The sequence below is a fragment of the Bombina bombina genome, chromosome 8 (assembly GCF_027579735.1).
Source record: "Bombina bombina isolate aBomBom1 chromosome 8, aBomBom1.pri, whole genome shotgun sequence".
Taxonomy (NCBI): domain Eukaryota; kingdom Metazoa; phylum Chordata; class Amphibia; order Anura; family Bombinatoridae; genus Bombina; species Bombina bombina.
In genome coordinates this window covers 234,209,469-234,353,647 of record NC_069506.1, presented here as the reverse complement: position 1 = coordinate 234,353,647, position 144,179 = coordinate 234,209,469, and the positions used below count along the sequence as shown (strand labels likewise).

At 39.4% G+C, this 144,179-nt stretch overlaps 1 protein-coding gene across 1 annotated transcript; it reads left to right on the top strand.

Annotated features, from left to right (window-relative positions):
* The first annotated feature begins 28,283 nt into the window (after positions 1–28,283).
* On the top strand, positions 28,284–129,275 carry LOC128639065 (phospholipase A2 inhibitor and Ly6/PLAUR domain-containing protein-like). Its single transcript, XM_053691210.1, has 5 exons — positions 28,284–28,436; positions 67,673–67,789; positions 101,898–102,047; positions 113,841–113,984; positions 126,388–129,275. The coding sequence occupies exons 1-5, from the start codon at positions 28,388–28,390 to the stop codon at positions 126,600–126,602; spliced, it is 675 nt and encodes a 224-aa protein (XP_053547185.1). The 5' UTR covers positions 28,284–28,387; the 3' UTR covers positions 126,603–129,275.
* Positions 129,276–144,179: the final 14,904 nt, after the last annotated feature.

The following is a 144,179-nucleotide window of genomic DNA, read 5'->3' as shown; positions in this document are numbered from 1 at the left end:
CCTAAAAATAAGGCATTTTAGCCCCTTGATACCCCAACAAACCTATTCATGGGTGGTATGACTGTACTCAGGAGATTTTGTTGAACATATATTGAGGTGTTTTTTTACAGTAACACATAACAGGACTAAGAATCCATACCTAAAGTACAATATGTGTTAAAAATAACACAAAATAATGCCTACCTAAAAGTTTGACAAAGACTGGTGGTTGAATTAGCGCATGGAAAGTGTTAAAATACCAGAATTTCAAATACCCTAGGGTGTCTACTTTCAAAAAGATATGATTTGAAGGGATAAATTACATTGACAGACTTCGGAAATTACCCAAATAGGACATGGGTGATGATAGATGTGAAATTCCAAGTAGGAAAACTGGAATGTGCCTCTTAAAAATAAGGCCCGCCTCTTAAAAATAAGGCCTTTTAGCTACATGTGAACTCAACAAACCTATTCATTGGTGGTATCACTGTACTCAGGAGATGTTGTTGAACACATATTGAGGTTTTTTTGCAGTAGCACATAACAGGAAATATGAATCCATGCCTAAAGTACAACGTGTGTGAAAAATAACACAAATAATAACTACCGAAAAGTTTGCAAAGACTGGAGGTTGAATTAGTGCATGGAAAGTGTTAAAATACCAGCATATCAAACACCCAAGGGTGTCTACTTTTCAAAATATATGGTTTGATGGGGGTAAATTACATTGGCCAGCTTCAGAAATGACCTAAACAGGACATGGGTGCATGATGACAGATGTGAACATTCCAAGTTGGAAAACTGGAATATGCCCCTAAAAAGAACCCAACAAACTTATTCATGGGTGGTATCACTGTACTCAGGATATGTTGTTGAATGCATATTGAGGTTCTTTTTTGCAGTAACAAATAAAAGGAACTAAGAATCCATGCCCTAAATTACAACGTGTTTCAAAAATAACACAAAATAATGACTACCAAAAGTTTGACAAAGACTTGTAGTTCAATTAGTGCATGTAAAATGTTAAAATACCAGCATTTTAAATACCCCTAGGGTGTCTACTTTTCAAAAATATATGGTTTGATGGGAGTAAATTAAATTGGCCGGCTTCAGAAATGACCCAAATAGGACATGGGTGCATGATGACAGATGTGGAAAAATTCCAAGTTGGATAACTGGAATGCGCCTCCTCAAAATAAGGCCTTTTTAGCCCCCTGAGACCCAACAAACCTATTCATGAATGGTATGAATGTACTCAGGAGATGTTGTTGAATGCATATTGAGGTGTTTTTTGCAGTAACACATAACAGGAACAAATAATTTATGCCCTAAAGCCTAATGTGTGTTAAAAAATAACACAAAAAAGAATGTCTACTCAAAGTTTGACAAAGACTGATGGTTGAATTAGTGCATGGAAAGTGTTAAAATGCCAGCATTTCAAATACCCTAGGTTGTCTACTTTTCAAAATATATGGTTTGATGGAGGGTTTAATTATATTGGCCGGCTTCAGAAATGACCCAAATAAGACAAGGGTGTATGATGACAGATGTGAACATTCCAAGTTGGAAGACTGTAATGGTGCCCCTAAAAATAAGGCATTTTAGCCCCCTGAGAACCCAACAACCTATTCATGGGTGGTATCACTGTACTCAGACGATCTTGTTTAACACATATTGAGGTGATTTGGTGCAGTAACACATAACAGGAACTAAGAATCCATGCCTAAAATACATGTGTGTGAAAAATTACACAAAATAATGGCTACCCCAAAGATTGACAAAGACTGGTGGTTGAATTAGTGCATGGAAAGTGTTACAATACCAGCATTTCAAATACCCTAGGTTGTCTACTTTTCAAAAAATATAAGGTTTGAGGGGGGTAAAATACATTGGCCAGCTTCAGAAATTACCCAAATAGGAAATGATGACAGATGTGAAAACATTCCCAAGTTGGAAAACTCTTGAATGTGACCCCCTAAAAATAAGGCATTTTAGCCCCCTGAGAACCCAACAAACCTATTAATGGGTTGTATGACTGTACTCAGGAGATGTTGTTGAACACATATTGAGAGTGTTTTTTTGCATTAACACATAACAGGAAATAAGATTCCATGCCTATAGCACAACGTGTGTGAAAAATAACACAAATAATAACAACCGAAAAGTTTGCAAAGGGCTGGTGATTGAATTAGTGCATGGAAAGTGTTAAAATACCAGCATATCAAATATCCTAGGGTATCTACTTTTCAAAATATATGGTTTGATGGGAGTAAATTAAATTGGCCGGCTTCAGAAATGACCCCAAATAGGAAATGGGTGCATGATGACAGATGTGAAAATTCCAAGTTGGAAAACTGGAATGCGGCCTCCTAAAAATAAGGCCTTTTTAGCCCCCTGAGAACCCAACAAACCTATTCATGAATGGTATGAATGTATTCAGGAGATGTTGTTGAATGCATAATGAGGTGTTTTTTGCAGTAACACAAAACAGGAACAAATAATTTTGCAACTAAAGCATAATGTGTGTTAAAAAATAACACAAAAAAGAATGTCTACTCAAAAGTTTGACAAAGACTGATGGTTGAATTAGTGCATGGAAAGTGTTAAAATGCCAGCATTTCAAATACCCTAGGGTGTCTACTTTTCAAAATATATGGTTTGATGGGGGTTAATTATATTGGCGGCTTCAGAAATGACCCCAAATAAGACAAGGGTGTATGATGACAGATGTGAACATTCCAAGTTGGAAGACTGTAATGTGCCCCCTAAAAATAAGGCATTTTAGCCCCCTGAGAACCCAACAAACCTATTCATGGGTGGTATCACTGTACTCAGAAGATCTTGTTTAACACATATTGAGGTGTTTTGGTGCAGTAAACACATAACAGGAACTAAGAATCCATGCCTAAAATACAATGTGTGTGAAAAATTACACAAAATAATGGCTACCCAAAAGATTGACAAAGACTGGTGGTTGAATTAGTGCATGGAAAGTGTTACAATACCCAGCATTTCAAATACCCTAGGTTGTCTACTTTTCAAAAATATAAGGTTTGAGGGGGGTAAAATACATTGGCCAGCTTCAGAAATTACCCAAATAGGAAATGATGACAGATGTGAAAACATTCCAAGTTGGAAAACTTTGAATGTGGCCCCTAAAAATAAGGCATTTTAGCCCCCCTGAGAACCCAACAAACCTATTAATGGGTTGTATGACTGTATCAGGAGATGTTGTTGAACACATATTGAGGTGTTTTTTTGCATTAACACATAACAGGAAATAAGAATCCATGCCTATAGCACAACGTGTGTGAAAAATAACACAAAAATAATAACTACGAAAGTTTGCAAAGATGGTGATTGAATTAGTGCATGGAAAGTGTTAAAATACCAGCATATCAAATATCCTAGGGTATCTACTTTTCAAAATATATGGTTTGATGGGGGCAAATTACATTGGCCGGCTTCAGAAATTACCCAAATAGGACATGGGTGCATGATGACAGATGTAAACATTCCAAGTTGGAAAACTGGAATGTGCCCCCTAAAAATAAGGCCTTTTAGCCCCTTGATACCCAACAAACCTATTCATGGGTGGTATGACTGTACTCAGGAGATGCTGTTGAACAATATTGAGGTGTTTTTTTTTGCGTAACCACATAACAGGACTAAGAATCCATACCTATATTACAATATGTGTGAAAAATAACACAAAATAATGACTACCCAAAAGTTTGACAAAGACTGGTGGTTGAATTAGCGCATGGAAAGTGTTAAAATACCAGCATTTCGGGGGGCGGAGCCAACTACCGCACTGATCAGACGCCATTCCAGAGAGCTCCTACATAAAAGTTTAACTTTTAGCTTCTAAAGTTTATATAGGGGACCCCTCTTCACCTATACTGGTGGCCACTACTATTTGGTGACAGCCTCCTAACTAATTTACTGACAGCCGCTGTTTTATTGTGACTTTAATAGGAGGCACCGGGCAACTTACACCTGACCGCCTAGCACAGCCGCCTCAACCCACGCAAATGGCATTGTCTGCAGAACCAGGCTGACATAGGTGCACTACTCTGCTCCGGAGGGTCCGGGATCCGCTCCGGAACTCAACAGGACTCATTTCAACTCCAGATCATAGAGCAGACAAGGAGCTCACACGCCGGAACTGTCCGGGGGAAATCTGTAAGTAGCGGTTGGCAACCGCTTGTAGACAGCACAACCAGCATTACCACCTATACCATAGCTGGGGCTAGAGACTCACCGAGGCGGCTAAAAACTCCAGGGCTCACTATCAGAAGGGACACAGTGGTTTTGGCGAGGCGCCATCTATCATATCCTCCCCGCTAACAAGGTGTGACACAATATACTGGCCTAACATTGATTCACCCCTGTGGATGAAGCACTAACAGGGGCTTATTAATAAGGGACTTTATACCTCAAACAGAGACACACAAGTATACCCTGAATTTTATTTTAAATTATAATACAGCTCCACTACAGCTTGTGATTCTGCTTCCAACGTGGAGACTCACCCTCATAAACAGTTTGCTCTCTCACACTGCCGGGGCTCTGTCACTGTAGCTGCAATTATCAGACTATCAGGGAGGCTTTGCAACTCAACAGATTTACCAAGATTAGCCCTTACATAAATGTTTTAATACAGCACGCAGTGCTGATAGCAGGGCTTCGGCTACTCCAGACACTCAGCAGGTTTGCAAAGGCGTGCGCCATCACAGCAAAGCCAAAGGGCCTACAGACAATCTTCAAAATTAAAGTGCGCCACAGCCTCTTAGGCGCGAACCGCCGCCATCTTGCGGCCTGCCTACCCGGACCTAGCAGCGGATCAGACATTGCAGAGGAGACCGGGTAAGATACTATAACACATAAGGACACTTATATGTTAAGACCCTGCTGTCTACACAACGGGATAAACTGAGCCTGAAATCTAGCTACTAACCTCGGTAGGCCTGTCAAAGCTTATAAGACTGTTACCTACACCTGAGGCCTACCGTAGCCACCAGCACATTTATTATTGTCAGACCACCAGCAATTTACCTCAGTCTCATAGCTGCCCTAAAGGTCGCATTTGAAACCTTTTTATCTCAGCAATAGAAAGGGCCCACTTCTGACATATCTATACACAAGCCTTTTGTGAATACCTCTAATACGCTCTATTCACAGCATTATTAGAATGAGGTTGATCTGTAGCACGCTTTCAATTTAAGTCAACTACAGATTGCAGGGCCAGAGTGGACCACAATAGACTCTCTCTACACTCTCCTGGCGCACACAACACAAGCGCAGTGACAAAGGGACTTAACAGGCATCTGCACCCTAATTAATACTGCACTATCTATGCTCTGTAGGATATTAAAGAATCAGTCTCCATATGATGTAAAGCAAGACATTCTATTAATATACAATTTACTGCTACACCTCTCCCTGTTTGATGTTAATATGCTGAATATGGCTGCCTTGACGTCAGGGGGACTATGTCACAATTTTCTACAATCTACTCTTTATAGTTGCTACTCTACATTTTGGTGCAATATCTGACTAGATTCCAGCTATCTATTCTCCTGCGGCTGAGGACAGGAAACTGAGCATGTCCCAAAACTCTAGAAGAAAACCAAGGCTATCTCAACCACCCAAGAAGACAGTAGCTGACCACTTTAAAGGCCATTTGTCTCAAACATACCGAGACTCTGCTTCTGTCATGGATGACAGCGAATCTGACAACAGTATTAATTCTCAAGCTCCCACACCAGACGCAATGTCTACATCTATTGTTGATGCTCTCACCAAGCGCATGAACCTTCTTCAAGACACGTTAACTAAAGAAATAAAGGGTTCTACAGCTGAGCTGCGCAGAGAAATTGCGTCACTGGGAGAAAGGACGGACACCCTAGAACGCAAGCAAGAAGATCTTGCGGTAGATCAGGCCCATCTCCTGGCATATTCCCAGAGCTTGGCAACCCAGTTATCAGACTTGGAGATAAAATTGGCTGATATGGAGGACAGGTCCAGACGGAATAATTTGAGATTCCGAGGAATATCTGAAGATATTGGCTCACAAGATCTGGAACCCTATGTTTTAGAGTTTTGCAAGGCTATACTGCCTGAAACTGACCCGACAAGTTTTCTACTAGACAGGGTCCACAGGGTGGCAAGACCACGGTCGGTTTCTCAAGATAAGCCGAGAGATGTCCTCGCTAGGATACATTTTTTCACTCATAAGGAGAAGATACTAAAAGAATTGGCCAATAAACCACAACTACCAGCTAAATTTCAGCAGCTCTCGGTATTTCCAGACATCTCAAGCTTCACTCTACAAAGAAGAAGGACCTTTAGGAACATTACCCAAATCCTAAGAGCAGAAAATATTAGGTATAGATGGGGATACCCGACGAAATTGGTAGTTCCAAATAAAGGCGAAACCCATACCATTCTTACCATCCAGGAGGGATTTGACTTGTTAAAAGAGTGGGGTCTGGTAACGTCTGAACCCAGAACAAGAAGGGACTCAATGCCTAATACTTCTGGCCTAGATACATCCCCTCAGGCCTTTCAACCTAAATTACGTGCTGGAGCCCTAGATTTCACACCTGGGCCACAAAAACCATCTATAGGAGGACAAATTTCCTCGGCTGCTGCTCTCCTGAGAGACAAAAAATGATATGATAGCACTTTTTTCAAATGATTTATATGTCATTATAAGTCCTGTTGTATGTACCTATGTTTCTGTTTAGATGCCTGTTTCAGGTTGTAGAGGAGGAGATTCGTGATTTCCTGAGGCGTATTGCCTTTGTCCACTAAACATTTCTTTTTCGGACGATGAGGGTCGCGAATATCTCCCCTTCTCCAATCTGTTTATGCTGTAAGCGATTTAATAGACATATCATAAGTGCTGATTAAAGCCAAATCTAGATCCAGCTGAAGCGCATTTGCTGTTCCTCTAGGGGATGGAAAATGCCATGTTTGCGTACACTTAAATGATACATATGTTATTGTTAATTTTGTTTGATGTATTTTTATCTCTGTTTAGATATCTACCTCATGTTGAAGAGGAGGAGATTCGAGATTCCCTGTAGATAACAGAAAATCCGTCCTGAGGCGTTTTGCCTCTATATATTAAACATCTTTTTTTTAGAGGATCAGGATCGTGACTATCTCCCCTTCTTCAAATAGGTTATGTTGCAAACTGTTTCACAGGTATAAGGGAAGTATCATTTACAGCTACGTTTAGATCCACCTAGAATTCTAAGCTGCAAACTGTTTGCCAGACATATAGTAGAAATTGTTTTCACGTTGTGGAGGAGGAGATGCGGGATTTCCTGTTGGAAGCAGCGGTCCTGCCCTGTGGCGGCTTACCCCTGCCCATTAAACCTCTTTTTCTTTTTTAGATGATGAGGGTAGTGAATATCTCCCCTTCTACAATGTGTTTATGCCGAAAGTGGTTTACTAGACGTATCATAAGAGTTGATTAAAGCCAAATCTAGATCCAACTAAAACTTAGTTGCTATTCCTCTATTCCTCTGAGGGACGGAAGATGCTCTGTTTTCACTCCCTCAAATGATACATGTGTTATCGCAAATCTGGCTGGATATAACTGTGCTTCTATTTAATCACTTAAAACTACATCTAGATTCACCTAGAATTCTATGCTGCACATTGTTCACTAGGCATATAATAAGAATTGTTTTAAATTAGAACTAGATCTAACTGAAATTGCATATATGGAAATGACATACAACAGACTAATTGCACTAAATGTAGACCCCTGTTACTATGTTAGTTAATTTAAGTTATGATTGTTATCCTGTAGTTCACACTCCCCCATGACTAGTCAATCTATTTATACAGGTTGATATACTTGTACCGCCCCCCCCCCCTCATATACGCAAATTATATTTGTGATATCCCCTCCTAAGGGGACAGGAGAAGTTAGTCTAATCCTTAGATAAGCTTCTCCATTTGATGATCCGACGGGTCATCATACTTGTGAATACACTTATACCCCGAGCAAATACGCCTGAGTAGACTTGGTTTGATGCTGACGATATAGATTGTACTTTCTATACTATATAAAGAATCCCTGACTAACTGTACTTCCTATTTCAGGTAACAATTATTTTTTCTCTCGAACTTGGTCTCTTGAGACCTTTCTGAACAGTGACCAGAACTTCTTAATCTAAGATTACCGGGAGTCATCTCTGGGTGTGCACCTTCGGGCGGGGTAAGTTTTGTGCTTTAACTCTATTTCTCTTTCCACTATCTTTTTCTCTCTCACCTTCCCAGTTTCCTAAGCCTGCAAAAATGTCGATCCCAATAATATCTCTTTGCAACACTAAATGGCCAAGGGTCTCAATTCACAAGATAAACGAAGTATGCTTACAAAACACTATGAGGCTCTCAAAATACATATTATCTTCCTACAAGAGGACACATTGGCTGGCGTCCCTCCCAGGCCCCGTACAGAACGCACAGACAATCCCACTGTGATTCTAGCCTCCCACTCTGAAAAATCTAGAGGGGTAGCTATTTGCCATACATAAAACCATGCAATATGAACATATCTATGAGGAGAAAGACTCTGAGGGTAGATATCTCTACTCACCTGTAAAGATTAACGGTATTCTATTCACATTGGTAAATATATATGCCCCCTCTAACCAATCACAACCCAAATTCTTGAAAAAGGTACTGTCTAAATAGAAAAATACAAGGCTGGAACTCTGATTCTAGGGGGTGATTTCAATATGGTGTGGGACCCCTTAGTCGACAAGAAAAGTTCAGAGGGGGAAAGAAATTGACACATATACTATAACTACTGCCAACAGATTCGTCAGAAATAAATCCAGAACAATTATATGACATTTGGAGGGCATACCACCACAGTGACAGGGATTACACATACTTCTCTAGACCCACCATCACTCTTACTCGAGACTAGACACTTTTTCACGGATTCATGGACACTTGACAGAGTTTTAATGTCGCATATAAAGGTCTGTGCTTGGTCGGACCATGATATCTCAGTTTACCCTCTCCACTGACCCAAACAATTATGTTCTAGGCCTAGTTGGAAACTACCTAAGCAGGCCCTGCAAGATAAATCTTTTAGGACTTCTCTCAAAACTCATATTAGAGAATTCTTACTGCTAAACGAAACTCCGGGTATGCCCATCTCAAACAGTTTGGGCCGCCCCTGGAAAGCATATGTGAGAGGGATCTGTATTCGGAGACAGGCAAAAACTTAGACATCAGATGAAAGCCCCCTTTGGGCCTTCTTATGACAGAGGTACGATGGACTGAACAAGAAAATAAGACCTCCCCGTCGAGCCCTCTAGTGATAAAATCAAAACTCTTAGAACGCAAATAGCAGATAGGGAGCTAGAGAGGGTAAAGGAAGCCCATACTCGATTCAAAAAGTTGCTATATTGTCAGGGTAATAAAGCCTCAACGCTCTTAGCACACAAACTGAGAGGTAGAAACCGCGGCAGCTAGAATACTAACACTCAACAGGGGACCAAATCGGTCTCCCTCGCCTAAAGAAATTGGACAAACCTTTGCGGCCCCTACTATTTGATTTGTATCATCTCCACCCTTCAATGGCTGGTGAAGAATCCCCTATTCCAGAGTGAAAGATTTCTTACAAGGTCTTAATTACCCGCACTATCAGAGGAAGATAAAGAAACACTTAAGGCCCCATTCTCTCTAACCGAAATTAACTTAGCTATCAAGCATACCCCAAAATAATAAAGCCCCGGGCCCTGATGGGTACCCGGCATCCTTCTATAAGCTCTTTAAATCTGATCTGAATCAGATCCTCCTCAAGGTTTTTTTGGAGGCTGGGAGTCAGGTCTGTTTACTAATGAATACCTGCAGGCAATTATTCTACCTATCCCCAAGCCAAATAAAAGACCAACACAGCTGTACTAGTTACAGAACCAATCTCATTGATTAATGGTGATGTGAAACTCTATGCCAAACTTTGGGCCAACCGCCTTAATACCCTACTCCCGAAGGTAGTACACTCAGACCAGGTTGGATTCACCTTTGGTAGAGAAGGACCGGATAATTCTCGGAAAAATGCTTAATATCCTCACAGAGGCGTCTCGTCTAAAAATTCCCATGCTGGCCCTGTCTTTAGACGCAGAAAAAGCGTTTGACAGGGTCAGATGGGATTACTTATGGTGCACATTAGCCCCAATTTGGCATGCCAGACGAAGTAATAACAGCTATCAGCGCCTTATACTCCTGCCCATCTGCGGTTGTTAAGGGCTTGGGTTTTGCCTCTCCGGAAATTTATATCACTAACGGTACTAGGCAGGGGTGTCCCCTACTCGCCCTTTAATTTTCACATTAGCCATTGAACCTTTTGGCCAAGCCATTAGAAACTCAACGTACAATACGGGGAGTGCAGTTCTCGGTCCGAACATCCAAAAATAGCATTGTTCGCGGATGACGTGACATTATTCCTCACAAACCCATTAGGCTCCCTACCTGCCCTTCTTGACCTTATTTCCAAATTTTGGTGCCCATAGTTATTATAAGGTCAACGTCTCAAAGACGAGGCTTTGCCTGTTGAGTCTTCCTGCCTTCGATCTAGATGTTCTGCGAACCTCATACTCCTTTCAATGGTCACACTCCCACCATCAGGACACTTAGGGATTCAACTTGGTGCAGATCGGAGAACAGTACTGTCTATAAACTACTCAGACATTATTAAAGAGTTGCCGAACTCACCAATCATGGAAACTTTAAAGAGATCTCTTGGCTGGGCCGCATAGCATCTTTATAAGATGACGATCCTACCTAAAATCCTGTATTATTTTCGCTGCATTACCTCTCAATGTTCCCTAGTGCCCTTATAGATAAGCTCCAATCTCTTGGTCAAAAGTATATCTGGGATAAATCTAAGCCTCGTATAGCAGCAAAGATACTTCAGAAAAAGTATGAAAAAGGAGGCGTAGCTATGCCTAGTATTCGCGGATACTATGAGGCCGCTAGGCTCTACTCATATCTTAGCCTGGGCAGATAAGGGTGAACGCAAGGATGGAAGACCATAGAGGCCCATGATCTCCCTACAGGCTCTGAGTTTAGCCGATTTACACATGGATTCCTACCTACCGGCTGGATACGCTGGGAGTAAAAGAATGTCATTATCAGAGACAACTTGAAATTTGGCACAACCTCAGGAACCTACCAGAGGTTGCCCCACACACCCATCTCCTATCCAGTCTTTGCCTGCCTTAACTTGCAGCCCTACCGGACACACACGTACAGCGCTGGGGTGTTTGGGATCTGAAAATAATCTCCCCAGCTATATCCCTCAGACACTTTGGTGGGCCCGAGCAATATAGGATCTGTCATTCCAAACCCCCCTATATGGACTTAAATTCGAGTACTCTAGACTACTACGCCTTCTGGTCTATTGGGGATTCCCTAAAGGCACTAATAGACCTCTGACTGCTTGGGAGAAATTGTGGCAACTCCCTGTCAGGACCCCTAAACTTATCTCATTCCACTATAGCCCTATTACATTCGTCACAATAACAGGGACAGACTTGGCAACTTAGAGCATGGGAGGGAGACTTGTCCAGACCAATCACGACAAAGATCTAACATGGCTATGACACTAACTAAGAAGACAGTGCACTGTGCGAACACTCTAGAATCATATATGAAACTGTTTCTGAAATGGGTACTACACCCCCCTCTAGACTCTCACAGATGTTTCCTGCAACTTCCCCCTCTCTGTTGGAGAGACTGCGAATCAAGAGGGTCCGATATTCATATATGGTGGGAATGTCCTAAAATTAAAACATCTGTGGACGCAGGTGTCTCCTCTGCTCTAACCTTGGGGCGCTGAATAGATCACTAGTACCCCGTGATATGGCTTTGCTGCATGTATTCCCGAGACACATTCAGGCTCCCCTGTCTAAATTGTTAATTTTTGTTCTCGCTGCCACTAAGTTGGCGATAGCGAGAGCTTGGAAACAGACACAACCCCCGGACATTGCAGTTATTATCTCCATAATACAGACATATGCCAAAATGGAACAGAGTTTTCTACCTCAATATAGATAAAGAAGATCTCTACTGGCAGATCTGGGAACCCTGGTTCTATTACCAAGAAATTATAGGCAGGCGGATAGACCTGACTCTTGTACAAACCCACCCGCCTACTCTCTTTCATCTGCAATCACTGATCTATGCTTTCACATCTCTTCCTCCATTCCCCTAACCCCACCCCCTCTCCCTACACTGTGCAAACCTATTTCCCCTACCCCTTCTCCTATTTTTATGCTGTCCCTACTTCTTGTGGGGCGATTTGCCCCGCCTGGAGGTGCGCGCTGGAATTGATCTGTCGGATCACTGAGAGAAGCAAGATAATGATTTTCATTTAGACTGACTTGCTGTAATTACCATAATGCTGAGTTAATACCTATAATTATTTATTTCCTGCCAATCATCATAATTAAGGTCGGTCAAACTGTAAATGTCCCTTTTTTCTATGTTGGTGTACACTGAAAACCCTTGCGGGTATATGATATGACCTGTGTTTGCTTATGATGACATTCTCACCGTGATTCCAGAAAGACCTATGTATATGCAAGAAACTGTATAACATGTTGTTGTTATTCACAAGTTAATCTTAAAATAAAAATTCTTTTTGAAAAAAAAAAAAAAAAAATACCAGCATTTCAAATACCCTAGGGTGTCTACTTTTCAAAAAGATAAGGTTTGATGGGGGTAAATTACATTGACAGGCTTCAGAAATTACCCAAATTGGACATGGGTGATGATAGATGTGAAAATTCCAAGTAGGAAAACTGGAATGCGCCTCTTAAAAATAAGGCCTTTTAGCCACATGTGAACCCAACAAAGCTATTCATGGGTGGTATCACTGTACTCAGGAGATGTTGTTGAACACATATTGAGGTTTTTTTTGCAGTAACACATAACAGGAAATAAGAATCCATGCCTGAAGTACAACGTGTGTGAAAAATAACACAAAATAATAACTACCGAAAAGTTTGCAAAGACTGGAGGTTGAATAAGTGCATGGAAAGTGTTAAAATACCAGCATATCAAACACCCTAGGGTGTCAGCAATGTCAGGGGCAGCATATTAGAGGTGTTTAGATGTAGGGTTTATGTTAGGGTGTTAGGTTTAAAAAATGTTTTCTTTTTTCCCCATAGACATCAATGGAGCTGCGTTACGGAGCCTTTCTTTCCGCGAATGCAGGTGCTAGACTTTTTTCTGACCTGCTCTCCCCATTGATGTCTATGGGGAAAGCGCGCACGAGCAAGTCAAAACAGCGCTTGCATTGTGTGCGGTATGGAGCTTAAAAACTCCATATCGCACACACAAGCCGAGTTTTGAAAAATTTGTAATGGCTGTGCTTTATGGTGTTAAATGACGAAACTTTTCTTGCTTTCTTTAATTTCCCTATAGTGCACATAACTCGTAATCTAGGCAAATATTTCCTTATGATTTAATATTTGATTACAATCTTTCTGATATTGGCTCCAATATATTTGCAATTTTAATACAGTACCCATAGACGAAATATGAAGGCACTTTTCAGTGCCGTTTTTTTCTAACACCCAGCACGCTCACTTAATCCTCTTATAATTGATTTTTGCATATTTTTTTTAATTTTTTTATTAAGGCACACTACACTGTATTTTGGGGGCAATTGTGGGAACATTTTTAAATTGTGTAGGTAACAATATATACAATTATGTGTTGGCACCTATGGTAGCCATAGGGTTAATGTCACTGATATCAATGGAAATCCACTCTGGTATGAACAAAGATTTATGGAAGTTCATTAGGGCTAATTCCAACACTCTGTAACCCTCCTCCACTCACCTCACCTCCAGCAGTCCGGTCCGGGTGATAAGTCTGCCGTTACCTTTGAATGACCTGTCCTAAGGTAGAGATACTCAGAATTTCTATGGAGCAGTCTGGTAAGCAAACTATGCAGGGACCATTTAAGATACGCTACCCTCTATGGCTCATTCACTTTCGGCGTCTGACATCATCAGACATCATCAGCTTCCGACCTCTGACCTCCAGTTGCCGCATGAGGTGAGTGGGAATGTGATAGCAGGAAACACCATCCAATATCCACCGTGCAAACCTCTGTTTCAGGAAAACCAAATGATACAAAGAATCAAGGTGCACTCGTAGCCGGAGATGCAGTTAAAGGAAACTTTTATTGTAGAATTCATAAAAACTTCTTTACGAAGATAGTATCTGTACATCAGGATCTAGTGGCAATGTGAGTGGTGTGTGTTCCACTCCATAGACTATCCGCTGATGCGTTTTGGCTCAAAAGGCCGTAATCGTAGCTGGCCTTTTGAGCCGAAACACGTCAGAGGACAGTCCTTGGAGTGGAACACACACCACTCACATTGCCACTAGATCCTGATGTACAGATACTATCTTCGTAAAGAAGTTTTTATGAATTCTACAATAAAAGTTTCCTTTAACTACATCTCCTGCTACGAGTGCACCTTGATTCTTTGTATCATTTAACATTTTTAAATTAACCAGAGGTCTGATATCTGGTGGTTAATTTTCAGAGAGCTAATTGCTAACGCACGGTTGCGGTAGCATTAACCAGCTTCTAATAATGGTTGGTTATTTAACATGCTACCAAATTTGCCAGTTTACGGGTGCACATTAAATTAGAGATCCACTTGTAATTCAGCCCTTATGCTTTTTGTGCACTGAATGAAATTTCTGTCGCAGTATTGTTATGCATTTTTTTTTCTGTTTAGATTTTTAGAATTTGATATTTTAGTTATTTTTTAGTTATGTGTGCAATATACTGGCGTAATTTACTGGCGATACCAGAAATGTGTAGTTGCACACATTTCTGAACCTCACCAGTTTTTCCAACTTACACTAGTATATCATATGGCGGCATATGTTATGTGATTCACCTGATGTGTGAGGTGAAGTTACAGACGATGTGGGTTTCAGCAGTTACGATTAAAAATACACCACATATGTAATCTCTCCCTTGTTTTTATAATAAAGATCCACCTGGTTTCTTTTTGTAGGAGGCACTTTATCTCCTTGAAGTGTACCTTCAAGGAATCGGATACAAGAACACAGGGATGACATTACTTATATGAGAAATACAAATATTGCTAGACATTTTGCAACACATATATATATATAAGGCTTGGTAATTTGTACTCACTTAGCTATAGGCTGAGCACTAACGAAGACTCCTTGCTGATATTCCCTATCCAAGGCATTTCTACATTCCTTGCTACTATTTTAATCCTTTTTTCTCTGTTTCTGTAAGCATCCAACCTAAATTCGTCAATTTACCCAGGACTCGCTATTACTGTTTAGGATCTCTACGGTACCTGTATACTTGTTGTTGAGAATGCATCCGTCTATTCACACTGAAGCCGTGAGTCAGCGTCTGACATGAGGATCTACCATATTACCTCAGTAAACAGCACATTTTGGATCCTATTCCTGATTAATCAGCTGACGGATTGGAGTCCATGCAGATGCACTATGGCAATATAATACCAAAGGTGACTACTTACCTTATATTGATTGAGGTATTTTAAAGTAAGTGTTTGGGGAAGGGGATTTAATACCCCCACTACTATCAATTTATATATCCACAGAAGAAAGGCGCAGAACATACATCTTGTTTATTCTACATATATATATAAAACACACACGGCTGGCCACAAAACATATGAAAAGGTAAAAAAATATTTTCCAAAACACATTACAATATACATTTATATAAATATAAAAAAATATATTCCTGCCTCGTGAATAAATAAAATATAGCCTGCCACTAGTGCAGAAATAAATAAATACTCTATGGCCTCTATTATCAAGTCGTCAACCGCAAGTACGCTGGAATTCCGCAGTGTATTTGTGGCGAGGCTGATTCGCCATAGTTATCAAGCCCTACAGACCGGGCAAAAGTAGAATCTAGTGACGTAACATGCAATCCGCCCGGACCTCAGTCCAACACAGATCGATGAATTACATCACACCAGATGTTCCGAACGCAAGTTCGGCACAATCTGACTCTTTTGTTAGTTTCAAAGAACATACAGGTACGCTTGCCTCTATTCGGCTCAGCATACCTGGTTTTCAATCCCTGGAGGCGGAGGCGGCAGATCCCATAGGAAACAATGTGAGTCTGACAGCAGCGAAGAGCTCATGTTTGTTGCTGCCCGATATCCCATTGATTCCTATGGAAGTGTCTGCACCTAACACCCTAACATGTACCTGAGTCTAAAACCCCTAATCTGCCCCCTACATCGCCGCCACCTAAATTATATGTATTAACCCCTAAAACGCCGCTCCCGGACCCCTCCGAAACTAATAAAACTGTTTAACCCCGAAAACCGCCACTCCTGGACCCCCACCGCAACTATAATAAATTTTTTAACCCTAAACCGCCGCTCCCCAGACCCCGCGCTGCAACTATAATAAATTTAGTAACCCCTAAACGCTGCTCCCGGACCCCGCCGCACCTACTTTATACCTTTTAACCCCTAATCTGACGCCCCCATATACCGCCGCCCACCTACATAAAGTTATTAACCCCTATCCTGCGTTCCTGGACCCCGCCGCAAATAAATTAATTGTTTTAACCCCTAAAACTGCCGGTCCTGGAGCCCACACCACTACATTACATTTATTAACCCCTAATCTGCCCCCCCCTACACCGCCGCAACCTAAATTATATCTAGTAACCCCTTAAACCCTAAGTCTAAACCCTAACACCCCCCCTAACTTAAATATTATTTAAATTAATCTAAATAAATATTCCTATAATTAAATAAATTATTCATATTTAAAACTAAATTCTTACCTATAAATAAAACCCTAAGATAGCTACAATATAACTAATAATTACATTGTAGCTATTTAGGGTTTATATTTATTTTTACAGGCAACTTGTATTTATGTTAACTAGGTACAATAGTTATTAAATAGTTATTAACTATTTAATAGTTACCTAGTTAAAAAATAACTACAAATTTACCTGTAAATAAATCATAACCTAAGTTACAATTACACCCTAACACTATACTACAATTAAATAAATGAATTAAATACAATTACCTACAATTAATAAAAAATAAATTAACTAAAGTACAAAAAAACCCTCAAAATTACAGAAAATAAAAAAAATAACAAGAAGTTTAACGAATTACACCTAATCATAAGCCCCTAATAAAATAAAAAATCCCCCCAATATAATAAAATGCCCTACCCTATACTAAATTACAAATAGCCCTTGAAAGGGCTTCTTGCGTGGCATTGCCCAAAGTAATCAGCTCTTTTACCTGTAAAATAGAAATACACCCCAACCCCACCATTAAAACCCACACACCTACACACCCCTACTCCTAAACCCACCCAATCCCCCTTAAAAAAAAACTAACACTAACCCCCTGAAGAATCACCCGACCTTGAGCCGTCATTCACCAAGCTGGGCCTAAGTCCTCAACGAATCCGGCGAAGTGGTCCTCCAGATGGGCAGAAGTCTTCATCCAATTCTGCAAAGAGGTCCGTCCAGATGGGCAGAAGTCTTCATCCAAGCGGCATCTTCTATCTTCTTCCATCGATGAGGTGCAGCACTATCTTGAAGACATCCGACGTGGAGCATCCATCGAATCCTGACGACTAAACGACAAATGACGGTTCCTTTAAATGACGTCATCAAGATGGCGTCCCCTTGAATTCTGATAGGCTGATAGAATTCTATCAGCCAATTGGAATTAAGGTAGGAAAAATCCAATTGGCTGATCCAATCAGTCAATAGGATTGACCTCTCATTCTATGGCTGTTCCGATCAGCCCAATAGAATGCAAGGTCAATTCCTATTGGCTGATTGGATCAGCCAATCAGATTGAACTTCAATCCTACTTGGCTGATTGGATCAGCCAATTGGATTTATCCTACCTTAATTCCGATTGGCTGATTGAATTCGATCAGCCAATCGGAATTAAAGGGATGCCATTTTGGATGACGTCATTTTAAAGGAAACCGTCATTCGTCGTTTAGTCGTCGGGATACGATGGATGTATTTCTTTTTTTACAGGTAAAAGAGCTGATTACTTTGGGGCAATGCCCCGCAAAAAGCCCTTTTAAGGGCTATTTGTAATTTTAGTTAAGGGTAAGATTTTTTTTATTTTAGGGGGATTTTTTATTTTATTAGGGGCATTAGATTAGGTGTAAATTAGTTTAAACTTCTTGTAATAATTTTTATTTTCTGTAATTAAGAGTTTGTTTTGTTTGTACTTTAGTTAATTTTAGTTATTTTTAATTTAATTGTAGGTAATTGTAATTAATTTGTGTGGTCTAAAAGTCCTAGGTAATCAGCACATATAAAGAAAGCAATCCATTAAATAAAAGACCAAATGCATATAGAAATTGCAAAAATTATTTATAATAATTGATAATATATACAAAAGAGCACATAAAAATCAATCACACAAAACACTCACACATCACAAGGGGGTCCCCCTATAGTGAACAGAGCAAGATCTATTCTCACGTGGTGCACCCACAAAAAATAGTCCAATAGCGGCAGATATGAAAAGACAGATGAAGCCAAAGCGATGATGATGTGTAATGCATGGATATTGCACAAAAAAACAGTTAAAGCCCAGCAAAATTTCAAAGGCAATGCAGAGAAAAGCTGTTATGCAGTAAGCAGGACAAGTGTCAGTTTCAAAATCATGCACATTTACTCGTAAGCAGTAGAAAATCTCACAATTCACAGTAACATTTCATTGATTTTCCATAAACCGCCCTTAGTAAGTGATCACCATAATGCAACAAATGTAGCTGTATGTATCAATGTTCCATTAAAGCATGCCATAGGTGCTGCAGATCTTTACATACCAACCGCATCCAGCAGGTATACACAATGTATCAAACTGGAATGGTACTTATCGGCAAAAGCGGTCACCAGCAGGCACTGAAGCTCCGAAACGAACACGAGAGCAGAGCGAAATGCGCACAGGAACGCGTGGTCTGTCGCTACCACACATTCTCTGGGAGCAGCCCTGTTTACCTCAGTGACCCTTGGTGATCTATGGAACAGTGCCTGCTGGTGGACCGCTTGTGCTGATAAGTACCATTCCAGTTTGATACATGTGATATACCGCTGGATGCGGTTGGTATGTAAAGATCTGCAGCACCTGTGGCACGCCTTTAATGGAACATTGATACATACAGCAACATTTTGTTTCATTTGGTGATCACTTACTAAGGGCGGTTTATGTGATTCACCCGATGTGTGAGGTGAAGTTACGGGCGATGTGGGTTTCAGCAATTGCACTTAAAAATACACCACATATGTAATCTCCTCCCTTGTTTTTATATTAAAGATCCAACCTGGTTTCTTTTTTGTAGGAGGCCTTTATTCCTTGAAGTGTACCTTCAAGGATCTGATACAAGAACACAGGGATGACATTTCTTATATGAGAAATACAAATATTGATAGACAATTTGCAACACCACACATATATATACTATATAATATTTATCTATATTTAATTATATATATATATATATATATAATATATATATAAAACACACACCCATGGCCAAAAACATATGAAAAGGTATAAAAATCTTTTCCAAACACATTACAATATACATTTATATAATATTAAAAAATATATTCCTGCCTCGTGAATAAATAAAATATAGCTGCCACTAGTGCAGACAATAAATAAAGACTCTATGGCCTCTATTTATCAAGCCGTTCAACCGCAAGTACGCTGGAATTCTGCAGCGTATATGTGGCGAGGCTGATTCGCCCATAGTTATCAAGCCCTACAGACCGGCAAAAGTAGAATCTAGTGACGTAACTAACGATCCGCCGGACTAAGTCCAACACTGATCGATGATTACGTCACTCCGATGTACCTGGTTTTCAACCCGGCAGATTCCCATAGGAATCAATGGGAGTCTGACAGCAGCGAGAGCTAGTCATGTTCGCTGCTGCCCGATATCCGATAAGTACCATTCCAGTTTGATACCATTGTGTATACCGCTGGGCTGCGATTGGTATGTAAAGATCTGCAGCACTGTGGCACGCTTTAATGGAACATTGATACATACAGCTACATTTTGTTTCATTTGGTGATCACCTTACTAAGGGTGGTTTATGGAAAATCAGAAATGTTAATGTGAATTGTGAGATTTTCTATGCTTACGGAGCAAATGTGCATTGATTTGAAACTGACACTGTCCTGCTTACTGCATAACAGCTTTTCACTGCATTGCCTTAGAAATTTTGCTTGGCTTTAACCTGCTTATTTGTGCAATATCCATGCATTAACATCATCATCGCTTGGCTTCATCTAACTGTCCTTTTCATATCTGCCGCTATTGGATATTTTTTGTGGTGCACACTTGAGAATAGATCTTGCTCTGTTCGCTATAGGGGAACCCCCTTGTGATGTGTGAGTGTTTGTAGTGAATGATTTTTATGCTGCTCTATCTGTATATATTATCAATTATTATAAAGTATTTCTTGCACTTTCTATATGCATTTGTCTTTTATTTAATGGATTTATTTCTTATATGTGCTGATTACCTAGACTTTTAGACCACACGTATTGGTCTACTTCCTTTTTTGAATTTATATCTATACTCCTCTTCTAGGTTGCACTATAAGTTTATTTATTTGAAGTGAGCATTACTATATATTTTTTGAGTTGTAATTCATTAATTAAATTTATTTAATTGTAGTATAGTGTTAGGTGTAATTGTAACTTAGGTTAGGATTTATTTTACAGGGTACTTTTGTATTTATTTTTAACTAGGTAGCTATTGAATAGTTAATAACTATTTAAATAGCTATGTACATAGTTAAAATAAATACAAAGTTGCCTGTAAATAAAAATAAACCCTAAGATAGCTACAATGTAACTATTAGGGTTTGTGTTATAGGTAAGTATTTAGTTTTAAATAGAATAATTTATATTAATTATAGAAATATTTATTTAGATTAATATAAATAATATTTAGTTAGGGGGGTGTTAGGGTTAGGCTTAGGTTTAGGGGTTAATAGATATATGTAGGTGGCGGCGGTGTAGGGGGGGCAGATTAGGGGTTAATAAATGTAATGTAGGTGGCGGCGGGCTCCGGGAGCGAGGTTTTAGGGGTTAAAACATTTTATTTATTTGCGGCGGGGTCCGGGATCGGCAGGATAGGGGTTAATAACTTTATGTAGGTGGAGGCGGTTATAGGAGGCGGGCAGATCTAAGGGTTAATAGGTATAAAGTAGTCCCCGGAGCAGCGTTTTAGGGGTTAATATATTTATTAGGGAGCGGTGGATTAGGGGTTAATAAGTTTACTTTAGTTGCGGAGGGCTCCGGGAGTTGCAATTTAGGGAGTATAACAGTATAGTATAGTGTGGGGTGCTTAGTGAACAGGCTAGCAAGAAAGCTGCGAATAAGCCGATGAGCAGCGAGATCGATGACTGTTAGTTAACAACAGACCACTGTCATCGCACTGTACTTGGTGCATGGCTTTTTGATAGCTTTCTTGATAAATTTGGCGAACGTATTCAGTTCTGCCGGCGTGATGTTAGGCGAGCTTAGGCGAGACTATTTGGGGCCAGAGAATGCTAGAAAGTAGACAGCTTCATAAATAGAGGCCCTATATATCTGTCTATACAATATCTCTGCCTCCTTGAAGGAGCTGGATATTTTAGAAATGTTAGGTCCCTCAAGAACATAGGGCCTATGTGCTGCTTATGGTATTTTTTTTATTTATGCAATTAATTTGATTTTGTTTTTGTAAAACTTGAACTGTCCATCCATCTGCTCTTAGGCATTATAAGGGTATGTGGCTAGCAGAAAAAAACTCTACTGAAACTGTGTATCTGATCTTTGGTCTCTCATTAGCTTTCATAAAAGTGTATGATCGGAAGTCCCATTTGGGAACATACAACTGGCATAAAGTAGTAGTTAATCCTAACTCCAACACAAACCCCATTACATGCAATTACCCTGTATTGTAAAAATTTTTGAAAATATAAATTAATAAAATAATAATAGTAATTGTGTATATACTCTTAAAGTGAAAGTAAATCCTAGCGTTTTACAAACGCTAGGATTGACTATTGAAACAAATAAAGGGGAATTTACATTCATGAAGTATAAGATACTTCAATGTAGAAAGCTCCTTTATTGTTTTAGCTGATCGCCCATTTTTAGCTGCTTCAGCTGCCCACGGCGAGGTGATGTTTTCACCTATATAGCCAATAGCCGTGCGGTAAATCTGGCTTGGCGCCCATGGGAGCCGGATTTACACACGGTATTGGCTAAGCGGTGAAAACGTCACCTCTTAGCAAAAAATTTTTTTAGCCCTGTGCTGCTCTAGCAGCTTAGAACGGCGACTCGTTTTAAAACAATTAAGGAGCTTTCTACATGAAGTATCTTATACTTCATGAATGATAGTCCCCTTTATTTGTTTCAAAAGTCAATCCTAAAGTTTGTAAAGAGCTAGGATTTACTTTCATTTTAAGTGTTTCATTGGACTTATTAGAATTACCTTTGTTATAAATGTGTCAATAATTCCAATCCACTATGAGTCACATTATATAATCATACACTCTAAACAGAAGAATTATGTAATGCACATTTGAAGAGTCACAAAAGCTACTTGTAAATGTTTCTGTGACCATTTTTAAACATAACACAGTATTTAAGTGTCACACACCTTCAGAAGCTATCTAGCTTCTTGGTCATATGTTCATTGGTCTGTCTGTCATAAATCATGATGAGTGTCCCCTTTACAAGATTTATTAAACCTGACAAGAGCTTGGGGATGAAGTGAAAGATTGTAAATGGTGTTTTCTGTAAACCAAACCTGGATTCATAGTTTTGTATTTATTATTGATACTTGTATCTTTCTTTTTATCTTCAAAAATATAAATTCCTATAAATCAAGGAATTTGAAGAAAAATACCATTTATACACTGAGACATTTCAAGATAAGTGGTATTCATGTTTTTACTCCTGAAAAAAAACCAAAAAAAGAAACAGTGGTATAACGTGATTATTAGAAAAATATAAACAATAGTTTTTTTGTCAAAATGCAAAAGCACAAATCAGTAGGTTATACTTAATAAAAATCACTGGAATATATAGGGGCATATGTATCAAGGTCTGGCGGACCCTGATCCAACAGTGCGGATCAGGTCCGCCCTACCTCGCTGAATACGGCGAGCAATACGCTTGCCGTATTCAGCATTTCACCAGCAGCTCACAAGAGCTGCTGGTGGCAACGCATGCCCCCCTGCAAAACTCGGCTGCCCCCTGCAAAACTTGGCCGCCACAGGGGGGTGTCAATCAACCCGATCGTACTCGATCAGGTTGTATTGTGGCGATGTCTGTCTGCCTGCTCAGAGCAGGCGGACAGGTTATGGAGCAGCAGCAGTGACGTGCACTCATAGGAGGCAAGTGAGGCAGCGCCCCTCCCCCCTGGCCAAGTTGTGTATTACAGCCTTTTTAATAATAATAAAAGAAAAAAAATTTTTTTTCCAATTTATTTTATTTTCTTTAATAAAAAAGGTGACCCCTCCACCAAATTCAGTACTAGTCAGTGTAGTGATGTGCAAGCATAGGAGGCAGGTGAGGCAGCGCCTCCCCTGGCCAAGTGGTGTATTACAGCCTTTTTTAATAATAATAAAAAAATTTGTTCCAATTTATTTTATTAATTTTTTTAATAAAAAAGGTCAACTCTGGTGCATTTTATATTTTGTGATGGGCATTATTATTATTTATATCTTTTTCAGGCAATAATGGGCATTAGAAAAGTAATTGTTATTGTGGTATTATCATAATATACCTTATGCTGAAGTATATAAGGTAGTACATTATATGCTTGTATAAATGCAGCTGGGCTGTGAAATAATTAAAGGGCAATGCTGAACAATATAATTAATTATATGTATGTACCCCAAATTATGACACAGTACATACTGAAAACAAGTGTACATAGAACATATATATTATATGTATATATTCTGTTTTAACCCTTGAAATTTAACTTTTTTCACAGAATTTAAATTTTCATTCAAGCATTTAAAAAAATTGAAAATTCTACCCTCTCTTCCTTGGAAGATTGTTGTGGTGACATCATCAGTGGTACACACTAATGGACTTTATGAATGAGATAATCGATATCATAAATCATAAAGCTCATGACATAACCTACTCATCATTCACATAATAATAAATATTGGTAGTACAATAAATATTTTCTCTAATTTATAAAAAACATAATAATACAGAGAAACGTGGTATTTTTTTACTTGAGAATAGTAATTGCATATGTTTAAAGGGACAGTCTACTCCAAATTTTTATATTGTTTAAAAAAGATAGATAGGCCTATATAACGAGAATTGATTTGTTTTATTACCTGCATGTATGTGTTGTAAAGAATTCAAATAGTCATTGTGCAACCTACAAATTTAGTTGTAAATTTAAAATATCTCTATTGGGTTCCATATATGTGCTACTTGGGCTATAATAGTCAGTGCCTCACCAGCCTCTAACATCACCGCACGTCACTGAGCAGCAGTCTTTGTGACCGCTGCTTCATAACTGCTGTTTCTGGGCGAGCCTGCAGGCTCGCCAGAAACACGGGGCAATCAAGCTCCATTCGGAGCTTGATACATATGCCCCATATTATTCTTCATTTTAAAAGGATAATGAGGGATATTTATCAAAGCCTCAACTATGCTGCATTTGCCAGCACCAATACGCTCGCTTAACATCACCTAACATCACAGCGGTGGACCCTGAATACGAACTCCATATTTATATAAAAGTCGGCCAAAAAGCTGCGCACACCAAGTATGGGGCGATGAGCATCAGACTGTTGTTAACTAACAGTCATCGATCTTGCGTCTATTAGGCTTTTTACCACTACCAATAAACTAAACCTATTAACCCCTAAACCGCCAGCCCCCACATCGCCATAAACTAAAATTAAGCTATTAACACCTAAACCTAACAAGATGCTAACATAAAAATAAAATTACTACATCCCCATCTTAAAAAAATGTAACACTTACCTGTAGAATTAAAGAAACTATTTTTAAACTATTAATTAACCTACCCTAACTATTATACTACACTTAAATTAAACTACCAATTCAATTAGCCAATAGGATGAGGGACGCCATCTTGGATGACGTCACTTGCATTCAAGTTCCACTTTACGGCGGCGACCACATTGAAGGGGAGCTCTGCCCCGGATGTCTTCAGGATGGACCCGCTCCGCACCGGATGGATGAAAATAGAAGATGCCGTCTGGATGAAAACTTCGCCGGGCTGCATGAAGATGAAAGAGGCCGCCCGGGATGAAGAATTCTTGCCGCCCGGATGAAGACTTCTTGCGGTGTAATTCTTTTTTTATTTTTAATAATGTGTTGTTTTTTTCATAATTTAATGTTTTTATTTTTTGTAACTTAGAGTTTATTTTTTTTGTAATTTAATCATTTGTAATAAGGTTAAATAGTAGATTTAAATAATTTTGAGTAGGGTTAGGTTTTTTCATATGTTATTAGTTAATTGAATTGGTACTTTAATTTAAGTGTAGTATAATAGTTTAGGGTAGGTTAATTAATAGTTTAAAAATAGTTTCTTTTAATTCTACAGGTAGGTTTAAATTTATTTTAAGATAGGGATGTGGTCATTTTAATTAAAGTTAGCGGCTTGTTAGGTTTAGCTTAAAGGGACAAGTCTACACCAGAATTTTTATTGTTTAAAAAGATAGATAATTCCTTTATTACCTATTCCCCAGTTTTGCATAACCAACACAGTTTTATTAATGCACTTTTTACCCTCTGTGATTACCTTGTATTTATGCCCTCTGTCCGACTGCCCCTTATCTCAGTGCTTTTGACAGACATGCAGTTTAGCCATTCAGTGCAGACTTCTAAATAACTCCACGGAAGTGAGCACAATGTTATCGATATGACACACATGAACGAGTACTAACAGTGAAAAACATTAAAAATGCTTTGAGCTAAGAGGCGGTTTTTCAACGGTTTAGAAATCAGTTGATCCTACCTAGGATTAGCTTTTCCAAAATTACCACAGCAAATTTAATGATAAAAGTCAATTGGAAAGTTGTTTAAAATTGCATGCAATATCTGAATTATGAAATTTAAATTTTGACTAGACTGTCCCCTTTAATTTAGTTTATGGCGATGTGGAGGGCTGGCGGGTTTAGGGTTATTAGGTTTAGTTAGTGGTAGTGATTGTGGGAGGCCAGAGGTTTAGGGGTTAATAAGTTTATTTAGTGGCAGCGTATCTGTGTTGGATTGAGACCGCGGGATTGTATGTTACGTCACAGATTTCAACTTTTACCGGTCTGTAGGCTTTGATAACTAGGTCGGATTCAAGCTCAACACAATTGCGCTGCAGAATTCCAGCGTATTTGCGGTTGACGGCTTGATAAATATCCCACTTTATCTTTTATTATTTTTTAACTTCATTTGTGCATGGTCTATTGGTTCCTCTCACAGCCACACAAGGGAAGGCAAAGGGGTAGCTTTTCCATTGATGTGGCTGATAGGAGACAACTGCTCTGGCTGCAGTCAGTTGTCCATGCATACTAGACTTTTGCTGGGAGGGTTGTCATGTGCCAGTAGAACATAAGTTATGTCAGACATTATCTTCAGTAAAGACAGTGGCTACATCGAAAATGTATAAGTGTTACTTTTGCAAGGAAGCAAATAAGTTTTTGTTTTAAAATAATCTGTTGGAAACACCATGTGTCTTAGTCTATGATATACACCAGTGATGGCCAGCAATCCTAACACATGGGGGCCACAGGTCAATATTTTGAAAGTCTTAAGGGTCACATGCAAATGTATGAGTATTAAAGTAACAAATAATATATTTCCTAGAAAAATGTCCAGAGGCACAGATTCAGAGTTAGGTAAGGTTTTTATGATGCATTCTGTATGCTGTTTACCCCTCCAAATAGTTTTCCTGAGTGGCGTCCACCTTATTTTTTCATAAATCTCTAAAGCACCCCAGGGGCTACAAAACTAATGCAGAGGGCTGCATGTGGCCCATGAAACAGTTGTTCATCATTGATATACAGTACACCTTTGTTATTGTCAGCACAGAGATATAGCAGTCATGAATTAGCCCCAGAGGTTAGGGTGAGGTAAATATAGCACTCTATCACACTGATTATTAAAGTAGTTCAGGAAACAGTAATCTGTTTAGGCAAAGATTGGTAATAAAAAATAACTCCTGTGAGTAGTAGGAAGACGTCAGTGGAATATGTATACATCAGATCTTCAAAGGTAGTTATACTTGCTGCATCCAACAGTAGTGAATGAACAGACATGCAAGGCCAGAATATCCTGGTCAGCAACTAAGCAGATATCAAGAGAGTAGTCAGGCAAGCAAAGGTTGGCAACAATAAGCAATGCCCAGGTACAAAGGATAATCCAGTAGGGTAGTCAGACAAGCAGTGGTCAGCAACTTTAGTTATTTAGGAGTATGGTCTGGCAGACAAAGTTGGCAACTTACAGGCAAAATGTCCACACAAGGAGAATCCAGAAGAATGGTCAGAGAGGTAGAAGAGTCCCAGAAAGGGTAAATAGAGAAGCCAGAATGAATCAAATGGGCTATGAGAAAAGGAAACGCCCAACGTCATCAGAAGTGGCCGAGTAGAGAGGTAGCTAGTGTCACATTGCTAAGCAACATGGCACTCTCAACATACGACGGCCACTTCCAAATGCGGTGAAACTGTGGCATGACAGTTACATTAGAGGGAAACGTCCAGACAATACAAGATTCATATATTTAGAAATAAAAACTTATTTTGCTGTTGTTATAAATTGTCTGCTTCTTACTTTCCTATTTAAAGCATGCACTATATTACATTTACTGTGCATCTTTTTTATTTCTTGTAGCCAAATAAATCTTTTGATTATCATGTCCCTTTAAATGTTTGTATAAAATTTAATGCATAGAGTACATGAACATATTCTATTGCTATGAAACATTTCATTTAGATAGATATCGTTTTATTTAATATTTTAACAGTAATACAAAATAATCTGCTACTATATTCTATGTTTTATTAGCTCTGTAACAATGATAGGATTAGGGAGTAACTGTTTAAATTCTTTATTTTGTTTTTTTTACCGTTTCAGAAATGTCACAGAAACGTCACTTAATTACACACCTTAAAAACCAGAATTCTTTCTTTTCCTCTTCTTTTACAATGTCCCTCCCATATAAGGAAAGGTATAATATACACAACTAAAAATGATCATGCATTCTTTGAAGAGCGAGCTTCTAAGGCCCTGCACTAACCATTACTTCCATGGCGTGTGTGTTCTACTTTGTAACTCTATCTTTAGTTCTCTTTAAAGGTAAGTTTATCAAATATTTATGGATCTAAGTGTATGGCTGGAGAGGATTTTAGTTAATTATGCTTTATTCAAGTGCTGGTCTTGGAACTAAAGGGTTAGTGTCAAGAGTTAAAGATGATTTTTTGCTATTGTTTGCAATTGCTTTTATTCTGGCTTTAGAAGATCTTTAGAAGATCACCCAGATAAATCACCCAAAATAATAGGGATAATACTAAAGTATTGTTAAAGCAGAGGGAATATAATGCTAGAGTCAGATAAACCCCAACATTTAAATAGATATTAAAGTTTTTTTTTTTTTTTGTTCTTTAAAATGTGTTGAGATTTATTTTTTTAGTAAAACTTTTAGTTTGAATGCAAGTGAAGCTGTATTAATGTCACTAATAGAGTTGTGATAACTAGCATCACTAATAGAGTTGTGATAAACTAGGGGTCACTAATAGAGTTGTGATAACTAGGGTCACTAATAGAGTTGTGATAACTAGCGTCACTAATAGAGTTGTGATAACTAGCATCACTAATAGAGTTGTGATAACTAGGGTCACTAATAGAGTTGTGATAACTAGCGTCACTTAATAGCGTTGTGATAACTAAGCATCACTAATAGAGTTGTGATAACTAGGGTCACTAATAGAGTTGTGATAACTATGGTCACTAATAGAGGTTGTGATAACTATGGTCACTAATAGAGTTGTGATAAACTAGCATAATTAATAGAGTTGTGATAACTAGCGTCACTAATAGAGTTGTGATAACTAGGGTCCACTAATAGAGTTGTGATAACTAGCGTCACTAATAGAGTTGTGATAACTAGCATCACTAATAGAGTTGTGATAACTAGCGTCACTAATAGAGTTGTGATAAACTAGTGTCACTAATAGAGTTGTGATAACTAGCGTCACTAATAGAGTTGTGATAACTAGCGTCACTAATAGAGTTGTGATAACTAGGGTCACTAATAGAGTTGTGATAAATAGCATCACTAATACAGTTGTGATAACTAGCATCACTAATAGAGTTGTGATAACTAGCGTCACTAATAGAGTTGTGATAAACTAGCGTCCACTAATAGAGTTGTGATAACTAAGCATCACTTAATAGAGTTGTGATAACTAGCATCACTAATAGAGTTGTGATAACTAGCGTCACTAATAGAGTTGTGATAACTAGTGTCACTTATAGAGTTGTGATAAACTAGGCATCACTAATAGAATTTGTGCTAACTAGCGTCACTAATAGAGTTGTGATAACTAGCCGTCACTAATAGAGTTGTGATAACTAGCGTCAACTAATAAAGTTGTGATAACCTAGCGTCACTAATAGAGTTGTGATAACTAGCGTCACTAATAGAGTTGTGATAACTAGCATCACTAATAGAATTGTGATAAACTAGGGTCACTAATAGAGTTGTGATAACTAGCGTCACTAATAGAATTGTGATAACTAGAGTCACTAATAGAGTTGTGATAACTAGGGTCACTTACGGCTAGATTGGAGTTTTGTCGGTAACGACCCAAAAAGCTAACGCTGGCTTTTTTTCTGGCCGCACCATAAAAAATAACTCTGGTATTGAGAGTCCACATAAAGGCTGCGTTAGGCTCCAAAAAAGGAGCGTAGAGCATATTTAACGCAGCTTCAACTCTCGATACCAGAGTTGCTTACGCAAGCGGCCAGCCTCAAAAACGTGCTCGTGCACGATTCCCCCATAGGAAACAATGGGGCTGTTTGAGCTGAAAAAAACCTAACACCTGCAAAAAAGCCGCGTTCAGCTCCAAACGCAGCCCCATTGTTTGCTTTGCGGAAACCACTTCCTACATCTGCCAACCTAACACTCTAAAATGTACCCCGAGTCTAAACACCCCTAACCTTACACTTATTAACCCCTAATCTGCCCCGCCCCACGCTATCGCTGACCCCTGTATATTATTTTTAACCCCTAATCTGCCGCTCAGTAAACCGCCGCTACTTACATTATCCCTATGTACCCCTAATCTCTGCCCCTAACACCGCCGACCCCTATATTATATTTATTAATCCCTAATCTGCCCCCCACAACGTCGCCTCCACCTGCCTACACTTATTAAACCCTAATCTGCCGACCGGACCGCACCGCTATCATAATAAAGTTATTAACCCCTAATCCGCCTCACTAACCCTATAATAAATAGTATTAACCCCTAATCTGCCCTCCCTAACATCACCGACACCTAACTTCAAGTATTAACCCCTAATCTGCCGACTGGAGCTCACCGCTATTCTAATAAATGGATTAACCCCTAAAGCTATGTCTAACCCTAACACTAACAAACCCCCTAAATTAAATATAATTTTAATCTAACGAAATTAATTAACTCTTATTAAATAAATTATTCCTATTTAAAGATAAATACTTACCTGTAAAATAAATCCTAATATAGCTACAATATAAATTATAATTATATTATAGCTATTTTAGGATTAATATTTATTTTACAGGTAACTTTGTATTTATTTTAACCAGGTACAATAGCTATTAAATAGTTAAGAACTATTTAATAGCTAAAATAGTTAAAATAATTACAAAATTGCCTGTAAAATAAATCCTAATCTAAGTTACAATTAAACCTACCACTACACGATCAATAAATTAATTAAATAAATACCTATAATTATCTACAATTAAACCTAACACTACACTATCAATAAATAAATTAAATACAATACCTACAAATAACTACAATGAAATAAACTATCTAAAGTACAAAAATAAAAAAGAACTAAGTTACAAAAAATAAAAAAATATTTACAAACATAAGAAAAATATTACAACAATTTTAAACTAATTACACCTACTCTAAGCCCCCTAATAAATAACAAAGCCCCCCAAAATAAAAAAATGCCCTACCCTATTCTAAATTACTAAAGTTCAAAGTCCTTTTACCTTACCAGCCCTGAACAGGGCTCTTTGCGGGGCATGCCCAAGAAGTTCAGCTCTTTTGCCTGTAAAAAAAACATACAATACCCCCCCAACATTACAACCCACCACCCACATACCCCAAATCTAACCCAACCCCCCTTAAATAAACCTAACACTAAGCCCCTGAAGATCTTCCTACCTTATCTTCACCATACCAGGTTCACCGATCGATCCAGAAGAGCTCCTCCGATGTCCTGATCCAAGCCCAAGCGGGGGGCTGAAGAGGTCCATGATCCGGCTGAAGTCATCATCCAAGCGGGAGCTGAAGAGGTCCATGATCCGGCTGAAGTGTTCATCCAAGCGGGGCAGAAGAGGTCCTCCATCCGATTGAAGTCCTTCATCCAAGCGGGATCTTCTATCGTCATCCATCCGGATCGGAGCGGCAGGATCCTGAAGACCTCCGATGCGGAACATCCATCCTGGCCGACGACTGAACGACGAATGACGGTTCCTTTAAATGACGTCATCCAAGATGGCGTCCCTCGAATTCCGATTGGCTGATAGGATTCTATCAGGCCAATTGGAATTAAGGGTAGGAATATTCTGATTGGCCGATGGAATCAGCCAATCAGAATCAAGTTCAATCCGATTGGCTGATTGGATCAGCCAATCGGATTGAACTTGATTCTGATTGGCTGATTCCATCAGCCAATCAGAATATTCCTATCTTAATTCCGATTGGCTGATAGAATCCTATCAGCCAATCGGAATTCGAGGGACGCCATCTTGGATGACGTCATTTAAAGGAACCGTCATTCGTCGTTCAGGTCGTCGGCCAGGATGGATGTTCCGCGTCGGAGGTCTTCAGGATCCTGCCGCTCCGATCCGGATGGATGACGATAGAAGATCCCGCTTGGATGAAGACTTCAATCGGATGGAAGACCTCTTCTGCTCCGCTTGGATGAAGACTTCAGCTGGATCATGGACCTCTTCAGCTCCCGCTTGGATGATGACTTCAGCTGGATCATGGACCTCTTCAGCCCCCCGCTTGGGCTTGGATCAGGACATTGGAGGAGCTCTTCTGGAATCGATCGGTGAACCTGGTATGGTGAAGATAAGGTAGAAGATCTTCAGGGGCTTAGTGTTAGGTTTATTTAAGGGGGATTTGGGTTAGATTAGGGGTATGTGGGTGGTGGGGTTGTAATGTTTGGGGGGGTATTGTATGTTTTTTTTTTTACAGGCAAAAGAGCTGAACTTCTTGGGGCATGCCCCGCAAATGGCCCTGTTTCAGGGCTGGTAAGGTAAAAGAGCTTTGAACTTTAGTAATTTAGAATAGGGTAGGGCATTTTTTATTTTGGGGGGCTTTGTTATTTTATTAGGGGGCTTAGAGTAGGTGTAATTAGTTTAAAATTGTTGTAATATTTTTCTTATGTTTGTAAATATTTTTTTATTTTTTGTAACTTAGTTCTTTTTTATTTTTTGTACTTTAGTTAGTTTATTTAATTGTATTCATTTGTAGATATTGTATTTAATTTATTTATTGATAGTGTAGTGTTAGGTTTAATTGTAGATAGTTATAGGTATTTTATTTAATTAATTTATTGATCGTGTAGTGGTAAGTTTAATTGTAACTTAGGTTAGGATTTATTTTACAGGTAATTTTGTAATTATTTTAACTATTTTAGCTATTAAATAGTTCTTAACTATTTAATAGCTATTGTACCTGGTTAAAATAAATACAAAGTTACCTGTAAAATAAATATTAATCCTAAAATAGCTATAATATAATTATAATTTATATTGTAGCTATATTAGGATTTATTTTACAGGTAAGTATTTATCTTTAAATAGGAATAATTTATTTAATAAAAGTTAATTAATTTCGTTAGATTAAAATTATATTTAATTTAGGGGGGTGTTAGTGTTAGGGTTAGACTTAGCTTTAAGGGTTAATACATTTATTAGAATAGCGGTGAGCTCCAGTCGGCAGATTAGGGGTTAATGTTTGAAGTTAGGTGTCGGCGATGTTAGGGAGGGCAGATTAGGGGTTAATACTATTTATTATAGGGTTAGTGAGGCAGATTAGGGGTTAATAACTTTATAATAATAGCGGTGCGGTCCACTCGGGCAGATTAGGGGTTAATAAGTGTAGGCAGGTGGAGGCGACGTTGAGGGGGGCAGATTAGGGGATAATAAATATAATATAGGGGTCGGTGGTGTTAGGGGCAGCAGATTAGGGGTACATAAGTATAACGTAGGTGGCGGCGCTTTGCGGTCGGCAGATTAGGGGTTAATTATTGTAGGTAGCTGGCGGCGACGTTGTGGGGGGCAGGTTAGGGGTTAATAAATATAATATAGGGGGTCGGCGGTGTTAGGGGCAGCAGATTAGGGGTACATAGCTATAATGTAGGTGGCGGCTCTTTGCGGTCAGCAGATTAGGGGTTAATAAGTGTAGGTAGCTGGCTGCGACGTTGTGGGGGGCAGGTTAGGGGTTAATAAATATAATATAGGGGTCGGCGGTGTTAGGGGCAGCAGATTAGGGGTACATAAGTATAACGTAGGTGGCGGTCGGCAGATTAGGGGTTAAAAAAATTAAATAGAGTGGCGGCAATGTGTGGGGGCCTCGGTTTAGGGGTACATAGGTAGTTTATGGGTGTTAGTGTACTTTAGAGTACAGTAGTTAAGAGCTTTATGAACCGGCGTTAGCCCAGAAAGCTCTTAACTACTGACTTTTTTTCTGCGGCTGGAGTTTTGTTGTTAGATTTGTAACGCTCACTTCAGACACGACTCTAAATACCGGAGTTAGAAAAATCCCATTAAAAAGATAGGATACGCAATTGACGTAAGGGGATCTGCGGTATGGAAAAGTCGCGGCTGAAAAGTGAGCGTTAGACCCTTTTTTGAGTGACTCCAAATACCGGAGGTAGCCTAAAACCAGCGTTAGGAGCCTCTAACGCTGGTTTTCACGGCTACCGCCCAACTCTAAATCTAGCTGTAATAGAGTTGTGATAACTAGTGTCCCTAATAGAGTTGTGATAACTAGTGTCCCTAATAGAGTTGTGATAACTAGCATCACTAATAGAATTGTGATAACTAGGGTCACTAATAGAGTTGTGATAACTAGCGTCACTAATTGAGTTGTGATAACTAGCATCACTAATAGAATTGTGATAACTAGGGTCACTAATAGAGTTGTGATAACTAGCGTCACTAATAGAGTTGTGATAACTAGCATCACTAATAGAGTTGTGATAACTAGCATCACTAATAGAGTTGTGATAACTAGCATCACTAATATAATTGTGATAACTAGCGTCACTAATTGGGTTTGTGATAACTAGCCAGTGAATTATCTATTCTTATCAATGAATAGTAACAAACATGCCTTTTGATTGGTCTTATAATAAATGTAATCCTTTTTTTCTTTTAATTAAAATAAATAAATAAATACATCTAAAAAAATGCTGCTACTCTTTTCCATGCACAATAGAAACATTTTTCAGTTTAACCACTTGGGTGAAAAGGACAAAAGCAGAAATCCACTATTTTACCTGTTTTCTATTATAGTTTCCTACCCTTATTTAGAAAAACAAACAAACTGATGATCAGTAGGACAGGTCCCAACCTTCACCTTTTCTCCCATAATTACTTGCATCGTAAGACAATAATTATCCCCTAATTTGTTCTTTAGATTTATATTTTGAGACAAGAACCCCTCTCCCCTTCTAACAAAAACTGCAATTTGCAGATGCAAGTGATCATCATTTTTAAACAAAAAATCTCAACCCCCGTCACCATTTTTTTCTCAAATTGCACGATCACAAACCCACGGCAGCAGACAAGTTACGCAGGTAGAGATTTCACAACGTGCACATTTTTTTACTCCATAGACTAAGATAGAACTGACATCTGCAGTCGATATCACAAAGGCAGCACATGGACTTACGCGCACAGAATGTATATATTTTTCAGCTCGCCACATATAGGCAGGTGCAGCAACCCGTGCACACAGTAAAAAAGCAGCATAATTCCCTGGAAGGCTTAACAAGCACCTAACGCATGCACACTCAATACATTTCAGCTGTACATATCAAACAGTTAAACCATTCTTGGCCACTTAATTAATTAAACCAGGATCCGCCCTCTGCAAGTATGTCACACCAATCACAACCTCTCACCTGCAGCCTTAAAACACCTGACAGACAATGTACACCCTGATTACCCACCATGTTACCTTTGCAGTTGGTTTACATGTTGGTTTATTAATTTCTTTCAGTTTTGATTCTTACGTGTGAATTCAACGTAAAAAACCCCTCTTTATTTTTAATGTACACATGCAATATACTGGTGTAAATTACTAGTTTTGCATATTTTTTAACCTTGCCAGTTTGACCTATTTAAGCCAGTATATCATATATCTGATGTGCGAGGTGAACTTACGAGCGACGTGGGTTTCAGTAGTTGCACTGAAAATTATGCAACATATGTGATGGTGCCCCTGATGTTTCTGTAGATGGTGTGCTCCATAAAATATCCCCTTGAATTACTAGCAAACAGGAAGCACCCTGACCCCAGTGTACTTCCTAATTGCTTGTGAAACCATCCCACACTTGGGGATACCAGGAATAGTGGACGGGGGGGGGGGCACTGGGGTACCCAGAATTAAGAGAAAACTCTGTATCATCCTTGTATTATGATATGAAAGTAAACTGTTTTTGGTCTCATGCTAACCTGACGGGCGCAAAAAGCCAAAGTTAGAATATTGAGTGTGTGTTCACATATTCACCCATAGAAGTAAATGGAGAAAAAAAGTAAAAAAAAAAACTTCACTATCGACAAAACCTGATCATATTTTCTTTTGTGTACTAACTAGACATGTGCAATTCGTTTCAGATCGATAAGGAAATTCGGAAAATTCTGAGATTTGGATCGATTCGAATTTCCAAATTAAAATAGCGCCGAATCTACCGAATGAATCCGAATTAGTTCGGATTTATTTGGTAAATTCGGATGGCCATGGATTACACTAGTATTGTACAGTATATTAGGTTATATCACTCTGCTATGAGTTACACCTAATATACAGTAGATAATACTAGTCTAATACACAGCATATCCCACCTAACACATACCGAAATTCCGAATTTCCGAACCGAACCAAATTGAACCGAATTCAGCCGAATTTATTCGAATTCGAATGAATCCTAAACGAATCCGAAACAAATTCATTTGAATTTTTACGACTTTGAATCGATCCGAACCGAAATTCGAAAAAATCAGAATCGATCCGAACCGAAACAAATGTTTCGATCATGCACAAATCTAGTACTAACCAGACATGCAAATAAGAATATTTCACATTCCAATGTTCTTCACATAAAATAATATGTTCTATTTATTCATAAATACATATTTTCACATATATCTGATGTTTTTTGGTACAATATATATCTATACCTATATCTATAAATGATTATATATAGATATATATATATATATATATATATATACAGATAAATATAGGAATATCTATTGAGAAATACTTAGAACATACTGTATTCTGCTATGTGTAGAACATTGGAATGTGATGTATTTACAATTTATACAGTTAAAACCTTTATTAAATATTAACCCCTTAATGACCGCAGCACTTTTCCATTTTCTGTCCGTTTGGGACCAAGGCTATTTTTACATTTCTGCGGTGTTTGTGTTTAGCTGTAATTTTCCTCTTACTCATTTACTGTACCCACACATATTATATACCGTTTTTCTCGCCATTAAATGGACTTTCTAAAGATACCATTATTTTCATCATATCTTATAATTTACTATAAAAAAAATTATAAAATATGAGGAAAAAATTGAAAAAAACACACTTTTTTAACTTTGACCCTCAAAATCTCCTACACTTCAACAACTACCAAAAAACTCCCATGCTAAATAGTTTCTAAATTTTGTCCTGAGTTTAGAAATACTCAATGTTTACATGTTCTTTGCTTTTTTTGCAAGTTATAGGGCAATAAGTACAAGTAGCACTTTGCTATTTCCAAAAAAATTTTAAAAAAATTAGCGATAGTTACATTGGAACACTGATATCTGTCAGGAATCCCTGATTAACCCTTCACATATATATATTTTTAAAAGAACACAACCTAAGGTATTAAACATGGAGTATTTTGACTCTTTCCATGCAACTATTTTACCACCAATCTATGCCAAAGTTTGAAAAAAAAAAAAAAAAATGGTGATTTTTTGACAAAATAGCAATTCAAGAATACATTTACTGAGAACGTTAAGGGTTACTGCCAAATAACACCCCAATATGTCTTCAGCAGCATCTCCTGAGTACAGTGATACCACCCATGTATAGGTCTGTTGGGTTCTCTGGGGGCTAAAAGGCCTTATTTTTAGGGGGCGCATTCCAGTTTTTTAATTTGGAATTTTCACATCTGTCGTCATGCACCCATGTCCTATTTGGGACATTTCTGAAGCCGGACAATGCAAATTACCCCCATCAAACCATATATTTTTAAAAAGTAGACACCCTAGGGTATTTCAAATGCTGGTATTTTAACACTTTGCATGCACTAATTCAACCACCAGTCTTTGTCAAACTTTTGGGTAGTCATTTTGGTGTGTTATTTTTCACACGCATTGTACTTTAGGCATGGATTCTCAGTTCCTGTTATATGTTACTGAGCAAAAAACACCTCAATATGTGTTCAACAACAACTTCTGAGTACAGTGATACCCCCCATGTATAGGTGTGTCGGGTTCTCTGGGGGCTAAAAGGCCTTAATTTTAGGGGGCGCATTCCAGTTTTTCAACTTGGAATTTTCATATCTGTCATCATGCACCCATGTCCTATTTGGGACATTTCTGAAGCCGGCCAATGCAAATTACCCCCATCAAACCATATATTTTTGAAAAGTAGACATCCTAGGGTATTTCAAATGCTGGTATTTTAACACTTTCCATGCACTAATTCAACCACTAGTCTTTGTCAACTTTTAGGTAGTCATTTTTTTGCATTATTTTTTCACACACATTGTACTTTAGCATATATTCTCAGTCCCTGTTATGTGTTACTGCCAAAAAAAACCTCAATATGTATTCAACAACATCTCCTGAGTACAGTGATACCCCCCATGTATAGGTGTGTCGGGTTCTCTGGGGGCTAAAAGGCCTTAATTTTAGGGGGCGCATTCCAGTTTTTCAACTTGGAATTTTCACATCTGTCATCATGCACCCATGTCCTATTTGGGACATTTCTGAAGCCGGCCAATGTAATTTACCCCCATCAAACCATATATTTTTGAAAAGTAGACACCCTAGGGTATTTCAAATGCTGGTATTTTAACACTTTCCATGCACTAATTCAACCACTAGTCTTTGTCAAACTTTTAGGTAGTCATTTTTTTGCATTATTTTTCACACACATTGTACTTTAGGCATATATTCTCAGTCCCTGTTATGTGTTACTGCCAAAAAAAACCTCAATATGTATTCAACAACATCTCCTGAGTACAGTGATACCCCCCATGTATAGGTGTGTCGGGTTCTCTGGGGGCTAAAAGGCCTTAATTTTAGGGGGCGCATTCCAGTTTTTCAACTTGGAATTTTCACATCTGTCATCATGCACCCATGTCCTATTTGGGACATTTCTGAAGCCAGCCAATGTAAATTTACCCCCATCAAACCATATATTTTTGAAAAGTAGACACCCTAGGGTATTGCCAAATGCTGGTATTTTAACACTTTCCATGCACTAATTCAACCACTAGTCTTTGTCAAACTTTTAGGTAGTCATTTTTTTGCATTATTTTTCACACACATTGTACTTTAGGCATATATTCTCAGTCCCTGTTATGTGTTACTGCCAAAAAAAACCTCAATATGTATTCAACAACATCTCCTGAGTACAGTGATACCCCCCATGTATAGGTGTGTCGGGTTCTCTGGGGGCTAAAAGGCCTTAATTTTAGGGGGCGCATTCCAGTTTTTCAACTTGGAATTTTCACATCTGTCATCATGCACCCATGTCCTATTTGGGACATTTCTGAAGCCGGCCAATGTAAATTACCCCCATCAAACCATATATTTTTGAAAAGTAGACACCCTAGGGTATTTCAAATGCTGGTATTTTTAACACTTTCCATGCACTAATTCAACCACTAGTCTTTGTCAAACTTTTAGGTAGTCATTTTTTTTGCATTATTTTTCACACACATTGTACTTTAGGCATATATTCTCAGTCCCTGTTATGTGTTACTGCCAAAAAAAACCTCAATATGTATTCAACAACATCTCCTGAGTACAGTGATACCCCCCATGTATAGGTGTGTCGGGTCTCTGGGGGCTAAAAGGCCTTAATTTTAGGGGGCGCATTCCAGTTTTTCAACTTGGAATTTTCACATCTGTCATCATGCACCCATGTCCTATTTGGGACATTTCTGAAGCCGGCCAATGTAAATTACCCCCATCAAACCATATATTTTTGAAAAGTAGACACCCTAGGGTATTTCAAATGCTGGTATTTTAACACTTTCCATGCACTAATTCAACCACTAGTCTTTGTCAAACTTTTAGGTAGTCATTTTTTTGCATTATTTTTCACACACATTGTACTTTAGGCATATATTCTCAGTCCCTGTTATGTGTTACTGCCAAAAAAAACCTCAATATGTATTCAACAACATCTCCTGAGTACCAGTGATACCCCCCATGTATAGGTGTGTCGGGTTCTCTGGGGGCTAAAAGGCCTTAATTTTAGGGGGCGCATTCCAGTTTTTCAACTTGGAATTTTCACATCTGTCATCATGCACCCATGTCCTATTTGGGACATTTCTGAAGCCGGCCAATGTAAATTACCCCCATCAAACCATATATTTTTGAAAAGTAGACACCCTAGGGTATTTCAAATGCTGGTATTTTAACACTTTCCATGCACTAATTCAACCACTAGTCTTTGTCAAACTTTTAGGTAGTCATTTTTTTGCATTATTTTTTCACACACATTGTACTTTAGGCATATATTCTCAGTCCCTGTTATGTGTTACAGCCAAAAAAAACCTCAATATGTATTCAAAAACATCTCCTGAGTACAGTGATACCACCCATGTATAGGTGTGTTGGGTTCTCTGGGGGCTAAAAGGCCTTATTTTTAGGGGGCGCATTCCAGTTTTTCAACTTGGAATTTTCACATCCCATGCACCCATGTCCTATGTAGGACATTTCTGAAGCCGGCCAATGTAATTTACCCCCATCAAACCATATATTTTTGAAAAGTAGACACCCTAGGGTATTTCAAAATGCTGGTATTTTAACACTTTCCATGCACTAATTCTTTGTCAAACTATTAGGCAGTCATTTTTTGTGTGTTATTTTTCACACACATTGTACTTTAGACATGAATTCTCAGCTCCTGTTATGTGTTACTGCCAAAGAAGACCCCAATATGTGTTCACCAACATCTCCTGAGTACAGTGATATCACCTATGCATAAGTTTCTTGGCTTGTTCGGGGGGTGTAATGCCAAATGTCCAACATGCGTTTGTGATTTTTTTTTCACATTTAACATATTTTCTTTGCCTATTGTCTTTTTGGGGGTATTTTAACATACCCCAATTTATTTGTTTCCATGAATGTGCATATTTTTGAAATGTTGACACCCCAAGGTATTGTATATGGTGTGCTTTGATGCATTTGAAGTAACTGTTTTAGCTAAAAAAATTGGAGAAAGTGTATGGTGGCATTTTTTTCAATTTTCATTTTTACACACACATTGCTTTTTGACTATGATTTAGGAGAGACTGTTGTAAGTTAGTGCAAAAAAAATACTTCAGGTTGTTTTCTGCTAGGCACCCTGAGTACACCTATGCCCCCCATGCATAGGTTTGCCAGGATTTTGGGAAGGTTATGTTACAATTTTATGACTTGTGATTTTAGTTATTAAGTGAGAGTATTTCTTCTGATAGGCCTATCTTTAGTTTGGGGCCTATTGTAAAACCCCACTTTTATTTATTGCCATGAATGTGCATATTTTTGAAATGTTGACACCCCAAGGTATTGTATATGGTGTGCTTTGATGCATTTGAAGTAACTGTTTTAGCTAAAAAAATTGGAGAAAGTGTATGGTGGCATTTTTTCAATTTTCATTTTTACACACACATTGCTTTTTGACTATGATTTAGGAGAGACTGTTGTAAGTTAGTGCAAAAAAATACTACAGGTTGTTTTCTGCTAGGCACCCTGAGTACACCTATGTCCCCATGCATAGGTTTGACAGGGGTTTTTGTAAAAAAAAAAAAAAGAACAGCCCCATTTTAGAAAAAAAAATATATTAGTGAAATGTAAAAATCTGGCACATTAAAAGTAAAAAAATAACAAAAAATTTAACAGTAAACATAACAAAAAAAAAATAACAGCAAATTTATTTATTTTTTAAAAATTGACCATTGTATGGTACCGCTTGAAGCAGTCCCCAATGCAGAGTCCAGGCTGTCCAGGGCAATCAGGACAGTGATATACAGTGTCCCTTCTCTGCCCCCTCTTGGTACAGACTCTGCATTTTTTTTGTGGTCTCTGCTTTGCGGCAGTAGGGGGGATTTTAAAAATAAAATGAGTAGCCCCAACTCTGCTCTCTCCATCACCGCCCGGGGAGCAGGTGCATCATGGTACAAAATCCCCGAAATGATCTGGAGCTGAAATTGTAAAAAAGTCAGTTTCATTCCGGGGTTTGCTTTTTTGAACAACAAAAAAGCGTTGTGGGTTGCAATCTGCATTAGGTAAATTGCAACCTTTTTGTACCAGGCCCTTGTCTTCCGCATAATTAGGTAGGGCTGCAGCAGCTGATCTGCCAGATCAACCCCACCCATATGCCGGTTATAAGATTTGATGCACACTGGCTTCCTTATGATCTCAGCTCTGCCACGTACAGAGACCGCCACCGTCCTCTCTGTGTGGATGGTGGTAAGAAGGTATACATCCTTCTTGTCTCTGTACTTCAGTGCCAACAGCTCCTCTTGGCGCAGAGCAGAGGTCTCCCCCCCTTCGTAGCCGGGTGCGTACAAGTTGTCCTGGGAAACCTTTGCGGTTCTTTTTAATAGTACCGCAAGCTACTGTATCAAAGCAATACAGTAGCTTGAACAAAAGGACACTTGTATAAAAATTGTCTAAGTACAAGTGATACCCTTTGTTCATTAGGGGTAATATCAGGTCCCAGACAATCTTGCCAGTGGTTCCCATATGTTCTGGGCAACCTGGAGGGTCAAGGTGGCTATCCTTTCCCTCATACACCCGGAAGGCCTGAGTATACCCAGTCTCGCTCTCACAGAGCTTATACACCTTTACCCCATACCTGGAGCGCTTGGAAGGAATATACTGCTTGAATCCCAGCCTTCCCTTATACTTCATCAGGGATTCATCAACGCATATATTCCTTCCAGGTGTATAAGCCTCTGCAAACCTGGCAGAAAAGTGGGTAATTAGGGGGCGGATTTTATACAGCCTGTCAAATTGGGGATGCTCCCTAGGGGGGCACAGGCTGTTGTCGCTGAAGTGCATGAAATGAAGAATCATTTCATATCTCTGCCTCGACATACTCTGGGAGAAAATGGGGGTAGAGCAGATGGGGCTACTGCTCCAGTAGGAGCGAACGGAGGGTTTCTTTATGATGCCCATCAGCATAGTCAATGCCCAGAATTTTTTAAATTCTGGCACATTGATGGGGGCCCATTGCTGCTTTGCCAAATATGTTTCAGGCTTTGCAGCACGGTACTGATGGGCATATAAATTAGTTTGGGCGACAATGTTCCCCAATACATCATCACCCAGAAACACCTCCAGAAACTGTTGGGGGCTAAAACCTGCCACATCTATATTTATGCCAGCATTTGCTGTGAAGGGTGGGATATCTGGCCTCTGGAGATGAGGCGTTACCCACTCTTCAGCGGCAATGGCAGCAACATGCCTCCTTCTAGCAGGGGGGCTGGCAGGGGGGCTAGCAGGGGGGCTGGCAGGGGGGCTAGCAGCCACAGATACATCACTATCAGTTGAGACTGCATCTAATGATGTATCTGAGCATATGGCAGGGTCAAAATTGGGGTCTGAGTCAGACATAGAGGCATCTGACTCTGACGCAAGGATGGCATACGCCTCCTCAACACTATATCTTTTCTGTGACATTTTTGTATCTGTCACAGAAAACCAAAATTAATTAATTAACTAAATGGCCTTTGGGTTTTTTTTAAAAAAAGTACAGCTATGCTAATGCCAGTGATTTATAGCGATCACTGGCAAGCTAGGGGTTAAATACTCTTTAAATTAAATTAACTAAATGGCCTTTGGGTTTTTTTTAAAAAAAGTACAGCTATGCTAATGCCAGTGATTTATAGCGATCACTGGCAAGCTAGGGGTTAAATACTCTTTAAATCAAATTAAATTAGCTAAATGGCTCTGAAAGGAGCGTTTAGGTTTTTAAAAAATTACAACAACAAAATTAACCCCTAAAAAAATGCACAGACAGCAAAAATGTAGAGCTATGCTAATGCCAGTGATTTATAGCGATCACTGGCAAGCTAGGGGTTAAATACTCTTTAAATTAAATTAAATTAGCTAAATGGCTCTGAAAGGAGCCTTTGGTTTTTTAAAAAATTACAACAACACAAATTAACCCCTAAAAAAATTCACAGACAGCAAAAAAGTACAGCTATGCTAATGCCAGTGATGTATAGCGATCACTGGCAAGCTAGGGGTTAAATACTATTTAAATTAAATTAAATTAGCTAAATGGCTCTGAAAGGAGCATTTAGGTTTTTAAAAAATTACAACAACAAAAATTAACCCCTAAAAAATGCACAGACAGCAAAAAATTACAGCTATGCTAATGCCAGTGATGTATAGCGATCACTGGCAAGCTAGGGGTTAAATAGTCTTTAAATTAAATTAAATTAGCTAAATGGCTCTGAAAGGAGCCTTTGAGTTTTTAAAAAAAAATACAACAACAAAAATTAACCCCTAAAAAAATGCACAGACAGCAAAAAAAAGTGCAGCTGTGCTACTGCCAGTGATTTATAGTGATCACTGGCAAGCTAGGGGTTAATGGCTCTGAAAAGAGCCTTTGGATTTTAAATTTTTTAACAAATAAAAGAAATAAATCTCTCTCTGCTAAAATACAGGTCTCTCTCTTTCTCCAACAAAATGGCAAGTGAGGAGAGGGAGGGAGATCCACACTGATCAGAGTCAATATTTACAAATATTGACATGATCAGACAAATGGGGTATTTTATTATTATTTTTTTTTGTTTCTAAGAAGGCTCAGATTGGGTGACCCTAGCTTGCCCCTATGGTGAGACAGGCTAGGGACACCCCCAGATGCCCCATGATGCACCGGGCATCGCCATTTTGGAAGCCTCATGGGGGAGGGGGGGGGGCGCTATATGTGGGGCTTTTTAATATTATATAATATTTTTTTTTTTTAATTTTTAATTTTATTTATATACTAACTAAGTGCCTCGACCCACCGAGGCACTTAGCACACTAGCAGAGCATCGGAAGCGTGTCCGATCGCTTCCGATGCTCTGCTGCACTGCCGGGCTCCACGTGGAGCAAAACCGGAAGTGATCACTCAAGGGGGAGTGATCGCTCCGGTCCCGGCACTCCGTAACAGCACTGCAGGGATGCCCAGACATCGAGGCATCCCTGCAGTACTGTAATAGTGCCTGGAAGCGATCTTGATCGCTTCCAGCACTCACTTTAGCCGAGGACGTGCAGGGTACGTCGTCAGGCGTTAACTGCCTTTTTTTTTCAGACGTACCCTGCACGTCCTCGGTCACTAAGGGGTTAATATTGCATAAATATGCTTTTACATGTTTTTCATCTACTTATCTGCAAAGGGCTCGAATGCACTTATATATATAAATATCTACATATGTGTACATACTGTATGTATATATTTATGTGTATTTATGTCTGTAAATACATATACACACATATAAATACATAAATATATATGTATACATACACATACAGACATAACTATACCTTGTAATGTATTTTTAATGTATTTTGTAACTATACTTTGTGATGTATTTTTAATGTATTTTGAGCAACATTTTTGTTTTGCAAAACAGTTAACCAGAGCTCGGAAGTTGCGGTAATCATTCTGGCGTAAATGGCATTTGCACTCAAGTGATCTAATTTGCTTTCAACTTGTAATACCAGCAGTAAGCCTGACAAACACAAAAACACCTGTTATAAACCCCTTACTTGCGAGCATACGTTTGTGCTCCATTGTGTGTAAATCTGTAAAAAAAATGCCAAACTGTAAAGCTTACTTGATGTATCATGCAAAGAACAAGGGGATATGGGAACGCGCTGTAAAAAACAGCATATGAGAGGTAAAGAACTTTATAAGGAATATAGATTACACAAGCTTATAATAAAAGTTTATAAATGTATTAATAAATATTTGTATTACAATAAGCGATGCCGGCATCTGATACAGAGTAAAATAGTACAATAAAAATAGGATAAGAATCAACATATAATGTAAAACATCAGTGTGTAATGATGTAAGTACAATATAAAGAGAGAGTGATGTGAACTAGTATCACATCACGCCCTTAGGGGGCGCTTCCTTGTTATACGTGAACACAACAGAGATGAGAAATCCTAGTGGATATTTCTTGAAACGTGATCATACAAAAATTTACTAAAATATGATTACTGCAATAATCAGATGGCAATAACAAATGCAAAAAAATATAATACAAGGATGTATGAATAAAAAGAAATTCAAATAAAACACAATCCCCAAAAAACCTATAAAATATAAAAGTCTATAAATCCTTGGTGATCCAAACGTGGAGGCAGCACTCTGTCAAAGGATGGCAATCCTGGTATAGAAGATCTGAAAAAGAGTAGAACACAGAGGCGCCAACATGGCCTAATATCGCCAGTAAAATTGAAAACAGCAACACAGATGAGTAAGATACTCACAAACAGAGAGCACCCAGCTGGTGCATGTGTAGCAGGCTGAAACTTTGCAGTGGTCCAGCACACTGTGTCCTTAACACCAAGGCAATTAGATATCCTCATTAAGCCCAGATATCAGATACCTAGATGAGCAAGAGAAAACAAACCAACATGGCCAAATATCATCTGAGCAAGGATAATTGGACCAAAAGTGTTTAAACTTACAAGATAATCTGCACCTCAAGGTGCAAATTCAGCAAACTGGAACCATAATGTCGCCCAGTAGACTACTGCAAAGGCAATCCTCAGCAAATCCCAGGAACGGATATGTAGTTTTCACATAAAGTGATGAACCACACAATAGCAAGTGTATAAAATATTTAAAAAAAAATTATCAATACAGCGACGCGTTTCTCAGCCTACTCAGGGCTGTTTCATCAGGCTATGAACAAACATTATGATACACTTGCTATTTAACAGATAATCTCTAACAGAGGAAACTATTGTAATTGGTTGAACAATTAACAATTAACACACCACACCCATAGCACATCTCATTAGTGTGGTTGCTTAGTAACAGTTGTATACACATAAGGGTCATGTGATATCAGGCATATATTAACTCATTCATATAAGACAATAAAAAATGGCAACATATGTGAACTATAGTTAGCTCATAACATTCTAATAATCCCCATATTGGACATAAATCCAACTTCATTAAAAACATTTTTCAAAATAGTTAATGGCTAAAAAACAGCTGAAAAACAATAATGAAAGAAATTTTAGAAATTAAAATTGCATATTTGTTGCAGATTAAAAAGCATCTATTGTACCATCAGTAATCGCTAATAATATAAACATCCTATATATCTATGTGTATGATAGGTATATAAACCTGATAAGATCAACTTGTATGCTAACCCTATTCCTATCAATTTTGGAAAAAGAGTTTCATTGGTATTTACTTGTAGTTTTTGTGCGTGATTGTGTGCGATCTTGTGTTGGCATTGTTTACTTGCTCCAAAATTATAAACTAATCGATACTGATTTAGGGAGATACAAAATGACTTAATGTTCATTAAAATATCACACTTGGCCTTGTTTTGTTGAGCAGCAGGACAACTGCATCGGCTGTGTGTGTATGAAATTACAGACTCGTGTCAGGAACTTAAGACTATAGTTGATACGTCTAAGTAACCAGGGAGTGTCAGGGAAACAGCCAATCTGTGATGTAATTTGATTAGTCAATCACGATGCTTGTGTTATAGGGCATGAAAAAAGGGTCCAATAGGATCATGTGTAAGAACATCCACAGTCAATTGACACGCCTCTCCCATTCAGAGAAGATAGACTGTATTGTATCGGCAGTAAATGTTTTACCTGCGTGTCTAACAATGCGCAGATAAACCGCGCCACCGCTTATTGCAGTGATAGACTGTCAAGCTGAATTGCTAGGGGTAAGGTCAGATATGCAGGCTTGATAAAAAATAATACAATATGACAGAATCTTTAAACCTGGAGTAGTGGGCCCATAGTGTCAGTTTATGGTAGAGTGATTTACTAATATATATATATATATATATATATATATATATATATATATATATATATATATATATATATATATATATATATAATTAATTAATTGAAAACCCGTGAAAAAGAGAATGGAAAAAGGGTATCAGTGAAAATATGTTAAAAATTAAAGGACATTGATATGACCATACATGTTATTTTCTAAATAGTGAAAAATTATACTATATAGTGTTTAAGTGCGTAATGCAATTTATCTTACTCATCTGTGTTGCTGTTTTCAATTTTACTGGTGATATTAGGCCATGTTGGCCCCTCTGTGTTCTACTCTTTAATGATGTAAGTAGCTGAAAAAATATATGTTGCAAAATAACACAATGTTAAAATTGAAACAGAGTCAATGTTACCGTCCTTAACACAATCAGGCCAGTGATTAGAGTGTTTGGTCCAGCTGTTTATATGAATGCAGGTATAACTTGGGTGATTCCTTCTGCATTCATATAAACAGCTGGACCAAACACTCTAATCACTGGCCTGATTGTGTTAAGGACGGTAACATTGACTCTGTTTCAATTTTAACATTGTGTTATTTTGCAACATATATTTTTTTCAGCTACTTACATCATTACACACTGATGTTTTACATTATATGTTGATTCTTATCCTATTTTTATTGTACTATTTTACTCTGTATCAGATGCCGGCATCGCTTATTGTAATACAAATATTTGTTAATACATTTATAAACTTTTATTATAAGCTTGTGTAATCTACATTCCTTATAAAGTTCTTTACCTCTCATATGCTGTTTTTTACAGCGCGTTCCCATATCCCCTTGTTCTTTGTATATTTTGGTTTGATGTTAGGAGGTGCACTTACCTTTTGAGATTTGAGCGTTGTATTTTATACCTACCCTGTTGTTTTGATGTATCAGGCACACTAACCTGAAGCACATTATACTGCTGTAAAAAAGTGGACAGTATTACTGTTCTGTTAGTGTGCACAGCTTCTATCCCAGGCTGTGAGAATACCTGAGCTCCAAGATGGCAGCCCCTGTACAATGAGGTGGAGCTTTAGGGGTAGATTTAACAAGCAGCGGATGCTGCAACCTACCTCTGAAGTTTCAGGTCCGCCTGAAACGTAAGTTAAGAAGCAGAGGTCGTAAGAAGAAGCAGACTGCAATCATTGCGATCGGATATGATCGGGATGATTGACACCCCCTGCTAGCAGCTGATTGGCCGTGAATATGCAGGGGGCGGCATTGCACAAGCATTGCACACAAATGCGTATGCTTTTGACATTTAGCAATGTCAGGCAGACATGATCCGCTACAGCGACATTTGTTAAATATACCCCTTAGTATCCGGCACCTTTAAAGGGACATGAAACCCAACATTTTTTCTTCCATGATTGAGACAGAGCATGTGATTTAAAACAACTTTCCAGTTTGCTTCTATTATCTAAATTGCTTCATTCTCTTGGTATCCTTAGATTAAAAGCATATCTAGATAGGAAGATGAGCAGCAATGCATTACTGGGAGGTAGCTGCTGATTTATGGCTGCACAAAAATGCTTCTTTTCATTGGTTCACCAGATGTCTTTAGATAGCTCCCAGTAGTGCATAGCTGCCCCTTCCAAAAAGGAAACCATGAGAATGAAGCATATTGGATGAAAAAAATAAATTGTAAAGTTGATTAAAATCACATGCTCTATTTCAATCATGAAAAATAAGAAAAAGAAAAATGTTGGGTTTCATGTTCCTTTAAGCTATTAAAACTGGAGAAATGATTTGTAAAAAGTTGCAGGAACAGGATGACATACATTAACATAGGCCTAGATTACGAGTTTTGCGGTACGGCTATACCGCTGGAAAATTGGCCATTGTGCATGGAATGACAGGTAACGCATATTACGAGTTGCGGCGGTATAGGCTGTAACGGGGCAAGCATTTTAGCCTTAACGCAACTCAAAAATGACGTTTGAATGTGGGATTTTCCATTGCGCCGTATTACAGGTTGTGCGGTCTGGCAAAAATGTTTGCGTTACAGCCTATAACGACATGAGCCATTCCGCGATCTGAGACCAGTAATTATGGATTTTGCGAAACAAAAATGTTTCACAAATCTCATAACTAAAATGTTACAAAGTAAACTAACACCCATAAACTACATATTAAGCCCTAAATCGCCACCCTCACGCATCACAAACACTATATTAAACCTATTAACCCCTAATCTGCCGCCCACCCACATCGCCAACACTAAAATAAACCTATTAACCCCTAAATCGCCGGTCCCCCACATCGCCAACACTAAATAAAGCTATTAACCCCTAAACCGCCAGCCCACTACATCGCAACTAATAAACTAAACCTATTGACCTTTAAACTGCCGGCCCCCAACATTGCAAAACACTAAATTAAACTAATAACCCTCAAAATTAATACCCCTAACTTTAAATTAAAAGTTACAATATAACTATCTTTAAATAAATAAAAACTTACTTGTGAAATAAAAAAATAACATTAAACTATAAATCATCCTAACATTACAATTCTAATAAAATGAAAAAACTACCAATTAAAAAACCTAAATTACAAATTTTAAAAAACCTAATACTACAAAAAATTAAAAACCTAAATTACAATTTTAAAAAAACCTAATGCTACGAAAAAATTAAAAAAAAATCTAACATTACAAAAACATAATAAACGAAATTATCAAAAATAAAAATAACTTCCCTATAAAAATAAAAAAGCTGTTTAACTTAGGGCAATGCCCTACAAAAGGCCATTTTAAGGGCTATTGGTAGTTTATTATAGGTTAGGGGGTGTTTTTTATTTTTTATAGGGCTATTAGATTAGGTGTAATTGTTATTATTTTGTATTATTTAATTTATTATTTTTTGTAATCTTAGTGTTTTTTTATTATTCGTAATTTTAGTGTTTATTATTTTTTGTAATGTTAGATTTTTGTAATTTTTTCGTAGTATTAGGTTTTTTAAATTTTTAATTTAGGTTTTTTTTCATTTGTAATTTAGATTTTTTAATTGGTAGTTTTGTTTAATTTTATTAGAAAAGTAATGTTAGGTTAATTTATAGTTTAATGTTAGTTTTTTTTTATTTCACAGTTAAGTTTCTATTTATTTACAGACGCCTAGATTTAGAGTTTTGTCGGTAAAGACGCTAACGCTGCTTTTTTTTCCAGCGCACCCTTAAGACAACGCTGGTATTTAGAGTTCTCTGAAGGGTTGCGTTTTGCTCCAAAAAGGGAGCGTAAAGGCATATTTACCGCCACTTCAACCCTCAATACCAGCGTTGCTTACGGTAGCGGCTAGCTGGAAAAATGTGCTCATGCACGATTCCCCCATAGGAAACAATGGGGCAGTTTGGGCAGAAAAAAAACCTAACACCTGCAAAAAAGCAGTGTTAAGCTCCTAACGCAGCCCCATTGTTTCCTATGGGGAAACAGTTTCTAAGTCTGCACCTAACACCCTAACATGTACCCCGAGTCTAAACACCCCTAACCTTACACTTATTAACCCCTAATCTGCCACCCCCACTATTGCTGACACCTGCATTACACTATTAACCCCTAATCTGCCGCTCCGGACACCGCCGCAACCTACATTATACCTATGTACCCCTAATCCGCTGCCCCCAACATCGCTTCCCTCCCTAACATCGCCGCCACCTAACTTCAAGTATTAACCCCTAATCTGCCGACCGGACCTCGCTGCTACTATAATAAATGTATTAACCCCTAAAGCAAAGTCTAACCCTAACCCTAACACCCCCCTAAATTAAATATAATTTTAATCTAATGAAATAAATTAAATATTATTAACTAAAATATTCCTATTTAAAACTAAATACGTACCAGTAAAATAAACCCTAATATAGCTACAATATAACGAATAATTACATTGTAGCTATTTTAGGATTTATATTTATTTTACAGGGAACTTTGTATTTATTTTAACTAAGTACAATAGCTATTAAATAGTTATTTACTATTTAATAGCTACCTAGCTAAAATAATTACCAAATTACCTGTAAAATAAATCCTAACCTAAGTTACAATTAAACCTAACACTACACTATAATTAAATTCATTAAATAAATTACCTACAATTACCTACAATTAAATAAACTAAACTAAATTACCAAAAAAACCCCACTAAATTACAAAAAATAAAAAAAGATTACAAGAATTTTAAGCTAATTACACCTACTCTAAGCCCCCTAATAAAATAACAAAGCCCCCCAAAATAAATAAAAAATTCCCTACCCTAATCTAAATTTAAAAAGTTAACAGCTCTATTACCTTACCAGCCCTTAAAAGGGCTTTTTGCGGGGCATGCCCCAAAGAAATCAGCTCTTTTGCCTGTAAAAAACAAAACAAAATACCACCCCCCAACATTACAACCCACCACCCACATACACCTACTCTAACCCAAACCCTCCTTAAATAAACCTAACATTACCCCCTTGAAGATCTCCCTACCTTAAGCCGTGTTCACCCAGCCGGGCACCGATGGACCAAAAGAAGACATCTGGAGTGGCAGAAGTCTTCATCCTATCCGGGCAGAAGAGGACATCCAGACCGGCAGACATCTTCATCCAAGCGGCATCTTCTATCTTCATCCATCCGACGAGGAGCGGCTCCATCTTCAAGACCTCCGGCGCGGAACATCCTTCTTCAACGATGACTAGATGACGAATGAAGGTTCCTTTAAGTGACGTCATCCAAGATGGTGTCCCTCGAATTCTGATTGGAATCAGCCAATCAGATTCAAGTTCAATCAGATTGGCTGGTCCAATCAGCCAATCAGATTGAGCTCGCATTCTATTGGCTGTTTCGATCAGCCAATAGAATGCAAGCTCAATCTGATTGGCTGATTGGATCAGCCAATCCGATTGAACTTGAATCTGATTGGCTGATTCAATCAGCCAATCAGATTTTTCCTATCTTAATTCCGATTGGCTGATAGAATCCTATCAGCCAATCGGAATTCGAGGGACGCCATCTTGGATGACGTCACTTAAAGGAACCTTAATTCGTCGTCTAGTCATCGTTGAAGAAGGATGTTCCACGCCGGAGGTCTTGAAGATGGAGCCGCTCCTCGTCGGATGGATGAAGATAGAAGATGCCGCTTGGATGAAGATGTCTGCCGGTCCGGATGTCCTCTTCTGCCCGGATAGGATGAAGACTTCTGCCGCTCCGGATGTCTTCTTTTGGTCCATCGGTGCCCGGCTGGGTGAACACGGCTCAAGGTAGGGAGATCTTCAGGGGGGTAGTGTTAGGTTTATTTAAGGGGGGTTTGGGTTAGAGTAGGGGTATGTGGGTGGTGGGTTGTAATGTTGGGGGTGGTATTGTGTTTTTTTTTACAGGCAAAAGAACTGATTTCTTTGGGGCATGCCCCGCAAAAAGCCCTTTTAAGGGCTGGTAAGGTAAAAGAGCTGTTAACTTTTTTTAATTTAAATTAGGGTAGGGAAATTTTTTTATTTTGGGGGCTTTGTTATTTTATTAGGGGGCTTAGAGTAGGTGTAATTAGCTTAAAATTCTTGTAATCTTTTTTATTTTTTGTAATTTAGTGTTTGGTTTTTTTGGTAATTTAGTTTAGTTTATTTAATTGTGGGTAATTGTAGGTAATTTATTTAATTAATTTAATTATAGTGTAGTGTTAGGTTTAATTGTAACTTAGGTTAGGATTTATTTTACAGGTAATTTGGTAATTATTTTAGCTAGGTAGCTATTAAATAGTAAATAACTATTTAATAGCTATTGTACCTAGTGAAAATAAATACAAAGTTGCCTGTAAAATAAATATAAATCCTAAAATAGCTACAATGTAATTATTCATTATATTGTAGCTATATTAGGGTTTATTTTACAGGTAAGTATTAATTTATTTAGTTAGATTAAAATTATATTTAATTTAGGGGGGTGTTAGGGTTAGGGTTAGACTTAGCTTTAGGGGTTAATACATTTATTATAGTAGCAGCGAGGTCCGGTCTGCAGATTAGGGGTTAATAAGTGTAGGTAAGGTAGCGGCGACGTTGGGGGGGCAGATTAGGGGTTAATAAATAGTATGTAGGTGTCTGCAATGTTAGGGGCAGCAGATTAGGGGTTCATTGGGATAATGTAGGTGGCGGCAATAAGCGGTCGGCAGATTAGGGGTTAAAAAAATTATTATAGTGGCGGCGATGTGGGGGGGCCTTGGTTTACGGGTACATAGGTAGTTTATGGGTGTTAGTGTACTTTAGAGCACAGTAGTTAAGAGCTTTATAAACCGGCATTAGCCCATAAAGCTCCTAACTACTGACTTTTTTCTGTGGATGGAGACTTGTCGGTAGAGGCTCTACCGCTCACTTCAGCCAAGACTCTAAATACCAGCGTTAGGAAGATCACATTGAAAAGATAGGATACGCAATTGGCGTAAGGGGATCTGCGGTATGGAAAAGTTGCGGCTTGGAAGTGAGCGTTAGACCCTTTCCTGGCTGACTCTAAATACCAGCAGGCGGTAAAAAGCAGCGTTAGGAGCCCTTAACGCTGTTTTTGACGGCTAACGCCAAACTCTAAATCTAGACGAGATATTTTAACTTTTTTTTTTTTTTTCAATTCGTTTTTTATTATTGAGGATACAACAAATGAGTACAGGTACCACAAATACAATTGTTTCAGCATTCATGTAAGAGAATTACATACTTATTAGCTAGAAAATTTAACAGGATATATATATAGACAGTGTATGTAAGTTTTCAACTAGTTAAACCCACATAGAAGAGTATGACACAGCTGTACTGTAGAACCGTTCTTTGTTTACAAGGAAAAGCAGGTATTAGTTTCCAATGGATGGTTGCACGTATCCCTCAATATCTTTTTTCTTTTTTTTTTAAACTTGAAAAACAACTTAACATTTCTAATACATCTAACAACAATTAAAACTAAGTGACTTGCTACCTAAGTAGTATACCATCATGTTGACCCTCACATGTCAAGCCCTATGAAGTAGTAAGGATGTATAAGTGGGAGAGAAGGAAGAGAGAGAGAAAAAAAAAAAAAAAAAAGAAGTAAGAAAAGAGAAGAGAGGGGGGAGAGGGTGTGGGTGTAGTGAGGAGAGGAGAAGGGGGACCTCCTAGGTACAATTAAAAGAGAGATTCAATCAGAATCATCTCAGACCCATCAGTTCTGCTCTGGGGGGACTCCTCGATAGTTAAAGCGGCCCATTCTCCCCGCAGAATGCCCTCCAACACTATCTCATGTTGTGCAAAGGGTTTAAGAATTTGTTTTTGCTGTCCTGGTGGTAGCTTTTCTATAAGATATCTCCATTTCCTCAGAAAAGGTTGTAGTCTATGTTTAGTGTCCCAGCAAGCATCTTGTCTCTCAATAAACAGGTGCCTAAAGAGAACCCTCTTAAACTGTGTCAATGAAGGTGCGGAGCGAGAGCACCATAGGGTGAGAATACAGTGTCTTGCAAGTAGTGTACACAAAGTCAGTAGAGACTGTTTCTTACTATCTATATTAGTCCATGTAAACAGATATATATTGGTGGGATTGAATGAAATGTCAAGACTCATGGTTACCTTAAGCCAGTATTGCAGGCATCCCCAGAATCTCTTAAGCAAGGGGCAGTCAAAAAAGTAGTGGACTAAAGAGGGATTGGGGAACTGACATTTTATGCATTGGTTTGGGAGGTGGGGGTTCTATTTCGCCCTTCTACTAGGGGTGATATAGTCCCTGTTAATCAATCTAATTTGTGCCTCCCGCAAAGGCAGTGCCAAAGTTGCTGATTTGGTTTTCAGGAGGCTGTCTTTGACATCCTGAACGGATATCTCCGCTGTAGTGTCCAATTTCAGTTTTTCCAGTAAGCCTACCTGAGCCCTAGCACTACATGGTCGAAGAATTTCCTGATATATCCCTGACATAGAAAAGTTCCCCAGTTTGAAGGCAGTTTGGGGAATTGCAAATGGGGCCTGATTCCAGAATCCTGGGTTGGTGTCCATTAAGGCTTTAATATAATGCCTAAGCTGCAGATAGGCATAAAAATGTTGATTTGAGAGGTTGAAGGACGCTTTTAGGTCCTGAAATGTTCTGACGGTGTGCGACAGCGGATCCAAAGCATCCCCGAGCCTCTGCAGTCCCCTCTCGTCCCATAGGGTAAATGGAGCATGTTCATCTCCTCCTGGGAATTTAATGTTGCCCCTAATAGGTATATACTTAGGTGAAGGGCACAGTTGGCCCAATGCCTTGTGTGCCTTAGACCAGGCTGCAAGCAGATCTCTATACAAAACATTGTTCTTTATGTGTTGGGGTATATCCCCTAATTGGCAATATGGGAGGTATGCCAGACCACAGCGCTCAATTACCGCCTCCTCCAGCTGTTTGTCATAGAAGTGTGCCGTGTCCAGCTGCCAATCCAGTACTAGTCTTATTAAAGCAGCCCAGTTATAATATTGGATATGCGGCAGACCCAAGCCACCGTTAAGAAATGAGGCATGCAGTTTATTAGCTGCAATTCTGGGTTTTTTCCCCTTCCATATGAAGCAGTTCAGAGCTCTATTGAGCCTCCTCACATCTCCATTAGTCATCAAGAAGGGTAAAACAAGCAGTGGGTACAGGAGCCTAGGTAATAGTGACATTTTAAATAAGTTTACACGTCCAGTGAGACTCAGCGGAAGGTTATGCCAGCTTGTCAAACGAGAGCATATCGAGTTGCACTGTCGGGTAATGTTGAGGTCATATATTTTATGTGGATTCTTATGTAGGTTAATACCTAAGTATGTAAGGGAGTCAGTTACCTCAACAAAGGGGTACCGGGTAGTGTCCGATGTATGTTTGTGTAGGCACAAGATCTCGGACTTAGTGTTGTTCACCTTATATCCCGAGAATCGGCTGAATATTTCCAGTGTCTCAAGGATCTTAGGTATAGATGACTTAGGGGAGTCCACAAACAACAACATGTCATCCGCGTACAGTGCTAGATGAAGTACTCGCTTCCCCAAAGTTATTCCCGGAAAATTTTGCCGCAGGGTCACTGCCAGGGGTTCCAGGGCCAGATCAAAGATCAGAGGAGACAGGGGGCACCCCTGTCTAGTGCCCCTCCCCAGAGAGAAGCTCGAGGAGAAACAGCCATTAACCAGGATATGAGCTGTAGGGGTTGAGTAGAGTTTCCTCAATACCTCCATATACGAGCCTCGGAAGTTAAAATGATTCAGGACATCAAATAGATAAGGCCATTCGACACGGTCGAAGGCCTTCTCTGCATCTAGGGAGAGGAGAAATGCCTCCGAATTGTCCCCTCCAGGACGGTTCTGCCCCCGTTCCCAATAATAGTTGATAACATGTAGCACACGTCTTAAGTTGGTTACCGGGGTACGCTGGTACACAAAACCAGTTTGATCCGGGTCAAGGAGAGTAGGCAAGATAACTTTTAGGCGATTTGCAAGAATCTTCGTAAAGATCTTGTAGTCCGAATTTAAGAGCGAGATCGGACGATATGATCCCGGCTCCAACGGATCTCGCCCCGGCTTCGGAAGTAGAGTGATATGAGCCGAAGAAAAGGTATCGGAAGGGTGGTTGTCTTCCTTGAAGAGGCCATTGTACACTTGATTAAGTATGGGCGACACCTGCGGCAGTAGCAGACCATAAAGTTCTATGGGGAGTCCGTCAGGACCCGCTACCTTACCCACAGACAGGGATTTGATCGTGGCCTGTACCTCCTCCACTGAGATGGGGGCGTTAAGAGACTCCAATTGGTCATCTGTTAACTTTGGAAGTGATACTGAGTGCCAGAATCGTTCCAATACCTCCGTTGGAGGCTCTGATTGACTAGTGTACAGCTGTTTATAGTAGAGAGAAAAACCCTCCGCTATCTCTAGAGGTGTCCTATATGTATCACCGTTCAGCTGTATAGCCGCAACCTCTCGACCCGTCTCTCTTTTATTTACTAGGTTGGCCAGCAGCTTACCCGATCTGTTTCCATATCTGTGGAATTTGCTCGCCGACTTCAACAAGTCAGAAGCCGCTTTCTGTTTCAGGAAAGCCTCTAACTCCTCCTTAGCCAACACGAATGCCTCTTGTGCGTCCCTGGATTTGGAGACATGGTAAGTTTGGTAAGACTGTTCTAAGGTCTTCTGTAGTTCATTATGTCTCTGTTGTGCCCTATGCTTTAAATTAGCTACATAGGAGATAATATGTCCTGTTAGAACTGCTTTGGCAGTATCCCAGAACAGCTGTGGTCGATCCAGGTGCTGGTGGTTCTCTGTATAGAAATCATTCCAGCAGTGTGTGAGGTATTTTTTGAAGGCCTCTGAGGTCAACAAGTATGATGGGAATCTGAGCGTATTCCTATTTGGCTTATTTCTGTGGAGCTTCAGCATCAGTCCCACTGGGGCATGATCTGACAGTAAGATAGTGTATATTTTCTCTTGACTAACCCTGGGAATTAACCCTTCTGATATCCAGAACATATCAATTCTAGATAGAGAGCCTGCCGCCTTGGACAGGCATGTATAGCTCCTTTCCAGAGGGTGTCTCCTTCTCCAGATGTCGCACACCGCCAAATCTGAGTGTAGTTTGGAGAAAACCTTTGTTTCAAATTTTCCCCTATGTTTTGAAAGCCGAGCATTAGCGTCTACCGGACCCAACCAAGTTCTATCCAGCTGCGGACTTGGAGTCAGATTAAAATCTCCCCCCAGAATAAGTGAAGCATCACCAAAAGGAGTCAATGCTTGAGTCAAAGTGTTCCAAAAGGCAAGAGTTTTAGAGTTGGGGGCATAAATATTGCAAAGAACGTAGATGGTGTCCTGAATTTTAACCCTCAGTATCAGAAATCTACCCTCCTTATCCTTATACGTCTGCAACAGTTCAAATGAAAGGCGCTTACCAAATAGAACAGCCAAACCTCTACTTGAGCTAGTATAAGATAGATAAGAGATCGATCCCACCCATGTTTGTTTTCATTTGTCATGTTCTGTATCTGTTAAGTGGGTCTCTTGAAGGAACGCTATGTCAGAGTCTAGTTTTTTTAAATGAGAGAGGATCGCTCTCCTCTTTACTGGGGAGTTAATACCCCCCACGTTCCAAGACGTCAATTTAAGTGTCATTTATATCCATATAGAGGGGATAAGAGGAATGGGTACAGAGAGGGCGGGGAGGAGAAAAGAGGAGAGAGAAGAAGAAGAGAGAGAGAGAGAGAAAGAAGAAGAAGAGAAAAAAAAAAAAAGAAGGTTGAACTGTGTATATGTGGAATCAGGGTATGTGTTGCCTAGTTTGTCCAGAATAAGGTATACATTATATTCTACATGCTTGGACATGGCATCCAACCAACATATATAGCAATGTTACGAGGGGTCTTATCCACACATACCTGAAACAAAACTTGCAAAGTTCTCCCAGATAAGCCATAACACCATATGAACCAATGTATTCCCACAGTAATGGTCTCCCTATCCCCACCGCAACCCAAATATTTCCCAGAAATTGAACTCCCTGTAGCAATAAAGCAACTATGAGCTCCCAGCAAGGACATCTAGCGATACATTGTAATGGTAATGTCTGGGGATATGTGCAAACTATTGAATAATAAGGGGTCCCACAGCAATACACAACACATCGGGCGACATGCAATACAGTGAAGCAATTACCAAGTCTGCTCCCCTCGCCACCCAGCCCACAGGCGGACTCCGCCCGCGGAGGAGGCAGCAAGAAGGCCAGATAGAAATACACATATGTGAAACTCCCATGTAACAAGTCTACCCCCCACCCCCCGTGAAAGGAAAAGGTAATACATTGTAATGAGTGCAATTTTGTGAGTACACAGGGTAGGAGAGGACAAGTCGTAGTACACTGATATACACTGGGCCGGGTAGGTAATGATGTTGCTAATCCCATGGCCCACACGAGCCCCCCACCGCCCCCCCCCCACAGGCGAGCCTCGCCCGTGAAGGGAGCAGCAAGCAGGCCAGGCAACCGTCAGATGCGGGCCTGGAGTGGAACCTCCAAATAGAGAGTCCACACCCGTCCAGACATCTTAAAGTCTCAAAAACACAGAATAATAGTAGGAATGGGCAGGGTGCATAACGCCTGGGGACCCGTATGGGGGGAAACTTCAATGTTAGAGTCCATCCAACTATAAGGGCGCATAAGAAAAGTGTTAGTTCAAAACTGTTAGGTGCAGATATAAGCAAGGCAATCAAACAAACATTAAACAAAATTAAATCAATGAACATCACACTAGTTAACAATAACTGATATAACATGTTCAAGCCCGTGTTTACACATTGTCCTCGGGCATGCAAAGTGAGACCCGAACCGGGTCTCTCCTTCAAATCACCAGTCTCTAGGAGTGTTCTTTTAGAGTCATATGTGCATTTTCTTTGTGAGAGTCTATCAAAAACAAATAAAATCATAAACAGTAACAGTGATAATTATGATATATTTACGTGCTGCGTCATGAGAAAGTCCAGGGCCCTCAGCCCGCGTCCTTCTGTTTCCTCTCCGTTTCCAAATAGCTTTCCACTGCCTGAGGGGAGTGAAAGTATTTAGGGCCTGCAGGGGTTTGCAAGCGAAGCTTGGCTGGAAAGAGCAGAGCTACTTGTCGGCCCTGCTCATACAAGCGTGAGCAAATAGGTGAGAAATCCTTCCGCTGCCTGGATACCTCTGAAGAAAAATCTTGAAATAACAAGAGCCGATTGCCCTCATATAAAACTTCTTTCTGGAGGCAATAAGCCCTTAAGATTCGCAGCTTCTCTTGGAAGTTGAGACACCTGAAGATTACTTGTCTCGGTTTCATGTTGTTGTTTTCCAGATTTCTTTCAGGGCCTACTCTGTGAGCCCTCTCCACATCCAAGGGCAATATATCGTGTGGTATACCCAGAAGCTTTGGCAAAATTAAAGCTGCAAAAGCCAGGAGATCCTTACCCTTGACTTTTTCAGGCAGACCCACCACCCGCAGATTATTGCGGCGGCTGCGATTTTCCAGGTCCTCCACACGCTCTTGCAGTAACTTATTCTGGCGTAGTATTTGTTGTAAGGAATTACTAGATGCCGCCTGTCTGTCTTCTATCTCAGAGATGCGGCCCTCTGCTTCAGAGATACGGGTAGAGTACTGCCTGACCTCGCTAGTTAAGGTGTCAAGTCCTGCTTGCAGGTTCTCCATTTTAGGGAGAAAGAAGGATTTCAGGTCTTTCATAAGTTGTGTCTGATCTCCAGTGCGTTTGGCGGTGTCATCTGGGCACATCTCAATCACCGCCTGGGTTTCTAGCTGGTGTTTAGCTTTTCTATCGCTGCCTTTATTTTTCTGGCTCATACTGTCACTTTGATGTGATTTCAATTTCTGAAAGTATTCGTCCACTCTCATCAGCAAATTCAGTAATTACCCAGAGTCCACAAACGAATAGTTATCGATATTTTAACTTTTAATTTAAAGTTAGGGGTGTTTTTTTAAGAGGTTAATAGTTTTATTTAATGTTTTGCGATGTGGGGGTCTCTAGCGGTTTAGGGGTTAAAAGGTTTTGTTTATTATTTACGATGTGGGGGCTGGTGGTTTAGGGGTTAAGAGGTTTATTTATTAGTTGCGATGTGGGGGGATGGTGGTTTAGGGGTTAATAGGTTTATTTAGTGTCTGCGATGTCGGGGAGCAGTGGTTTAGGGGTTAATAACTTTATTTAGGTGTAAGCAATGTTGGGGTGGCCATTTAGGGGTTAATCATTTATTTAGTGTCAGCGATGTTGGGGGCAGCGGATAAGGTGTTTATGTTATGGTGTTTTTACACCATAAACATCAATGGGGTTGTGTTACGGCAATTTGCCATTCCTCGATCGCAGGTGTTAGTTTTTTTCTAACACTCTCTCCCCATTGATGTCTATAGGGGAAAGAGTGCACGAGCACGTCAACTCATCCCTTGACTTTTGTGTGGTATGGAGCTTATCACATCATATCGCACAGCACAAGGAGGTTTTTCAGTAACTCGTAATGGCAGCGATATGGAAAGTTCGGTACCGCTGATTTTATTGAGTTATTTATGCACCGGGAATAGCACAAAACTCGTAATCTAGGTCATAGTTAATATTCTTTTGTACTTGTGCACGGCAGATAAATGTCCCTTTAATTGATTTTCTATTTTAGTTATACACAAAGTTTTTCAAACCTATTTATCCCAACCTACAATTTAAGAATTCATATTTTTTTTTAATTATCTTTCCCATTTAATATACAGTATATAAAGGTTTCTATCATATCACACATTCTTCCACACATCATGGTTATAAAGTAATAATAATGTGTTTAGCCTTCTTATAAAAACTTTGAAACCTATTTCATCTATGGACACTGTTTTCTAGTCCAGAAAGGTATCACTAAGTACAGCCTGTAATGTTAAAAAACAGAGCAATCAGTAGACTCATTATTTATTCAAAACTATAAGTTATCTATTTCTCACACCCCTGTGTAAATCTAAATATACATACAGCTATCAAACCAGTAGAACAAGTTTTATTTCCTCAAGCTAGATAAGACTATAATTTGTGCTAAATTATAGAGGAGACAAAAGAAGGTGAGGGGGGGGGGGGGTAGGAAAAAAAAGCAGGGTAGGGTTACAGAGATAGATAGAGCGAAGGATATGATAAGGAGATGGTATTTTTATTTCGATCAGTTTAGATGTACTGAGATCAGTTTACTAGTCTACATGAGATAAAAAAAACATATTACAGAAGGATCAATAGTAATGGTTGGAATTTGTTGCAAAACTTTTGGATCCATGGACAAATATATTACGCAAAATATAATATTGTAAATATAGCAGTTGGACATGCTCAAATAATTTATATATATATACAATTAAATCAATAAAAAAATTGTGCATAAATTTAAATTTTGTATTGATTTACTTTTGAGACATGGAGGATTTTAATCTCAGATTTTTATCTCCACCACAATTTGAATGAATTTTGATATATGCAAATATATATATCCTATAATATAAATGGCCAAGTGTGTTTGTCCGAAGCTGTCATGCGCAGTAGAGACTGTGCGAGGACAAACACACCTGGCCTTAAACAAACTAACCAGGCATCTGCTGAGTGCCGACCGGTGTAAGGGGGGCGTGATGTGAGCGGGGCCGGGAGTGTCACGGGCGGGGCCGGGCATGAGGGAGACGGGGCTGGGCGGGTTGGTCGTGACGCGGACAGGGCCGGGTGTGACGTGGGCTGGGCCGGGCGGGTGTGAGAGAGCTCAAAGAGGGGGGATAGAATGAGAGCAAAAGACAAAGATGCGGCATAGAGAGAGCAAAAGAGGGGAGAGAGAGAGAGCAAAAGAGCGGAGAGAGACAGCAAAAGAGAGGGGGAGAAAGGGGAGAGAGAGCAAAAGAGAGGGGGGAGAGCACAAAAGAAGGGAGAGAGAGACCGAGAGAGAGCTCAAAAGAGGGGGGGGGAGAGAGAGAGAGCAAAAGAAAGGGGGGAGAGAGAGAGCAAAAGAGAGAGGGAGGGAGAGAGCAAAAGAGAGGGGGAGAGAGCAAAATAGAGGGGGAGAGAGAGAGAGCAAAAGAGAGGGGGAGAGAGAGCAAAAGACAGGGGGGAGAGAGAGCAAAAGAGAGGGGGAGAGAGCAAAAGAGAGGGGGAGAGAGAGCAGAAGAGAGGGGGGAGAGAAAGAGCAAAAGAGGGAAGATAGAGAGAGCAAAATAGAGGGAGAGAGACAGCAAAAGAAAGGGGGGAGGGAGAGCAAAAGAAAGGGGAGAGAGAGCAAAAGAGGGGAAAATAGAGAGAGCAAAAGAGTGGGGGAGAAAGGGGAGAGAGAGAGCAAAAGAGAGGGGGAGAGAGAGCAAAAGACAGGGGGGAGAGAGAGCAAAAGAGAGGGGGGACAGTGCAAAAGAGAGGGGGAAGAGATAGGGTAGAGAGAGAGCAAAAGAGAGGGGCGAGAGAGCAAAAGAGAGGGGGAGAGAGAGCAAAAGAGAGGGGGAAGAGAGAGAGAACAAAAGAGAGGGGGGAAAGAGAGAGAGCAAAATAGAAAGGAGAGAGAGAGCAAAAAAAGAGAGGGGAGAGAGAGAGCATAAGAGAGGGGGAGAGAGAGCAAAAGACAGGGAGAGAGAAAGAGCAAACAAGAGGGAGGGAGAGACAGCAAAAGAGAGGGGGAGAGAGAAAGAGCACAAGAGGGGGAATAGAAAGAGCAAAATAGTGGGGATAGAGAGAGGAAAAGAGAGGGTGAGAGACAGCAAAAGAGAGGGGGACAGAGAGAGAGAGCAAAAGAGAGGGGGGATGCAAAAGAGAGGTGAGAGAGAGAGCAAAAGAGAGGGGAGAGAGAGCAAAAGAGAGGGGGAACAGCACAAAAAAAGGGGAGAGAGCGCAAAATAGAGGGGGAAAAGAGGGAGGAGAGAGAGAGCAAAAGAGTGGGGAGAGAGAGCAAAAGAGAGGGGGGAGAGAGAGCAAAAGAGAGGGGGAGAGAGAGAGAGCAAAAGAGAAGGGAGAGAGAGAGCAAAAGAGAGGGGGAGAGAGAGAGAGCATATTAGAGGGGGAATGAGAGCAAAAGACAGGGAGAGAGAAAGAGCAAAAGAGAGGGGGGGAGAGACAGCAAAAGAGAGGGGGGGAGAGAGCGAACAAGAGGGGAGATAGATAGAGCAAACGAGGGGGGATACAGAGAGGAAAAGAGAGGGAGATAGAGAGAGCAAACGAGGGGGGATACAGAGAGGAAAAGAGAGGGAGATAGACAGCAAAAGAGAGGGGAAGAGAGACAGCAAAAGAGAGGGGGAGTGATAGAGCAAAAGAGAGGGGGAGTGCGCAAAAGAGAGGGGGGAGAGCTCAAAAGAGAGGGGAAGAGAGCGCAAAAGAGAGGGGGGGAAAGAGAGGGGGAGAGAGAGAGCAAAAGAGAGGGAGGAAAAGAGAGGGGGAGAGAGAGAGCAAAAGAGAGAGGGGAGAGAGAGAACAAAAGATAGGGGAGAGAGAGAGCACAAGAGGGGGGATAGAGAAAGCAAAATATGGGGGAGAGAGAGAGCAAAAGAGAGGGGAGAGAGACAGCAAAAGAGAGGGGGAGAGAGAGCAATAGAGAGGGGGAGAGAGAGCAAAAGAGAGGGGAGATAGAGAGTGAGAGCAAAAGAGAGGGGGGAGAGGAAAAGAGAGGGGGAGAGCGCAAAAGAGAGGAGAAGAGAGAGCACAAAAGAGGGAGGAAAAGAGAGGGGGGAGAGAGAGAGCAAAAGAGAGGGGGTAGAGAGAGAACAAAAGAGAGGGGAGAGAGAGAGAGCACAAGAGGAGGGATAGAGAGCGCAAAATATGGGGGAGAGAGAGAGCAACAGAGAGGGGGAGAAAGACAGCAAAGAGAGGGGGGAGAGCACAAAAGAGAGGGGAAGAGAAAGTGCAAAAGAGAGGGAGGAAAAGAGAGGGAGGAGCAAGAGAGCAAAAGGGGGGAGAGAGGGAACAAAAGAGAGGGGAGAGAGAGAGAGCAAAAGAGAGGGAGAGAGCAAAAGAGAGGGAGAGAGACAGCAAAAGAGAGGGGGAGAAAGGGGAGAGAGAGAGAGCAAAAGAGAGGGGAGATAGAGCAAAAGAGAGGGGGAGAGCGCAAAAGAGGGGAAGAGAGTGAGAGCAAAAGAGAGGGGGGAGAGGAAAAGAGAGGGGGGAGACCGCAAAAGAGAGGGGAAGAGAGAGCACAAAAGAGGGAGGAAAAGAGAGGGGGAGAGAGAGAGAGCAAAAGAGATGGGGGTGTGCAAAAGAGAGGGGAGAGAGAGCAAAAGAGAGGGGAGAGAGCACGAAATAGAGGGGGAAAAGAGGGGGGAGCGAAAGAGAGCAAAAGAGAGAGGGGAGAGAGAAAGAGAGCAAAAGAGAGGGGGGAGAGAGAGAGAGAGCAAAAGAGAGGGGAGAGAGAGAGCAAAAGAGAGGGGAGAGAGAGAGCATATTAGATGGGTAGTGAGAGCAAAAGACAGGGAGAGAGAAAGAGCAAAAGAGAGGGGGGAGAGACAGAAAAAGAGAGGGGGAGAGAGAGGAAAAGAGAGGGAGAGAGACAGCAAAAGAGAGGGAAGGAGAGACAGCAAAAGAGAGGGGGGAGAGAGAGCAAAAGAGAGGGGGAGTGCGCAAACGAGAGGGGGAGAGCACAAGAGAGGGGAAGAGAGAGCGCAAAAGAGAGGGAGGAAAAGAGAGGGGGAGAGAGAGAGCAAAAGAGAGAGGGGAGAGAGAGAACAAAAGAGAGGGGATAGAGAGAAAGCACAAGAGGGGGGGATAGAGAGAGCAAAATATGAGGGAGAGAGAGAGAAAAAGAGAGGGGAGAGAGACAGCAAAAGAGAGGGGAAGAGATAGTAAAAGAGAGGGGAGATAGAGAGTGAGAGAAAAAGAGGGTGGGAGAGGAAAAGAGAGGGGGGAGTGCGCAAAAGAGAGGGGAAGAGAGAGCGCAAAAGAGAGGGAGGAAAAGAGAGGGGGAGAGAGAGAGCAACAGAGAGGGGGGAGAGAGAGAACAAAAGAGAGGGGAGAGAGAGTACAAGAGGGGGGATAGAGAGAGCAACATATTGGGGAGAGAGAGAGCAAAAGAGAGGGGGGGAGCGCAAAAGAGAGGGGGGAGAGAGCAAAAGAGAGGGGGAGAGCGCAAAAGAGAGGGGAAGAGAGAGTGCAAAAGAGAGGGAGGAAAAGAGAGGGGGAGAGAGAGAGCAAAAGAGAGGGGGAGAGAGAGAACAAAAGAGAGGGGAGGGAGAGCAAAAGAGAGGGGAGGGAGAGCAAAAAAGAGGGGAGAGAGAGCAAACGAGATGGGAGAGAGAGCAAAAGAGAGGGAGAGAGACAGCAAAAGTGAGGGGGAGAAAGGGGAGAGAGAGAGAAGGGGAGAAAGGGGAGAGAGAGAGAAAAAGAGAAGGGAGATAGAGCAAAAGAGAGGGGGAGAGCGCAAAAGAGGGGAGAGAGGGCGTGCAAAAGAGAGGGGGGAAGACGGGGGAGAGAGAGAGAGCAAAAGAGAGGGGATAGAGAGCAAAAGAGAGGGAGAGAGAGAGAGCAAAAGAGAGGGGGAGAGCACAAAATAGAGGGGAGAGAGAGCGCAAAAGAGAGGGGGGAACGAGAGGGGGGAGAGAGAGAGCAAAAGAGAGGGGAGAGAGCAAAAGAGAGGGGGAGAGAGAGAGCATAAGAGATGGAGGAGAGAGAGAGCAAAAGAGAGGGGGAGAGAAAGAGCAAAAGAGTGGGGGAGAGAGACAGCAAAAGAGAGGGGAAAGAGAGCAAAAGAAAGGGGAGAGAGAGAGAGGAAAAGAGGGGGATAGAGAACAAAAAGAGGGGGGAGAGAGAGCAAAAGAGAGGGGGAGAGAGAGAAAAAGAGAGGGAGAGAGACAGCAAAAGAGAGGGGGAGAGCGCAAAAGAGAGGGGGAGAGCGCAAAAGAGAGGGGGAGAGTGAGCGCAAAAGAGAGGGAGGAAAAGAGAGGAGGAGAGAGAGAGCAAAAGAGAGGGGGAGAGAGAGCAAAATAGAGAGGGAGAGAGAGAGCAAAAGAGAGGGGGAAAGAGCAAAAGAGAGGGGGGATAGAGAGAGAGCAAGGGGTGGAACAGTTGTACTGCAAAAAATGGTCCGTGTACACAGGCGTTAGGACTAGTATATATATATATATATATATATATATATATATAAATAAAAATAGGAAAATGACTCTAAAACATGTTGAAAATTATTATAAACCATTTAAATACTTTTTCAAATCCCTTTTGATGTTACCCACTAGTTCAGATAAGTATACATAGCACTAAGTAATGGAAAAATAAGATAAATTAATAAAATCTTTTTTTTTTTAACTGAAAATATGTATATTGCTTTACATTATGCCTTTCAAACTTCAAGTATATAACCTGCTGCAGTGAAGTAACATTATACTTCTATACTTCTAGGGAACTGTTTGTCCTGCATACAGTGCAACAGCTTCAATGACACTCCCTGCATTGGTAACTCCCAGACTTGTTCTTCCTCAAATGATGTTTGTGCATCTACACTAATACATCAAACAGGTAACCCTTTCCTCTGTTATATAATGTTAATTTTACCATTGATTAAGATTCATGAAGCTACCAAGTAGCTGTATACAGAAACAGATTATGTATAAATGTAGCAGAAAAATATATAACATTTTAAAGGGACTAAAATAAAAAATACACATTTAGGGCTCCATGTACTAACAGGTGGGCTGACAGTTTGTCTGCTGGCCCGTATGTACCATCACACACTCATTGCAGTGTGTAATGCTCGCCCCGACCAATCGCGTGACTGAAAGTGCTGTTAATCACAGAGAGCGAGCAAGCTCTCCGTGATTTTCTCTTGCCACCTCAGAGGTGGTGTAGGGTGTATGAAGCAGTGGTCTAATGACCGCTGCTTCTTACATTGCGGGACGCAGGCTCGCATATGCGAACCTGCCCCGTAAGGGCTCCGGAGCAGATCCTGCTTCGTAGAAGGAGCCCATAGTGTATTTTTCAAAAGACATGCATTTGGATTTGGATGAATTGAAAAAGAAAAGAAAAAACACTCATTTAGTTATGTTCTTTGCATTTCTTTGAAAATACTAAGGGCTTCATTCTCAAAAGTTCGCCACCACAAATGTGAAAAATCACATTTAGATTTGCAGGAAAAGTCTTGTGTGTATGTTTGTATATATGTATATGTACAGTATCTATGTATTTATGTATGTCTATATATGTGTGTATGTGTAGGTATGCATGTGCACATGTGTGTATGTATGAGTTTATTTATGTGTTTTATATGAGTGAATGTGTATGTATGCATGTGTTTACATATATGTGTGTGTATGTATGTGTGTAAATATGTGTATGTATGTATGTGTTTATGTGTTTTATATGAGTGAATGTGTATGTATGCATGTGTGTACATATATGTGTGTGTATGTATGTGTGTGTGTATATACTGTATGTGTGTATTTGCATGTGTGTGTATATGTGCATGTATGCATGTGTTTATAGATTGTATATGTATGTATGTGCATGTGTGTATGTATGTGTGTATTTATGTGTTTTTATATGTGTGAACGTGTATGTATGCGTGTGTGCCTGTGCATGTATGTACGTGTGTATAAATGTGTATATTTGCATGTATTTATGCATGTGAGTATATGTGCATGTATGTATGTGTTTATATATGTTTAAATGTAGCAGAAAAATATATAACATTTTAAAGGGACTAAAATAAAAAATACACATTTAGGGCTCCATGTACTAACAGGTGGGCTGACAGTTTGTCTGCTGGCCCGTATGTACCATATGGCCCGTATGTACCAAAAATCTGATTGGCTGATTGAATCAGCCAATCAGATTCAAGTTCAATCCGATTGGCTGATCCAATCAGCCAATCAGATTGAGCTCGCATTCTATTGGCTGTTCGAAACAGCCAATAGAATGCAAGCTCAATCTGATTGGCTGATTGGATCAGCCAATCGGATTGAACTTGAATCTGATTGGCTGATTCAATCAGCCAATCAGATTTTTCCTACCTTAATTCCGATTGGCTGATAGAATCCTATCAGCCAATCGGAATTGAAGGGACGCCATCTTGGATGACGTCCCTTAAAGGAGCCTTCATTCGTCGGTAGTCCGTCGGTAAAGAAGGATGTTCCGCGTCGGCGGGATGAAGATTCAAGACCCCGCTTGGAAGATGAAATCTCCCGGATAGAAGACTTCTTCAGCGCCTCTTGGAAGATTACATCGCCCGGATGGATGACTTCTTCAGCGCCGCTTGGAGGATCACTTCATCGGATGGAAGATTTCTTCAGCGCCGCTTGGAGGATAACTTCTGCCGGTCCGGGTCTCCTCCTCGGTTCCATCGCTGCTCGGCTGAGTGAAGACGACTAAAGGTAGGATGATCTTCAGGGGATTAGTGTTAGGTTATTTTAAGGGGGGGTTGGGTTAGATTAGGGGTATGTGGGTGGTGGGTTTTAATGTTGGGGGTTTGTATTTTTCTTTTACAGGCAAAAGAGCTGAATTCTTTGGGGCATGCCCCACAAATGGCCCTTTTAAGGGCTGGTAAGGTAAAAGAGCTTTGAACTTTTTTAATTTAGAATAGGGTAGGGCATTTTTTTATTTTGGGGGGGTTTGTTATTTTATTAGGGGGCTTAGATTAGGTGTAAGTATCTTAAAATTGTTGTAATATTTTTAAAATGTTTGTAACTTATTTTTTTTATTTTTTGTAACTTAGCTTTTTTTATTTTTTGTACTTTAGTTAGTTTATGTAATTGTATTTAATTGTAGTTATTTGTAGTTAATGTATTTAATTTATTTAATGATAGTGTAGTGTTAGGTTTAATTGTAACTTAGGTTAGGATTTATTTTACAGGTGATTTTGTATTTCTTTTAGCTAGGTAGTTACTAAATAGTTAATAACTATTTAATAACTATTCTAACTAGCTAAAATAAATACAAAGTTACCTGTAAAATAAATATAATTCCTAAAATAGCTACAATGTAATTATTAATTACATTGTAGCTATCTTAGGGTTTATTTTACAGGTAAGTATTTAGTTTTAAATAGGAATAATTTATTAAAATATAGTGTAGTGTTAGGTGTAATTGTAACTTAGGTTAGTTTTTATTTTACAGGTTAATTTCTCTTTATTTTAGCTAGGTAAGCTATTAAATAGTTAATAACTATTTAATAGCTATTGTACCTAGTTAAAATAAATTGAAAGATGCCTGTAAAATAAAAATAAATCCTAAAATAGCTACAATATAATTATTATTTATATTGTAGCTATCTTAGGGTTTATTTTACAGGTAAGTATTTAGTTTTAAATAGGAATAATTTAGTTCATAATAGAAATATTATTTAGATTTTTTAATTAATTTTTAAGTTCGGGGGGTGTTAGGGTTAGTGTTAGACTTAGGTTTAGGGGTTAATAATTTTATTACAGTGGCGGCGGTGTAGTGGGGGGCAGGATAGGGGTTAATAAATGTATTATAGGTGGCGACGGTGTAGGGGGGGCAGATTAGGGGTTAATAAATTTAATATAGGTTGCGGTGGGCTCCGGGAGCGGCGGTTTAGGGGTTAACATATTTATTATAGTGTTGTGGGCTCCGGGAGCGGCGGTTTAGGGGGTAATAACTTTATTTAGTTGCGGCGGTGTAGGGGGGGACAGATTAGTGGTGTTTAGACTTGGGGTACATGTTAGGGTGTTAGGTGCAGACATCTCCCATAGGAATCAATGGGATGTCTGGCAGCAGCGAACTTGTACTTTCGCTATGGTCAGACTCCCATTGATTCCTATGGGATCCGCCGCCTCCAGGGTGGCGGTTTGAAAACCAGGTACGCTGGGCCGTAAAAGTGCCGAGCGTACCTGCTAGTTTTTTGATAACTAGCAAAAGTAGTCAGATTGTGCCGCACTTGTGTGCGGAACATCTGTAGTGACGTAAGAATCGATCTGTGTCGGACTGAGTCTGGCGGATCGAAGTTTACGTCACAAAATTCTACTTTTGCCGGTCTCTAGCCTTTGATAACTAAGGCGAATCAGCCTCGCCACAAATACGCTGCGGAATTCCAGCGTATTTGAGGTTGATGGCTTGATAACTAGGCCCCTTGGAGTACTAGTCTTGCAACTGTTGAGGAAAGGAAGAGAAGGAACAAGACTCTGTTAGCCAACAAACATAGTGTGCCCAGCCGGGCCCTGTCTTCATTTTCAAAGTATAGCTGTCAACTTAACCCAGCAGGCTCAAACACCTCGGAGGGTCGGGGATCCGCTCCGGGGAGATAGTGGAATTACAACACGCTGCCTGCTTAAACCCAAAGAGACCTATTACCTGGAGGCTGTTGCATCGTCATGATCGGCCCTGCTGCTGGCGTAAGGTATAGAGGTTGCCAGAAGCTATTCATCAGGATTATAAAGCAGGCAGAGGTGGAAACGGACAGAGACAACGAACCTGATACCAAACTTTATTGGCAGAGCATAAACAGTCGGAGTGGTACGTAGCGATACCACCGTGCTTCATCCAGACGTCTGCAGAGTGTCAAGTGGGACTTTGGAGATGGGCCGCAATTCCAGGCCCCGAAATTAGAACGGAGTCCCTGGTTGGCTCTAGGAAGATACTAAATAATTTAGTGAATTTGACACGGATCCCAAGTGAGGGGTTTTCATATGGTTCAATGTCAGTCAGGATACCACAGGAGTAGGGGAGACAGTAAATAGCACTTTTAAAGCGCAAAGAGCAAAGACAGCAGATCTGCCAGCGCCACGTGGGTGTACTGCCATTGAGATGCAACACGGAACATAGTAAGTGAACTGTCTATGGTCTCTTTGTAACTGGGAGGACAACTTTGGGATATATTTAGGACTGTTAACTACAGCTAGAAAAGTGAGACCACTATTGTTGCCCATAAAATTTTTATTAGCACACACCGAGGGCTGTACATGCAGAGAGCTTAACAGGGCATTAATCATAAAAGAAACAGGCCCAATCGACAGCACAAGTTAATAACTACGATAGTTAAACAGTGTGATATTAGTGACCACACCAGTTTGACTCCATTTGACCTCTGCCCCAGGGGGAATTGTGAGTTTTTTTTATATTTCCAGCTAAAGTGCTATTAGGAGACTGATTAGACCTGGTAGAACCCTCAGATCACAGTTGACACTTTGAAAGCCGTTCCTTTCACAAAAGAGGAACTAGATCTCACCAACCCCCTCCATTTCCCACTGCCCCAAGTGACAGTGGGTCATATCCCTGCAACCCTTTTCCGGTCTGGTCCAGAGGTGACATGCCCCTCGGGGGGAGGTGAGAAGGACTGCACTAAGTGTGTCAATGTACTAGAACCCCAGTATTATACATAAATATATTTACCTATATATCTACTCACTGAGCTAACATATAATTCATACAAGAGGATGTGCCTTTCTACCTAGATGTAACTCAGGGGGTTGAAGGGGGGAACTCCAAGAAACAGGGTGGAGGAAGGTCTATTACTAAATTAACCTGAGAATATACGTCCTCAACTGAGATACAGAAGAGTGAGAAGCTGTGTCATAATGTCACACTCCAATAAGAAAAAGCAGAGGCAATTGGATGGTCTAAAGAGGACAGTTGCAGATCATTTTCATAGCAAAACTGTTATTGACAGAGAGGACTCAGAAGAGGAGACAAGAGATTCACTACGCAGTATTCAGGACCACTCTACTGGTAGCCCATCTGAAGCACCACGACACAGAAATAACGATAATTTAGTGATGGTGTCCATTAAGGCCCTATCTGCTAAAATGGATAACCACTACGCTTCTTTAAAAAGCGACATTAAGACCTCTGTGTCAGAGTTAAAAAGAGACATCAGTGCTTCTGGGTGAGAGAACGGAATCAATAGAACGGAGACAGGAAGACTTTCAGTCGACCAAGCTAACTTACTATCCTACTCGCAAAATTTGGCTGAACAGATCTCAGAGCTTGAAACGAAATTAGCAGATCTTGAGGACAGATCTTGCCACAACAATATGAGAGAGGAATTTCGGAGGAGATCTCGGCAGCGGAGCTCCCTAGTTTCCTGATGAGCTTATACAAAGCTATCCTGGGGACTTGCCAAGATGCAGAAGCCATAATGGACAGAGCCCACAGAGCTCTCAGGCCCAGAAGTGCATCACAGGACCAACCAAAAGATGTGATTATTAGATTTCACTATTTTACCTTTAAAGAAAAGCTCATCAGAGCAACCTTCAGCACGAAATCTCTCCCGGACCAATATGCCAACATCCAGATATTTCAAGACCTCTCAGCGCATACGCTCTCTAAGAGAAGATCCTTTATGCCAGTGACACAGCTGGAGTCAAATATCGATGGGGATTCCCAGTCAAACTGTACTTCCAATATGACAACAAGACACATATCATCTCAGATCTAGAGCAAGGCCTTAACATACTAAAAAGGATGAACCTGGACATACACAATCCTACACAAGATTTGACTAGAGACCCAGTAAACAGCTTACGGGCTGCTGCCCCAGCTTGGGATCCTTTGCCTAAAATAAGTTCTACAGCTGTTTAAAGAAAAGAACAGACACCGGGACATACTTAATGCATGTTGAGAGAAGTACTTACCCAACTCTGTGGATAAGGTAGTATAGTAAAGTAAAGTATAGTAAATGTTCTTTTGTTATTCACTGAGACTTGTGCTGACACCCACCGGCAGGATAAAATGTGGTAAAACCACTCATATTGATACATGAAGCCAGATATATTACAGACTTACAAACCTGGACATACCTGATGGGCAGTGGACTGTTATGATGGACCATTGTTAATGGAATGTTTTGTTTTTAATATATATGTAACATAATGATTGTTGAGTATGTTATTCCTCCATTGTTATAATTGTATAAACACTATGCATAAGATACCTCGAGATAATGATCTTAAATCTCACAGACACAGTAATTTTAGAAGTTTTATATGAAGAAATATAATATAGGGACCGCTGTAGAAGTAGGGTTCCCACCCCACATATCTGATGAGAGAGAGTAACACATTGGGCTTATGTGAGATATTACTGCTAGTGGAGATAAGCTATATTATAAACCACTGTTAGGGTTAACAGGGAGCTGCCCTGACATGAGTAGAGGATACTAAAGTGAAGTACTTTTAATTATCTTATTTCAGGCCCTTTTTGATAATATCTGGAGATAGATCAGATCAATCAATAGTTCTAAGAGGTACCTTAACTGTTCGGGTGTCAGTACAGAGGACAGGTATCGCAGACTGGGAATTTTATAACCCTTTCAAGTTAAACACACCAAGTTACAGTTAGTTTATGCTATCCACTCTGTATTCAAGTTTATGTATATATTTGATTACATACAACTGAGGGAGTCTCCCTCCACAGCCGACCCCCTCTTTATAAATTACTTATTTTTCTATATTTGTTTGCTATTATTTACTTCCCCTCCTTAATTTCTCCTCCACTTGGCTAAATACTCCAAGTATATATTACAATTCGAGTGGAGATATACATTTCTTTATTTTAGTTTATCTTTTATTGCCATTCAAGCCCCTCTGCCCTCTGATATCACCCCCCCTCTATTTCCCCCCACATACACAACCAATGATATATTAAGCTGGTTTAGAATTGTTTTACTTCAAGGTTGTGAATATTTTATAATAGTATATTTACACTATGTAAGGAGAGATTATATATTCCCAGTAGTAACTCTGGGATATTTAAAGAGTGACTTTGGTTCGCTATTCCAAACTATTTCTTGAAATAAATCTTAGTAATACATTATTGGAATACTCTGTTGTATTGATGCTTGTTTGTGCTTGGTCTCATCTTATCTAAAGATAACAGGTAAGGCAGTCTCCCCCCCCCCTTTTTTTTTCTCCCTCTCCCCCCTTTATACTCAATCTCTCTTCCCCTTTGTGCTTCAAGATACCACACCCGACCCCTTTGCGTCCATTTAAGCATAAAATATGGGATACTTTAGATTTACAACCCATAACACTCAGGGACTTAACACTCCCACCAAACGGAGCCTTTTACTTAATAGTTTAAGAAAGAATAACATAGATATCGCGTTCATACAAGAAACACACTGGACGCAGGCAAAAGACAGTACCTATCATTTCCGCAACTACACGCAGGTTGTGGCGGCGTCACTAGACACTAAACCAAGGGGTGTGGCCATATTGATTAAAGACTCCCTTGCATATGAAACAATCTATGTCAAGAGAGATAAGCAAGCAAGGTACATCATCATAGTGTGCAAGCTTAATAATGTACTCTTAACATTAGTGAATGTCTACGCTCCAAACTCAGGCCAAATTAGGTTTCTGAGAAAACTCCTGAGGCGGGTGTCCACTATTAAGCAGGGCGAGCTGATAATGGGTGGGGATTTTAACGTAGTCTGGGATTCTGACATGGATAGACAATTTCCTAAACGAGGAAGATTAGATAGGGCAGCAGGATCTCTTTCACGGGCCTTTCAGAACTTGATGGCCCAATACCAACTCTACGACACATGGAGAGCTCTGAACTCAGTAGAGAGAGAATTTACATTTTACTTGGTTCCCCACAAGTCCTACTCAAGGCTGGATACCTTTTTCACCTCTTCTAGACTTATAGATAAAATCACGCATGCTAAAATTATTCCATCTTATTGGTCAGATCACCAGGTGGTCCTAGTGGTTGTGGGCACTTGCCCGAATACTGGTGGTTTCTCATGGAAACTAGCTGACTTGCTTTTAAGTAATCCTAAGCAGAAAACAGAGATAGACAGAGAAATCAAGGACTTCTTTAATATAAATGATAATAGGAAGACCTCCACACAGACACTGTGGGCGGCCTTTAAAGCTTTCATAAGGGGATATTTTATCAAACAGGAAGCCGTCGCTAGGAAAAAAGGGGAGGGTCCCTAGCAGAATTATCATGGTGCCTGAGAAATTTACAAAGACAACTTTCAAATAAATTTTCACACCAGGTAAATGACCAGATTCAAGCAATCAGATCCCAGATTAGGGAGTTAGATCTCTTGAGGGTGCAAAGAACACTGGAGAGATTTAAGCAGATATATTATCATAGTAATAACAAGGTGTCCACCCAGCTGGCCAGCTATCTCCGAAATAGGATGGCACAAAGTAGAATTTTAGCACTAAAGGAGGGACACAATACTTGGACCTCTCCTGGAGATAAAGGTAAAACTTTCCATAGATATTACAGTTCCCTCTACAATTTAAACCCTTCAGATGGAGAACACCAGCTAAATAGGAAACAAATAAGACAATACCTAGAGCCCCTTAATCTTCCAGCTCTAACATTAGAAAGCATAGAACAATTGAGGAGACCGGTTTCTTTAGAAGAAGTCACTTTGGTGTTAAAGGACATGAAACTGGGAAAGGCCCCAGGTCCAGACGGTTTTTCTAGTAGATTTTATAAAACTTTGGGGAGCAGTTGACCCCTATCCTCCTGAGATTCTTCATTGAAACATTCAGATCAGGCAGGTTTCAGGCTGAGTTTCTAGAGGCATCGATCGTCACACTACTGAAGCCAGATAAGGACACTCAAAACTGTGGAAGCTACAGACCAATTTCGCTAATCAACATTGATACTAAGATTTACTCTAAAATCCTGGCCAACAGATTGGCTACATTGATTCCTTCCCTAATTCATGGAGACCAGGTGGACTTTATCCCTGGTAGCGAGGGCCCGCAAAATTCAAGAAGGATTATGCACATACTTGCAGAGGCCAGGACAAGAAAGGTCCCCCTCCTTGCCCTGTCATTAGACGCCGAGAAGGCCTTTGACAGAGTGAGGTGGGATTACCTTTGGGAGGTGCTGGAGGTGTTTGCGGTCCCTAGAGAGCTCAGAGTAGCAATACAGGTGCTATACTCATCCCCTTCGGCAAGAGTTAGGGGGATAGATTTTGTGTCTCATAAGCTTGATATTTCAATTGACACCCGTCAAGGCTGCCCTCTTTCGCCGCTTTTGTTTGCATTTGCAGTGGAGACATAAGAGGAGTTATGTTGGGAGATTCCCAACATAAAATCGCCATATTCGCAGATGACATTACGCTGCTTGTAACTTCCCCCTGCACATCACTGCCCGCGATTATGTCTACTTTAAAGCTCTTCGGTAACCTTAGTTACTATAAGTTAAATGACCTGAAAACAGAAGTGCTACATATCAACGTTGAGGCAGAGGACCTGATATACCTCCAGAGTAGATATAAATTCAAATGGTCAGCAGACTATATCAAACATCTGGGGGGTTTTCTGGGGCCAGATATTTCGGCTGTCATTGCTAGAAATTATGTGAACAGGATACCTGAATTTAAGCGACTGCTGAGCTCCTGGGAGTTTGTGGAAATATCTTGGACAGGCAGAATAGCAGCTATAAAAATGTCTTTCCTCCCCAAGATCACCTATTTATTTAGGTGTATACCAATACAAGTACCTAGGTCTTTACTTAATAAATTACAAGGTATGGTGACCAAATATATATGGAAAGGGAAACGCCCGCAAACTTCGAGGGCATTATTACAAGGGCCCATAGATAAAGGAGGACTGGCACTTCCGAATTTGATTCATTATCATGATGTGGCACGCCTGTCCCATGTCTTAGCATGGGGGCAATCAAAGAGCTCCTATAGGTGGTGACAGGCAGAGCAAGCTCTTTTACCTCACTCACTTGAACTTCCAGATTTAATATGGATCCCAACTCACTATAGACGACAGTTGGGAATTGATCCCCCCATACTGCTCAATAATCTAAATTTTTGGGATAGAATTAAGCATCTGGAAGGTATAGCGCCCCATCCCTCAACAATATACCCTCTTAGAAGCATAACAAGATGCATGCTAGAAACACATAGCTCTATTTGGGACAACTGGGATAGCAGCTGCATTAGGGACTTATATGAGAATGGTAGATGGATAAATTCGAGAGACTTCATAGAAAACTTTAATTTGCAGCAGAAATATCATTTTTAAATAATTAGACTTTTCAGCTTGATGAGAGCGTGGGGCTTCATGAGAGAGGCCCCGAGAGAGATAACCAAATGGGAAAGTTTTTTGCAGTCGAGTAGAAGGTCGGGGGGAACTATGTCTTTTCATTGCTATATTTTATCTGAGGTTCATATAGAGCATTTTTCAAATCCCCAGAAAGCGTGGGAGTCGGACCTGGGCTTTAGGGTGGACACCCGCATCTGGAACAGAGAATTAGCTTTCACTAGGAAGGTACTACACAATGTGGCTCTTAGAGAACTTCACTATAAGATAGCGGTGAGGTGGCATTTAGTACCCACAAGATTACATAAGATATACCTGAATTCCTCCCCGCTCTGTTGGAGAAATTGTGGCCAACTAGGGTCATGGTGGGATTGCTCCAGGGTTACACCTCTCTAGAGGAGGTGCTTTAGGATCCTGAGACCTGAGCTATAATGTCCCATTTACGCCTATAATAGGCTTACTACATTTATCGCTCCCGAAAATGGTATTACCCAAAAAACAACTTCTCATTTATTTATTCACATCAGTAAAGTTACTCATAGCGAGAGCATGGAAACAACCCTCAACACCTACAGTTCAGGAGGTTATTTCACAAATGGCATTCACTCAACAAATGGAAGAATTTGTCTTTAGGACTCAGGATAGATTACACATACACTATGAAACATGGTATCAATGGAATGAAATGTTTCAGAGATAAATTTCATCTCTTGTAAAGATAGATATCACCTAGAAACAAAATCCAGCGAGATTTATAGATTAAGACAGAACTACAATACGATAGGTCTAATCACCCTCCTTACATCCCTTGCCATACAGACTCGTTGACACCCCACTCGCTTAGAGACTCCCCCCCATCCTTCCCTAGTCTTATTTCCCCCCCCTTTTTTTTTTTCTCTCTCGCTCTCTCTTTCCCTCCATGCACCGCTGATAAGTTAGGATTTATAGATAGATGAGAATGTCTATAACAGAGATTTATATTAATATAAATATCAATGTATAGGTTACCTAAGTATATCACTTTAATACGTTATATGGGCTAAAATATAAATTGTTGGTCTCGATCAAACTGTTACAACTATTAGTTGTTAGCCATATTATCTAATGTGGTGTATTTGAGTTAAAAAATTAGGTATAGATATGTGAATCAATGCAGAATTTAGAAGATTGTAATGAGTGGCACATTAATTAGAGTACATTTGTTGTCAATATGATACACTCCTGTTTTTTTTTTTTAACGTTTATTTTTATTGTTTTTTTTAAATCCAGCGTATTAACACAAAAATTTGTTACATTCACCTTATCACGTTATGCCTTACTAAGTAATTTAACACAATATATCCAAAAACAAATATGCAAGAGTCCAACCAAAAGGAAAAAGAAAAAAAAAGAAGAAAATAACCGAATGCCAGATCGACTTTGGACCCATGCCCCTTTTCAGGGCCCTCTAAAGTTGATTATTTCAAAGGCTTAACCTAGTAATTGCTTATATTAGCCAAGCAAATGTAAAGAAATACACCACTGTTTGTTAAGAATTTCCTTAAACTCCCTAAACAACCAGGATGGAGAAACTGGCACATAGAAGGGGGGGGAGGGGGAGAGGGGGGGGAAGAGGGGAAACACAAAAAAAATAAAAAAAAAATAAAGTCACATGTTTATGTATTCCGCCCCACTCTGGGTTCCCGATACGTTTTGGGTAAATTTCCATTCTTCTTCCCTTTCTTACCATGTTCCTAAAATAACTAATTCTAAGTGTCTGAATGGGTAAATTAAATGCTCAATTTCCTTTTTTGGCAAGGATTTTATAAATGGAGACCACTTTTGGAAAAAAACACAGACACTATCTGTATCATACAGTTTTGTGTTATATTGTTCAAGAATGCATTGTTTTTTAATAGAGTTGGTTATCTCTGAAATAGATGGAGCAGATACTTCTCTCCATTTTTTAAAAATCGTATATCTAGTTGCTAATATAGCAACATTAACAATCTTTTTTTTTTTCCGGTGAGAGTTTAGGGTCTACTCTAAGAAATATTACGTTTCTAAATGACAGATCCAAATGGGAGACTCCAACCCTTTTAACTAACCAAAATTCCAATTTTTTCCACATTACTTTCAATTTTGGACATTCCCAGACCATATGTTTTAAGTTAGCTGCGTTCAGTGAGCATTTCGGACATTTATTAAATTGGGAGTTCGCCCATCTAGATCCCTTTTCAGGAGTAATATAGGTCATATAGAGAAGTTTTAAGTGGGATTCTCGCCATGTTGCGGAAAGGGTTGTTCGTCTAACTTCTGATATTGATGCTTGTATATAGTCTACCTCAAGCTGATCCGGGGCTAGATTAATCGCCCATTTGGATTCAATTTTAGATATATTATCTCTTCCTTTATCTGAATTTAAGATTTGGTAGCAATACGAAATTGATAATCGTCCCCTTTTGGCTTGTGTCAACCAGTTTTCAAGTGGTCCCAGTGACCACTTCCAGCCTGACTGATTTATTAATTTCCAGGTATAATGTCTTGCTTGTAAATACACATAAAATTCCTTATGGGAGAGATCAAATTCTGTTTTTAATTCAGCAAATGTTTTAATGTGCCTCCCTGTAGTATCAACTAGTTGAATTACTTTATCTAATCCCACCTCTTGCCATCTTCGTAATGGAACTGATTGTAAGCCCATTACAAAGTGGGGATTCCCCTTCAAGGGCAGGTATTTAGAGGCTTTTTTATCTATTTTCAGCAAATTACATATCTTTGACCATGCCTTGATTGGAATACATATAGCTTTAAAGTTCTTTATTTCCCTTGGTATTTCAACCAAATCAACATGTATTAGAGCTGTTGGAAGGAAGGGAGAGGTTATATTTCTTTCTAAGTCATTGTCCGTTACATAGTCTTTACGACAAATCCAATCTACTACTATTCGGGCCAAGCCCGCCAAGTTATATAAGTAAAGATCAGGTAAGGCACAGCCTCCCAATTTTGGGGGTAGGCTGAGTTTTTCCAATGCAATTCTGGGGTTTTTTCCCTGCCAAATAAATTTTCTAAGAGCTGTGTTTAAAGTTTTAACATCTTTAACTTTCAAAAGAATTGGAATATTTTGAATAATATATAAAATCTTTGGAAATAATATCATTTTGTACAGGGCAATGCGGCCCGACAATGAGATAGGAAGTTTCTGCCAACTTTTCATCTTATTTATAGTCGTCTTCAAGATTGGTGGAATATTGAGGTTATACCATTTCTCTGGTGATAAGGAAACCAATATACCGAGGTATCTAAATGATTCATTCACGATTTTAAACGGAATACTTTCCTCAGATTGATCGGGTCTTACTAACCACAATAGTTCAGATTTAGATGCATTTATTTTATACCCTGAGAACAGGCTAAACTGATTTATAATTGACAATAACTTAGGTAGATTTATCTGGGACCCTCTCATGTAAATTAAAATGTCATCAGCATACAATGCTATCTTAAGTTCTCTATTTCCTATTTTTATTCCTTCGATTTCCTGTCTAATCAATATTGCAAGGGGTTCTATTGCGATGTTGAACAGCAAAGGCGAAAGGGGACATCCCTGCCTTGTGCCCCTAGCTAAGCCTATGTCAGATGATTGTCTAGCATTGACTATTATCCTTGTTGAGGCTTTATCATAGAGGTTTTCAATAAATTTAGGGAATTGGCCCTTGAAACCAAACTGGGTTAACGAATGAAGAAGGTGATCATGATTAACCGAGTCAAATGCTTTCTCAGCATCAATTGTAATAATTGCCTTATCATGATTATCTTGTTTACCCTCCTGATCTTTATTCGACTCTGATTTAAAGTAATCAATAACGAGGAACAACTCGCGAATTTTAGATGAAGAATTTCTATTTATTAAAAATCCGGCTTGATCCTTGTGTATTATGGTGGGAAGAAGAGTTTGCATTCTTTGGGCAAGGATGGAAGTTAAAAGTTTATAGTCCACATTTAACAAGGCTATTGGTCTATATGATTCTTTCTGAGTTAAATCTTTCTCAGATTTTGGTAGAAGCGTTGTATAAGAAGCCGCAAAACTTACAGAAGGCGAATTCCCCTCCATGTAAATACTATTAAATAACCTTGTCAAATGTGGAACTATCAATGGGGAAATTATTTTATAAAATTCACTCGGCAGGCCGTCAGGGCCTGACGCCTTGTTAATAGGCATATCCTCAATATTCTTCCTAACCTCCTCCTCAGTAATAGGGGAATTCATTTTTTCATTTAGTTCTTCTGTTATAGTTGGGCAAGAAATTTTTTCCCAAAACTTTTCTCGTTCTATCTTATTTGATGCCCTTAAAGAATAAAGATCCTTATAGTAATCTACCATTACTTCCAAAATCTCATCAGGCCTTGTAATTAATTTGTCCCCTTTCTTAATAGACTCAATTAAGGCAGAATCTTTGTCTTGTTTAACTAAGTTGGCAAGAAGCTTGCCAGCTTTGTTCCCATATTTAAATAGTTGCGCTTGCATTTTTAGCTCCCTTTGAGTAGTTTTATATAGGAGGAAGGTGTCTCTTTCCTTTATAACTTGGGTATATCTACTCCATGTTTCAGGAGTTTTATTCAATATGTAATTATTATAAGTATTTAGTAGTGATTTCAATATATCCTCTTCCTTCTTTTTATAGTTTTTGGTTCTATTAATATTATAGGCTAAGATCTCCCCCCTTATTACTGCCTTTGCAGCTTCCCAAAAGATCATCGGTCGGTTCACATATTCACTATTCAATTCCACGTATTCTTGAAATTTCAAACTCAGCATTGTTTTAAATTCTGGATCTGTAGCCAAATGCTTTGGAAAAAAAAATCTTGAATTTCTAGTTCTAGAATCTTGTGGACGTAGTTCTAACATTATTGGGGCATGATCCGAGACTGTTACCGGAAAGATTTTAGTATCTACATTAAGGTTCAAAAATTTCTCGTCTACTAGGAATAAATCAATCCTTGAGAGTGATTTATGAGCCTTTGAGAGACATGTGTAGCTTTTGGTATCTGGATTGTGTATTCTCCAGATGTCTTTAACTTTTAAATTGGAGAACAATTTAGAAAAGATTTTAATTTCTAAGTTACCTTTTTTTGTTTTTAAGATTCGAGCATCATGCCTTAATCTATCTAATGTGTACTGTGGAGTCATATTAAAGTCTCCTCCAGTTATTAACAAGCCCTCTTTTTTGGAAAGTATTTTGGTTTGCAGAGAATCCCAAAAATCATGGTCAATAATATTTGGTGCGTATATATTACACATAGTATATATACACTTTGCAATCTTAACCTTTAACAATAGAAATCTCCCACCTGGATCACTTTCAAGGACTGAGGTTGTAGCCTTGACTTTTTTGCCAATTAAAATTGCTACCCCCCCTCTTCTTCCCAAAGCTGGGGCCGCAATGACTTCTTGAACCCATGACTTTTTAAGTTTAATAATTTCATCCATCTTCATATGCGTTTCTTGAAGAAAGGCTATATCTGTGTTTATCTTTTTTAAATATGATATAATTGTCTTTCTTTTAATAGGAGATGTTAAGCCTCCTATGTTCCAGGAAACCATTTTACAGCTAATATCTGTATCCATTATTTATAAAAGGAGAGGAGGGAAAAAAAAAAAGAGCCCCTCGCCCCTCTCTCCCCCGCCACCCCCTCAAGTGCGTCATCCTGGTTGCCGCTTCTAATCCCTACTGCCTCTAGATACAGGACTGTCCTGACTGAGGCGTGAACCCAAATTATGGGCTGACCAACCCTGAAGTGTAAAAAATAGATAATCTTTATTAACATAACATTTTTATTTAATGACCTTTGTTTTAATTCACTATTACTCATTTCTTTCACGCCCATTCTATCCTTTGGACTAGCCACTTTCTTTAACTTAAAGGAGAGAACTGCGCCACATATTTTTCAGCTTCTTTAGCTGTGTCAAAAACTTGAGTCTTACTATCTGTTGTTATTTTCAATTTTGCTGGGTACACTAAAGCAACCTGATACCCTTGATTAATCAACTTAGTGCAAGTTGGTGACAGTTCCCTTCTCTTTGCTGATGTCTCAGCCGAGAAGTCCTGGAACAACAAGATTTTAGCATTTCCCAGGAATATGGGTTGGTTTTTCCTAAAGTATTGTAACAGGGTAAGTTTGTCCTGATAATTTAACATTTTGGCAATGATTGGTCTTGGCCGACTATTCCCTTTTTCGGTGTTACGCCATCCTACTCTATGTGCTCTTTCAATTATCATTTGTGTCTGTGTTTGTGGTATTTGTAGTAGGTGTGGGATTGTTTTTGAAAGTAATTTATCAAGATCCTCATATTGTTTATCTTCCGGAACTCCTATTACTCTTATGTTGTTCCTTCTCGCTTGATTTTCTAAGTCTTCCATTTTTAACTCAGTTTTTGTTAATTTAGAGTTTAGATCCCTTAATTTAGAATTGTGTGATGCTATCGTATCTTCTAAATCAGATATTCTTTGCTCTGCTTCCGAAATTCTATTAGAAAATTGACGAATTTCTGCAGATAAGGAATTCATGTCATCTTTAATTTCCTTTCTCAACTCTTCAAATTTAGGAGATAGGGCTTCGGTAATTCTCAGGACTAAAGCTTGTATGTCAATTGGTTCATTTGGCTGTGAAACATTACTACTAAGCTGTGTTTCTACTAGTGTTTCTTGCGTAATCTTACTTCTTTTCTCTCTTGATTTTGCTGCCATGACCGACGGAGAAGTTCTGACAGGTGGGGTGAAATATTTAGCCATAAATGTGCGTGTTAATAAGTGATAAAATTAAGGGATGTGGATAGTGAGGAAGTCTATTGGTGGTATGGGGGGAGGAAGGACCCCAAAGGGGAAGAAAAAAAACCCACGTAAAACGTGAGTGTAAGTGCTTGTTGTGGAGAAAAAAAAAAAAAAAAAGAAGTGGGAAAATTGTGCAGTGATAGAAGAATTTACTCCCTGGTCATGCAGCTCACAGAGATTGAGAAGATTGGTGTTCACCTAGCCAGTAGATTCAAATTATTATTCTTAGTCAGCTATTTGCAAGAGCAATTTTTATATACGACTTTTTATGTGGGTTGTATCATCATTTTCCTTTAAAAGTTTCCTATTTGGGTGGGGATTTTCTCTTGGTAACCTTCTCTACACCTTTAGTCCCACCTTATCAATGTTATCCCACCCTACTTCGTACAACTGCCTAGATATACTTAAACCAGCAATATCGATAGATTCTGTTATCTGTAGTCAATAATTATCATGCAAAAATAAAATCCTATGGCCTAGATTTGGAGTTCGGCGGTAGCCGTCAAAACCAGCGTTAGAGGCTCCTAACGCTGGTTTTGGCCGCCCGCTGGTATTTGGAGTCAGTGATTAAAGGGTCTAACGCTCACTTTACAGCCGCGACTTTTCCATACCGCAGATCCCCCTACGCCATTTGCGTATCCTATCTTTTCAATGGGATCTTTCTAACGCCGGTATTTAGAGTCGTTTCTGAAGTGAGCGTTAGAGCTCTAACGACAAAATTCCAGCCGCCTGAAAATAGCAGGAGTTAAGAGCTTTCTGGGCTAACGCCGGTTCATAAAGCTCTTAACTACTGTACCCTAAAGTACACTAACACCCATAAACTACCTATGTACCTCTAAACCGAGCTCCCCCCACATCGCCGCCACTCGATTAAAATTTTTAACCCCTAATCTGCCGACCGCCACCTACGTTATACTTATGTACCCCTAATCTGCTGCCCCTAACCCCGCCGACCCCTGTATTACATTTATTAACCCCTAATCTGCCCCCCACAACATCGCTGCCAGCTACTTAAAATAATTAACCCCTAATCTTCCGACCGCAAAGCGCCGCCACCTACGTTATCCCTATGTACCCCTAATCTGCTACCCCTAACACCGCCGACCCCTATATTATATTTATTAACCCCTAATCTGCCCCCCTCAACGTCGCCGACACCTGCCTACACTTATTAACCCCTAATCTGCCGAGCGGACCTGAGCGCTACTATAATAAAGTTATTAACCCCTAATCCGCCTCACTAACCCTATCATAAATAGTATTAACCCCTAATCTGCCCTCCCTAACATCGCCGACACCTACCTTCAATTATTAACCCCTAATCTGCCGACCGGAGCTCACCGCTATTCTAATAAATGTATTAACCCCTAAAGCTAAGTCTAACCCTAACACTAACACCCCCCTAACTTAAATATAATTTACATCTAACGAAATAAATTAACTCTTATTAAATAAATTAATCCTATTTAAAGCTAAATACTTACCTGTAAAATAAACCCTAATATAGCTACAATATAAATTATAATTATATTAGAGCTATTTTAGGATTAATATTTATTTTACAGGCAACTTTGTATTTATTTTAACCAGGTACAATAGCTATTAAATAGTTAAGAACTATTTAATAGTTACCTAGTTAAAATAATAACAAAATTACCTGTAAAATAAATCCTAACCTAAGATATAATTAAACCTAACACTACCCTATCAATAAAATAATTAAATAAACTACCTACAATTACCTACAATTAACCTAACACTACACTATCAATAAATTAATTAAACACAATTGCTACAAATAAATACAATTAAATAAACTAGCTAAAGTACAAAAAATTAAAAAGAACTAAGTTACAGAAAATAAAAAAATATTTACAAACATAAGAAAAATATTACAACAATTTTAAACTAATTACACCTACTCTAAGCCCCCTAATAAAATAACAAAGCCCCCCAAATTAAAAAATCCCTACCCTATTCTAAATTAAAAAAGTTACAAGCTCTTTTACCTTACCAGCCCTGAACAGGGCCCTTTGCGGGGCATGCCCCAAGAAGTTCAGCTCTTTTGCCTGTAAAAAAAAACATACAATACCCCCCCCCCAACATTACAACCCACCACCCACATACCCCTAATCTAACCCAAACCCCCCTTAAATAAACCTAACACTAATCCCCTGAAGATCTTCCTACCTTGTCTTCACCATCCAGGTATCACCGATCCGTCCTGGCTCCAAGATCTTCATCCAACCCAAGCGGGGGTTGGCGATCCATAATCCGGTGCTGAAGAGGTCCAGAAGAGGCTCCAAAGTCTTCCTCCTATCCGGCAAGAAGAGGACATCCGGACCGGCAAACATCTTCTCCAAGCGGCATCTTCGATCTTCTTCCATCCGGAGCGAAGCGGCAGGATCCTGAAGACCTCAAGCGGGGAACATCCATCCGGACCGACGACTGAACGACGAATGACTGTTCCTTTAAGGGACGTCATCCAAGATGGCGTCCCTCGAATTCCGATTGGCTGATAGGATTCTATCAGCCAATCGGAATTAAGGTAGGAAAATTCTGATTGGCTGATGGAATCAGCCAATCAGAATCTAGTTCAATCCGATTGGCCGATCCAATCAGCCAATCAGATTGAGCTCGCATTCTATTGGCTGATCGGAACAGCCAATAGAATGCAAGCTCAATCTGATTGGCTGATTGGATCAGCCAATCGGATTGAACTTGATTCTGATTGGCTGATTCCATCAGCCAATCAGAAAATTCCTACCTTAATTCCGATTGGCTGATAGAATCCTATCAGCCAATCGGAATTCGAGGGACGCCATCTTGGATGACATCCCTTAAAGGAACAGTCATTCGTCGTTCAGTCGTCGGTCCGGATGGATGTTCCGCGCTTGAGGTCTTCAGGATCCTGCCGCTTCGCTCCGGATGGAAGAAGATCGAAGATGCCGCTTGGAGAAGATGTTTGCCGGTCCGGATGTCCTCTTCTTGCCGGATAGGAGGAAGACTTTGGAGCCTCTTCTGGACCTCTTCAGCACCGGATTATGGATCGCCAACCCCCGCTTGGGTTGGATGAAGATCTTGGAGCCAGGACGGATCGGTGATACCTGGATGGTGAAGACAAGGTAGGAAGATCTTCAGGGGATTAGTGTTAGGTTTATTTAAGGGGGGTTTGGGTTAGATTAGGGGTATGTGGGTGGTGGGTTGTAATGTTGGGGGGGGGTATTGTATGTTTTTTTTTACAGGCAAAAGAGCTGAACTTCTTGGGGCATGCCCCGCAAAGGGCCCTGTTCAGGGCTGGTAAGGTAAAAGAGCTTTTAACTTTAGTAATTTAGAATAGGATAGGGCATTTATTATTTTGGGGGGCTTTGTTATTTTATTAGGGGGCTTAGAGTAGGTGTAATTAGTTTAAAATTGTTGTAATATTTTTCTTATGTTTGTAAATATTTTTTTATTTTCTGTAACTTAGTTCTTTTTTATTTTTTGTACTTTAGCTAGTTTATTTAATTGTATTTATTTGTAGCAATTGTGTTTAATTAATTTATTGATAGTGTAGTGTTAGGTTAATTGTAGGTAATTGTAGGTAGTTTATTTAATTATTTTATTGATAGGGTAGTGTTAGGTTTATTTGTAACTTAGGTTAGGATTTATTTTACAGGTAAATTTGTTATTATTTTAACTAGGTAGCTATTAAATAGTTCTTAACTATTTAATAGCTATTGTACCTGGTTAAAATAAATACAAAGTTGCCTGTAAAATAAATATTAATCCTAAAATAGCTATAATATAATTATAATTTATATTGTAGCTATATTAGGGTTTATTTTACAGGTAAGTATTTAGCTTTAAATAGGAATAATTTATTTAATAAGAGTTAATTTATTTCGTTAGATGTAAATTATATTTAAGTTAGGGGGGTGTTAGTGTTAGGGTTAGACTTAGCTTTAGGGGTTAATACATTTATTAGAATAGCGGTGAGCTCCGATCGGAAGATTAGGGGTTAATAATTGAAGGTAGGTGTCGGCGATGTTAGGGAGGGCAGATTAGGGGTTAATACTATTTATGATAGGGTTAGTGAGGCGGATTAGGGGTTAATAACTTTATTATAGTAGCGCTCAGGTCCGCTCGGCAGATTAGGGGTTAATAAGTGTAGGTAGGTGTCGGCGACGTTGTGGGGGGCAGATTAGGGGTTAATAAATATAACATAGGGGTCGGCGATGTTAGGGCAGCAGATTAGGGTTACATAGGGATAACGTAGGTTGCGGCGGTTTACGGAGCGGCAGATTAGGGGTTAAAAGTGTAATGCAGGGGTCAGCGATAGCGGGGGCGGCAGATTAGGGGTTAATAAGTGTAAGGCTAGGGGTGTTTAGACTCGGGGTTCATGTTAGAGTGTTAGGTGCAGACGTAGGAAGTGTTTCCCCATAGGAAACAATGGGGCTGCGTTAGGAGCTGAACGCTGCTTTTTTGCAGGTGTTAGGTTTTTTTTCAGCTCAAACAGCCCCATTGTTTCCTATGGGGGAATCGTGCACGAGCACGTTTTTGAGGCTGGCCGCGTCCGTAAGCAACTCTGGTATCGAGAGTTGCATTTGCGGTAAAAAAGCTCTACGCTCCTTTTTTGGAGCCTAACGCAGCATTTGTTTTAACTCTCGATACCAGAGTTAAATTTATGGTGCGGCCAGAAAAAAGCCCGCGGAGCGTTAACAGCCCTTTTACCGCCAAACTCCAAATCTAGGCCTATGAGTCTTATAACAGGTTAAAGTACTTTTGAGAATGGGGTAGGGTTTTAGAGTAGCATTATTCTTTCAGATCACAATTTTATAATTAGAATAAAAAGGTTCACACATATGAATTGCATAGCCATTCAAGCTAAGTAAGCAATTATCAATAAACAAAGGTTAATGTACATGCAATACCGCTTTACCCCTCCTTCCTTCCTTTCTACCTTTCTTTCAGGCTAAGTGGAAAAGTTAAGGATTCAAGTCTTGGTGCTACAAATAAAATAACATACCATATAAGCTTATATGTGCCTCTTTTTAACCCTTTTCCCCTCTCAGTCTACCTGTACACTTATCATAACCATAGATATACAGTTCCTTAGTCACAGGGTGCAATTTAACTAAATGTAGTATCTTATGCAGAATTTTAGTATAGGTGTTGCATTGCACCAGATAGACACCAAAAAAGAAAAAAAAGAAACAAACAAAAAAACAAACTCCTAGTTTAAACTAAAATTTGTCAGATTTGAGGTTTAGTAAAATACAATATACTTTTATAATACCCAAATTTTCAGTTTTTGCAGTTCAACTTCTGATAGTCATTTATATTTCTTGTAATGACGCTCTTTTCTTGAGGAAAACAGTTCTGAAAACCAGATTTAGATTCCTAGTGCTTGTGTCCATCAGCTGCCCCTTTATTATTGTCTGGCGATAAGTTCCAGCTACCGCTTTTAAAATATAGTTTTACGGGGCCCAGCCAACCAGGCTGCTGAGCCAGAGAGAAGCAAAAAGAAGAAGCAAACAACAGCAAGAAAAAGAAAATTATTTGCCCAGAGGACTTCAATTTTAGCAAAGTACCTGTACAGTTCTCAGAGCCACTTGTTCCTTGAAGACAGGCTCTGCTGAGGGATAAACTACGGCTTAGGTCCACAGCTCCCCCACGCAGCACCGGTGGGGGGGAGCGAGATCAAGACCAAGCCTCCTCCAACTCCAATTAGTCGCAAAGCCACACAGCAAGGACCGCACACCCACAGACGTTCCTCAGCGTCTCCCGATCTCGCAGGAGTGCCTCATCTGAGCCGAGAAGGACCGCCCCGTCTAGGTCACATGCAAGCTCTGCTCCTCCGGACGGACAACAGCGGTGCTCCCAAGCCGCAACCAAAGGCAACGCCAATCTCCGGAGCAAACCTTGACCAGCCGGGGCCACGGTAAGGAGCCAACACCACACAACCAGAGCTTAGTCGCAGAGAATCGAATCCCCTTGCTTAGTTAGGTGCCGCAACACCACATATCTCAGGTCACTGTTGCTCTCCCCCTCACGCAACACCGGTGGGAGGGGGGGGGATGGAAAAGTTATGGATATCTTTACTTGTGGCTCCGAGGTTACAGGGAAAAAGAAATGGGTTTTGGTCAGTCCATTAATTTGCTGCTAGTAGCAGCTCAGTGAGATGTAGTGTCACTGTTAGGGTGCTGGAAGTACATGGGATTTTACTTGTAAAGAGCCACCCAAGGACCAGGGATTTAGGCACGGGTTTTCCTGCCAGTAGCTCTTCCAGGGAACCAGAAGTTTGCACGTCCTTTTGCTTGAGCTCCTCCCACCAGCTTCCCCAGAGTCCGATACACTCCTGTTTACCGGTATTGTAATGTGTTTCTTTTGACATAAAGTGTATCTAAGTGATACCTTAATAAAAAGAAATATTTCAAAAAATAAAAAATTGTAAAAAAAACTGTTCACCAAAAATTGTATTTGATCAAAAACGTAAAATTTATATGTAAATTACACAGGAATAAATCATATTAACTATGCACCGCACAAATCCTAATTTAAGTATACTGGATGTGAAAAATATCACATAGAAATTAATACTTATAAGTAAAAAATGCAAAGTGAAATAGTTTTTTCTTAAAATGGGCTGAACATGGGCGTTCCCTGTGCGAATATGATATTGTCGCTCAAACCCAAGCATAATTATCTAAACATTTCCACCCTGCAGATCTCAAAGTTTTCTTTTTGTAACTTAAAAGGTGACAAGCTTTTATCAAAATACATAAAAGGACCCATAACCACACATAAATGTAGCCACCAATCAGCAAGCCTTACCCAGGTTCTGAAACAAAAATGGGCCGGCTCCTTTGCTTACATTCCTGCTTTTTCAAATAAAGATAGCAAGAGAATGAAGAAAAATGTATAATAGAAGTAAATTAGAAAGTTGCTTAAAATTGCATGCTCTATCTGAATCATGAAATAAAAAAATGGGTTTGTGTCCCTTTAATACAATAATTACTCTGAAAGGAAAACCTATACATGTGAAAATAATAGTGATTTTAAAGGGACAGTCTAGTCAAAAATATACTTTCATGATTCAGTTAGGGCATGCAATTTTAATAAATTTCCCAATTTACTTTTATTATCTAATTTGCTTTGCTCTTTTGGTATTCTTTGTTGAAAGCTAAGCCTAAGTAGGCTCATATGCTATTTTTTAAGCCCTTGATGGCCACACCTTATCTCAGTGAATTTTTACATTTTTTCACAGCTAGACAGCACTGATTGGCTAAAATGCAGGTCTGTCAAAAGAACAAAAATAAATGGGGCAGTCTGCAGAAGCATAGATACAAGGTAATCACAGAGATAAAAAGTATATTAATATAACAAAACTGGGGAATTTGGTAATAAAGGGATTATCAATCTTTTCAAACAATAAACATTCTTGAGTAGACTGTCCCTTTAAGGTACAGGGCACTGAAAATAGCGTATTTTGATATGTATTAGGGGTAATATTAAATTTTAAACATTTGCCAGGTTCTCCCTGTGTACTTTGTGCTCCACTGCAAATTTTTACATAGCAGAGAGCTCTTATTATTTCTATGGGAGACATCTTGCCGCTTGCAGGGACAGACCCTTTTATTATAGATTTTTGTGAGGGCTGTCCCTGCGAGTGTCAATGTGGAAATCACGTCTATACTGGCTAATTGTTTCAGCATAAACCCCAATGTTTTGGTAAAATGCCCTAAGTATTCACACCCCATTGTAAAGGATTTTCAGCAGCAAATCAGTATGCTGACTTACTCTGCTGAGCTGAGGAAATTGTGAGGTAAAATACCTTCCTTTTTTACATAGAGATTCTCAGGTGATATTTTCCTGTCAGCTATACTGCATCAGTTTCAAGTGATTTAGCATATGAGTATTATGCCCCTTTAAGTGTCACTTCCCTTACCCATAACCCCAAGTCATTCTCTTTGCCTCTGTCAATGGAGGAGGTGAAGTTCGGTGTCTGAAGATATTTTCCTTTTCTGGGTACTTTTCCCTGCAAGCAAGGATTTGGGTTTATCTGTAACCACATCAATCTCTTAAATAAGATAAGTGCTGGCTTTTAAGCAGTTAGAAAGTGGTGATGTCAGTGGCGTCACTAGGGGGGTGCGGGCCGCGCCCAGGCGACACCCTCCAGGGGGTGACACCACCAGAACAAATTTTTTTTTTTTAATTTTATTCTAATTCAAAGAAATACAATGTAGAGATGCATAGATTTTTTTTTTTATTAGAGGGGCCAGCATTTGTGAACATTAGTGGGACTGGAGAAGTTGGACACTTCATTTGTTTGCCCCTTGAGCCAGCGCTGCAATTTCCACAAATAGTTTCCCCGGCTGCTTTTGCTTGTTTGTACTTTGCTCTTCCCCTGCCCAATTTCAGTATGAATGTTGTGAGCGTTCAGTGGGGCTTGCGAAAGTTGCGCTGCTAGCCTAAACCTGCCTGCCTATCTGTGCTCACTGCTCAGTGACGTGTGGAGCAGTGGAGTCACTCACTGCTGTGCTGTCTCTCTAAACGGGAACCGGGAAATCGTGAGGGGGATGCCTGGCACCTGACCGCATGACTGTCTGACACTGTCTCTAAAGTGAAGGAGCCACGTATGATGCCCACCCGGTACGGTACACTAAGTGCACACTGAAGAGGTAGGAGGGGAGGGTGGGCAGGGGTCTGGGGGTGGGCAGAGTGCAGAGGTGATTGGCCATAAGAAGCGGTAGCCACACGGTCCGGGGCTGTGCTTTGACAGACTTGGAACAGAGTCAGAAAACCGAATTTACACAGTTTGCGTGCCTAAACCTTTTCTTTTAGTGATTTATTTTTAGAGCGCTCTGTTTATCTTTCATTTGATGCGCTGCTGAGCCAGGGAGCAGCTCTAGACATGAGCTTTATAATTAATGCAGTGCAGTTTACATATTTTGTATGTGTGTGTGTCTGAGTGTTTTTGTGTGTGTGTCTGAGTGTTTTTGTGCGTGTGCCTGAGTGTTTTTGTGTGTGTGTTTGAGTGTTTTTGTGTGTGTTTGAGTGTTTTTGTGTGTGTGTCTGAGTGTTTTTGTGTGTGTGTCTGAGTATTTTTGTGTGTGTTTTTGTGTGTGTGTGTCTGAGTGTGTTTCCGAGTGTTTGTGTGTGCATCTAAGTGTGTTTTTAAGTGTGTCTGAGTGTTTGTATGTGTGTGTTTTTGTGTTTGTGTGTGTCTGCTTTCTGGGGGGAGGGGGGGTGACACCATAACTTACAGCGCCAGGTGACACCAACCCTAGTGATGCCACTGGGTGATGTAGTCCTTGATTGGTTTCCTAACACATTTGCTGCCCTAGTTATAGAAAGCCAGATTTGGTTACTCTGTTCTTTCTTTATCTACAGGTCTCTGTAAGGAGTACGTGTCTTTTCACACCTTGTAAGCTGTCGTCCTGCCTGACAGCTGGATTGCAGGTACATACTTTTGTCTTTTAGGTCTTGGAGACTTGCACTTGAAGAAGATTTAGATGCAATTTTTATTTGGGACATGCCAATCCTTTATATAGGATATTCATAGGCAGGGTGCAGGCACTTTAAATATGTGACTAGAGACTAAGGGGTTAATCTTTTCTTTCTGTGTATAAAGAAAAACCCTTATTGTTATTATTTATTCTGGGGCTCATATTCTAAAAAGTTTATTTCTGTTGTGGGACTGATTTGGAATAAAGTGACAGTGTTTGTTTCCGTTTTGCTTTACCGGTGTTACAAGAAATCGGCAGTTTACAGAAACGCACACTTTTATTTTTGCTGCACAGTTTCTTGTTGGCTGGTCATGTGACTTCCGCTCTTCCGCTTACAGACTTCTAAGCGGAGCGGCGTCTTCTCTATGCCGACATCTCCTCTGATCACTCATTCGGCAGGATATTCCTTTGTCGGTTTCCAATATCGTAGTTATTCCGGAGGTCAGGTAGGACATCTCAGACTATTTGAGGTGTAGAGGTCTTGAGTTTGCTTTTTTGTTTGTTAGACAATCCTGTTATATAGCGTTAAATGCTTTGAGGGAATAAAGACTTATTAAAGTGACAGTAGTCTTTGTTTTAATTTTTTTTTTTTACTCCTTTATTTTTGGGGAATTTTTTATATTGCTAATATGAATATGGAACAGGAATCTGTTTCTTGTGATAGATGCTTATTATGCCTGGAGGCCCAAATTGTTTTGCCTATTTTGTGCTACATGTTTAGCTAGAACACTTTAGTGTAAAGATAAAATGTTGCCCTCTGAGCCCAATGTCTCTCAGGATAATGATGTTTAGGAGATGCCACAGCTTTCTCCTCAAACGTCCCAAGCTTCAATGGCGTCACATACAGATCAACCTCCTGGAGGAGTTTATTTGCCATCATATTTTTCTGCACAGATATCCTCTGTGGTATCTGTGGCATTATCTGCTTTTCCTATGTAGGGAAAATGCAAGAGGAAATCTAAATATTTGTCAGATGGTAAGGTGTCTGTCCCATCTGCTGCCGTGGAGGTTGACCCCCCCTTATAAGTCTGATGAGGAGGATATCTTGGTAGCTTTTGAGGGTGAAATCTCAGATTCTGATAGTAGTCCCTGGGAGTGACTGTTTCAGTTCCATTAAGAGAACAAGGTCTGGTGGGGCGGAGCCAACTGTGGAGCCGAGCAGTCGCAGGTTTTGTTAAAAACACTCAAATGGCTCTATAAATAACGTTTTAGACAACAACCTGAATATAGGTATCTCTGATCATATGCACCTCATATCTACAACATTCGCAGGTATAGAACCTATTCGAGTCACAGTGAACCGGTCAACATGCAGATCGTTTTATACTGTCCCACATTGTTTTGCGAGATGGGATCACTCTACAGGCTACAGTGAACATACCGGTCAAACACTTATTGACCAAGCTTCTGGCAGTGGCACTTGGGGGCAGTTTGCAGAGAGGCGCGAATGCCGCCATTGATGTGGTGACGTCACGAGTATACCGACCCCGCCGAAGGTGAAATCCCAGCTACTGCTACAACTACCACTGGAGCTTTCTAGCTTATGATCCATCTGAGCCTAGTTCCTGAATTCCCACTTAACAATTGCTTCTGGAAGACAGCTCTGACTTTACAGCCAACAGAGGAGATGGAATCCCTAATCAAGAATACATTAGCGGCGCTAGAGCTCCGCATGGATGCTCATTTCAACATACTGCATCAACTCCTAATGCTGGACACGGAGGACATACCTAACACCTCAGAAGATGACCTCAGTAATCAATCCCTCCTTGCAGCTCACGCATCGGAAGAAGAGGAAGACTCACTGTATCTTCGTCCCTGCACCAAGACAGTGGATAAGTCCCAAGGGGGACCGCCTGTACTGTGTGTGTGGCCTGCATTCCTTTCTAGCACAGAGAGATCCTCTGACATTGCACTCGACTCCGTTACTACCTATTCAGCTCCCGCCCCGAAGCGGCCGGTCGGGGTGGGTATAGATGGAGATGGAGATATGTTTTCAATCAGCATCGCAAATGATTTGGGGATATGCCAGAGCCACCGATGTAAGTCAAGATTTCCCCCTCATAGCCCCTCCATTGCACTCCACACTTTTGGTGTACACTTGGGAACTTCGTTCTTCTCTCAGGACTATCAACCGCAAGCTCACTTCTATAATGCCAGAGAAGGTATTGGTTAGCTAGTCGGGCTTTGTCTTGGACGTCTAACCTTAACATGTGGCAATCAGAACTGATCCCATAACACCTGAGGTTATGTCCACTATTTGCAGTTTAATGTTGTGCTGATCATTGAGTGCCAGTTTACTTTGTGTTATTTTAAGTGTTTAAGGTTGTATTTATTTATTGCCATTACAGGCTGTGTCTAAGTAGTAGAACTCTCTCAACAGCACATCTTATATGTTTGCTGTAATTTGGAGCACTGTTTTCTACTCCCTTGTTGTGCCTTAATAGGTGGTCTATAGAGAGATATGTGGTCTTGAGCTCATATGCCTACTTTATTTACAGATACAATTACTTATTGACTCAAAATCCTTGTTCATATTCAACCTAGCACTATGTATTGCCGGGCCTCCTCTTATTTTGATACTAAATCCTATCAAGAAATGTACTACACTCAAAAGCTTGTTATGTCATACTCACACATGGTATAGATTCACAGCTTCATTAAGCACCAGATGCTGGTAAGATAATATATGTTTCTCACTAGCTATACCAGCCTGAGAGAACTTACCAATAAGAGATGTAGCTAGATAATATCAGCACCAAGCTCTAATTTTCTCTAATGCTCATTGTAGAATAGCTGGCAAAGTTTTCCACCCTTACTATAAAGCCACACTCCTTAACACAGGACTATTTTCACTACACGGGCTTTGTTAGTTTTTCTCTTCATTATGAGATTTCTTATACACTCTTACTCCTGGTTCCACCTGAGCACCTATGTAAGGGACTATAACTGAGATTACTACATACTATTGTTATAAATTGTATAATCTGTATGGATGATGGCTCTGTATGTTCTCTGTATATATTAGTATATGTATGTATGGGTGCATGTATGTCTGTATATATATGTATATATATGTCCATAGCGAATTAAGTATCCATGAGACCTGTTATTTTACTTCTGGTTAGCTGTTGAGGGAATCCAAGAAAGACCCCTTCTGACTATGGACATGTGGTATTTATGTATTTCATATAAGTTTTGCTCTAATGTACACGATAACACCCTATATCATATTTTCCTTAAGACACATTATACATTGACGTTCTTGTTATACTGGTTAGGTGATATATTTTATCATACTATCTTAATTGACCACTACTCTGATTATATATGAAAGCCCATACTGATGTTATGCCTTCTATATTAATGCTGCACATTACTCTCATCAGCTTATACTTTCAAATATGAGGCTCTATTTTTCTCACGTTGAAGAACATACTAGCTATAGATAAGTTGTGTACACTCACTTAATCTCTGCTAACCCACATAGCAGCTTGATTTTTGGTTCACTTAGCTAGATTTCGCTAAAATCAGACCTGGTCTATTGAAAACAACTGATAAGGTCTTAGACCTGTCCACGTAATGGATGTCCTAAAGTGGGCTAACTTACAATAGATCATTATAACCTCTCCTATATGTCTTTCGAAAATATATAGCAGGATTATGTAGCTGCTCCTCTCTTATTTCCCTCCCTAGAGGCCTGCTATCAACAGTTTTCTAAACTCTCTATTAGATATCCATCTAAGTGGACGGCTTCTCTCCCATGCTGTTTAACTTTTAGATACTGGACATTGTATATTCAATATAGCCCGCACCCTCTAAAGTAGATAAGAAGCCTAAGAATTATTTTGCTCTTTTACCCATGTGAGCTCCGCCCCTCCCCCCCCTTTTCCTTATTATTTCAAGCGGCTCTGGCCCACTGAATTTTACCCCCCCCCCCCCTCACACACTATGGCCCAATATCGGCCAAAACAAATGCTAATTCTCCACTTCCTGATATTATTAAAATTGATAAGAGTAAAGATAGTTGAAGTCGGGAACATGCGCTACATAATAATATAAAATGAAGTTCCATCTTATTTGTTCCAGACACTTTTATTACAATTTATTGTGGCATAAGTGATCCCTTCTCTACATGTTCACCCCACATTATAGATTCCGTTACCCTCACGCAAAAGGTAAAACTCGGGACAACACCATTTTCATTACTACCTATATATGTTATTTCTTGTGACCATGGGAATGTTATGCGAAGACGCAATCTTTAGCTGATCTGATAATCTTTTTGTGATAACAATGTATATCTTGCCCTGTTCCAATTTTTGTGTTTGGACAAACTCTGTATGTCATTTTTTTTTTTCTTCTCACAACTTCAATAAAAAACGTTTAAAAAAAAAAAAAAGAGAACAAGGTCTAGGATTTTATTCAAATCTGTTTGTGGTTCCAATAAAAGAGAGAACTTTTCGACCCATTTTAGACCTAAAGTGTCTCAACAAGTTTCTCAGGGTTCTGTCCTTCAAAATGGAAACCATTGGTTCCATTCTTTCTTTGGTCCAAGAGGGTCAGATCATGATGACCATAGACCTGAAGGACGCGTATCTTCATGTTCCCATTCACAGGGATCATCACCAGTTTCTGAAATTTGCTCTTCTGTTTGGCCTTGCCACAGCTCCCAGCATCTTCTCAAAGGTTCTGGTGGCTCTCTTAGCAGTTGTCAGGTCCCAAGGAATTGCGGTGGCACCTTACCTGGATGACATATTGGTTCAGGTGCCATCTTTTCAACAAGCAAACTCTCATACAGAGATCTTGTTGGCTTTTTTACATTCCCACAGATGGAAATTGAATCTGGAGAAGAGTTTCCTTGTTCCAGCTACTATGGTGGTTTTCTTAGGGACCGTCGTTGATTCCCTTTCTATGAAAATTATTCTGACGGAGGTCAGAAGATCCAAGCTTCTCACTTCTTGCCTTTCTCTTCAGTCTACTGTTTGGCCATCAGTAGCTTAGTGTATGGAGGTAATTGGTTTGATGGTCGCTTCCATGGACATCATTCCCTTTGCTCAATTCCATTTGAGAGCTCTGCAATTATGCATGCTCAGACAATGGAATGGAGATCATTCGGATCTGTCTCAGAGGATAGATCTAGACCAGTTGACAAGAGATTCTCTATCATGGTGGATTTCTCAGGATCATCTGTCTCAGGGCACATGCTTCCAGAGACCCTCCTTGGTGATTGTGACCATGGATGCCAGCTTGCTGGGCTGGGGAGCAGTCTGGGGCTCATTAAAGGCTCAGGGTCTATGGTCTTCTTTCCCAATAAACATCTTGGATTTGAGAGCGATCTTCATTGCCCTGATAGCTTGGCCTCAGTTGCCCTTAGCCCAGTTTATCAGGTTGATGTCAGACATCATCACCTCAGTGGCTTACATCAACCACCAGGGAGGAACTCGGCATTCCTTGGCCATGAAGGAGGTGACTCACATTCTGCAGTGGGCGGAAGCTCACAATTGTCTTCTATCTTCCATCCACATTCCAGGAGTGGACACTTGGGAGGCGGATTTCCTGAGCAGACAGACCTTTCATCCCAGGGAATGGGCTCTCCATCCGGAGGTGTTCTCCTGCTTAACCCTGCTGGAGTTGGATCTGATGGCATCTCATCAGAACACCAAGCTTCCAAGGTATGGTTCAAGGTCAAGAGATGCTCAGGCCACCCTGATAGATGCTTTGGCGGTTCCTTGGGATTTCAGTCTAGCATATCTAATTCCTCCGTTTGCTCTCCTTTCATGAGCCATTGATTGTATCAAACAGGAGAGAGCATCTGTAATTCTGATAGCTCCTGCATGGCCTTGCAGGATCTGGTTTGCGGACCTTGTGAAGATATAATTTCTTCCACCTTGGAAGTTACCTCTGAGGAAGGACCTTCTAACTCAGGGTCCTTTCCTCCATCCATTTTTCGTTTCTCTAAAGCTGACTGCATGAAGATTGAATGCTTAGCTCTGGCTAAGCATGGGTTTTCTGAGTCAGTCACTGATACTATGATTCAGGCTTGCAAGCCTGTTACTCTTAAGATTTACCATAAGGTATGGTGTAAATACCTTTATTGGTGTGAATCAAAGGGCTACTCTTGGAGTAGGGTCAGGATTCCTATAATGTTGTCTTTTCTCAAGGATGGTCTGGAGAAAGGGTTGTCAGTGAGTTCTCTGAAAGGTCAGATTTCTGCACTATCTATTCTTTTACATAAGCGTCTGGCGGATGTGCCAGATGTTCAATCCTTTTGTCAGGCCCTGGTTAGAATCAAGCCTGTGTTTAAATCTGTTGCTCCTCCTTGGAGCCTTGACCTAGTTCTAGAGTTTTGCAGCAGGCTCCATTTGAACCAATGCATTCCATAGATATTAAGTTGTTATCTTGGAAGGTTTTGTTTCTTATTGCTATAACTTCTGCTCATAAAGTTTCTGAACTCTTGGCTTTCCAGTGCTTTATTTTAAATGTGGATAAGGCGGTTCTTCGTACTAAATTTGGGTTTCTACCTAAGGTGATTTCGGATAGAAATATTAATCAGGAAATTGTTTTTACAGACCACTGCTCCATAACTTGTCCGCTGCCTCTGAGGCCGTGGACATAAATTTGCCCGATCTCATACGATCGGGCTGATTGACACCCCCTGCTTGCCACCGATTGGCCATGAATCTGCAGGGGGCGGCATTGCACAAGCAGTTCACAAGAACTGCTTGTGTAATGATAAATGCCGACAACGTATGCAGCGGACATGATACACTACATCTTATCATGTCCGCTCGCACATTAATAAATAGGCCCCCTTGTCTGCAATTGCTTTTTTATAGTCAAATTCAGCATATAACTTGCCTTAGTTGGGGTAGGGTTGCCAGATGTCCCGTATTCAACTGTACAGTCCAGTACTTTAAAAAAATGTCCAGTAGAATGTTCGGAAAAATACTGGACACACTAATGTATATTTAAAAAAAAAAAAAATTAAAGTCCCTGAACGTAAGCTAAATATAAAAGGTCTCCTATGCCTACATGCAATACAAATATGTGGCAGAAAGGAGTGAGGGATAGTCAAGGGGGTCAAATCACTTCTGTTTACACACTACTGGCAGCCAAAGAGGGATTATTCTAAACCTCTTTCGATACTTTACATTCCAGAAACCCAAACTGCACATTCTTATTAAACTATTCAAGTCAGCAATGCAATAATTGTAATTCAACACAATTAAATCCCCCCTCTCCCATTAGGTCCTTGCAGATTCTTGTTTATTTATCATTTATTCATTTATCCTTGTACAGGTTATTTTTTCTAATTTGGTGTTTATCTTGTTTTTTTTAGGAGATATGTGGCACAGCTCCTTTTTTATTAGATACTGTGCTAATGTCAAGGAGTGTGATAAATCAGGAATAGTATCAAATCTTTATACCACAACACTATCCAGCACAAAATGCTGTAACTTTGACAACTGCAGCCCACCTGCTCCTTCGTGTAAGTATTGTTGGCGATATTATACCAGTTCAAATAGCTTTTTGCTGCTAATGTCTAAAAAATTATGTTCAATTAGTTGAAATATTCCTGTTAATGACCCCCACAAACACTGCACAAACATTCATGCATACACACACACTACATATGATTGCACCCACACACACACTACACATGAATGCACACACATACACTACACATAAATGCACACACATACACACACACATACTGCATACACATCCATACATACACACACTACACACATATGGATATATACATACATACTTCACACACACCCATACACACATAGATACACACATATGAATATATACACACATACTGCACACACACCCATACACACAAAGATACACACATATGAATATATTCACACCTACTGCACACACATCCATACACAAACACACCCATTCACACATATGAATATATACACACATAATGCGCACACACCCATACACACACTGTCACACACACATATGAATTTATAAACACATATTGCACACACACCCATACACACACACACACATATGAATATATACACACATACTGCACACACACCCATACACACACACACACATACACACATATGAATATATGATTATTATTATTATTATTATTATTATTATTATCGGTTATTTATAGAGCGCCAACAGATTCCGCAGCGCTATAAACAAAGGGGGAGTACAACAAAACAATTATAGGGATCAAATGGGTAGAGGGCCCTGCCAAGAGTTGCACTGTTGTAGTCAGCTCTTAAGAAGGTGATCTACAAACAGCTGGACTTTTAGGCTTACATGCTAAGGGGGTTCAGGGGATAGCAATGGAGGAGAGGAACTGGTATTATGAAAGGTTAGTGTAGGTTGTATGCATCCCTAAACAGTAGAGTCTTTAGGGAGCACTTGAAGCTTTTAAAACTAGAAGAGAGTCTTGTGGAGCGAGGCAGAGAGTTCCACAAGATGGGAGCCAGTCTGGAGAAGTCCTGTAAACTGGAGTGTGATGAGGTGACAAGAGAGGAGGAGGTCATGAACAGAGCAAAGGGGACGGGAGGGAGAGTATCTGGAGACAAGGTCTGAGATGTAGGGGGGAGCAGTGCAATTGAGGGCTTTGTATGTCAGAGTGAGAGTTTTGTGTTTGATCCTAGAGGCAAGAGGAAGCCAGTGAAGGGATTGGCAGAGAGGTGCAGCAGATGAAGAGCGACGTGTAAGGAAGATGAGTCTGGCAGAGGCATTCATTATGGATTGTAAAGGAGCTAGGCGGCAGGTGGGGAGACCAGAGAGGACAGAGTTGCAGTAATCAAGGCGGGAAAGAATGAGAGAGTGGATTAAAATCTTAGTTGTGTCTTGTGTAAGGAAGTGTCTAATTTTAGAGATGTTTTTAAGGTGGAAGCGGCAGGCTTTAGCCAAGGACTGAATGTGAGGAGTGAAGGAAAGATCTGAGTCAAATGTGACCCCGAGACATCGGGCATGCGGGGTAGGGGTAATAATGGAGTTGTCGACAGTTATAGAGATATTGGGGGTGGAGATTTTGGAAGAAGGGGGGAAAATGAGGAGCTCAGTTTTGGAGAGATTTAGCTTGAGGTAGTGAGAGGACATCCAGGAAGAGATGTGAGAAAGACAGTTAGTGACACAGGTTAGCAAGGAAGGAGATAGGTTTGGTGCAGAGAAGTAGATTTGGGTGTCGTCAGCATACAAATGATATTGGAAACCGTGGGACTTAATTAGGGAACCTAGTGATGACGTATAGATTGAGAAGAGAAGGGAACCGAGGACAGAGCCTTGCGGTACTCCGACAGAAAGTGGTGACGGGGCAGAGGAGGCCCCAGAGAAGGCTACACTGAAGGTACGGTTTGATAGGTAGGAAGAGAGCCACGAAAGGGCTGTGTCACAGATGCCGAAGTATAGGAGGGTTTGGAGCAAAAGAGGGTGGTCAACAGTGTCAAAGGCTGCAGACAGATCAAGGAGGATAAGCAGAGAGAAGTGGCCATTTGATTTAGCTGTAAGTAGGTCGTTGGTGACCTTAACAATAGCTGTCTCTGTGGAGTGATAGGGACGAAATCCAGATTGCAGCGGGTCAAGAAGGGAGTTTAACGTAAGGAAATGGGATAGGCGTGCATATACTAGTTTTTTGAGAAGCTTTGAAGCAAGAGGGAGGAGGGAAATAGGGCGGTAGTTGGATGGGGAGGTAGGATCAAGGGAAGGTTTTTTTGAGGATAGGTGTGACCAGTGCATGTTTCATCGATGAGGGAAATGTACCAGTGCTGAGGGAGAGGTTGAAAATGTGTGTTAGTATAGGGGTAAGGGTAGCAGAGAGGGAGGGGAGTAGCTGTGAGGGGATAGGGTCAAGGGGACAGGTAGTGAGGTGAGAGCGCAGTATAAGTCCTGAAACTTCTTCCTCAGTAACAGGGGAGAATGAACTAAGTTTCAGGTTATGAGGGTTGTGGTTGAGTGAGAGCATTTGAGGGGGGGAGAGAATGGAAATATGTTGAGAGCTGATTTCATGTCTGATGGAGTCAATTTTGTTAATGAAGTGACTGGCAAAGTCTTGAGCTGACAGAGAAGTTGTATTAGGAATTGGGGGAGGGCGGAGGAGAGTATTGAAAGTGGAGAACAGACGTTTTGGGTTTGAAGAAAGATTAGAGATAAGAGTAGAGAAGTAGTGTTGCTTGTGGAGATTAAGGGCAGAGTAGTAGGAGTTCAAGATGAATTTGTAATGAAGAAAATCAGCTGAACTCCGTGATTTTCTCCAAAGCCGTTCAGCAGTACGGGAACATCTGCGTAGGTACCGTGTCAGAGGAGTATGCCAGGGCTGGGGATGAGTGTGTGATTTCCAAGCAGTGGTAAGAGGGGCGAGATTGTCAAGGACGGATATAAGGGTGGAATTATAGTGGCAGATAGATTGTTCAGGGCAGGAAAAGGAGGAGAAGGATGAGAGGAGCGGTTTAAGGGAATTAGCAAGTTGTTGCTGATCTAAAGACATAATGCTTCTGTGAAGTTTGGTGTGAGGAGTAGAAGGTGGGAGAGTTGTAGGAAGGGATGATATGTTGCAAGTAAAGAGATGGTGGTCAGAAAGAGGAAAAGGGGAATTTGAGAAGTTTGAGAGAGTGCATCGATAGCTAAAGATCAGGTCAAGAGAGTGACCGTCTTTGTGAGTGGGAGAATCAGTCCATTGGGACAGACCAAAAGAGGAAGTGAGTTGCAGAAGTTGTTTAGCAGATGAGGCAGTGGGATTGTTAAGGGGGGTGTTGAAGTAACCAAGAATGAGGGCAGGGGTGTCTGAGCAAAGGAAAAAGGGTAGCCACTAGCCAGGCAGCCAAGTGATCTAGAAATTCAGTTGAAGAGCCAGGGGGTCGGTATATGACTGCAACACGTACAGAGAGAGGGGAGAATAAGCAAATCATGTGGGTTTCGAATGAGGGAAAAGTGAGGGAAGAGATAGGATGTATTTGTTGAAAGGTGCAACGAGAGGAAAGTAAAATACCTATACCACCTCTTTGTCTATTACCAGACCTAGGAGTGTGGCTGAAGTGGAGACCCCCATGTTACAGAGCAGCAGTGGATGCTGTGTCTAGGGGAGAGAGCCAGGTTTCTGTTAGGGCCAGAAGGTTGAGGGAGCGGGAGATGAAGAGGTCATGTATAGAAGTGAGCTTGTTGCAAACAGAGCGAGAGTTCCAGAGTGCACAAGTGAAAGGGGTAGTGGCTTTAGATGCAAGAGGAATGTGAGTAAGGTGTGCAGAGTTTTGTTTTCTGAGTCTATGGGATGGTACACATGGATGTGCACGGTTTGTCAGTGGTTGGGGACCAGGATTAGGGGAGATGTCACCAGCAGTAAGTAGAAGCAAGAGGGAGAGTGACATGAGATGAGATACAGATTTGCAGTAGTGAGACTGATTTTGAGATGATCTGCAGGGGAGAGAGAGAGAGTGTTTAGGAATAGGTAAAGTTCATGAGTACAAAAGTAAGGTGAGTTTAAGAGAGATGGGCTAATGAACAGTGCAGGTGGAGAGGGAGAATGAGTAATTGAATAGTGTAGTTTGTTATAGAGACAAAGGGTAGCAAAAAGGAATATGAATATATTGAGCATTTTTACAGAATTGGGAACCAGTTAAAAACATAAGACACAGAATTACTGTAACAATTGCATAAGGGAACAAAAGGTATATGAAACATAATATTACAAAAGTACTGTGTATTCTATAGGGTTAAGGGAATGGAAGGCTGTGCTGATCAGTGTTTGCACTTGTCATTTCAGAAGAGTGAAAGTTGTGTGGGAGACTATCTATAAATGAGGAAATGAGCTTGGGGTGGGAGGGAAGCTGTTTTCCAGAAGGCTACCTGTTGTAAGTTAGAGGGCAGTTGAGTGTAAAAGTCTGTGTATTTTCTCTGAGTTCTGAGAGAGGATGTGTTTGAAATCAAGCTGAAGGAGAGAGATATATTGGATAATGATGGCCCAGAAAAAGTGTGTTAAATGAGTGGGGGGGTACATTTATGGACATTTTAAGCTAAGCGTCAATCAAACAGAAACAAAAAAAAAAAACCATCAAATAACAAAATATTACAGAGATAAGACTGAGACATACAAGGGGTGAAATAAAACCATTAAACAAATAGACAGATAAATGGGCAAGAGCTGCTTAAACTAACTTAACATAATGGCAGACATAAAGTTGATAAAATGTCCAATGAGCTAGAGGTATGCAAATTATGACTAGCACAGCCTGTAATATATACGTTTAAAATAAAAACAAAACAAAAGGAATTATCACTAAATATACAAACACATACAATAAAACAACTTAGTAGGTAAAATATAATGAAGCTGTTTTCCAGAAGGCTACCTGTTGTAAGTTAGAGGGCAGTTGAAGCAGTTGAGTGTAAAAGTCTGTGTATTTTCTCTGAGTTCTGAGAGAGGATGTGTTTTAAATCAAGCTGTTGTAAGTTAGAGGGCAGTTGAAGCAGTTGAGTGTAAAAGTCTGTGTATTTTCTCTGAGTTCTGAGAGAGGATATATACACACATACTGCACATACACCCATACACACACAAATACACACATATGAATATATACACACATACTGCACACACACCCATACATACACACATATGAATATATACACACATACTGCACACACACACATACACACACATACACACATATGAATATATACACATGTACTGCACACACACCCATATACACACACATACACACATATTAATATATACACACATACTGCACACACACACACACACATAGACACATATGAATATATACACACATACTGCACGCACACACACACACACACACATATTAATATATACACATGTACTGCACACACACCCATACACAAACACATACACAGATATTAATATATACACACGTACTGCACACACACACATATTAATATACGTATACACACATACTGTACACGCACCCATACACACATAGATACACACATATAAATATTATACACACATACAGCACACACACCCATACACACACAATTGGTTCCATTTACCAAGCTGTGATAGCAGCTTTAGAGCCCCAGTGTTTTAGGTTCTCTCAGAGCAAGCCTGAAACGCTAGTCAACCTCTCCGATTAAATCAGGATGACTTACAGCCCCCTCTTGCATGTGATTGGATTAGCGGATTGTGCAATGTTAAATGCGGGCAGTGCACTGCTGCTTGCTCACCAAGAAGCTGGGCAGACAAGGTTGATGACAGTGAATTGCCCTCCCACATGTTGTTAAATTGAGCCCATACACTCAAACAACACACTACAGACTAAACACAAACATTCACACACACTGCAAACATATGCATACACACATGCTACACATAAAAACACATACATGCATGTAGATATGTACACACAGAGATGTATAAACACACCCACTACACAAACAACACACTACAGACCATACAAAAACATATCCAATTCATACACACACATCTATGCACACTTACACACTACACAGGCACACATATACAAACACACACAACACATACAAACACTCACATGCATGCACACATACACACTTGCACACATATCACACAGACAGGAATACACACTACACAAACACGCATGCACCATATACACACACTACACATGCCCACACTCTCACACATGCACACACACACTACGAACAAGCTCATGCACACACAAGCTACCTATCAAGGCTGGAGATTGGCAATTCCTAAACTAAACCGCCTTTCTTAGATAAATATCCCTTCTCTTCCATCAACCTTGACTTGTTCTTGTAAATAATATTTTAAAAATGAACTGACCTCTAACTCTATGGCAGTTGGTATTTTTGAGAATAAGGATTTCTAAAACAATGACTAGGGGTCTCTAATTAAATCCAACAGTACCCTAGTATTTTGATGACAAACCAATAACCAAAAGAAATATTAATAAACAAAAGCAATATTCTCAGTTTATTAATGGAATACATAGGCAATATTTGGCAAACTCACCATATATAGATAGAGCTAGATTACAAGTGGCGTGCTAACAGTTACTTATGACCTATAAGGGGTTTATCGTGAAGCACAGTATTACAAGTTGAAAGTAAATGCATTCTCTTGAACACAATTAAATGTAATGTGCATCGGAATATCACGACTTTAACTGTTACATGAGACAAAATGTTGCTAAAAACACAGTACAAAGTACAGTTACAATCATAATAACAGTATCTAATAATAAAAAATAATAATAATATTGCATAAAAATGTTATAAGGGCTCAAAGATGAGATGAGGTCTCAGGTGATAGAAAAAAAGGCATGCATACATACATACATGCATACACATGCCTAAATATGTGTATGTATGTGTGTGTGTGTATATATATATATATATATATATATATATATATATATATATATATATATATATATATGTGTGTGTGTGTACATACTGTATGTATTTATATGTATATTTATATATTTACAGACATACTGTATATATCATATAAACACATAAATACATACAGTATTTATATATATATATATATATATATATATATATATATATATATATATATATATAAACATCACCAGGCCTAGCACTCATGGTAAACATATAGTACCGGGTTGCACTACAAGTACTGAATAGATCCCAAATAAAGGAAGGCACTCTCCGGATTTGACAACGGGTAATTTAATCCCAAGTGACGTTTCGGGGTTTTATCCCTGTCTTCAGACCAATCATTGTAACAAACATAAGAGCAAACTTATACCATACTCACCTCCTATACAACTGGTTCACAAGTGAAACAAGGCAGGCGCGTGGCACTGTGCGTGTCATCAGGCGGCACCCACTGCTTAGCAACCCGCCGTGTATACTAGTACGGCTAAAGTCCTTAAACTAAATTGTGCTACCATAATCGAAGTGCAAAATAAAAATAAGACACAGGAAGAGGCTATATACAAAACAATGTTAGATACTGGGAGCATTAATCCCCTATCAACTGCTAAATATTGAAACAAAGGAACAAGACCTAATCCTAGAATCACCAATAAAACATCAAGCACTCCTTAAGTGGCCAATATTTGTCTTTACTATTCTGCTATAAATTGGTGATATAAACTGTCAGATCTTATCCAATGAGCATACAATTACCTCCGTATACTCAACTGGACAATGCAGCTAAAGATAACCCAGACAAAGAGAAAAGAAAAAAGGAATAATAAGAAACAAATAATAATAAATAAATAAAAAGAAAGAGAAAGAAAGAAAGAAAGAAAGAAAGAAAGAAAAAAAGAAAGAAAAAGACAAAGAAAAAGAACAAAAAAGAGAAAGAGAACAAAAATAAATAAAGGATGAATACAATAAAATGAAATAAACAAAAATAAACATAAAAGACAAGTATGAAATAAAAAAAATTAAAAAGATGAAAATATATAAATGGAAAATAAAAGAAATAATAATAATAACGAAAACAAAAATAAATACAAAAAATAAAAATAAGAATAAAAAGAGAGAAGAGAAAGAAAGAGGGCAACATTATATAAGTTAAGCAAGCTAAAACTCTACAGACTATAAGGGGGCATTAAAGCACAGCTTCATAGGAAACTATGCCATTACAATTTAGTATTGAGTCCTTTGGGGGCAAGTGTCTCTAATTCGAATGCCCATCTGGTTTCTCTCTGCAGGAGCAATTTATTTCTGTCTCCTCCTCTCTTCAAAGGTGGTATGTGATCGATGATGAAGTATCTAAGGTCTAATACATTTGGTCCTCATTGCTGGAAGTGGCGTGCTACAAGCTGATCTGATTCATGATTCTTTATGGCCTGTCTTATGGCACTTCGATGATTGGCCATACGAATCCTCAGGTTATCTATCGTTTTTCCAACGTAAAATAAACTACACGGACAGTGTAGTAAATAAACAACATAGAGTGTGGTACAGGTTATTCTGTGTTTAAGAAAGTACTTCTTATGTCTGGGATGGCTGAAAAATGTCAGCATTCCATTACAAGTGGTGCACCCACTGCAGCAATAGCATCCAGTCTTATTTTTATCTAGCCAGTTCTTAGAATAGTAGTAAATGGGGTCCTTCAATTGCAAACTATCTTTAAGTGATCTTCCTTTACGGTATCCTATTCTTGGTACTCCCATGTCCTTAAATGATAAGGATTCGTCACTTTGTAATATACCCCAGTTGTTCCTTAGTTTATGGTTAAATCTGTTTTTATCTGCAGCATATGTGGTCAAGAAAGTCAGTTTGTTCTTATCCTCTTGATCCTCCTGGTCCCTAAGATTGACATCAGGTCTCTGTATTGTAGCTAACATTTCTTTCTTCAAGGCTTGGTTGTGATAGCCCCTTTCTTTAAATCACTGTTGCATCTCTTTTTGTTGAACCCAGGCTGTCTCATTTTTCGTGTTGTTACGCTGGACTCTCATGAATTGAGACTTGGGGAGTGCCTTCTTCAATGCTGGTGGATGACAGCTTGAGGCCTCGAGAAGGGAGTTTCTGTCAGTCGGCTTTTTGTAAAGGGAGCTGAGGAGTGTGCCATCTTGTTTGTAGAGTTAAGTTTGAATTTAAGTGACTTGTGCTGTTGGTTTTATTCCTGCAATTCATTCCTGTAGTGCTGTAGCAGTTCCCCTCCAAATAATCAGTAGGTCGTCAAAATATCTCTTAAAGAAGAGAATCTTAGGACTCTGGAAGATACTAGTCATATTAACCTCAAATTCATTCATAAACAAGTTTGCATAAGATGGGACCACACTGGACCCTATTGCTGTCCGGGTCAGTTGAAGATAATATTGCCTTTTGAACCGAAAGTCGTTTTTCCTTAGGCAACTTTCTAAGAGATCTAGCACAAACTCCACTGGTGGTCCTATGTAAGGGTATCTCAATAGTTGTTTTCTTATAGCCTCCAGTCCTTCATTGTGTGGTATTTCTGTATAAAGGCTAGTGATGTCTAAGGTCACTAGCAAATCTTCACTCTTAATCGGTCCTACTTCTTTCAGTAGTCTAATTACATCTCCGGCATCTTTCACATAACTTTCCATGTGTTGACCACTATTGACAATTCAGGGTCTGGAACCAATCCATTCAAAACCCAAGTACTACATACGAGGAAAGTGGTATTATCACTCACACAAAAAACAGGGTAGGAGCCGTCCACACCCGTGGAGGGGCAACCATAAGAGGCATTTCAGTAGCTATCATCCTATTGGCTGTTTTGCACAGCCTATAGGATTTCAGAAGCTCTAATTCTATTGGCTGATTTGAATTTGAAGAATCAAATCAGCCAGTAGGAATGCAAGGTATGCCATTTTGAAATGGCTACCTTGCATTGAAGCTTCAGTGTACGACTGGGACCGTATGAAGAGGATGCTCCGTGCTGGATGTCTTCACCGCGCCGCCGGGATGAAGATAGAAGATGCCCCCACGATGGAGGAAGATGTTGCCTCCTGGATGAAGACTTCTCGCCGCCTGGCTGAAGATGGATGTCTGGACTTCAGAAACCATGAGTATATATACTGTGGTTAGTGTTAGGTATTTATTTTATTTTTTGGGGTGTTTTTTTGTTCATATTAGGGTTTGGGCAATTTGAAATAGAGCTAAATGCCCTTTCAAGGGCAATGAAAAAGAGCTGAATGCCCTTTTAAGGGCAATGGCCATACAAATGCCCCTTTAGGGCCAATGGGTAGCTTAGGTTTTTTTTAGAGTTATTTTTTTTTTATTTTGGGCGGTTGGTTGGGTGGTGGGGTTTACTGTTGGGTGGACTTTGTATTTTTTTACAGGTAAAAAAGCTGTTTAACTTAGGGCAATGCCCTACAACAGGCCCTTTTAAGGGCTATTGGTAGTTTATTATAGGCTAGAGGGTGTTTTTATTTGGGGGGCTTTTTTTATTTTTATAGGGCTATTAGACTAGGTGTAATTGTTTTCATTTTTGATAATTTTGTTTATTATTTTTGTAAGCTTAGAGTTTTTTATTTTTCGTAATTTAGTGTTTATTATTTTTGTAAGCTTAGAGTTTTTTATTTTTCGTAATTTAGTGTTTATTATTTTTGTAATTTTAGATTTTTTTATTTTTCTCATAGTTTTAGGATTTTTTTAATTTGTAATTTAGATTTTTTAATTGTTATTATTATTATTTTTTTAGTAGAATAGTAAGGTTAGGTTAATTTATAGTTTAATGGTAGGTTTATTTTTATTTCACAGGTAAGTTTTTATTTATTTAAAGATAGTTATATTGTAATTTTAATTTAAAGTTAGGGGGTGTTTAGGTTTAGGGGTTAATAGTTCCATTTAGTGTTTTGCTATGTGGGGGGGCGGCAGTTTAGAGGTTAATAGGTTTATTTAGTTGCAGAGATGTGGGAGGCTTGCGGTTTAGGGGTTAATAGGTTTATTTAGTTACGGAGATGTGGGAAGCCAGAGATTTAGGGGTTAATAGGTTTATAATAGTGGCGGCGATTTCGGGGAGTGGTGGATAAGGGTTTAATAGCTTTATTATAGTGTTGGCGATGTCGGGGGCGGCAAACTAGGGGTTAATACATTTATTTAATAGTCGCAATGTGGGTGGGCGGCGGATTAGGGGTAAATAAGTTTAATATTGTGTTTGCGATGCAGTAGGGCAGCAGTTTAAGGGTTAATAGGTAGTTTATGAGGTACTTTGTAACATTTTAGTTATGAGTTTTGTGAAACATTTTTGTTACACAAAACTCATAACTACTGCTCTCAGATGGCGGTATGGATCGTGTTGGTATAGGCTGTAACGCAAGCATTTTAGCCTCACCGCACAACCTGTAATACCGGCGCTATGGAAATGACACACAAAAACGTCATTTTTTTGAGTGCAGAATGGACGTTGCGCTACAGGCTAAAATGCTTGCGGTATAGCTATACCAACACGACTCGTAATAGTGCGTTACCGCCATTACGCTGGAATTGCCATTTTGTCAGCATTAAAAGACGTAACGCAAAACTCGTAATCTACCTATATGTCACCTGTGTACCCCAATACATCAGTAAAACAATTATTTTATTAATTTCAGTGCTGTGGAATTTGTCTTTATTTCTTTAATACATAATCATCAGGGGCACTGGTTGAAAGCAATAATGACATATAATGTCTATTTTAAACACCCCCTTAAATTATGATTTCACACATAGAAAACTGAATAGTTTTAATTAACATATACCTTTAGAAAATGTTAGATATATTGGAGAAAGTTGACTTGCAACATCTTTGTAAAAATAAATCTAATCCCTGTTTTAATATATATAATCTCAAGTTGTCTACAATTCATATTTTGTTTTATTTATTTTTTAGTGCCTTCACAAAACAACACTGAGAATGAACTTATCTGTCCATCTTACTTTGATGCAAAATTGGAAGCCTGTGATATAAAAAACTACACAAAATGCACTGGAGACCAGAATCGATGCATACGCTATTCTACAACTACAACTTTAGGTACTATATTTATGATTACAGTACATTTAAGTTTTTATGAAATAAAGAATTGCATTTAATTTGTCTTTGAATATTTAATATATTATCTTCCAATATTAGGATTGTTTGAAACTTGTTAGTTTATGTAGAATTTGGTAACTATTCTTACTTTGGAAGTCTACTGTAGATTCAATAACTAATGCTGGATAGTAGCAATACATTTGCAAGAGCTCCCTTATTTATAATGGGCTAGAGAGAACAATTTTAATGTGTTCCTAAAAACAGGCTGGTTAATTCTACTGTGAGCTCAAGGTAGCACTTTGCACTGAAATTCATTAACCACAGATCAGATCTCTGGTCAATGAAAAAAATGTCCCCCAATTTCCCCCAAAATAAAAAGTGTACAAATCCTTATTAAAAATAAAAAATATGAGCATTTTTTTTTTTTGTATTATTAAAATAACTGCACAAAGCAGTTATAAGGGGTTAAAGTATGGGGATGGGAAAAGTTAAAGGGACAGTCTAGTCCAAAATATATTTTCATGATTCAGATATGACATGTTATTTTAATTAATTTTCCAATTTACTTTTATCACCAGTTTAGCTTTTATTCTTATTCTTAGTTGAAAGCTAAAGGTGGTTCATATGCAAATTGCTAAGCCCTTGATGACTGCCTCTTCTTTCAGGGTATTTTGACAGTTTTTCACCACTAGCGGGTGTTAGTTTATGTGTGTCATATAAATAACATTGAGCTCACACACATGGAGGTCCTAGGAGCCAGCACTGATTGGCTAAAATGCAAGTCTGTCAAAAGAACTGAGATAAGGGGACAGTTTGCAGAGGCTTAGATACAGGGTAATCACTAAGGTAAAAAGTAAATTAATATAACAGTGTTCGTTATGCAAAACTAGAGAATGGTAATAAAGGGATTATCTATCTTTTAAAATAATAAAAACTCTGGTATTGCTCTCCGCATTAAGTGATGTCTGTCGGACCTGATCCGCACGGTCGGATCAGGTCCGACAGACATATGATAATTTGGCCTCATAGAGAGCACAGGGATAAGATGAGGTGGTACCTAGAATCAAATGCAGCCAAGAATACTGTCTGGAACTACACATCTATGTCTAAATAGCGATGAGTTACTTTATTTATTTTTCTCCTCTGACATTTACGCTGAATGTTCTACTTTCCTGTCCTCAAGTTTGGATGTCTTTGGTTTACCAATTTACTTGCAGGAGTATGTCTCTTATTGAATACCTTCTGATTGGTTAATCATTGTGCTTCTTCTCCTGCTCTCTTGCCATGATTGGTGCAAAGCACTAAAACAAGTGCCATGCAAGAATTTAGATAAGGAGGTAGTTTCATTTAGAGTGTTGTAGAGCTGTATAAGTTGTATGTAGACCATTATGTTATGATAGCATTAGGTATTTATTTGCAAATGCTTCTAAAAGAGCAGCTGGTTCATACATATTAAGATAGTGAGGGTTCTGAATAAGGAAAAGGACAAGCCGCTGCAATAAAAATTATATTTAAAGGTCCATTAAATAAAATTGCATAATTAACAAGTGCATGATAAAAAGACAATGGCACATACTCCGAATTTTAAATAAGCAGTAGATTTTTTTATGTCAATTTTTTTTTTCCCAATTTGCTGGCCCCCTCTATCATGTGACAGCCATCAGTCAATCACAGACCAATATACATATACTCTGTGAACTTGTGCATATACTCAGTAGCAGCTGATGCCTCAATAATAAGTTTGCAAATAAAAAGACTGTGCAAAATTTGATAATGTAAGTAAACGGTATAGGCTCTTAAAACTGGCATGCTCTATCTGAATCAAAAGTTTAATTGTGACTTTAGTGTCCCTTTAATGACTAAAATGACGTGGTTGCTGGGAATAGAAATCCATACTAAAAGATTCTGCTGATTTCTCTGCACCCTATCCACTGTGCAGGAGGAACAGTTTGTTTATCTAAGCAGGGGACAAGGACTTGGCAATAGGATCCAGATTCAGTGAGGAGACTGGCACCAGAATACCGGCCCATTTATAAATAAGTTATAATGAGTTAGTATGAGAAGATTACTTTTTAGCTATGCTTCTTGTCCAACCACTGTATTGTAAATGATTGTTATTGAGAATGGGGCAAATTTATTAGAGATATGACTCATGACATTATTAGTTAAACAAAGGTGTCATGACATTATTAGTTAAACAAATGTGTCATGATGTTATTAGTTAAACAAATGTGTCATGACATTATTAGTTAAACAAATGTGTCATGATGTTATTAGTTAAACAAATGTGTCATGACATTATTAGTTAAACAAATGTGTCATGATGTTATTAGTTAAACAAATGTGTAATGACATTATTAGTTAAACAAATGTGTCATGATGTTATTAGTTAAACAAATGTGTCATGACATTATTAGTTAAACAAATGTGTCATGATGTTATGCGTTAAATACAACATTTTTTATTTAAACAAATTACAGTGTTAATTAGTCATCATGTTTTATTTTCACAATAAACGTACATATTTTGCTTCTGGCAATGTCTGTGACTATCTCTGTGAAAAACCACTTGAACAGAGTGTAAAATATTGGTTCCTTATAGTTTTTCTCTGCTAAATAAGAATTACCTCTTATAACTTATACATGTAATTTAGACAGGTTAAAGGGACAGTACAAAACAGATCTTTAATGAATTTAAAAGATAAGAACAGGAAAGTCATATAGAAAGCACTGTGCCAAATTAGGAAAGAAAAAATAAAACCCCCTTTGGTGTTCCAACCTGCTTTTCCAGACACCAATTGCACTGAATTTGTTTTTCCTCTGAGTGTGGGCATGAGTTAAAGGCAGCATGGTTGTCGCACAGTTTTAATGTAAAACTTGCTGCAGCACTGAAACAAAGGCTGTGAGATTCTGCTATGCTAGTTTTAAAAATGTGTAATCCTGATACCCCTCTTAAGCATCTTATACAAAAAATAAAGTACAGAACATGGGGACTGATTTAACAAGCTGCAAATGCAGCTGTTTCCGTGTGAGCCTTCAGGCTCACCGGAAACAAAAGTTAAGAAGCAGCGGTCATAAGACCACTGCTCCTTAACTCATCCGCCACCTCTGAGGCGGCGGACAGCAATCATCCCGATCAGATATGATCAGGATAATTGACACCCCCTGCTAGCGACCGATTGTCTGCGAATATACAGGGGGCGGCATTGCACAAGCATTTCACTAGAAATGATGGTGCAATGATAAATGCCGACAGCGTATGCTGTCAGTATTTTGCGATGTCAGACAGACATGATCCGCTATAGCAGATCATGGCCTCTAGTTATGAAGCTCCGTACTTACCTGCCTTCGCTGGCCCCAATATGCTCGCCTAAGCTCGCCTCACATCGCCGCCGCGGACCTGAATACGCTAGCCAAAGTTATCAATAAATCTGTCAAAAAGCCGCGCACCAAGTACGAGGCGATGAGCAGCAGACTGTGATAGTTATCAATCATCAATCTCGCTGCTCTTCGGCTTTTATACAGCTTTATTGATACCCCTGTCACTAAGCACTCACACTATATTATACTGTTCTACCCCCTATACCGGTGCCCCCGGAGCCCCCCGCAACTAAATAAAGTTATTAACCCCTAAACCGCCGCTCCTAGACCCCGCAACAACTCTAATAAATATATTAACCCCTAAACCACCACTCCCGGACCCCGCCGCCACCTACATTATACCTATTAACCCCTAATCTGACGCCCCCTATACCGCCGCCACCTACATAAACTTATTAACCCCTATCCTACCGATTCCGGACCCCGCCCCAACTAAATAAATTGTTTAACCCCTAAACCGCCGCTCCCGGACCCTTCCACAACTATAATAAATATGTTAACCCCTAAACCGCCGCTCCCGGACCCCGCCGCCACCTACATAATACCTATTAACCCCTATCCTGCCCCCCCTATACCGCCGCCACCTATAATATATTTATTAACCCCTATCCTGCCCCCCCTACACCGCCGCCACTATAATAAAATTATTAACCCCTAAACCTAAGTCTAACACTAACCCTAACACCCCCCTAACTTAAATATTAATTAAATAAATCTAAATAATATTACTCTTATTAACTAAGGCCTAGATTTGGAGTTCGGCGGTAGCCGTCAAAACCAGCGTTAGAGGCTCCTAACGCTGGTTTTGGCCGCCCGCTGGTATTTGGAGTCAGTGATTAAAGGGTCTAACGCTCACTTTTCAGCCGCGACTTTTCCATACCGCAGATCCCCCTACGCCATTTGAGTAGCCTATCTTTTCAATGGGATCTTTCTAACGCCAGTATTTAGAGTCGTTTCTGAAGTGAGCGTTAGAGCTCTAACGACAAAACTCCAGCCGCAGGAAAAAAGTCAGTAGTTAAGAGCTTTCTGGCTAACGCCGGTTCATAAAGCTCTTAACTACTGTACCCTAAAGTACACTAACACCCATAAACTACCTATGTACCCCTAAACCGAGCTCCCCCCACATCGCCGCCACTCGATTAAAATTTTTAACCCCTAATCTGCCGACCGCCACCTACGTTATACTTATGTACCCCTAATCTGCTGCCCCTAACCCCGCCGACCCCTATATTATATTTATTAACCCCTAATCTGCCCCCCACAACATCGCCGCCAGCTACTTAAAATAATTAACCCCTAATCTTCCGACCGCAAAGCGCCGCCACCTACGTTATCCCTATGTACCCCTAATCTGCTACCCCTAACACCGCCGACCCCTATATTATATTTATTAACCCCTAATCTGCCCCCCTCAACGTCGCCGACACCTGCCTACACTTATTAACCCCTAATCTGCCGAGCGGACCTGAGCGCTACTATAATAAAGTTATTAACCCCTAATCCGCCTCACTAACCCTATCATAAATAGTATTAACCCCTAATCTGCTATCCCTAACATCGCCGACACCTACCTTCAATTATTAACCCCTAAACTTCCGATCGGAGCTCACCGCTATTCTAATAAATGTATTAACCCCTAAAGCTAAGTCTAACCCTAACACTAACACCCCCCTAACTTAAATATAATTTACATCTAACGAAATAAATTAACTCTTATTAAATAAATTAATCCTATTTAAAGCTAAATACTTACCTGTAAAATAAACCCTAATATAGCTACAATATAAATTATAATTATATTATAGCTATTTTAGGATTAATATTTATTTTACAGGCAACTTTGTATTTATTTTAACCAGGTACAATAGCTATTAAATAGTTAAGAACTATTTAATAGTTACCTAGTTAAAATAATAACAAATTTACCTGTAAAATAAATCCTAACCTAAGATATAATTAAACCTAACACTACCCTATCAATAAAATAATTAAATAAACTACCTACAATTACCTACAATTAACCTAACACTACACTATCAATAAATTAATTAAACACAATTGCTACAAATAAATACAATTAAATAAACTAGCTAAAGTACAAAAAATAAAAAAGAACTAAGTTACAGAAAATAAAAAAATATTTACAAACATAAGAAAAATATTACAACAATTTTAAACTAATTACACCTACTCTAAGCCCCCTAATAAAATAACAAAGCCCCACAAAATAAAAAATTCCCTACCCTATTCTAAATTAAAAAAGTTACAAGCTCTTTTACCTTACCAGCCCTGAACAGGGCCCTTTGCGGGGCATGCCCCAAGAAGTTCAGCTCTTTTGCCTGTAAAAGAATAAATACAATACCCCCCCCAACATTACAACCCACCACCCACATACCCCTAATCTAACCCAAACCCCCCTTAAATAAACCTAACACTAAGCCCCTGAAGATCTTCCTACCTTGTCTTCACCATCCAGGTATCACCGATCCGTCCTGGCTCCAAGATCTTCATCCAACCCAAGCGGGGGTTGGCGATCCATAATCCGGTGCTGAAGAGGTCCAGAAGAGGCTCCAAAGTCTTCCTCCTATCCGGCAAGAAGAGGACATCCGGACCGGCAAACATCTTCTCCAAGCGGCATCTTCGATCTTCATCCGATGAGGACCGGCTCCATCCTGAAGACCTCCAACGCGGACCCATCTTCATCCGGCGACGTCCAACTGAAGAATGAAGGTTCCTTTAAGGGACGTCATCCAAGATGGCGTCCCTCGAATTCCGATTGGCTGATAGGATTCTATCAGCCAATCGGAATTAAGGTAGGAATTTTCTGATTGGCTGATGGAATCAGCCAATCAGAATCTAGTTCAATCCGATTGGCCGATCCAATCAGCCAATCAGATTGAGCTCGCATTCTATTGGCTGATCGGAACAGCCAATAGAATGCGAGCTCAATCTGATTAGGAAGATCTTCAGGGGCTTAGTGTTAGGTTTATTTAAGGGGGGTTTGGGTTAGATTAGGGGTATGTGGGTGGTGGGTTGTAATGTTGGGGGGGGGTATTGTATTTATTCTTTTACAGGCAAAAGAGCTGAAATTCTTGGGGCATGCCCCGCAAAGGGCCCTGTTCAGGGCTGGTAAGGTAAAAGAGCTTGTAACTTTTTTAATTTAGAATAGGGTTGGGAATTTTTTTATTTTGGGGGGCTTTGTTATTTTATTAGGGGGCTTAGAGTAGGTGTAATTAGTTTAAAATTGTTGTAATATTTTTCTTATGTTTGTAAATATTTTTTTATTTTCTGTAACTTAGTTCTTTTTTATTTTTGTACTTTAGCTAGTTTATTTAATTGTATTTATTTGTAGCAATTGTGTTTAATTATTTTATTGATAGGGTAGTGTTAGGTTTATTTGTAACTTAGGTTAGGATTTATTTTACAGGTAAATTTGTTATTATTTTAACTAGGTAGCTATTAAATAGTTCTTAACTATTTAATAGCTATTGTACCTGGTTAAAATAAATACAAAGTTGCCTGTAAAATAAATATTAATCCTAAAATAGCTATAATATAATTATAATTTATATTGTAGCTATATTAGGATTTATTTTACAGGTAAGTATTTAGCTTTAAATAGGAATAATTTATTTAATAAGAGTTAATTTATTTCGTTAGATGTAAATTATATTTAAGTTAGGGGGGTGTTAGTGTTAGGGTTAGACTTAGCTTTAGGGGTTAATACATTTATTAGAGTAGCGGTGAGCTCCGATCGGAAGATTAGGGGTTAATAATTGAAGGTAGGTGTCGGCGATGTTAGGGAGGGCAGATTAGGGGTTAATACTATTTATGATAGGGTTAGTGAGGCGGATTAGGGGTTAATAACTTTATTATAGTAGCGCTCAGGTCCGCTCGGCAGATTAGGGGTTAATAAGTGTAGGTAGGTGTCGGCGACGTTGTGGGGGGCAGATTAGGGGTTAATAAATATAACATAGGGGTCGGCGATGTTAGGGCAGCAGATTAGGGGTACATAGGGATAACGTAGGTTGCGGCGGTTTACGGAGCGGCAGATTAGGGGTTAAAAATAATATGCAAGGGTCAGCGATAGCGGGGGCGGCAGATTAGGGGTTAATAAGTGTAAGGTTAGGGGTGTTTAGACTCGGGGTTCATGTTAGGGTGTTAGGTGCAGACGTAGGAAGTGTTTCCCCATAGGAAACAATGGGGCTGCGTTAGGAGCTGAACGCTGCTTTTTTGCAGGTGTTAGGTTTTTTTTCAGCTCAAACAGCCCCATTGTTTTCTATGGGGGAATCGTGCACGAGCACGTTTTTGAGGCCGGCCGCGTCCGTAAGCAACTCTGGTATCGAGAGTTGCATTTGCGGTAAAAATGCTCTACGCTCCTTTTTTGGAGCCTAACGCAGCATTTGTTTTAACTCTCGATACCAGAGTTAAATTTATGGTGCGGCCAGAAAAAAGCCCGCGGAGCGTTAACAGCCCTTTTACCGCCAAACTCCAAATCTAGGCCTAAATTAATCCTATTTAAAACTAAATACTTACCTATAAAATAAACCCTAATATAGCTACAATATAACTAATAGTTACATTGTAACTATTTAGGATTTATTTTTATTTTACAGGCAACTTTGTATATATTTTAACTAGGTACAATAGCTATTAAATAGTTATTAACTATTTAATAGCTACCTAGTTAAAATAAAGACAAATTTACCTGTAAAATAAAAACTAACCTAAGTTACAATTACACCTAACACTACACTATCATTAAATAAATTATTCCAATTTAAAACTAAATACTTACCTGTAAAATAAACCCTAAGATAGCTACAATGTAATTAATAATTACATTGTAGCTATCTTAGGATTTATATTTATTTTACAGGCAACTTTGTATTTATTTTAACTAGGTACAATAGCTATTAAATAGTTATTAACTATTTAATAACTACCTAGCTAAAAGAAATACAAAATTACCTGTAAAATAAATCCTAACCTAAGTTACAATTAAACCTAACACTACACTATAATTCAATTATTTAAATAAATTACAATTAAATAAACTAAACAAAATTACAAAAAAAAACAAACACTAAATTACAGGAAAAAAAAATATTACAAGAAGTTTAAACTAATTACACCTAATCTAAGAAAAAAAAAATAGTAAAAGTCCCTACCCTATTCTACATTACCAAGTAACCAGCTCTTTTACCAGCCCTTAAAAGGGCTTTTTGCGGGGCATTGCCCCAAAGTAATCAACTCTTTTGCCTGTAAAAAAAAATACAACCCCCCCAACATTAAAACCCACCACCCACATACCCCTACTCTAACCCACCCAAACCCCCCTTAAATAAACCTATCGCTAACCCCCTGAAGATCTCCCTACCTTGAGTCATCTTCACCCAGCCGGGCCGAAGTCTTTATCCAATGGGGAAGAAGAGGACATCTAGACCGGCTGAAGTCTTCATCCTATCCGGGCAGAAGAGGACATCCGGACCGGCAGACATCTTCATCCAAGCGGCATCTTCTCTCTTTATCCATCCGATGAGGAGCTGCTCCATCTTCAAGACCTCCGGCGTGGAACATCCTTCCTGCACGACGACTACCCGATGAATGGCTGGTCCTTTAAATGACGTCATCCAAGATGGCATCCCTCAAATTCCGATTGGCTGATAGGATGCTATCAGCCAATCAGATTGAAGTTCAATCCGATTGGCTCATTGGATCAGATGCCACTTGGATGAAGATGTCTGCCGGTCCGGATGTCCTCTTCTGCCCGGATAGGATGAAGACTTCTGCCGGTCTGGATGTCCTCTTCTGCCCCATCGGATGAAGACTTCGGCCCGGCTGGGTGAAGACGACTCAAGGTAGGGAGATCTTCAGGGGGTTAGCGATAGGTTTATTTAAGGGGGGTTTGGGTGGGTTAGAGTAGGGGTATGTGGGTGGTGGGTTTTAATGTTGGGGGGGGTTGTATTTTTTTTTTACAGGCAAAAGAGCTGATTACTTTGGGGCAATGCCCCGCAAAAAGCCCTTTTGGTAAAAGAGCTGGTTACTTGGTAATGTAGAATAGGGTAGGGACTTTTATTATTTTGGGGTTTTTTATTTTATTAGGGGGCTTAGATTAGGTTAATTAGTTTAAACGTCTTGTAATATTTTTTTTTCCTGTAATTTATTTGTATATATGTAACTATTAGTTATACTGTAGCTATATTAGGGTTTATTTTATAGGTAAGTATTTAGTTTTAAATAGGAATAATTTAGTTAATAAGAGTAACATTATTTAGATTTATTTAATTAATATTTAAGTTAGGGGGTGTTAGGGTTAGTGTTAAACTTAGGTTTAGGGGTTAATAATTTTATTATAGTGGCGGCGGTGTAGGGGGCGCAGGATAGGGGTTAATTAATTTATTATAGGTGGCGGCGGTATAGGGGGGGCAGGATAGGGGTTAATAGGTATTATGTAGGTGGCGGCAGTATAGGGGGGGCAGGATAGGGGTTAATAAATTTATTATGGGTGGCAGCGGTATAGGGGGCAGGATAGGGGTTAATAGGTATTATGTAGGTGGCGGCGGTATAGGGGGGGCAGGATAGGGGTTAATAGGTATTATGTAGGTTGCAGCGGGGTCCGGGAGCGGCGGTTTAGGGGTTAACATATTTATTATAGTTGCGGCGGGGTCCGGGAGCGGCGGTTTAGGGGGGAATAACTTTATTTAGTTGCGGCAGTGTAGGGGGCGGCAGATTAGGGGTTAATATGTATAATGTAGGTTGCGGCGGGGTCCGGGAGCAGCGGTTTAGGGGGTAATAAATTTATTTAGTTGCGGCGGTGTAGGGGGGCAGATTAGGGGTGTTTAGACTCGGGGTACATGTTAGGGTGTTAGGTGCAGACGTTTCCCATAGGAATCAATGGGATATCGGGCAGCAGCGAACATGAGCTTTCGCTATGGTCAGACTCCCATTGATTCCTATGGGATCCGCCGCCTCCAGGGCGGCGGATTGAAATCCATGTACGCTGGCCCGGAATAGTGCCGAGCGTACCTGCTAGTAGTTTGATAGCTACCAAAAGTAGTCAGATAGTGCCGAAGTTGCATTCGGAACATCTGGAGTGACGTAAGCATTGATCTGTGTCGGACTGAGTCCGGTGGATCGAAGCTTACGTCACTAGATTCTACTTTTGCCGGGCAGTAGGGCTTGATAACTAAGGCGAATCAGCCTTGCCACAAATACGCTGCGGAATTCCAGCGTATTTGCGGTTGACTGCTTGATAACTAGAGGCCCATGTCTGCTCGACAGTTGATAAATCGGCCCCAATATCTTAAATTGAAAATATATTTCAGATCTGCTTAAATATAACAAAGATTCTTAAAATATCACTTAAATATATCTTATAAGAAATAAATATTATTTGTAATTGTGAAAACAATAACATATAATTAAATTTATTAAATAATCAACACCATGGCCTAAAAGTCCAAGAAGTAATTTTGCTCTTGGCCTTGCACCAACGATGATGCACAATTAGATAGTAAACATTGTTGGTTGAAATGCATTCTAATCGACAGGAAATGTTTAAAGGGATATGAAACCCAATTTTTTTCTTTCATGAGTCAGATAGAGCAACAATTTTAAGCAACTTTCTAATTTACTCCTATAATCATTTTTGAAGCCACCAATCAGCAAACGCACACACATATATATATATATATATATATATATATATATATATATACATACACACAAGTATGTGAAAAGATATATGTACACATTCTAGCATTAATTATCCTTTAAAAAAAGGAGATGAGATAAGAATCTAATAATTTATAGAAATACAAATACATATATCAGATTTTTCTAAAAAAAAAAGAAAAGTACATTTCTATGAGATTTATTGTTTGTTTAGTTATAAATCTAGCTATTTCAAGGACATTAACAGATGAAATCATTAGCTTTAGAGAAATGTGCTTATTCATGGACAGGAATGAAATGGTATACATAAAGCTGCAAAAAGAAGACAAATCTGTCTTCATTTGATGGACATTCAGGGTAGATCATTTGATAAATAAGAATACCTGCGACATTGATACTTCATTGATGCTTCTTATTTATCAACTGTCCAATGCTATTCGCGGCAGACTTGACGTGCGTAAATTTGACGGACATGTTGATAAATAAGACAGTCGAATGTAGATTCACCTCAGCGATGTCTGGAGAGCCTATTGACCACAGTGAATGCGTTTAGATCGAAGCTTTGATAAATGGGACCCTTATAATAAATTTTTCTTCATTCTCTTGCTATCATTATTTAAAAAGCAGGAATGTAAAGCTCAGGAGCCAAGCCATATTAGGTTCAGCACCCTGGATAGTGCTTGTTTATTGGTGGCTACATTTAGCAAACCAATAAGCAAGTAGAAGTGTGTGAATACGATCAGGTTGATTGACACCCCCTGCTAGTGGCCGATTGGCCACGATTCTGCAGGGGCGGCATTGCACAAGCAGTTCACCAGACATTGATAATTCGGCCCCCAAGTGCCTCATAGCATAGTAAATATCAAGTATGAATAAAATGGTATTTTTAACTCTAACTACTCATAAATGCTTTGTACAGCACAATGTTTCTCTGTGGTTGTTATGTGAAATCGTTTGGTGTAATATTAAACCTTTAGGTATATATCACTGCAGTGGTTTCCTTATGAAAGAGCAACTTCCATTTACCTGGCAGAGTATTTGCCAATCACATATTTGGCAACAATGTAGTCATTGTATTTATAGCTGTATATGCTGTTTACGGTTCACTGTTTAGTTCAATACTGAAGCATTTTAAGACTATGAAGGTAAACAGTATGGCATCTGATTTGCTGTCCATGTACAGATGCAATAAATGGCTCCTAGAGAAAGGTGGCACTGGCTAGCAAAGAGGGTATTTATGCATTTAAAGGAAGATCAAAATATGGTTTACATTTATTCTTTTTTTTTAAAAACCTTGCGTTCACTATTGTAGTAATATAATGTAATTTGTTTTTATTCTTTTGTAGCTTCATCAAAATCCAGCCTTTACGTTGGTGGCTGTTCCACTGAGAGCCTGTGTCTGATAAGTAACAGCTACATATCGGCTCCTAGATTGACTCTGGAAGTAAAACGATCATGTAGCAACAAAGCAAGCGCTCTCAGTTACACCCTAGGGAATATTTATTTATCTGCATTATTCTGCATAAACAGCCTTTTCCTTCATTACTATCTGATGTTGTAAAATATATTTATTTTGTTGTAAAAATGAAGCTATTCGAGGGAGTTGAGAGTAAGACTGAAACCTTCATGATTTGGATAGGGCATGCAATTTGTCTGCATTTAAATTTGGCTGTTATTATCAGAATGGTGACTGTTACAAACCTTGAGGGTTTGAAATTAACTGTGTAAGTAGTTTGTAAGATCAACAGAGGGTACAGTTTTAGGTGACACAATATGAAATGTTTAGTAAGACCAAGACCCAAACAGCTGAATTGCCCTACATCAATTTTGTCTATGCATGTTTATAAATAAAGAATAGTAGGAAATGGAAAAAATATTTTTCTTTTGAGAGATTGCATTCACCTTCACGTTTCCCTCTCCTGTTTTAAAAACTCCCACACAGGGATTCACTTGATCTCCACTGATGCTTTTAAAAAGCAGATGGGTACAATTGGATGGATAGATCAAGAAACCACAATACACAACAATATCCTACTTGCAGCTTAAATCTAGCTAGATTCTCCCAAAGGTCTATAAAAAAAACAAAAAGGAAAGATACCAACATTGCATAATCAATTTACAACTAAATGACACATTAAGAGGAAAATACACACAGGGGCTTAACAGAAGAATATTCTGTATTAGATGTAAAAAGTATGGACTTGAGGTGAAGACATGCTATGCTTGACTCACAAGTGACCTTTCCAGTATCAGGTCTCAGTTTAACCCTCCTTCTTTTGTTCATAATCAAGCACTTCTGTATCTGGTCCCGTGCAGGCAATTCTAAATCAGGGTCCAGAATAGCCACTTCTTTTTTAGCCACACTGATGCCAAGTTCCAGGAAAACATATTGCAATGCCTTTTTAAAGTATTATAAAGAGTGTTAGGTTTCTCAAATTAGATATCTTTATATCTCTCACTTATTTTTGTGCTTTTGCTAAGTCGTGTCTCTTTTTCTGCCGCACATTTCCTCTCATGCCCCTCAGAATGCTGTACTCTGAAAATCATAATAAATATATTTATATTTCTAATAAAACATGCTGTTGTCTTGTGTATATAGATAGGCATGGAAGGAGAATGGTAACAATCAAACCACTTCAGAACTGGAAAAACAGGGTGGATCATAATGCTACAATATGGATGGCTATATTCACATCTGTAAGGAAGGAAAAACTTTTCATGATTCCATACACAAAATAATGAATCAATAGTCAGCGTATTAGCAGGTTTCACATTGTTTTGTTCTTAAAGCAGTGTGCTTATCTCAAATATAGAAGGGGAGGTCGCATTCCGTGCCCTCAGAGCTCTGGTTAGCTGTTTTGCAAAATAAAAGTGTCTAAAAACCCCATCAAAAATATATTACAAAATATACTTACACTCATAAAAACATCATCTGATATAAATTATATAAAAAAAAAAAATATTGCACACAAAAGGGCTCAAAGAAATGAAGTCTCAGGTGTTAGAGAAGAAAAAAACATCAGTCTAAGTGCTTGGAGTGCCTTGGAGCCCTTTGCAGTTAATAGAGGAAAACTTAAAAAAACACGTAAAAGCATATTTATGCAATATTCATATATTTAATAAAGTGTTATACTATGTATTTACTGTAAATATTTCCCATTCCAATGTCCTGCAAATAGCAGAATATGTTCTATGTATTTTAAATAGATATATATCTGTATATATCTATACCTCTATATACTGTATTCAAGTGTGTGTATATATATATATATATATATATATAAGCAAGCACAGAAGAGGGCACACACGGGTTTTATATCATCCAAAGTTTATCTTTATTCAATGTATCACATCATGTAAAAGTCATGAGTGCCCTCTTCTGTACTTACTTTTGTATGAATATTATTGAGGAGTCACCTGGTCAACTACTGTGAGATCAGTGAGTGCATGAAATTGATAGAATATATATATATATATATATATATATATATATATATATATATATATATATACTATATATATGTATATATATTTATACTGTACCACAAAACCATCAGATATATGTAGAAATATGTATTTATAAATAAATGTAACATATTCTTCTTTGTTAAGAACATTGGAATGGAAAATATTCATATTTTCATGTTGAGTTAGCACACTTGAAAATATGTGATCAGGTTTGCACACGAGTAGGGTGTATTTTTCCACTTCTTTTTCTCCATTGAATTATTTGGGGAATACATGAACATGTACGCGATTTCCTAAGTTCGGCTATTTATGTTCGTCAGTTAACTTGCAAGCGAAAACAGTTTACTTTCAACTCATAATACGAGCACAATCCAACGAGCACAAACAGCTAACTTCTATCACAGTTAACGCTCAAGCAGGAGCGTTAAATATCATTCTACTTCTAATTTGGCACTAACTGTTTTAATTATTAGACTTGCTAGGGGGAAATATATTAGCTTGGAAAGGTTAGATTAAAAAAAGTTATTTGGGGATAAATTTGTGAACATTTGAGAGATCTGACATTAACACTTGTAACATCTGCTGTGTGGTGATGCTGTATCTGGCTTTAATTATGGCTTCCCATGTATGCTGATATTAATGCCTTATTTGACACCCGGAGATATGTAATATATTTATAGTTTAAACATAACCTTGCTTATAAGCTGATTACTGATTTATATAATTGCAATATGTTCATAATAAACACTGCTATTATTATACTACATTTTTGTGTTGAGTTAAATTTTTACAGTACTAGTGAGAGTGTACCCCTTTTGTCTGGACATAACATTTTATCTCCACTCTATTTAGGAATCTCTTACCCCTTTATCATGTTTTTGACAGACCAATTATATTAAAAAGAACAACTTCCATCCCTTGAAACTTCTGATATGAACAAAAGATTAACTTTTCAGATACCAGACACTGTTAAAATGACACATTCAGAAGAACAAAGATAAGGCAGGCACACCCAAAATGCTAGTGATCATTTATTGAAACATCAGGCAACAGTACAGAGCAACGTTTCAGTGCTCCCGCTCCTTCCTGAGGTGCAATACCAATAATGAAAACATCCTGTACTTAAATAGCATAAGAGATCCCACCCACTTCTGATGTCATAAAAACCCACACACATGTGTTTTAATTAAAAGGTATATAACCCCCTTCATATTTAAACTAATACTATGCATATAATCCAACTAACTCTAAAAGATAAAGCCAACAATTCAAATGCATCATTTCATACCCTGTCATAAAAATAAACAAAAAACATAGACATTTATTATAAGACAACTCATTATAAAATTTGTTTACAAATTATAATCTCTATTAAGACTGTTAGGATATAGAGCATTAAGTTTATGTATCCACATTGCTTCTTTTTTTAACAACATTTTGCTCCTATCAAAACCAGGACCTCCCATAGGGACACAATCCAAAACAAGAAAGCGTAGTTGATTGACTTGGTGTCCCTTCTCCCAAAAATGAGCTGGGACAGACAAATGTCTCATTTTGGGGTTATGAATCATTGACTTACGTTGTGTAATGTGATACTTAATGTGTTGAGAGGTCTCTCCAACATAAATCAACCCACATGGGCATTTCAATGCATAGACAACATAAGAAGAATGACACATAGAGTACCCCTTAATTGGGAATTTTCTTCCAGTAAAGGGATGACTAATACTATCTCCCCTGATAATACTATTGCAATGGGAGCAATTTGGGCAAGGGAATGTGCCATTGTGTCTAGGTCTCAGCATAGTCTGCTTAGTTCCAGGGGCAATTTGTCTGGCCCTCAAAAGTTGTCTACCCAGATTATTACCCTTGAGAAATGATGAGTAGGGAGGATGTTGAAATTCAACAATCTCGGATATCGAATCCCTCAGCATGAACCAATTTTTACAAATAATTTTATGAAGGTTTACACTAGTGGCATTATAGTCAGACACAAAAGCCTGTTCACCCTTTTTGGGTACAGGAAAATAGTGGCCAAATCCTCTTCTGAATACACCCTTTCTTTGAACCTGTTGCACATCTCATTTAAGAGCAACTGTTGGGTTGAGGAATTGGGCACTATTCTCCTGACCCTAAGAAATTAAGATTTAGATACACTTTTAAACACCCTAGGAGGGTGATGGCTTTGTCTCAACAGAAGGGTATTCCTATCCATGGCACATGCAGGTTACCCTGTATCAAAAGCTAATTCACTTATGACAAGAACTGCAGTGCAAAACCATTTATGCCTAATGTGACATTTACAAGTTATTGATTCTTTACAATAGATAAACTAAAATTTTATGTAATAAAGATTGAAGTAATCATTTTCAATAATACACAACAAATAATCTGTGCTTAGCAATGAGCATATGTAATTATTCATACACAACTGTTAAAGGATCTTAAGTCTCTACACTACACAGTATTTACATTAGGCTTTTACATTTAACAATACTTACTTATCTTAAATAATTAAAAGTTAAAAACTTACTTTAGAGGGACAGTCAACAACAGAATGTTTGTTGTTTTAAAAGATAGATAATTCCTTAATTACCCATTCCCCAGTTTTGCATAACCAACACAGTTATAATAATACACGTTTTATCTCTATGATTACCTTGTATCTATGCCTCTGCAGACTGCCCCTTTTTTCAGTGCTTTTGACAGACTTGCATTTTAACCAATCAGTGCTCACTCCGTGGTAAATTCACAAGCATGAGCTCAATGCTATCTATATGAAACACATGAACTAATAACCTCTAGTGGTGAAAAACTGTCAAATGCAGAGACGGCCTTCAAGGTCTGACCTGTCCAGTTTGACCCATGAGGCTATATTATTTTAAATCCCAGCATATTTTTTATAGATGCTCTTTACACTGGACCAGAAGGTACTTGACTATGAGCATGACTGTTAGCCTGAGGAGATAGTGAAGGATTGAGTTTCAATAGAGAGACTGTATATTGTGAGTTTTAGGCAAAAAGTATCCACCTTCATCGATTCTCTCCATTGTCACAATCATCTCCAGTTATAGAACAACTAGTTATTGAACCACTACCCATATTGTCAGTTGCCTCCTCCACTAGTAGTGTATAGTAAGCAAGATGAATGTAGGCTCTAATTCTTTTGGCACAATAGTCAGTGTATGCCTCATAGCACAGCTTATTTTATAAGAGAAGTTCATAACCCACTCAAAATAAGGCAACAATGCTGAACCAAATCCTTTAGAACGTAAGTGCTCAGCCATTTCTTCAACAGAAATTCCCATAATGCTTTCTGGATTGGGAATTATGAGTTCTAAGTCCTCTTGAGAGACAAATAAATACAACTCTGTCTGAAAACACACAATCAGCTAATTGCCTTAATAATTGAATTTTTCAGTCAATTTTAAGTGCAAAATTTAACTTAAAAAGTTTTACATGGAGATACTCTGCATGCAATCCTTAATATATTCATTTAGCCCCCTGACAAGTGCTGCTACTTTACTACTTAGTACACCACCAGGAACCACGTCACAGTTTTTGAAGAAGGCACTTTGCTCAAGAGATGACTGAAGAAGGCTATATTTGACAGAGTTTTGGCTCCAGTTCTCTGTGATATACCTAAAAGGCTTTAGGACTGCCACTAACTGACCAATCATGTTGCACTAACCTCTGCCTAATAAGCTCCCTATGCCAATTAATTGACAAGAAGCCATACCATGGAGAATATGCCGCTGCTGCTCCAAAAATCCACCATCTTCAAATTCGATTTCCACCTAGCACTGATGTTGTCTTCCTTAAGACAGTACTGGGGAAGTCCTTCCTTTTCCTGTTCCTGTCTAAGAATGTGACTGCATTTTTACACTGTTGTGTAAGTGGCCTACAATCCTTCTGCACAACAGTCTTATGTTTTGTGTTAAACTGAAATTCCGTTTTGTAAAAGCAGGCCACGAAATATGTGCACCAACTTCCTAAAACAGAAGGATTCCAATGTCAGTTTAGATTCCCAACATTGGGAAGATAATATGCGTGGTTTAAATTTAGGGCTTCAAATTGGTATTCAAAGTTTTATCACGTCTTTGTTCGCCTTCCTTGAAGGCGTATTTATTGGGTCAGTGTACTAAAATAAAATTTATATTTGTGAGGTCATTTTTTAAATGTATAAATATATCTTTACCCTCAGCTTGTTAGTGCCACTCTATCCCCATTTCCAATTGTTTATACTTGTATGACCGCGTGGAGATATCACGGTCTATATTAGAGAGGCTAAGAGCGCTAGACTAGGTCCAGATTTTCTCTTGTTTTATGGAATTCAAAGTTTTGTCACGTCTTTGTTTGCCTTCCTTGAAGGCGTATTTATTGGGTTAGTGTACTAAAATCTAGAGGGCTCTACTTCAAAAAAGCTGGTGTCCGCGTGTGCTCCTGCTCTGTGGTAGTCATCAGTCAATGACCAATCCTTGGGAAACAGTTATGCACTTTATGCAATAGAGTTTTGGCACATCTCTATTTTCACTTGGTCTTGATTTCTTACATTTGTTTCAGTCCATACCTATGTCCTAGAGGCAGGAATTTGTGATGACATCAGGCTAGATGCTGGCGTTGAAGTTAGATAAGATGTTTTGTCAATATGTGGAGTACATACGATGGGTACAAGGTTTGTGCCCAGTTATACAAACTTTTTTATGGGGAAATTTGAACAAGATTCAATTTTAGAAACCCCCTGGAGTACAAACCTCGTACTCTTCAAAAGGTACATAGACGATCTGTTTTTTGTTTGGACTGGGGGTGTAGAATTGTTGAACCTATTCATGGAGGATCTAAATAGCAATAGGTGGGGCCTCGCCTTTACCTATCAATATAGCACTAAACTAATGAACTATTTAGATATAACAATAGAGATTTTCGACAACGAGATTAAGACAAAGACTTTTTTCAAACCGGTAGACTCGAATAACTACATACATTTTAACAGCTGCCATTATGACCAATGGAAACTTAATATACCAAAGAGTCAATTTTTAAAACTTAGAAAAAACTGTTCAGATACAGAAGACTGCCTTTGTCTTAGAAGAGAGATTTGCGGAAAGAGGCTATGATAAAAAGTTGATCTCTGAAGCACTGAATGGTGCTAAATTATGTGACAGAAATCTACTGCTATCTAAAGATGAAAAAATTCCTCATAGACAAGAGGGAAGATATGATACTACATTCATTACCCAATATAATTCAGATTACAAATTTATCAAGAAAGTTTTACATAAACATTGGCACTATATTCAAAAAGACCCCTTTTTAAGTGAAATTACACAATCAAAGCCCAGAATTATCTACCGTAATTCGAAAAATTTAAAATCTATACTGTCCCCCAACAAATTTAATAAAGGCAACAAAACAAATAAAGATATACAAGGCAATACACTTGAGGGTTTCTTTCCATGCCATCATTGTAAGGCGTGTAAAATTAGCAACAGGTGCAAAATGGTAGAGTCCACTAATTCAGAATATAAATTAAGAATAAGGGATGTCCTCAAGTGTACAGATACAAACGTAATTTACATTATCCAATGTCCATGTAAGAGACAGTATTTAGGTCAAACGGGACAGCAATTAAGAGATAGAATTAGTCAGCACTTGAATAATATAGAAAAAGGGTTTAAAGATAATTTACTTTCTCTACATTTTAAAGAAGCCCATAATCAAGACACAAAAGGACTTTTATATTGAGGAGTTAGAAAGATCACTGCAAGAAGAGGTGGGAATATAACGAAAAAACTATTACATACTGATGCAGAACTAATAGTGAATTTTGCTTCATTATCCCCGGGGGGGGGGGCTTAATGCAGAATTAGACCTAAACCCATTCAATTAAGCACCTTGTTCTATAAGCCTTATCTAATAAACTAAATGTTACATTGAGTATCTATGGAATCTTCAGAATATAGTCTATAACTCAGACGACTCCAACTTGTCATTTAGTCAGATATTGGTCTCTAATGATTTTTTCCCCCTTTTTTCCCTCTTTTTTATATTTTTATATTTCTATGTATACACATTCTCATAAACATTTTTATATGTTTTTCTTTCCCTTTAACGATTTAAATATATCCCATTAAGGAAATATGTTATAATATCCACCTTATCCCTTTATAAATATCATTATCCTCTGAGTAAATTATTATTTGTTTTAACAATATGGTAAAATGTCATTATTAACTCTGTAGATTAAAGTGTAAACAGCCTTAACCTATGTAGAATATATAACATGAATTTTGCTTTTTGTCCTAATATATATGAGACAGTGCTAAAGTCAATTAATTTTGTTTATAATTCTGTTTGCAAATTGAAGTGAATACAGCTTTAAGATCCATTTTAACATACGGGCTATACATACGGGTATCTGAGACCGTATAAAAAGAACACAGTTACTCCACAGAATCATCTTGATAAAGGCACTCTAGTGCTGAAATGCATAGAAGTAACACTGTGGAGCCATAACCTTTTTGAAATACTGGACGGATTGCAAGATCTGTATGATCTGAGATAAGAAAAGCCAAAAAAATTTAGGATATAACCGCATTAGTGAGTCCTTTGAGCTGCTTCGGATCAAGCTGTGAGATTGAGGCAGTGAAGACTCTGTGAGTACTTCCGCCACGCACGGAGAACACGCTGGCAAGGGAGCACAGCTAGGTAAGTCTGCCACACAGCAGAGTCTGTTAGCTGACCAACTACTTACATTGAAAAACCTGGAAATGAAGACACGCAAACACACTTGACCGGTCAAGAGACTTTTTCACTAAACACCCACTTAGGATATTATTTGTCACTCGCTCACTTCAAAATGCACAGGGTCTTGCATAGGATCTAGACTCACTTCGATTTAAATAAGTTCACTATATTTTGTATAGAGACTATAACCAAGATTAGGTTATTTGGAATTGTTCATTAACCCAATGGATACCCCAGTTTTTTTATACATCCTGGACTAAACCAATTTAAGTCACGTAACAATTTTTTGAAACATAGTATTATTCATTGAATGCAATTATCCTATATTGTTTTCTCCTATCTCAATATTTTTTGAGTCAATACCTAGTAACGTTTGGATATATGGTGTCAGTTCATTGGATGCTATGTAAAATATTTTCACACACAAAAAATATTTTTTCACGCAATTGTTTTGGAGATTGTTATCTATACAGATATGAATTCATTATCTATAATCATTTGTTCCACTTGTTATTGCACATGTATTACTGATATTTTCTATGAGCACTTTATTTCTAGTTGGGATTATTGAGCCCATTTATTTATTATTTTAAATCGTTTTATGACTGTATGTTATGCTTAGTTGTGGCCACAACTCATACTGAATTTTTGTATTCTTATATCAGCTTGATTTATTATATCAGCATCTGCTAATTGTATAGGCTAATAAATCCTTATTTTTATAACTTTTTATGCAACTAGACCTTAATTTTATTTAAATTTGTGAGGTCATTTTTTAAATGTATAAATATATCTTTACCCTTAGCTTGTTAGTGCAACTCTATCCCCATTTCCAATTGTTTATACTTGTATGATTGCGTGGATATATCACGGTCTATATTAGAGAGGCTAAGAGGGCTAGACTAGGTCCAGATTTTCTCTTGTTTTATGGAATTCAAAGTTTTGTCACGTCTTTGTTCGCCTTCCTTGAAGGCGTATTTATTGGGTTAGTGTACTAAAATCTAGAGGGCTCTACTTCAAAAAAGCTGGTGTCCACATGTGCTCCTGCTCTGTGGTGGTCATCTGTCAATGACCAATCCTTGGGAAACAGTTATGCACAGTATGCAATAGAGTTTTGGCACATCTCTATTTTCACTTGGTCTTGATTTCTTACATTTGTTTCAGTCCATATCTATGTCCTAGAGGCAGGAATTTGTGATGACAACATCAGGCTAGATGCTGGCGTTGAAGTTAGATAAGATGTTTTGTCAATATGTAGAGTACATACAAGTTAGAAAAAGAAAAAGACTGTTGTAGCTGTAGTATTGATACACATTCCACATCATTGTGTATTTGTGTTAAGTTCCCATCCTTCACCATAATATTCTGAGTTACTCTCATGATAGTCCAGTTTTATTTTTCTCTACCAGGGCAAAATGCCCTGCTAGGACAAGTATATATATATATTTTATGAAAGATTAGTCGACTGATGAAGGAAACCGATTAAGCTAGTGAAAAGAAAACTACTTGACAATGTTCAGGTATTTTCAAAGTACAGTTTGTATAACAAACCTTTAAAAAATGTAGTGTAACGGTACCAACCGGATACCAAGGGTTAACACCAGGGAATAACGTCCTGCATAGGAAATCAGCAATTCACAACCCAGCCAGTTTTCAGGTTTTAAACAGAATGACTTTTATTAAGGCTCATATGCCCAGTATTTATGCAGGTCTGACCCCCCCAGAAGGGGGGTTGAAAGAATGTTGTACATTGAATGGAGGGAACACGCCCTTTTACATGATACAATAGAATACCTTGCTCAAGCTGATAACAATTTAAACACAGACACACACTTGTCTTTCCTTATCATCTAGGGTCTGCTCTCTGAGGTTGATTAAACAATGGACTGTGTATCAATAACATTAATGACAGTGCACAATAGCTGAACACAGTTAACTCTTTCAGTGCTGACAGAAGGGTCTGTCACATCTACATAGCACAATATACAGCCTATAGACAACCTTTCTTATGTTATAGTCCAGAAGTGGCTAGGTTTGCCACAATGCTCCCCCAGAACCAAGCCGGCATACACAGTCTGATCCCAACGGATCGGCTTGGGGATGTCCGGGGCAACAACTTTCGGCTCAAGTAGGCTACGGGGTGTTCTCCGCCATCTGCTCCAACTTGGCTCAGTACTGCCCCCACCCCAAACATGGAAGCGTCTCTTCCCGGAGGGACTGGGCTTGGGTAGTCACAGGGTTAACATCAGCGGGATCCATGGGAGCATAGGCAGAAACAAGGGGGGCCAAGTCATTTCCAAGGAGAACATCAGCAGGTAAGTCCTTCTTGACCCCCACATTCACAAGTCTAGCGCCCACTCCCCAATCCAAATGTACCCTGGCAACAGGTAGGCGGAACACAGTGCCCCCTGCTACCCTCACAGCCACAGTGTCTCCAGTGTGCTGTTTCTCAGGCACCAAGTTCTCTTGAAGCAAGGTCATGGTAGCACCAGTATCCCGTAGACAACTGACCTCCTTCCCATTCACTTTAACCCGTTGCCGGTTATTCCGGTGGGCAGCTTGCACGGGGTCTGCTTCATGTAGGCTGCCCCAGCATTCTGGCGCCTCTACGTAGCGGGCCACAGGCTGAGGATTATGTGGGATTCCGCCAGCGGGTCTTCTCCAGGACTGTGCTTGATTCGCTGCGTTTAGGGGACACTCTGGTCTTTTGTGCCCTAGTTGCTTACATCCAAAGCACCGAATAGGTTGTGAGTAGCCCCGCGAATTGAACCGGGCTCTCTGAGGGTAGTTCGTGGCCGGAGGCCGTGTGGTATAGCGGTGCGCCGGGGGTTGGTAACTGGCAGCTGCTGGGGTGACTGGGGGTCTGTACTCCACTCTAGCAGTGGGCAATCGGTATACTGCTCCCCCTGCCCCTCGTACTGCCACGGATCCGCCAGTGGGTGCTGTATCCGGCACCAAATGGGGAGCTATCAGGGTTAAAGTAGCTCCCGAATCCCGAAGTCCCTGGACCGACATCACCTCATGCAGAATTCCCAGGGGTTCCTCGGCTTGGGTGCTCAACACCTCATGAGCGGCTGGCTCCGTTTGGTAATGGTGAGCAGCCGCCCTTGGGGCCAGGTTCTGTCTGACCTGGTTCCAAGCTTGTCTGCTCCGATTTTGGGTGCACTCACGTGCCATATGTCCCCACTGCTTGCAGGTGTGGCATTGTATATTAGCCCGTCCGTTGTTAGGCTGTAGTCCATGGCGCCTCCTGGCATCAAAATGCTGGTCTGCTAATCTGGCTGCTTCGGTTAAGGTGAGGGGTTTTCGATCTCTCACCCATTCTTGGGCTTCTGGGGACAAGCCGTTAAAGAATTGCTCCAACAGCATCAGTTGTCGCAATTCTTCCATGGTGGTAGCTTGGCTGGCCTGTATCCACCCCTGAGATGCTTGATCCAGCTTGTGGGCCCACTCTGCATGGGAATCTCTTTCTGGCTTGCGCAGGCCTCTAAACTTGCACCGGTATGCCTCTGAGGTAATGGCATATCTTTCCAAGATCGCTCTCTTCACTTTAGCGTAATCCTTGCTGTCCTCCCTGGGTACAGCGCGATACGCTTCCGCTGCCCTACCGGCTAGCTTGCCTGCTAGCACCGGCACCCATACGGACTGCTCCAAATCATGTAACTCGCACAGTCTCTCAAAATCCTGTAAATACCCATCAATCTCATCCTTCTCCTCACAAAACATTTTAAATGCATGGTATGGGATTTTGGGTCTTACTGGGTTGCTGAGTGCGTCCAAAATGGATTCTGCTCGGGAGGATGCATTCCGCGGACTGTGTGCCATCACGTACTCCTGCACATCTGCCATTACCACGGATAGCATATCCCGTGGTACAGGTTGGGGTAAAAATTCCAGCCTGGTCCTCATTTCCCTCTGGTATAGGGTCTCCTCCATGGCTGCTGGAGGCGTAGCGCTGCGAGCTCTGTCTCCCTCCATCAGCTCAGCAATTAATATAGCCTTGGGTTTGCTGCTGCCTATCTTTCCCCTGGCTTCTAGCAGTTCCTTTTACGTTTGTCTCTTTAGCTTAGAATAATCCATCTCCATTCACTTCGGTCCCTGGTACTCCTTCCATCTTAGTCAGTATTGTAGTAATCCCCCTCTTCCTGAGGTTACTGGCTTGTGTAGTTGCTCTTCTGGGCGATAAGGTTCATTCCGTCGCTTGCCACCAATTGTAACGGTACCAACCGGATACCAAGGGTTAACACCAGGGAATAACGTCCTGCATAGGAAATCAGCAATTCACAACCCAGCCAGTTTTCAGGTTTTAAACAGAATGACTTTTATTAAGGCTCATATGCCCAGTATTTATGCAGGTCTGACCCCCCCAGAAGGGGGGTTGAAAGAATGTTGTACATTGAATGGAGGGAACACGCCCTTTTACATGATACAATAGAATACCTTGCTCAAGCTGATAACAATTTAAACACAGACACACACTTGTCTTTCCTTATCATCTAGGGTCTGCTCTCTGAGGTTGATTAAACAATGGACTGTGTATCAATAACATTAATGACAGTGCACAATAGCTGAACACAGTTAACTCTTTCAGTGCTGACAGAAGGGTCTGTCACATCTACATAGCACAATATACAGCCTATAGACAACCTTTCTTATGTTATAGTCCAGAAGTGGCTAGGTTTGCCACATGTAGTACAATGTTTACAAAGTTTATAGGAATGTTAAAGTAATGGTAAAGTTAACTGGCCTGCAAATGAGATTTGTGAATATAATAACAGCATATGTATTATAGAATGCTTTGTGCATGCATTGAAGGGCTGAACATGCACATTTGATCTGGAAGGTGGGAGAACCCTTCATCTACTATGTAGAGAGTAGATGGGACCATTCTCTATGTCACTACACTAGAGAAAAGTGAAAACTAAAGGGGCAGAGGGAAGAGCAAGAATCAGAACATCAAAAAAGATAATTATATTGGCAAAGTTAATAAAATTGCTAAAGGAGTAGTCGTGTTTTTGCTGAAAACAATGCAGCATCTAACTTTTAAATATTGATTATTTACCATTACCGTAAATAGACATTAAACACTAAATTTCATGCACCTCCCTCTAATTATGGGTGCCACCATTTTGGAATCTAGGCTACACTGTGGTTATCTGAAGAAAAAATTATGCATATGTGCAAACACATCAGTGCTAAAAATACAGTGGAAGCTAGATTTTAACATAGTAGCACACATGACAAGAGGGAGGCAGTAAATAAACTCAATATTATGCTTATAAAACATATTTATTATTCAATGTCCCTTTAAAAGGATGGTCACTCTCTCTCTCTATTATTTTCTAAACCTGCAAAGGATCCTAATGTTTGGTAACCCCTTTGTCATCCTTCCAAAAACAATAAGGAAAAGTAAAAAGGGTAAAGACTATCCACACACCTATTGAAGTAATTAATTAATTAATTAGTATAATTATTCATTACATTAAAGGGAAAAGCAAGATCAATAGAAAAACACAATGCTTAGTAAAGATTGTGTTCTTTACTGTATATTGATCATAGCAAAAGTAAAAAAAAAATGCCCCCTGTAGGTTTTTTTCACTGAAAACTAATGTCACTGATGGAACATCCAATCCATATTACCCTACTGCCTATGCTATTGATTAAGGTTGTCATAATTATCTTCCACAAAACTGAGACAAACTGATATGTCACTGGAATGAGGGAGGTCTGGGTGTGGAGGATATCAACAAAGAATGAAAACTTACTACTGTTATATACTACGTAACAATATTATGGGTTACAATATTATTTATTATTTACTTATATTGATTTCAGTAGTAACCTTCAGTAATACTATATAATTTTGTCTATTAGAATATCTCAGCTGTGCCTCCAATGTGTTATATATTTAGGTAACAATATTTTTTATTACTGGAGTTATGAATATTAATAATCAATCATAAAATTATCATCAGCAATATCTCCAATTAATCTAGCAGAATCTTGTCAATACACTCCAGTAAGATGTTAAATCTCTATAGTGTATTCCAAAATGTTATTGAGATATCTAGAAATGATGACAATAAAAGTATTATAAACATTAATACTTAATCTCTAATTAAATTAATTTCTAAGTTCTGACAGTTAATCTTTATATACACATTGTTTATGTTTATGCAGAAAATAGGGTATTGATTATGACCAAAAATATATGTTTAGTTGTTACAATATTCTATATAAAGCAAGCTATAAAATGTTTATATTAATTAATATTCAATTAATCGCCTATACTTCTGTATATGGAAACATTATTATCTATGAATTTACCTTAACTCAAAATGAATTCAACATCAAATACATACTCGTGCACGCTTTCCCCTTAGACATCAATGGGGAGAGAGAATTATAAAAAAACTGAGACCTGCGCTCGTGGAATGAAAAGCTCTGTAACGCAGCCCCATTGATGTCTATTTTTTCTACATTTAAACCCTAAACACCCTAACATAAACCCCACGTCTAAACAACCCTAATCTGCTGCCCCCGATATAGCCAACACCTACATAATGTTATTAACCCCTAATCTGCTGCTCCCGATATCGCCGCCACTAAAATACATTTATTAAGCCCTAATCTGCTGCTCCCGATATCGCCGCCACTATAATAAAGTTATTAACCCCTATTCCCCCTCACCCCAACATCGCCCACACTATAATAAAGATATTAACCCCTATTCCACCTCTAACCGACAACGCCACCTCTAAGTAAAGTTATTAACCCCTAAACCTCTGGCTTCCCACATCACTACCACTAAATAAACCTATTAACCCCTAAACCACCAGCCCCCCACATCGCAACAACCTAAATTAAACTATATTAACCCCTAAACCTAACCCTAAACCTAACCAGAACCTTAAACCTAACCCTAACCGTAACCCTAACCCTAAACCTAACACCCTATCACTTTAACATAATTAAAATAGACCTAACTTAAAGTTACAATTATTACCTAAATAATAGCTATTTAAAACTAAAAACAAACGGCTATATTATGAGTTGTGCATTAGGGTGAAAAAGCAGCGTTAACAGGTCCTAAAGCTGCTTTTTTAAGCCCACTGCTATTACGAGTCTTGCTGGTTTAGGGGCACCGCACACTTCTTTGGCCTTACCACAAAACGACTTACGTAAACTTCGTAAGCCCTTTTTTCTATGGGACTATCATAGCGCCGGTATTACGAGTCTGTCCTGGGAGGCCAAAAAGTGAGTGGTGCACCCTCTATCTCCAAGATCCCTAACGCATTCTAAAGTCAGTAGTTAAGAGTTTTATGGTACAACACCGTAGCATAAAACTCATAACTAAAGTGCTAAAAAGTACACTAACACCCATAAACTACCTATTAACCCCTAAACCGAGGCTCTCCCGCATCGCAAATACTAAAATACAATTTTTAACCCCTAATCTGATGCTCCGGACATCGCCACCACTATAATAAACATATTAACCCGTAAACCGCCGCACTCCCGCCTCACAAACATTAGTTAAATATTATAAACCCCTAATCTGCCGCCCCTAACATCGCCACCACCTACATTATACTAATTAACCCCTAATCTTCCGCTCTGGACATCGCCGCAACCTACATTATATTTATTAACCCCTAATCTGCCGTCCCTAACATCACCGCCACTATATTTAATGTATTAACCCCTAAATCTAAGTCTAACCCTAACACCCCCTAACTTAAATATAATTTAAATAAATCTAAATAAAATTCCTATTATTAACTACATCATTCCTATTTAAAACTAAGTACTTACCTATAAAATAAACCCTAAGCTAGCTACAATATAACTAATAGTTACATTGTATCTAGCTTAGGGTTTATTTTTATTTTACAGGCAAGTTTGTATTTATTTTAACTAGGTAGAATAGTTAGTAAATAGTCATTAACTATTTAATAACTACCTAGCTAAAATAAATACAAAAGTACCTGTAAAATAAAACCTAACCTAAGTTACAATAACACCTAACACTACACTACAATTAAATAAATTAACTAAATTAAATACAATTAAATAAATTAAATACAATTAGCTAAAGTACAAAAAAAACAACACTTAATTACAGACAATAATAAACAAATTACAAGATATTTAAACTAATTACACCTAATCTAATAGCCCTATTAAAATAAAAAAGCCCCCCCAAAATAAAAAAAAACCCTAGCCTAAACTAAACTACCAATAGCCCTTAAAAGGGCCTTTTGCGGGGCATTGCCCCAAATAAATCAACTCTTTTACCTGTACACCCCCCAACAGTAAAACCCATCACCCACACAACAAACCCCCCAAATAAAAACCTAACTAAAAAAACTTAAGCTCCCCATTGCCCTGAAAAGGGCATTTGGATGGGCATTGCCCTTAAAAGGGCAGTTAGCTCTTTTGCGACCCAAAGCCCTAACCTAAAAATAAAACCCACCCAATACACCATTAAAAAAACCTAACACTAACCCCCTGAAGATCGGCTTTCTGTTCTGAAGACCGGACATCCATCCTCAAGGAAGCGGCAGAAGTCTTCATCCAACCGGGCAGAAGTCCTCAACGAAGCCGGGAGAAGTCTTCATCCAAGCCGGGAGAAGTGGTCCTCCAGACAGGCAGAAGTCTTCATCCATACGGCATCTTCTATCTTCATCCATCCGACGCGGAGCAGCTCCATCTTCAAGACATCCAACGCGGAGCATCCTCTTCATCCGGAGTCTTCTTACTGAATGAAGGTTCCTTTAAATGATGTCATCCAAGATCGCGTCCCTTAGATTCCGATTGGCTGATAGAATTCTATCAGCCAATCTGAATTAAGGTAGAAAAAATCCTATTGGCTGATGCAATCAGCCAATAGGATTGAAGTTCAATCCTATTGGCTGATCCA

Bases quoted from the DNA above. Each gene is read 5' to 3' on its own strand.
- LOC128639065 (XM_053691210.1), top strand. From the start codon at position 28,388: ATGGCGTGTGTGTTCTACTTTGTAACTCTATCTTTAGTTCTCTTTAAA. The intron at 28,437-67,672 runs GTAAGTTTATCA...CTATACTTCTAG, and splicing joins ATCTTTAGTTCTCTTTAAAG to GGAACTGTTTGTCCTGCATA. The intron at 67,790-101,897 runs GTAACCCTTTCC...TGTTTTTTTTAG, and splicing joins TACACTAATACATCAAACAG to GAGATATGTGGCACAGCTCC.